At 43.2% G+C, this 144,179-nt stretch overlaps 1 protein-coding gene and 2 long non-coding RNA genes across 3 annotated transcripts in view; 2 read left to right on the forward strand and 1 right to left on the reverse strand.

Moving 5' to 3' along the window:
- Window positions 1-1,699, reverse strand: part of RHBG (Rh family B glycoprotein) — a 7,290-nt gene extending 5,591 nt beyond the window's left edge. Inside the window, 4 exon segments of the mRNA XM_066366535.1 lie at window positions 638-785; window positions 865-1,035; window positions 1,507-1,605; window positions 1,607-1,699. Coding sequence (XP_066222632.1) covers window positions 638-785; window positions 865-1,035; window positions 1,507-1,605; window positions 1,607-1,687 — 499 coding nt within the window. The 5' untranslated portion in view covers window positions 1,688-1,699.
- Window positions 1,700-21,555: 19,856 nt separating this feature from the next.
- LOC136390970 (uncharacterized) lies at window positions 21,556-41,142 on the forward strand. Its single transcript, XR_010748794.1, has 12 exons — window positions 21,556-21,603; window positions 23,326-23,429; window positions 27,007-27,084; window positions 29,770-29,866; window positions 32,142-32,289; window positions 32,732-32,824; window positions 33,615-33,695; window positions 33,777-33,864; window positions 34,719-34,828; window positions 36,269-36,477; window positions 38,424-38,572; window positions 40,884-41,142. It is a non-coding gene; the product is annotated as an uncharacterized lncRNA (long non-coding RNA).
- A 2,544-nt stretch (window positions 41,143-43,686) lies between these two features.
- Window positions 43,687-110,493, forward strand: LOC136390972 (uncharacterized). Its single transcript, XR_010748796.1, has 4 exons — window positions 43,687-43,872; window positions 44,697-44,811; window positions 45,019-45,109; window positions 110,337-110,493. It is a non-coding gene; the product is annotated as an uncharacterized lncRNA (long non-coding RNA).
- The last annotated feature ends 33,686 nt before the right edge of the window (window positions 110,494-144,179 follow it).

Genomic DNA, 144,179 nt, shown 5'->3' on the forward strand with positions numbered 1-144,179 from the left:
TTGTGGATGGTGAGCCTGCAGGGTTTTAAGCAGGGATTGGTGCCAACGTTTTTGAAAGGCTCCTGGGAATGGGTCTCAAGGCCTGTGCATATCCCAGGGCTGAGTTCTAAAACCCTGTCATAAAACTGTTGAGAAGGAGGAGCACAGGTTCTTGGACTCTGCTGGAAGAATCCAAAGAGGAAGAGAGTTCTCAGCCAGAGCCCCCAAGACTACAGCAAGGGTTGGGAAACTTTTTGGCTGAGAGAGCCATGAACGCCACATATTTTTAAATGTAATTCTATGAGAGCCATACTACGACCCGTGTACCTTATGCATTATCCAATAAAAATTTGGTGTTGTCCCGGAGGACAGCTGTGATTGGCTCCAGCCACCCGCAACCATGAACATGAGCGGTAGGAAATGAATGGATTGTAATAAATGAGAATGTTTTATATTTTTAACGTTATTATTTCTTTTATTAAAAGATTTGTCTGTGAGCCAGATGCAGCTATCAAAAGAGCCACATCTGGCTTGCAAGCCATAGGTTCCCGACCCCTGGACTACAGGCTGCACCCTGAGACCTTGCTTGGTGACAGTCCTCTCTGGCCCAGATCAGGGTGCCTGAAACTGGCTCCCACTCCACCTTGGCAGACCTCACCAATCATGGCAACGAGGTCCGAACTGTAGATGGATTCCTGGCAATGCTTGCTCTTCTTCAGCTAAGGCCTATGGAGGGACTGTGAGAGGACCAACCGAAAGTAGGCACCAAAGGTGTGAATGGTCATGGAGCCTCCTGCATCCTTGACCTGAAAAGGCAGAGATGAGGTGCAGGGGCCGCCCTGCCCCATCCCCCTTCTCCTGCTCAGGGCCTGGCCCTGCCCTCACTCCATCCTCATCCAGACTCAGTCCCAGGAGACTAAGGAGCACAAACTCTTTGATGCCAAACAATGCCACCTCCAGCAGGACCATGAGCATCAGCTGGACTGGCCTGGTCTTGTCCAGCACAGCACCAAATGAGATGAGTACTGCCCCAGTGCAGAAGTCAGCATTGATCATCTGGAGGGTTGGGATGGGGAGGGTGAGAAGGGGCCAAAACAAGGGGAGCCCTGGGGGAAGGGGTCAGGGGAGGAGGCAATGAGCCCACTATGTGTCTAAGTTCTTCCTTCAAGGAGGAAAGGGATTACCTTATCTTTTTGTAGATGAGGAAACCCAGTCTCAGGGAGGTAGGTTCTGGGACTTGGCGAACAAAGCTGACAGGTAAAAGAACCAGATCTTGAACTAGGAGCTCCTCTGAACTTTGACCTTCTCCATGAAGCTCTCTACCCTCCCAACAGCTCTTCAGTACTAAGGGGCCTAAAGTAATGTGTGTGGATCAATGTTGGGAGAAGAAATCAGGCAACAAGAACAGGCAGGGTACCTAAGAGAAATCAGCTGATGGGTCAGAAACCTGCATCATAGAGTGGACTTGAAGGTGGGTATTGTGGGCAGGGGCCTCCGAGGCAGACCTGGGGGAGCAGGGGAGGCAACTGCTGCCCACCTCTCCACACCAACATGGATGTGGCTGCCATAGAAAGAGTGCAGGAAGCCCTGGGTGAGTGTGGACCACTGCAGGGCAAAGGTAGCCAGCCAGGAGGAAGGTGAAGCCCATGCTGTTCAAGCCCTAACGCTGCAGGAAGGCCATGAGGAAGCCGAAGCCCATGAACACCATGGCGTGCACACCCTGGAAGCCTGAGGAGGCATTTGGGGCTGCTCTGGCCACCACCCACAAATTCTCCAACCAGCCAGCTAGGGCCCCCAGCTCTTGAGGCTGGAAACAAGCTATCAAACCCTCCCGGCGTAGTGGGGCCTCCCAGCCTAGGCCACTTGTACCAAGCTGGCCAGTTTGGAGCATATAAACCCAGACCATCCTGGATGCCTCATGTCAGAACAAGGGAGTATAGCCTTTTTCTGCTCTCTCTACTTTGCCCTGTCTCTGGACTCTTAAACACCTGCCAAAAAAATCCAACCTGTGTCACTCCTGCTGCAATCCCTGTCCCATCACCCCCCAAAATTCTCTTCAATTTTCCCTTTCTGCTGAAAAGTTCTTCTTTTTAAAGAAATTTAGGCCCTGGCTGGTTTGCTCAGTGGATAGAGCATTGGCCTGGTATACAGAAATCCTGGGTTCGATCCCTGTTTAGGGAACACATGACAAGCAACCATCTACTTCTCTTCCTCTTCTCTCTCTCTCTTCCCCTCTTGCAGCCAGTGTCTCAATTGCTTCAAGCGCTGGCCCCAGGTGCTGAAGATAGCTTGGTTGATTTAAGCATCAGCCCCAGATGGGGTTTGCCAGGTGGATCCCATTGGGGGAGCACGCGGGACTCTATCTCCCATCCTCTCACTTAAAAATTATTTTATTTTTTTGGTCCATGTTCTTTTATTATTATTATTATTTTTAACTTTATTTATTCATTTTAGAGAGGAGAGGAGAGGAGAGGAGAGGAGAGAGAGAGAGAGAGAGAGAAAGGGAGGAGCAGAAAGCATCAACTCCCATATGTGCCTTGACCAGGCAAGCCCAGGGTTTTGAACCAGCGACCTCAGCATTCCAGGTCGAAGCTTTATCCACTGCACCATCACAGGTCAGGCTATTTTATTTTTTTTACAGGGACAGAGAGAGAGTCAGAGAGAGGGATAGATAGGGACAAACAGGAATGCAGAAAGATGAGAAGCATCAATCATAAGTTTTTCGTTGCGACACCTTAGTTGTTCATTGACTGCTTTCTCATATGTGCTTTGACCATGGGTCTTCAGCAGACCAAGTAACCCCTTGTTCGAGCCAGTGACCTTGGGTCCAAGCTGGTAAGCTTTTTGCTCAGGCCAGATGAGCCCGCGCTCAAGCTGGCAACCTCGGGGTCTTGAACCTGGTTCCTTCCGCATCCCAGTCTGACGCTCTATCCACTGTGCCACTGCCTGGTCAGGCACTTAAAATTTTTTTTTTTAATTTTATTTATTGTTTGATTTTAGTGAGAGAGGAAGGGAAAGAGGAAAGAGAGCAAGAAACATTAATTTGTTATTCCACCCATCCATGCACCCACTGGTGACTCCCACATGTGCCCTGACCAGGGACTGAACCCACAACCCTGATATACAATGCTTCAATCAACTGAGCTACCCAGCCAGGGCCTGGAAAGACCTTCTTCATACTTTAGAATCTTTGCCTCTATACCTCTCCATTTTGAGAATTAAAATTTTTAAAAATATAATTTGCAAAATTGCTTTAAATTGTAGCAAAGATTACCTTAGGGAGAAGGAAACGAAGGGGGGTGGGGCTGCTGGCACCCAGCTCCAGTATAAGTGATGCCTCCTGTTACGCAACAGGGCAACTCTGGGAAGGAGTATTTCACTTTTTGTTTCTTTCTATAGTTTGAATTTTTTGTTTTTATAGATGAATTACTTGACTTTTTTTTTTACTTGCCAATAGGGTTTCCGGGCAGGGAAATTTGGGGCCTTTTCTGTTTTTCTCTTCTGTACCACTGGGCATAAAAACTAAGCTAATAAACGTAACATACAGAAACAGTGACAATAAGATAAATACAAATAATTTGCTTTAGTGTTAGCTGTACCTCTCCCCTATCTACTTGTAAAAATAGGATTTGAAACACAACCCAGTGTGATATCTGGCATGCATCTGGGCCTGTTTCCTTTGCCGTGGGTTTATGTATACAGTGACGCCACGCTCTGTATCTTTGACTTTAATTGAAAACATCATGGAAAGAGTAGTTATTATAAGTGCTGCTATTGCATTTGTTGTAAGTCAGTTATTGAAAACAGGATCAACCATGACCCTAAACTCCCCTTTTATAGCTCCACATGAGAAACTTTTCTTAGAAGATAGTGCTAGGAAATGTCACTTCTCCTGAGGAACCAGTCCATTTCTCCCTGTTGACATGTGACAGATGTTGACTAAGCACTGGTGCATCAGGATCTAGGAATGTAGCTGTCATCAAGCAGCCACAGTGCCTGCGCTCACAGGCATGGAAGACAGACATCAAAAAATAAAAGCATCACACCCTGGCCAGATAGTTTGGCTGGTTAGAGCATCGGCCTGAAGCTCAGAGGTTGCTAGTTTGATCCCTGGTCAGGGCACATACAGGAACAAATCAATGTTCTTGTCTCTCTCTCTCCCTTCCTTTTTGGCTAAAATCAATAAGTAAAATTTTAAAATTTAAAAAATTATTCATTAAACATTTAAAAAATATATAAAAGCATCACATATGTGAGGCTTCCTTGGTTCTGATAAGAACACATAGCTGCTCATATTTTCCTTTTCCTTTGGTTGCCAGGAAACTCAGAGCTACACTGGAATCTCAACTGCTATAGGCCCTTAAAGTGTTCATTATTTGTGTTCTGCTTTTCAGCTTTTCTTTTCTTATACACATATTTTTGTTGTAAATGAACCTTAAGTCTCTTGTAGAAATAGCAGATCATAAAGAAAACAAAATCATGGTCATTTTTTTTGTTTAATCTGGAGAAGTCAAAATTTATTATTAAACTTCAGAATGTAATCAATCATTTTGAGAGTGAAAGGCAGAAACCACATGCTGGACTGAAAACATGAGGCTAATGTGTTCCAAAAGGAAAGTTTATTTATTTATTTTTGTACTTATTTATTTGACAGAGACAGAGTCAGAGAGAGGGACAGATAAGGACAGAGAGACAGGAAGGGAGAGAGATGAGAAGCATCAATTCATTATTGTGGCACCTTAGTTGTTCATTGACTGCCCTCTTACATGTGCCCTGATCCAGACGCTACAGCAAAGTGGAGTGACCTCTTGCTCAAGCCAGCAACCCTGGGCTTCAAGCCAGTGACCTTTTGGCTCGAGCCAGCAACCATGGGGTCATGTCTATGATCCCACGCTCAAGCCGGCAACCTCAGGGCTTTGAACCTGGGTCTTCTGCATCCTAGTCCACTGCACCACTGTCTGGTCAGGCTAAAGGAAAGTTTATTTTAAAAGCACCTGGATGCAAGTGGGCTGAGAAAAGCAAAGGATGTCAGCCCCGAGCTGCGGGAGAGAGCATTAGATATAAGGGTTACTATAGGCATTTGCTGGCATGGGGCTGCCTGCACCTGGACATACCCAGAGTAGCATATCCTGGTTTATGGCCTTGGTTACAAATTGTTTCCCTTTCCAACCCTCAGGTCCCTCATGATGGCCTTATCTCAAGAACCTTCCCAAGGTGGGAGAGTTGCTTAAGGGGAGAGGGATGTTGGGCGAAGGGATGCTTACTGAACAAGTTGCCCTAGTGAGAAGTTGGGTGAGAGGAGTTTGAGTTTCAAAGGGGCTGTGGATTTAAAGGAGCCCTGTACCTAAACCTAGCAGAGAGAAGCAAATTTTTACACTTTTTTTGTGCTGTATATAAACTGATATGAGTTTGCAAGCCCCTGGTAGAGGGTTGGGTGTGTGCTGGAATTGGAGGTCTGCATCTCAGCTGTCAGCCCCAGTGGCCAAGGGGAGTGAGAATCTAGAAGTCCACTGGCCTCCCTAACTGTCCCCAACACTCTGCTATTTCTCTAGCCCTGCCTATTACCTATTACCCAAACCACTAGATTTCTTCTCAGATCTTTTATTTTCTTCCTTTTAAAATCAGATTTTAAAACCCAATAGTAATGGAGAGACATCACTTAGAACTCAGCTGCAGTCTAAGTTCTTTAATGCCTCACTGCCTGACTTCTTTTCTCCTTATGAAAATGATAAAGTGGATGCCATGTCGGTTCTTTTGCCCAAAGACAGCAAAATAATGAAGGGGACTGGGTCACAGGGCTCTGTGCCCATTACATGATGAAACTGCTCCAGAACATGTCTTAAATGGCAATAATATTTATATCTCCTACCCCAGGTTTGTTTGGAATCAAAATTCAATTCCTTGATCTTTCAACTGAAGTCTAAACATCAAGAAATCTATGGCCTTGGCTGGTAGATTCAGTGGTATAGTGTCGGCCCAGCGTGTGGAAGTCCCAGTTCAGGGCACACAGGAGAAGGGTTCGATTCCCGGTCAGGGCATACAGGAGAAACAACTATTTGCTTCTCCACCCACTCCCATCTCTCTCTCTCCTCCTCTCCTGAAGCCAAGGCTTGAATGGTTTGAGAAAAATTGGCCCCAGGTGCTGAGAATAGCTCCATGGCCTCGCCTCAGGTGCTAAAATAGCTCGGTTGGTCGCAGAGCAATGGCGCAGCAGCCTAGACAGGGAGAGCATCGCCTGGTAGGGGGCTTGCCAGGTGGATCCCAGTCGGGGCACATGCATGCGGGAGGCTGTCTCTGCCTCCTCGTCTCTCATTTAATAATAAAAAAAAGAAAGAAAGACAGAGAGAGAGAGAGAGAGAGAGAAATAAATAAATCTCCTTCATTGGGGAACATTCTGCATAGACACTCTCCATGGGCTATGCCAGCTGGAGACTGGGGAGTGGATAAGATGACCCCACACCAGTCCCTGCAGAGGATCCTTGTGGGGGCAGGATAAAGCCTGGCTGCAGAGAAGATAAAAGCCCTCTAGAGCCGCCTATTTTTTTTTTTAGAAGAAAGGCCTTCTAATCAGCAGTTACTTTTTCTTTATTTCTTTTTTTTATTTAGCAACACCTTTTTTTTAAATTTTTATTTAGTTATTTATTTTATGACAGAGAGAGTCAGAGAGAGGGACAGACAGGAAGGGAGAGAGAGAAAGCATCAATTCTTCGTTGCGGCACCTTAGTTGTTCGTTGATTGCTTTCTCATATGTGCCTTGACCGGGGGGCTACAGCAGACTGAATGACCCTTTCTTTGCTCGAGCCAGCGACCTTGGGCTCAAACTGGTGAGCTTTGCTTAAACCAGATGATCCCGCACTCAAGCTAGCAACCTCGGGTCTCGAACCTGGGTCCTCCGCATCCCAGTCCAACACTCTATCCACTGTGCCACTGCCTGGTCAGGCATCATCCTTTTTTCCTTAAATGCCCCTATCCAACCCCACTGGATCATTCATTCTTGAACAAGATTAAGACTATGGGATAATGCCTGACCTGTGGTGGTACAGATGATAGAGCATTGACCTGGAATGCTGAGGTCGCCAGTTCAAAGCTCTGGGCTTGCCCGGTCAAGGCACATATGGGAGTTGATGCTTCCTGCTACTCTCTGCTTCTCTCTCTCTCTTCTCTGAAAAAATGAATAAATAAAGTTTGTTTTTTTTTAAAAAAAGACTATGGGATAAAAGAACAATTAAAGCTGGGGCTTTAGCATCTGAAAGAGCTGAATTTAAATTCTACGTTACCCCCCCACACACACACACGTCTGACTGTGTGACTTTGGATAAGCCATTTAACCATTCTGAATATCAGTTTTCTCATCTGTAAAATGGGGATATAAAATATGAAGAGCATGAAAAATGAGTGGCACGCTGGGGAGGCCACCCACCCTACTCTCTCTTCCTCCTGCCTTTAGGGGAGCAGATGGGGTTGTAGTCTTCTTAAAAGAGATCACACAGACCACTGTAGTCCCCGTCACATACCCCTTCCCCACCATTTCCAAGAATATCCTGACTCTATCTATCTTAAATCCCTTTCCTGGTGTGTAAGGTCCTGTATAAAAAAGGATTTTTCTATTTTTCTTAGAACCCTTTCTAATGTTTGCTTCTGTGGCCCCTGTAACCAGTGGTGGAGTTCAAATAATTTAACAACTGGTTCTCTGCCCTAATGACCATTTCAAATATAAAAAAAGATACACCAAAAGGTAGTTTATCATTTCATACATTTAATACTTAAATAAGACCAATAAAAGAGGTACACAAAACTAGATTATGTTATAAGAAAGTTTTAAAAATTAATGAAAAATTATTAACTAATCTGACTAAAAACAATAAAACTGTTATTTAAGATATTTCCATATTAGTTTTGTTTTGTTTTGTTTTTTGGTTTTTTTTTTTGTTTGTTTGTTTTTTTGTCTGGGAAGCTTTTTATTTCTCCTTCAATTTTAAACGATAGCCTTGCTGGATAAAGAAGTCTTGGTTGTAGGCTCTTGTTCTGCATTACTTTGAACATTTCTTGCCATTCCCTTCTGGCCTCAAGTGTTTCAGTTGAGAAGTCGAATGTCATCCTTATGGGGGCTCCTTTGTGGGTGATAGCCTTTTTCTCTTGAGCAGCTTTTAATATTTCCTCTTTATCTCTTAGCTTTGGTATTTTAATTATGATGTATCTTGGTGTAGATTTCTTTGGGTTTCTCTTTAATGGAGTTCTCTGTGTTTCTTGAACTTGTGTGACCTTTTTCTGCATCAATTTAGGGAAGTTTTCGCTATGATTTCATTGAACAAGGTCTCTATCCCCTGTTCTTTGTCTTCTTCTTCAGGAACCCCTATGATGCGGATGTTGTTTCTCTTTAGGTTGTCACAGAGCTCTCTTAGAATTTCCTCAGATTTTTTCAGCCTTTTTTCTTTTTGCTGCTCCGCTTCCGTGTTTTCGTTTATCTTGTCTTCTAAATCGCTGATTTGATCCTCTGCTTCATCCAGCCTGCTTTTAATTGCTTCTAGTGTAGTCTTCATTTCTGATTTTGTATTTGTCATTTCTGACTGGTTCTTCTTTATTATTTCAATGTCCTTTTTGATGCTTGTTATCGCTTTATGTGCTCATTGTGTCCATCCATTGTTGTTCTAAAATCTTTCAGCATTCTAATAATCATTATTTTAAACTCTGCATCCAGTAGTTCGCTTATTTCCATCTCACTCAGTTCATTTTCTGGGGGTTTCTCTTGATTCATTTGGATTGCACTTCTCTGTCTTCCCATTTTGTCTGTGTATACCCTCCTTGTTTAGATGTGTTGTTTGTAGAGCTGGCTAAGTCTAGGGTTGGTGTTGTCTGTCCATATTGCTTCTTTTTTTTTTTTTAGATTTTATTTATTCATTTTAGAGAGAGGAGACAGAGAGAGAAGGGAGGGAGGAGCAGAAAGCATCAACTCCCATATGTGCCTTGACCAGGGAAGCCCGGGGTTTCGAACCGTCGACCTCAGTGTTCCAGGTCGATGCTTTTACCCACTGCACCACCGCAGGTGAGGCTCATATTGCTTCTTGATTGGTGTCCTCACTTGCAATTTTTTTCCAGTGGACGTAATAAACATTACTATGGGCACTTAGAATATGCTGTTGCACAGACGAACATTAAAAAAAGAGTAAGAAATGTAAATTTGTTATTTCCACATTGGGTGGCTGCCCAGGCACCCACCTTAGAAAGAACCCTGATTACAAGTGCCATTTTAACAACCAGTTCATGAGCTCAACAAAAAATTAGATATGAGTTCTGCCAAACCCATGCAAACCGGCTGAATCTCACCACTGCCTGTAACCCTGCCTTTTTCCTATTACTCACCTAATGGGATAAGAAGCTTGTAATATGGGGAAAGGCCACAACTGGGGAACAAACAGGCCTTGTTAAAGCCAAGATAACTTGCTGTGTGATCTTGGGCACATTTTCTTTCTTGTCTTCTCTCCACATCTCAGTAGAGTAGACCAGATGGACTCTGAGGGCCTTTCCTATAGACATAACAGATCCTCAAAGCAGCCATTCCATTGGCACTGGCTAGTACCCCAGCACAACAACAGCTCCAGAGCTCCCTGTCATATTCCAAATCAAAGGGTGGTGCCTACATCCCCTCTGGCCCTGATCCCTTCCCCTGACACAAGGGCAAGTGAAGACCTAGCTTATCAAAGTCACAGGCTCCAGAGACCTCAACATCTCCCTCTTCCCCAACCTTCCCCAACACCAGGGTCTCAAGTCCACAGGGATGAAAACCTAGGGCAGAAAAAGAGGGAGGACTTCCACTGCCATTCTTTTTACTACAATATAGGGCAGAGAATCTGTGTCCAAGGAGAGCCCACCACTGCAACAGAGGAGCGAGAAGCTGGCAGTTTTCAGGGAGGACTTTGAAACAAGCAGGGCTTGGTGGCCTTCAGTGAGAGGCCCAGGGGAGAAGCAATGGGGCTTCATGGCAGGCATCCAAGCCAGACCCTTAGACAAGCGCCTACTTCTCTCAGCCTGTGGGCTGTTCCCTCCCAACTCTCTTATCTCTCTGGACAAATGTGTGACCCGAAGAGTCTGCCATTCCAGCCCTATGGCTCTGGCCTTGATCCTAGCTTCCATGGCTCACCTTGTCCAGCCAGGGTTGGGGTGAGGGAAGAGCTGTCACACCCTCTGCCTAGGATATCTGGGGTCTGGCACTTTATGTCCAGGTCCAAATCTCCACCCCACACTCTAGATCCTCAGAATTATTTGCTTTATTTTGTCTGGCTAGAGCTGAGGGAGGGCCAGGTGGGGACAGACTGCTTCCAGCTCTTAATATAGAAAATAGGGTAATAACAGCCTGCGATTTGTGTGTGTGTGTGAGACAGAGACAAAGAGAGAGACAGAGAGAGGGACATATAGAGACAGACAGGAAGGGAGAGAGATGGGAAGCATCAATTCTTTGTTGTGGCTCCTTAGTTATTCATTGATTGCTTTCTCATATGTGCCTTGAAGGGGGGGAGGGCTACAGCAGAGTGAGTGAGCTCTTGCTCAAGCCAGTGACCTTGGGGTCATGTCTATCATCCCATGCTCAAGCCTGCAACTCTGCGCTCCAGCTGGTAAGCCCCTGCTCAAGCCAGCGACCTCGGGGTTTTGAACCTGGGTCCTCCACATCCCAGTCCAACTCTATCCATTGCACCACTGCCTGGTCAGGCAGCCTGTGATTTTTTAATAGGAGGTTCTCACTCTGAGGCTTGTTTGAATGCATATCCTTCAAACTGAGGCATCCTTCTTCCCATTGCCCAGATGGGGAAACTGAGGCTTGGAGAAGACCTGAGAATTTGTGATGAAGTCTGAGAGACCTGGTATCCTTGGTCTCAGCTGCATCAGGCCTGAGTCAAAAGGCTGGGCCCCCAACCTTGAGAGACTACCCAGCAGGGGTCAGGGGATTAACCCTCCCCTTTCTGGGCCTTGCCAGCAGGCAAGTGAATTGTGGTTCAAAGAGTTTAACACATGGCCCTGGCCGGTTGGCTCAGCGGTAGAGCGTCGGCCTAGCGTGCGGAGGACCTGGGTTCGATTCCCGGCCAGGGCACACAGGAGAAGCGCCCATTTGCTTCTCCACCCCTCCGCCGCACTTTCCTCTCTGTCTCTCTCTTCCCCTCCCGCAGCCGAGGCTCCATTGGAGCAAAGATGGCCCGGGCGCTGGGGATGGCTCTGTGGCCTCTGCCCCAGGCGCTAGAGTGGCTCTGGTCGCAACATGGCGACGCCCAGGATGGGCAGAGCATCGCCCCCTGGTGGGCAGAGCGTCGCCCCATGGTGGGCGTGCCGGGTGGATCCTGGTCGGGCGCATGCGGGAGTCTGTCTGACTGTCTCTCCCTGTTTCCAGCTTCAGAAAAATGAAAAAAAAAAAAAAAAAAAAAAAAGTTTGACACATGAGTCCCAGTTCCTACTCTAGCACTCACATGATGGCTGATCATGAGCAAGTCACAACTTCTTTGAGCCTCAGCTTCCTCCTGTTAAGTGGGCTGATGACCCTATCATGCCTCCTTCTGGGGACAACTACTCTGTGGTTGGCTGGTAGGTAGTTGCATAATTTTCTCTGATTCTGGGCCAGTTCTGGGGAACTGGGAAAGAAATGCCTGACCCCACTACTTCTGGCTGCCTTTGTAGCTAATTACCTGTCATTACCACCTGTTGCACACCACTCCCATTCTCACCTGCTCAGGATTCTCTTTTCTGTGGTCAGGGTAGAGGTTCCAGCAAAGCCCAATTAGGCCAACTGGGAGGTGGGACAAGAGAGTAGTTAAAGCTGGGGCTTCAAATCTGGGTTTGAATCCCAGCTCCCCCAATTCTGACCATGTGACCTTGAACCAGCCACTTAACCTTTCTGAACCTCAGCTTCCCCACCTCTAATTTATAGATGAAATGAGATAATGCATGTGTGGCCCTCAGCATAATACCTGGAACATGGCAGACACTAGTGAAAGGGTGTTTGTAAATCTGGGTGTAATGCCGATGGTTGAGGCCAGGCAGGTTCACACTGGACTCAGGCAGACGGTAGAGGAACTACAGAGTGGGAAAGCACTGGGCTATTCCCATTTATTAGATTCTCATAACGGGAGACAAGCAAACAGGGAAAAAGCTCTCACCACAGCAGGCAAAGGAACAGCAAAATGGCTTGCTTGCAGTGGCAGGCAAGCAATCTGCAAAAACTGCCCTAAATGAAAGTACCCATAGCCTTACACAGGCCATGAACACACATGTGGCTCTGCCATGTGCTCATGTAGTAATCATGCAAAGTGCAAGCGAGCAAGCCTAACACAGCTGTTTTCCCAACACTGAGGCACTTTCATCTCAGAGCAAGAGGGTAGCCCACCTAGGGGTAGATCTGAGCACACAAGTGCCTCTTCCTTAGGGTCCTTGCTCCCCACCCACCCTCACCAGCACTCACTTGGGTAGTGAAAGTAAAATTCATTGTTCTTGGCCTGTGGTGGTGCAGTGGATAGAGCTGCAGTGGATGGACATGGAATGCTGAGGTCCCAATTCGAAACCTCATGCTTGTTGGCTCAAGACACATACATATAAGAAGCAACTACGTACTAGGAGTTGATGTTTCCCACTCCTCCCTCCTATCTCTCTCTCTCTCTCTCTCTCTCTCCTCTTTCTAAAATCAATAAAATATTTTAAAAGAAAATTCATTGTCCGCGTTACTGTGGTGTTTCAGTGTTGTAGCTGTAGCCAACACAAACCTGAAAGAGGATGGCAGTGGCTCCCTGGAAAAGAAGGCACCCAGGGGTAGTATAGTAACTGCAGTCGCCAGCTCGAGGTGCGGCAGGGGGCCCTGGCCATGAAACAGACACTAGAAGTCCCAGGCGCGCTCTGGCTCTGCGGCGGACGGACACTCTGAGGCAGGGGGAGCAGGTTTCACTTGAGCCCGCCCACGTGGAGGTCTCACAGATGCGGAGATTTAGCCCTCTGAGGCTCCCGGTTCCAGTCCTGGGGAGCCTGGGCCCAAGGCCTGGGGTGGGGCAAGGACTGGGCGGGTTGGGGGCGTTCGGACCCCGGGATTCTGTCTCCCTTTGCCCAGCTGCCCTTGGCGCGGGTCTGGTCAGTACCGCTCCTTGGAAATGACCCTGGAAAAGCACCAGGATTCTGCCTGCTGGGCCGCAGCTGAGATCCGGTGGGGGAGAGGAAGAGAACGGACCCGCCTTCTAAAAAAATAAAATAAAATAAGGAACTGGTGTTCATTTGAAGAGTGTTTCCCAAAGAATAAACAAACAGCCCTTAAAGGCCCTGGCGGCCAGCCAGGCCCCTCCAGGGTTAACACAAGAGAGAGTTGAGGGGTTATTTAATCTTTTTCAAACTGAAAAATCAACATGGAGAGTGGAGATAAAGAAATGTTTCTCCAGGCACTGATAATTAACCCAGCTGGGGAGGTCTGAGCCTCAGCAATGCAGTTGATTAATCCATTCCAATCCCCCTCAGCCTCACCATCCCTAGTCTGCATCCCACCCACCACAGTGCAGCAGGCTGGGCAGGGGCCACACTGACACTGGGCTTTCCTGGGCATCCAGTCCAGTGTGGCTATGAGAGAGTTTGGGCTGTCTCAGTAGCTGGAAAGAAGGGAAGCCAGACAGAAGGAGGGTCTTTTTATTTAGGAGTCCGGAGTCCCTTGTTACAAAAGCAAGATTTTCATCCACTGGGGTCCTGGTAGACAGAAACTGAGGAGACACTTACTGTGAGCTAGGCTTCAGAGATGAACCAGATGACCCCTCCCTCTAGAAGCCCCTGTCCAATTGGGAGACAGACACTTAGGAGGGAATTTAATTGTGATGGGGTAAATGTGTGACCCTGGGAAGCACAAAGACTGTGGGGACTCAGGAGGAGAGGCTGCAGAACCCACAGGAGTGGAGATGAGAAAGGTGATGGAGACAGAGCATTGCTTCCTGTGAAGTAATGTCCACAGGCAGTCTAAAAGGACAACCCTGAAACTGGGCAAATGAAGAAGGAAGAAGGACATTTCAAGAAGGGGCCCATCATAAACAGAAGCCTGGTTGTGTGAGTATTCACTGTGTTCAAGAACTGAGGCTATGGGTGGTGAGCCTAGAAAGGCCCTGAAGGCCCCAAGGCACATGACCTCTGCCCAGTGGCTGCTGGGCCACTGGAGGACTCTAAACCAGTGGAAGGCCTTGCCCTGAAAGAAGAGATCACCAAAGTCTCTCTTTGGATCAAAGCTATTTTAGAAGCCCTTATCTTCTTTAAAATAGTGAAACTTAGTCTACAAGTTGCTGTCAGGGCAAGGACTCCAATTATTTCAGTAATAACCTCCTATGATCTTCTGAGAAAAACATCTGACTTTTACTTTAAAAAATCTTATAGCCTGACCAGGCGGTGGCGCAGTGGATAGAGCATTGGACTGGGATGCAGAGGACCCGGGTTCGAGACCCCGAGGTCTCCAGCTGGAGTGCGGGCTCATCTGGTTTGAGGAAAAGCCCACCAGCTTGAACCCAGGGTCGCTGGCTCCAGCAAGGGGTTACTCAGTCTTCTGAAGGCCCGTGGTCAAGACACATATGAGAAAGCAATCAATGAACAACTAAGGTGTTGCAACGCGCAATGAAAAACTAAAGATCGCTGCTTCTCATCTCTCTCCGTTCCTGTCTGACTGTCCCTGTCTATCCCTCTCTCTGACTCACTCTCTGTCTCTGTAAAAAATAAAAAAAACCTTATAAATAAGTAGATGAAAACTGTTTTCATGAAGGAAAAGACCTAAGAACTAAGGATAAGCCATATTTTATTTTTCCTTGACACAAATGTGAGGGATTTGTATATGTGTGTCCATAAACAACAGGGCACAGAACTGAAGTAATATCAGATTTACATTCCCCAGTTTTAGTAGTAAATGGTAATCAAAGGTGGGAAATCCAATAATTAACTTAGGGAACATTTAATAGCTCAGTCTTAGTATAGTGGAAGTTTCCTATAAAGAAAGAATAAAAATGAGGCTGATAATACAATTTAGGATGGTGTCATCCTCAGACATGACCTGAAATTCCCATCATTAGTATCATTCTAGACTAGAAAATAAAGAGAAAATATTTCTACAAAAGTTGTTTCCAAAAGGTTACATTCAAATGTATACAAAAAAAGGTAGGTGCTGCCTGACCAGGCGGTGGGGCAGTGGATAGAGCATCGGACTAGGATGCAGAGGACCCAGTTTGAGACCCCGAGTTCGCCAGCTTGAGCATAGGTTCATCTGGTTTGAGCAAGGCTTACCAGCTTGAGCCCAAGGTCACTGGCTTGAGTAAAGGGTCACTCAGTCTGCTGTAGCCCCACGGTCAAGGCACATATAAGAAAGCAATCAATGAACAACTAAGGTGCCGCAATGAAGAATTGATGCTTTCTCTCTCCCTTCCTGTCTGTCCCTCTCTCTGTCATAAAATAAATAAATAAAATTTACAGTAAAAGCGGAAGGAATGAAAAGGCAGCATGAAGAAAGACTGGCAGGAACGTCCGAAAGTGTGGGAGACTTATGTGTAAGAAACAGTCTATGTGCAGTAAGGGAAGTCTGGAAGAGGGTATTTCTCATGACCTTTATCTTTAGTGATCCTATCTTTCTCTCAAACTTTTTTTCCCTTAAAATTTAAAAAAAATAATGGGAAGTAAGGCTGGCAATCTAATGAAAGGCCTCACAGGATGCTACTATTTGGTTGAGCAGTGCAGGGTCTACCCTCTTAACTTAAAAGTTAAGGAATCGGATTGGTGACCATAAAGGGGCGTGACTACCTGAGTCCTCGGACAGTGCCTTCTTTATAAGTAGGTAACATGGGGCATCAGATTGTAACAGGAAGTAGCTTGGGAATGTGGATAGAATCAGAACAAGGTAAGTTCCTTATGGAATTTGAATGTTCCAAGATCTTGTGATAAGATATCCAGAAAGAAAATGGTCACAATAGAGTTTTATTTGCTACTAGACCTCAAAATCAAGTCCTTGGGCCATAATGCACTTTCTCTTAAATAATGTTTAGATGGATAAAGGCAGTTTGTCTATGTAACTCTCTTTTTTGCTGTTGTTTCTTTGTCTTGATGACCAGTCCTCCTTGCTTCTTAGCACAGTTTTTCTTCAATTATAATAAATCAGTTGGTGCTTATGCTTTTTAAACAAACTGTTCAAATCCCTGTTCCATTTTGTATTGATTTTTTTTTTTTTGTATTGATTTTTAAGGCTTAACTCTATGAGGCAAATAGAATGTGTCTGATTTGTCAAATTTTTCTTAACCTCCTCCCCTATCTCTCCAATGAATCAACATTTTAAAAAATCAATGACAGGCACTGTACTATGTAACAAAATACAGTGTGTCCGTAAAGTCATGGTGCACTTTTGACCGGTCACAGGAAAGCAACAAAAGACGATAGAAATGTGAAATCTGTACCAAATAAAAGGAAAACTCTCCCAGTTTCTGTAGGATGATGTGGCAGCATGTGCGCATGTGCAGATGATGACATAACACCATGTATACAGCGGAGCAGCCCACGGCCATGCCAGTCGAAATGTGGACAGTACAGAGGAAAGTTCAGTGTGTTCTGTGGCTTGCTAAATTCGAATCTGTGACCAAAGTGCAACGTGAATATTGGCGCATTTATAAAAAAGCACCACCACATAGGAATAACATTACTCGGTGGGATAAGCAGTTGAAGGAAACCGGCAGTTTGGTAGAGAAACCCTGTTCTGGTAGGCCATCAGTCAGTGACGAGTCTGTAGAGGCTATACGGGATAGCTACCTAAGGAGCCCTAAAAAATCTGTGTGTGAGCCCACATCGAACTGCACTGAATAGGTATGAAACTGGGAGAGTTTTCCTTTTATTTGGTACAGATTTCACATTTCTATCGTCTTTTGTTGCTTTCCTGTGACCGGTCAAAAGTGCACCGTGACTTTACGGACACACTGTATATGACCACTGTTGCTACAAGTCTGAGATAAGACAAAGTAGAATAGGAATAAACTTATCAAAAGCTACTTCTGTAAAGAACTGAACAACCAGGAATTTATAAAGATCAGAACGGAGTATAAAACACTTTGAAAATACAAATAATGTGGTAACAATTCTAATTTTGGAGTTTTTACATTATAAAATATTCTTACATTGTCAAAAGATAATGTGTTCTGACTTAAGCAAACCTGGACTAGGTCTATCTTACTGCTCCACATTTTTTCTCAAAAATCCTCTTGGCATTTACATCTTCATTCCATCTCTCCATCCCCTAACCCTGAATTTATTGTTACATAGCATACTTCACCTTTAAATAAACAGGCAATTTGTTCTGTCAATAAATACACACTTAGAAATACATACCTTCCCTATTAAAAGTCCAGAGACAAAAGACTTTCCTTGGAGACTGAGGTTTAAAAGATACTGGCCAACAGTCTCTTCTACAGTGTAGGTTCTTCCCATTATGAGAACCAATTCAATCTCCTAAATTACAAGAAAAATGTATATAGTATTTTTAGGGAAAAATATATCTATAACTTGCAATGGTTTTCTCATGGGGAAAGTATAGAGAAAGAAGTGGTACTCAATGCTACCCCATGCCTTGCAGTGACTGCTTATTAAATAGGGTTTTCTTATCTGCAAAGTTCAAATGCAGCTTCAGAATTCTCAACACAGTGCTACAGTAAATGCTGCAGTAAATTTACTGCAGTAAATGCTGTAAATCAACCAGAGTTGATGTGAGAGATGAAACTTATTTCCAGACCTGGGATAAGGGAAAGGACACTAAATTAGTAGTCAACACAGCCGATTTCTTATTCCAGATGTCCTACTCCTTAGTTGTGTTATCTTTGATAATCTATTGCTGAGCCTCAGTGTGCTCACTTCTCAAACACAAATGATAACTTCGCTTTGCTCATTGGGAGGTGGAAATAATCAAATTCATTTACTCAGTAAGCATACTATGAAGAACTACGACGTGCTAGAAATGGTGCCATGTGGGATGGTACCAACGTAAATTTTCATCTCTGCTCTTGCGTAACTCACAGTACAAGACCTACTAAAGCTGATTAATAGCAACGCAATAATAACAAACATGTCTATAGCTTCTACTGAAACAAAGAAAGGTAATGTAATTTGCCCAAGTGATAGAGCCGTTAAGTGGCAAAGGTGGCATTTAAACTCAGTCTAGATCTAGAATCCATGCCCTTAAATATTATGCTCATACTGAGTACCCTGTCTCTATACTAAACCATTACTAAGGGTAACTCTTGACTGTGGGTGAGAACCAGTAGTATATCATTCTTATTGGCTTGTGCTCCTTTGTTTTGATTTTCAGTAGCTAAAAACCAAAGATGCTGACTAAAAGAGCTAGGCAGTAATGATGATGAGCTCAAGGATTTTACATTCAGTGTGGGAGACAAAAATGTAAAAAGATGATATTAAAAAATGATATAAAATAGATAAAAAAGATTGTAGGAACACAGTTGCAGCATTTTGAATAGAGATAATGGTTATTTGAGTTCTATAAAAAATTTCGATCTTAGTACAACAAAGTCAAGGTGACTACAGATGTAGTGAGCTGGCTTATCTGACACCAGTAAACTGCCAGTCACAATGATTTTGTATTAGCTAAAACTAAAGCCCAGAGAATTGGTTCCAGTTTGAAACAGCCTACTGGATCCTGTTTTGTTTTGTTCTTTTCCCAAAGAGCCTGTTCAGTCTTGTCTCAAAATGCCTTATATTTCTTCCTACCTCTTTTCTGACAACCACAGAAATAAGTTGGGTTTGCACACCATTTTTGTTTAGATTAAGTCTATAACTCTCTGTATAAACCATTAATGCCTCTATAAAGTTAAGGGCTTTCAACTTTTAATATTGCCTTAAGGTATGCATTTCTATGTATTAAACTTTCCTCTACTTTTTCATGCTATTCTAGTCCTTTCCTTCTAACTCCTAATTCTTGCAAGAAACAGCAGTGACAGTGACTCCAAAGTTATGGTATGTAACTTTCTAATCTTATTTTTTCCGAGGTGTCTACTAGCCAAGTTAACACATAAAAAATTGAATGCAATAGGAAGATGTAAATGTATTGGGTTATAAAATCTGATTGAATGTCAGACATTATTTTCTTCACTGCTCTTTAAAAGTTTTAAATGTAGCCATGCCTGACCTGTGGTGGCGCAGTGGATAAAGTGTCGACCTGGAAATGCTGAGGTCGCCGGTTCAAAACCCTGGGCTTGCCTGGTCAAGGCACATATGGGAGTTGATGCTTCCAGCTCCTTCCCCATCTCTCTCCTCTCTCTCTCTCTTTCTCTGTCTCTCTCCTCTCTAAAATGAATAAATAAAATAAAAAATAAAAAAACTTGAAAAATAAATAAATAAATGTAGCCAACCATACTTTACAAAGGACACTACTAAAAAGGTAGATCTTGTTTTATACAGTTCAATTTTTCCTGAAATGTGTCAGCAGAAGCTTTGCAAGTTGTCCAAACACTGTGACTTGAAACACCTTAACCTCCCTGCACTTTCATTACCTAATATATAAAGGATTTGGATCACAGCAGGTCTGAAAACCTATCTAATTTCAGGATTCTGTGTGTTCAAGTGCAAAATATCTTCATTCTCCAAAGGGGAGATCAATAATATGATAACATTGTGGACCGAGGACATAGTCCACTACTACACATATCCACTACCTCAGAGCGCTTATATAAAATATTTCAGGGGTAATAAAATCAACCTCAAGCTTCTTACTGATATTCACAAAAGGCCTGCTACTGTGGGAATTGAAGGGTGAACGACATTAGCGATGCTTTATTTTCAATAAAAAATTTAATGAACTATTTCAGACGAACAATCAAATATGTAATAATCTTCAGACCCATTTTAGAAGTCACAGACTAATGATCTGGAAACAAGCAGATCCTTTATGGGGGCAGAGAAATGGTTTTTAAGAATGCGCTTAAAAACTTTTCTTACAACACCTTTTCGAAATACAAATGTAAGGCAACATTTTCTGCAATATTACCTTAAAACAGAAACAAAAGTTGCACGCCAACTCCTCCTACCTTCTTTTTAAAATCTTCCTAGAAAATGAACCGAGCTCCCTAAATTCCTGTTGGATCACTGTCACCCACCCCAACACACACACGCGCGCGCACACACACACACACACACACACACACCCACCACCTAAATGGCCGTTTAAACATGGTTTGTCCTAACTGGATTCGAGTCTGTTGTACCTGAGTGTCCATGTTTCCTAGTCTGTTCCTTTGTTCCTTAAAAAAGAAAGCTGTGTCCAAGCGCGCGCGCGCACACATACACACACACACACACACACACACACACACACACACACACACACACAACGTTCACACACGAATTACACCCCTAGGCGGGCTCACCAGCACGCGTGGCCGCCCAGCCTGTCAGTCCGCCTGCGAAGGAAGTTCAGGGTTCAAGTGCCAGGCTCCATGGGCCAGACTCCCCTCCAGCCCCTACGGCCAATTAATTCATCAGAAAGCGACGGACTTCCCACACCTCACTTCTCACTCCAAACCTGGGGTCTCGGGAGGGAGGTGACACCGACTGATGCCGCCCTCCCACCCCCATGCCTTCACTGCAGCGCCTCCGCCAAAGCGACTCTGGGTAGCCACACCACCCCGTTCCGGGCCCTGTTGAGAGCGTGGCGTTAGCCCGGCGCCTGCCGTCCGGCCCTGCCGGGACCGATGCCCTCTAGTGGCTCAGTGTCTAGGAACCGGCAAACAGGACCATCCATGGCATCCCGAAGCTTTGACGGTAAGGTTGCCCTGCTTTTCAGGAAGGGAGTGGGACGACAGGTACTACTGTGGCGCCCATTCGCGGACAGTGCTCAAGTGGCCGGACTAGGAGAGCTGGGGGGCGGGGAGGAAAAAGTAAGCGAAACCAGCGTTGCGTACTTGCGCTCACTCGAAGCACTGAAGGAAAAACACGTTTCCCAGAGTTCTGCGACGCTTGAAGCGGTTGGACACGGGAACCGGAAGTCCGCGTGCAGGTCCGGGTGAGAGGCCTCTTCTGAACTCGTATACCCAGAGTGCATAGCGGCCAGCGGCTGCGCGCGCACTTGACACGGGAGCCGGAAGTCCGCGTGCAGGTCCGGGTGAGAGGCCTCTTCTGAACTCGTCTACCCAGAGTGCACAGCGGCCAGCGGCTGCGCGCGCACTTGAGCGCGGACGCGGTGGCCCTTCTGCCGTGGCTAACAGAGGACTCGATTTCCCAGGGGCTGGCCGCGGCAGTCTCCCGCAGGCAGGCGCGCGCGAGCCAGGGAGCGAGGCTGCGGCGGAGGTGGCCCCCGAAGCTTCTGCGTCCTTCTGGTTTTCGCTTTTCTCCGTTTCTGCTTCGTCGGTCGCTGCCGCTGCGCTCTCCGGCCCGATCCACATGGCAGTGGTGCTGCAGCTAGTCCTGGAGCGGGCGGCAAGAGAACTTTAAGGTGGAGAGCGCTGAGTACGACGCTCTTCCCGTCCATACAGGCTCTCACTGGGTCTGACTTCCCTGGGAGCATCGCCTCCTCTGTCCCCAGGGTCCCCGAGGCCCTGTCTTACCTGCTTCTCTCAGTTTGATGGAAGGAGCCTTTTGTTTGTTTTTGTAAATCTGCATCCACATGTAGGTCTGTTTTCTTTGTAAGTAGGGTACATCATATAACAAGTTGTGACGATTTGGGTCTATTTCCACTGGAATAAAGAGTCTGCAACCCCTGTCTAAGCCTAGAATCCCGTCTGTAAGTTTCACGTAAAATAGTAGTGGTTTCCGCTCTGTTTGCCGGGCACTTGGATGCAGAGGCCTTTGTCCAATTGCTTCATGAACTGACTTTTGAGTGTGTCCTGGTTTGGTAACGAGCTGGATGTTCCCAGAAATGAGTAGGTGCCTAGGACAGCGTTGGCAGAGAAGTGAACGTCCAGTAAATACGTTTAATATATCGGACTTATCTCTGAAAGTTGGAGTTTGATATAAAATATGTTAAGACCTGTTAATACCTGTGGTAGACCCTCAAAGACAGGGGTCCCCAAACTACTGCCCGCGGGCCGCATACGGCCTCCTGAGGCTATTTATCTGGCCCCAGCCGCACTTCCGGAAGGGGCACCTCTTTCATTGGTGGTCAGTGAGAGGAGCACAGGATGCGCATGCTCCTGGAGTACTGTATGTGGCTATGCGGCAAAGTGTGGCGTCCCTCACGTACAGTACTACTTTCGTTTCGGTTTTTTTTTTACTTTAAAATAAGATATGTGCAATGTGCATAGGGATTTGTTCATAGTTTTTTTTATAGTCCAGCCCTCCAACGGTCTGAGAGACAGTGAACTGGCCCTCTGTGTAAAAAGTTTGGGGACCCCTGCTCAAAGAGAAAGTTACCGAGATAGCGTTGAAACTTTCAGGGGTCGTCAAACTTTTTATAAAGACCGCCCACTTTTGCAGTGCTGGTCAACCTGGTCCCTACCGTGGAACCAAACAGCGCCGCGATTGGCCCATCATGAAAGCTGGAACGCCCACTAGTGGGCGGTAGGGACCAGGTCTACCAGCACTGCAAAAAGTGGGCGGTTTTTATAAAAAGTTTGACGACCCCTGGAAGTACCATTAGTAAAATACAAACTCCCTGTTGTGTGTTTTGGCTTTACCAGTTGTCTGGGTGATTGGTACTGAGTTTTGCTCAGTTGATTGAAAATTCCGAATAAATTTTTACTTCAGAAAATGGAATCATCAAGCGGAATTGATGTTGAATATTAATGTCCTGAGTCCCAAAAGAGAAGCTAGTACACTGCATTCTGTTCATTAATGGGCACAATAAATATTGGGTGTCTTGGATGCACCCGATACTGTGTGAGCAGCACATACTCAGGTCCTTTCCTGTGGTAAGGTAACACTTTTTTTTTACATAAGTTTAATAATTTTATACTTTTAGGTATTATTTTGGCTATTTTAATATGAGCCTTTTAAAGTAAAGCAGTTTTTAATCTAAGTAATTTTTTTCTCCATTTAATAAAGCTTTTTGGATGCTTTATTCAGATAAATCTACTGATGTGTGGGGGAAAATGCTAAGATAAGACATGTTGACTGCCTCGAAGAAGTTGGTGATCTGGTGGGATAAACAAGCAATTTGTAAAAATCCCCTTGAGGCCTTGTTTTCTTTTGTCCTGTATTTGTAAGTTAGTTGGAAATATTAAAGTCATATTCAGTGCTTGATGTATTTACCTTTATTCAAATTCTTACCTAGAGTGCAGTTCCAATACTATGTCTTAAATTTAAAAATCAAGCTTATTGAAAATAAGTAGCATTATGGAAACTGTGTGTACATGTGTGTTTGATGTTATTTTCTTCTCTGCTCTTCTGTAGAACAACAGTACTTTGAGATAGAAAAGAGCTGTCCCACACTCAGGAGAGACTTGTGAACAAAACCTGAGAGTGCCAAAGCTTGCAGCTTGAGCTAGAGAAGCTCAGTGAGTATTTTAATTGCATCTGTATAATTTTCATGGAGTATTGAGATCTTCAGACATCTTTGCTTGCTTTGGAAACATTTATTACTCTATATGAAATTGTTGACTAAGTGTCGTTTTCATTTATTGTAATATTTTGGTTTTCTCATTCTGTAGTAAAGACTGTAAAAGAACATAGGGTTTAATGGTCAGAAAGCCTGGGTTTTAATTCTGAGTGCTATTTAAAAGCTCTTTTGCATGTAACTCATAACAGTGCCTGACTTGTTTATAAAATGGCTAGAACAACATGTCCATCTACATACACAGCTATATACATAAAATATACATTGGAACACATTTTGAAAAGATGAAAGCAATTATGCAACTGAAAAGGTAAAGAGAGTGTCTTAATTATTTTTATATTGTTGAAAAAACCTATTAGTTCCACTATATTTATGTTTTAACTCTCTTTGTTATAATTTTTATAAATATAAAATATTTATTAATCTCAGGATATTTTCTACATAATCCTAGTTCAGGTTAAAGATGATTAGGTAATTTCCTTTTTTTTTTTTTTTTTTTTACAGAGACAGAGAGTGAGCCGGAGAGAGGGATAGACAGGGACAGACAGACAGGGACAGAGAGATGAGAAGCATCAATCATTAGTTTTTCGTTGCACATTGCAACACCTTAGTTGTTCATTGATTGCTTTCTCATATGTGCCTTGATCGTGAGCCTTCAGCAGACCGAGTAACCCCTTGCTGGAGCCAGCAACCTTGCGTCCAAGTTTGTGAGCTTTTGCTTAAACCAGATGAGCCCATGCTCAAGCTGGCAACCTCGGGGTCTTGAACCTGGGTCCTCTGCATCCCAGTCCGACGCTCTATCCCAGGGGTCGGAAACCAGATGTGGCTCTTTTGATGGCTGCATCTGGCTCGCAGACAAATCTTTAATAAAAAAAATAATGTTGGCCCTGGCCGGTTGGCTCAGCGGTAGAGCGTCGGCCTGGCGTGCAGGGGACCTGGGTTCGATTCCCGGCCAGGGTACATAGGAGAAGCGCCCATTTGCTTCTCCACCCCCCCCCCTTCCTCTCTGTCTCTCCCTTCCCCTCCCGCAGCCGGGGCTCCATTGGAGCGGGGATGGCCCGGGCGCTGGGGATGGCTCCTTGCTGCCCCAGACGCTAGAGTGGCTCTGGTCTCGGCAGAGCAGAGCGTCGCCCCTGTTGGGCGTGCCGGGTGGATCCCGGTCGGGCGCATGCAGGAGTCTGTCTGACTGTCTCTCCCCGTTTCCAGCTTCAGAAAAAAAAAAAAAAAAAAAAAAAGTTAAAAATATAAAACATTCTCATGTATTACAATCTATTCATTTCCTACCGCTCATGTTCATGGTTGTGGGTGGCTGGAGCCAATCACAGCTGTTCTCTAGGACAACACCAAATTTTTATTGGATAATGCGTAAGGTACACAGGTTGTTGTATGGCTCTCATGGAATTACATTTTAAAATATGTGGCATTCATGGCTCTCTCAGCCAAAAAAGGTTCCAACCCCTGCTTTATCCACTACGCCACCGCCTGGTCAGGCGGTAATTTCCTTCTTAATTAGTTTTCTTACATCATTAAGTTCTAGAAGGTACACAAGCTCTTAGATAAAGATCTTGAAGTTTGTAGGGAGGATGATGTATATTACTTGCTTTGTCTGCAATAGAAGAAAGCAAATGCCAGAAAAGACCTGTGCAGAGTAGGGGCATAATACTGATTGCTAGATACAGCTGAATTTTAATTTGGGAACTCAGGAAGCTAATAATGAGAATGGTTAAAACTTCAACTTTCTTTCTTAACCAGGTTATGTCCATTGGTTATTTGGGTCATAATGTTTTTCCAACTGATTTTGGCAAACTCATTTTTAAAACATGGCATACATATGATGATACAGTATGGATACATGTTTAATGAGGGCATAAAATTTATTGAGTAGCTAAATCTAATTTATAATCTATACATCGTTCTGTCTTGGCATAATAAAAAGGTCTGTACATTAATGATGCTAAAGAATTTCAGGAAAGTGGCTGATTACAGCTGCTTGTGTGAGATCTGGAAAAAGGGAGAGGGAGGGGAAGATGAGGATAAACCTACACGAACGTCTGAGCTGTACAATTACATTTGTATTTTTTTAGTTTATCGTTCTGCATCTGTAAGTTTGGACAGCAGCGAATAACCTTAAAGCAAAATAGAAGATTTAGACAAGTTTAGCAGCATTTTTTTTCTTAATTAACCAATTGTTTAAATAGAACTTAAAATTAGAAGTAGTAATAATGTATTTGCTCATTAAATCACTCGCACATGATATAGATGAGTGATTGGGAAGAAGCTTCAGAAAGTACACTTTCCTAATTACTGTTATGTGTTTAGAAGAGAAACTATAAGAAGAGATAGCCCACTATAAGTGGACATTGTGGGATTGATAATTCAGTATCAAGCATACATAGTCTTCTTCTATGTTAAAGACTGTTTAGAGCAGTGGTAGTCAACCTGGTCCCTACCGCCCACTAGTGGGTGTTGCAGCTTTCATGGCGGGCGGTAGCAGAGCAACCAAAGTATAAATAAAAAGATAGATTTAACTATAGTAAGTTGTTTCATAAAGTTTTATTCTGCCAAACTTAGCGAAAATCCGACATAAAGTGCTTGGTAAATAATTATTATTATATGCTTTAACTTGCTATAATTCTGCTTTATAAATTTTATAAAGTAAAGTTACTTCCCTACTTTATAAATCACCATTACTGTGGAACCGGTGGGCAGTTAGAAAATTTTACTACTAACAGAGATACCAAAGTGGGTGGTAGGTATAAAAAGGATGACTACCCCTGGTTTAGAGTGATAACTAAGCTGAATTATAATTACAGTATCTATTAGTGTGATTTATTCTGTATATGTAGTTTAAATGTTATTTTCTTAATATTTTTTATCCAGTTTTCTTATAATTCACTGGTTTTATGATTGACTTAGAAGATGTCATTAAAAATAGAGAAATTGGTCATTGTGTATGCTTTTCCTATAAATGTTGGCTAGAATGATCACCAAGGCAGTTTTTTTTTTTTGTTTTTTTTACAGAGAAAGAGATAGACAGGAACGGAGAGAGATGAGAAGCATCAATTATCAGTTTCTTGTTGCGCGTTGCGACTTCTTAGTTGTTCATTGATTGCTTTCTCACATGTGCCTTGACTGTGGGCCTTCAGCAGACCAAGTAACCCCTGCTGGAGCCAGTGACCTTGGGTCCAAGCTGGTGAGCTCTTTGCTCAAGCCAGATGAGCCCGCGCTCAAGCTGGTGACCTCGGGGTCTCGAACCTGGGTCCTTCCGCATCCCAGTCCGACGCTCTATCCACTGCGCCACCACCTGGTCAGGCACCAAGGCAGTTTTGGAGTTAGGATAGCATATTTTAAAATTTGGTCTAAAAATATAGTAAATTTTAGATGTATCTTTAAATTTAGAATATAGTGTATAACTCAGTCTTTCTAAGGCTTAGTCTTAATTTTAAAGTGTATATTTAAACCTGTTATTGCAAGTTGTAAGCCTTTGTGTGTATAACCATAGTATTTCTTTTATTCAGATAGTCAACTGAAGGCACTAAGTGAGAAAAACAAAGAGCTTGAATTTGCTCAGGATTGCAATACGTATTGCCATTCAGGTAAATGTCACTCATTTCAAAAAAAACTAATTGTAGGCCCTGGCCGGTTGGCTCAGCGGTAGAGCGTGGCCCTGGTGTGCGGGGGACTCGGGTTTGATTCCCCGCCAGGGCACATAGGAGAAGCGCCCGTTTGCTTCTCCACCCCCCCCCCTTCCTCTCTGTCTCTCTCTTCCCCTCCCGCAGCCAAGGCTCCATTGGAGCAAAGATGGCCCGGGCACTGGGGATGGCTCCTTGGCCTCTGCCCCAGGCGCTAGAGTGGCTCTGGTCGCGGCAGAGCAACGCCCTGGAGGGGCAGAGCATCGCCCCCTGGTGGGCAGAGCGTGGCCCCTGGTGGGCGTGCCGGGTGGATCCCGGTCGGGCGCATGCGGGCGTCTGTCTAACTGTCTCTCCCCGTTTCCAGCTTCAGAAAAATACAAAAAAACAAAAACAAAACAAAAACAACTAATTGTAAACATGTACTGGAGCAAGTTTTTTTATTTAGGCAATGAGAAGATGAAACAGATGTTCTATACAAGAAGCCACTAATAAAATCATATATACATAAATTTTTAAATTGGATCTTTATGTGATTTTTTTTTTTTTTTTTTTTTTTTTTTTTAACAGAGAGAGAGAGTCAGAGAGAGGGATAGACAGGGACAGACAGACAAGAATGGAGAGATGAGAAGCATCAATCCTTAGTTTTTCGTTGCGCATTGCAACACCTTAGTTGTTCATTGATTGCCTTCTCATACAAGCCTTGACCGCGGGCCTTCAGCAGACCGAGTAACCCCTTGCTCAAGCCAGCGACCTTGGGCTCAAGCTGGTGAGCTTTTGCTCAAACCAGATGAGCCCTCGCTCAAGTTGGTGACCTCGGGGCCTCAAACCTGGGTCTTCCGCATCCCAGTCTGATGCTCTATCCACTGCGCCACCGCCCGGTCAGGCTATGTGATATTTTTATTGATAGATCGGACATTACTTTTACTCATTAGAATATATTGGTACTTGAAATTTTAAAAAAACCTTTTAGCTCTGAAGCTCTTGAGTTGTGATTTTTAAAAATTATCATTGTTAAGTACAGTGCCATAGAATTAGATATAAGATAAAGTTCTTAGATTCATCTATCCGCTCATCCATTTATCTGCCTGCCTTCCATCCTTGCTTTCTCTTGGAAATTATCTATTTAATGCTTACTATCACCTAGGCATTATTTTAGGTATCGTGATGTAGTTGGGGATATGGATGAATCACATCAGAAATTATTTCCTTAGAGTAGTGATATGAATAACAGATTGAATGTGATTATAAGGATTATTGACTAGTTTGTCTAATAAAGTGATCATACCCAGTGATTCTTCACCCAGATAGAACTTTAGACTCTTCCCATCACTTTTTTAAATTTTGCATTAGATTTGAGGTTGAAAGGTACGTGCTATGTAGAAGAAACTTTTCATGGGAAAGACTAATAGACTTGATCTGTTAGAATTTTTTTACCTCTCCATGTTAACAGTAATTTCTCTTTTTTTTTTTTAATTTCTCTTTTTTATTTTCTGTGACAGAGACAGAGTCAGAGAGGGGGACCGATAGGGACAGACAGACAGGAAGGGAGAGAGATGAGAAACATCAATTCTTTGTTGCGGCTCCTTAGTTGTTCATTGATTGCTTTCTCATATGTGCCTTGACTGTGGGGCTACAGCAGACCGAGTGATCCCTTGCTTGAGCCAGCGACTTTGGGCTCAAGCTGGTGAGCTTTGCTCAAACCAGATGAGCCCACGCTCAAGCTGGTGACCTCGGAGTCTCAAACCTGGGTCCTCCACATCCCAGTCCAATGCTCTATCCACTGCGCCACTGCCTGGTCAGGCATAAATTTCTCTCTTTTTAAGAACAGTCTTTACTTTTCACATGGGTGGCTTGAGGTTGCTACTTATGACTCACGCATATTAATTGCCTTTGTCTTGCTGCAAAGGTATTTGACTAAATACATTAAGGGTTTTAGGTAATTCCTTTTCTAAGGATCTTTCTTGCGAAATAATTTGAACCACGGTATAAATGTATTGAGAGCAAAAAACTAAAAGTAAAATAAATGTCTGACAAAGGCATGTTTAAGGACACTTTCAAGTGAGAGTGATGTGATTTTTTCATGAGCTAAGAAAAATAATTTTTAAAAATCCAAAACGAACAGAAATGTTAAAAGTATAGGTAATTTTCAACTTTTTGCTGTATGAGTTATATGAGAAAAACCCAACTATTATATTTAATTTATATTTATTCATTTATTTTTGTGACAGAGACAGAGGGACAGATAGGGACAGACAAGAAAGGGGGAGAGAGATGAGAAGCATCAGTTCTTCCTTGCGGCACCTTAGTTGTTCATTGCTTGCCTTCCCATATGTGCCTTGATGGGGGGCTACAGCAGACCCAGTTACCCCTTGCTTGAGCCAGCGACCTTGGGCTCAAGTTGGTGAGCCTTGCTCAAACCAGATGAGCCCATGCTCAAGCTGATGACCTCGGGGTTTGGAACCTGGGTCCTCTGCATCCCAGTCTGACGCTCTAGCCACTGCACCACCGCCTAGTCAGGCAAAAAAACCAACTATTTTAAACTGCATCTAACATTATCTAAATTGACAATTCCATATTCAGGTTCCTGTATTGATTGATTGATGAGCTTGATTTTTTAAATTTATTTTTGTATTATGCTTTGTATGACAGAGACAATTTACAAGAACAAAAGAAGAATTAGAAGCTGAGAAAAGAGACTTAAATAGAACCAATGAGAGACTATCTTAAGAACTTGAATATTTAACAGGTATGAAGAAGTGGTTTAGCCTCTAACACTACTCTTTTCTGTTGGTGCTAGGAATTAATCGTCCATGTCGTTGTTTATTCATCATAGCTCAGAATAGAGTTCAGGATGATAGCCTATTGTTTCTCCCACTTACTTATTTTTAGATCATTAACAAGTATTTAAATAAGTGTTTAGACAAGTACACAAATGAAAAACATCTCCAGGAAGTAATTTGGACCAAGATTTACATCCAAAGATACTTAATACAATGTTAATTGTAATATCAAATTGTAAGCAGTTTAATGTTCATTTATAGAGACTGAACTCCTTTATTTCATACATTTACTTTTGCTGGTATGAGTGCCTACAAGCATTCAATATAAGAACTTAAGAGGAGGTTCTTACAGGCTTTAAAGCCCATAGGTCTTAAAAATATGCTGAAGTAGTTAGGAAGCAGGAATATGAAATATATAAACAGACTATAGTATATAATACAGTTGATACATTCAGTGAACATGACTTTTATGCAGTTTAATGGTATCAAGTTCCCTTTGGTTACTTTTCATAACAGTTTTGAAAAGTTTTTTTTCTGTTGAAGAATTTTCAAATATTTATGTTGCTATATAATATTTAATTAGACTTTTCTAGTCTTAGAAAAAAGTTACTTCAAAGTATTTGTTGATGTTGATCAGCTGTAGTTGAGTAAAATTAAAGGAATTTGTCCATAAAAACTTTGATGCAGGGAATGTAAAGAGAAGTAAACATGTATTCTGATAGTTTTTGACTAGAAAGTCTTAATATGTATCGTTATTTTTTTTTTTTTTTTTTTTTTACAGAGACAGAGAGAGAGTCAGAGAGAGGGATAGACAGGCAGGAACGGAGAGAGTTGAGAAGCATCAATCATTCATCCGTTTTTCGTTGCGACACCTTAGTTGTTCATTGATTGCTTTCTCATATGTGCCTTGACCGTGGGCCTTCAGCAGACCAAGGCCCTTGCTCGAGCCAGCGACCTTGGGTCCAAGCTGGTGAGCTTTTGCTCAAACCAGATGAGCCCGTGCTCAAGCTGGCGACCTTGGGGTCTTGAACCTGAGTCCTCCGCATCCCAGTCCGATGCTCTATCCACTGCGCCACCGCCTGGTCAGGCTGTATCGTTATTTTTTTAACTTAACAAATAGCTATTTGTGAAATTTTAATTAATCTTTGGTTATATATGAGAAAAAATTAATGTTAATTTTTTTGTATTTAGCTTAAGATACTGCATTTAAAATAAAATAACCATAATAACTTAAATGTTTGGTTGGGTGCTGGAATCATCTGTTTATTAAAATTAAATTTATTATGGCAGAAAGAAATTAAAATAGAGGAGTTGAGAACTACTTACTTAATATTAAATGTTTATATTCCTAGATAGGTATTTTTGATGTTTGTTTTCCTCTATATAATAATTAGTTATCATTTTCAAATTCTTTTATGACCTTGCTAGAGAATGTTAAACATCTAAATGAAAAACTTAAAAGAAAGCAATGCAAAAATCTTCAGTTAAAATTGGATGAACTTGAAGCTTCTAATGTTTCTGTTAAGGCAAGTAACAAATAATTCCAAATGCACAAAATACAATTTTTGCTTAAAATTAACCTACATTAAATTTAGGCAAGGCCCTAGCCGGTTGGCTCAGTGGTAGAGGGTTGGCCTGGCATGCGGGAGTCCCGGGTTTGATTCCCAGCCTGGGCACACAGGAGAAGCGTCCATCTGCTTCTCCACCCCTCCCCCTCTCCTTCCTCTCTGTCTCTCTCTTCCCCTCCTGCAGCCGAGGCTCCACTGAAGCAGAGATGGCCCGGGCACTGAGGATGGCTCTGTGGCCTCTGCCTCAGGCGCTAGAATGTCTCTGGTTGCGGCAGAGCTACACCCTGGATGGGCGGAGCATTGCCCCCTGGTGGGCATACTGGGTGGATCCTGGTTGGGCGCATGCGGGAGTCTGTCTGACTGCCTCCCCGTTTACAGCTTCAGAAAAACACAAAAAGGAAAAAAAAATTTAGGCAAGTTATAGAAGAAGTAATTAAAGCTATGTCTTGTTTTTTAATGTCAGGGAATAAGCATTAAACAATTTCAGTTGAACACTTTTGTTTCTGTGATATTTAAGTTTCTTGTTCTTACCTGATTGTTTTCTGTTAAGAATTCTTACAGGTACTTATTCCTCTTGTAAGGTAAAAATCTCCTTGTGTTCCTTGGCTACAGACAAAATCTTTTAAATAACCATGTCTTTTACTATCATAGTTATTTTTTTGTATTTCTTTAGCATCGAGAATAAGAAAAGGAATTGTTACATAATCAGCACACATGGCTGAATACAGAGTTAAAAACCAAAACTGATGAACTTCTGGCTCTTGGCAGAGAAAAAGGAAATGAAATTCTAGAGCTTAAATCTTGAAAACAAAAAAGAGGAGGTATGTTATTAAAATTGTATCTTTGTTTTGGTTTGAATTTATATGCTAGTTTATTAAACATTTATTCAGTGGTGTACAAAAGTAAATGTATTGTAGGATTAAGGGTCAAAGGTGGAAGACAGAACTCATAAACATTTGACCTGGGAAATTAACCAATTACTTTTAAATATAATTTATGATATTCTTTGAATGTTGATACTATTACTCTCTTATGATATGTCTTTCCTAAGACATATTTAAGTAGTGGTACGGTTTTGTAACCTAAATCCAAACATGTTTCATGAGCTAGTATTTTTCATTTTCTCAAGTATCTGTATTTAATATAAAATGTCTTTTTAGGATGTAGGGAATTATTTTGTGCTTATTTGGCAGCTAAATGTCATATCAAACTAATTTTAGTTAATATCACATTCTTCCCCCCCATTCTCATTTTTGTTTCTAGATTACTAGAATAGAAAAACAAATGAACAGCTTGAAAACATCAAATGAGAATCTTCAAAACTATGTAGAGGATCTGTTGACCAAACTGAAAGGTGTAGTGACCACTTTAAAATGTCTCTTTTACAAAAATATTAAAGAATTTATGAAACTTATTATAATAGAATCTATGTAAACACAATTAATTAAATAAAAAAAGAAACATTATAAAATTATTTTGTTTTAAACTGTTCCTAGCACCATAAAATAGGACACTTAACCTAATCAAATATAACAATTATATGCTATATCCAAAGTAATGTATAAAAATGAGTGTCATTAATTTTGTTATTTTTAAGTCTTTTTTTATTTTTTATTTATTTTTACAGAGACAGAGAGTGAGTCAGAGCGAGGGATAGACAGGGACAGACAGACAGGAACAGAGAGATGAGAAGCATCAATCATTCATCCGTTTTTCGTTGCAACACCTTAGTTGTTCATTGATTGCTTTCTCATATGTGCCTTGACCGTGGGCCTTCAGCAGACCAAGTAACCCCTTGTTGGACCCAGCGACCTTGGGTTCAAGCTGGTAGGCTTTTTCTCAAACCAGATGAGCCCACGCTCAAGCCGGCAACCTCGGGGTCTCGAACCTGGGTCCTCTGCATCCCAGTCCGACGCTCTATCCACTGCGCCACCGCCTGGTCAGGCTAATTTTGTTATTTTTAAGTATTCCATTTTTAGATAAAAATATTATTTTATCCTTAAAGTAATTCATCTGTATCATGAAAACTGATTTTAACCTAGTGTTTTAGTACAAACCTATATATATTTTTTTATTTTGTTTTTTGATAAGGATTCTAAATTCATTTCAGATGTGTCTGCTTTAATTAGTTTTTTTTTTTTTTCAGGCAAAGGAACAGCAGCCCAGTATGGAAGAGAAATTTCATAGTGAGTTAAATGCTCATATAAAACTCTCTAACTTATACAAGGTAGGTACCCTACCACACATTTTAACGTCCTAATGTTACGTTATTGATTGTTTTGGTTAACATTTTAACATTAAATCTTAGAGTGCTGCTGAGGACTCTGAGGCAAAGAGCAATGAACTAACCTGAGCAGTGGATGAACTACACAAACTTTTGAAAGAAGCTAGAGAAGGTAACTTTTCATTTATGCAAATATTACTTTATTTTTAGATAAAAGGTGTTTTTTTCTTTACCTTTGTGTAGATGTTGGATTTAGAAGTTAGATTATCTTTATTAGTGATACAAACTGGCATATAAGAAAAATTCAGGATTAAGATATTTTAAATTATATTTTCAGCAAATACTATATTTTAAAATATAGTTATTATTTTCTGTTTCATTTAGCTGATAACCTTATGTGTGTATCATCTGATTTCTATTGGAAAGTTTTTCTTCCATTTTTAAAATACGTAGTTTGATGGGTACATATGGGTTTACATATAGTTTGGGTACTCTCTTACTCCATGAGTAAACCTCACTTTTAAATTATAAATAGTATATTTTAACATCTATGATTCCCTTAAATTCTTTTTATTCTGAAATGCAAGTTATTTATGTATGACCTTTTTCATTTATTTTCAATGTTCTATACTAAAGATCAGATTAAAACCAGAGATACTTAGAGGCACTTTTTTACAATTTGAGTTCCCTCATTTTTCTCGTGGATAGGAGACATCAAAAGGAAAAATAGATGCACCAGGCCAGGACATTTCAGGAACTATACTGCTCACAAAAATTAAGGGATATTTCAAAATGAATATGAAGCTATAAAATATTTCCTAATTTTTGTGAGTGGTATAGAATTAGAGCAAGAGCTTCAGGGAGTAATAACTGTCAACCACAGCCTTTCTAGAATTTAATATTGTTTGATGGAGAGAAAAATGACTATTCGGTTACATTTTATAAGCTCTAGCATTTTAACTATATGTTTAAATATTGCCTTTTAAAATGTTTTAGCAAATAAAGCAATACAAGATTCTCTTCTAGAGGTGGAGGAATCTAAAGATCAAATGGAAGAAGAAATGCTTGAAAAAATAGGAAAGTTAGAGAAGAAATTAGAGATGCAAGTGACTTGCTTTCTGCCACAAAATATAAAAGTATGTATTTAGATGCTTATTAATGGCTAGAAATACTAGAACGTCTCTACAAGGGTCTCACTTAATATTACTAATAGAATTTTTCTGTCGTGTTGTAAGAAACTCCATTGAACTGTATAGTATCATATTTTTAGTTTAAAATTAGTACTTTAGCCTGACCAGGCAGTGGTGCAGTTGATAGAGCGTCGGACTGGAATGCAGAGAACCCAGGTTTGAGATCCTGAGGTCGCCAGCTTGAGCGCAGGCTCATCTGGTTTGAGCAAAAGCTCACCAGCTTGGACCCAAGGTCTATTGAAGGCCCGCGGTCAAGGCACATATGAGAAATCAATCAGTGAACAACTAAGGTGTTGCAACATGCAATGAAAAACTGATGATTGATGCTTCTCATCTCTCTCCGTTCCTGTCTGTCTGTCCCTATCTATCCCCCTCTCTGACTCTCTCTCTGTCCCTGTTAAAAAAAAAAAAATTAGTACTTTATATGTATCTTTACTGTATCCTCAGATGGAAGTACTTTTTGGTGATATTTAATTGTGTCAATTTTCCAAATATACTGCTCACAAAAATTAGAGGATATTTCAAAATGAATATAAAGCAATAAAATATCCCCTAATATTTGTGAGCAATATACGTATAAGAGGGCCCTGGCCAGTTGGCTCAGTGGTAGAGCGTCGGCCTGGCGTGCAGAAGTCCTGGGTTCGATTCCCAGCCAGGGCACACAGGAGAAGCGCCCATCTGCTTCTCCACCCCTCCCCCTCTCCTTCCTCTCTGTCTCTCTCTTCCCCTCCTGCAGCCGAGGCTCCACTGGAGCAAAAGATGGCCCAGGCGCTGGGGATGGCTCTTCGGCCTCTGCCCCAGGTGCTAGAATGGCTCTGGTCGCAACAGAGCGACGCCCCGGAGGGGCAGAGCATCGCCCCCTGGTGGGAGAGCGTCGCCCCCTGGTGGGCGTGCCGGGTGGATCCTGGTCAGGTGCATGCGGGAGTCTATCTGACTGTCTCTCCCCGTTTCCAGCTTCAGAAAAATACAAAAAAAATAAATAAAATAAAATAAAATATACATATAAGAGGCTGGGCTGAGACTTAGGAAAGTGAACAACAGCTGAGAACATTTCACATGGTCAGGATGCACCCCTGCAGAGTATTTCCTGCACAGGTCTTAATGCTTAAATTCCAAACCTCTTTAATAAGAGTTTTGACAGATTTAGTGAACAAAAAAATATAGAACTAGACTCAGTGTCTCTCTCTTGCTTTTTTTTTTAATCTGCCAAAAGTCTACCCAAAGCAGTGTTAGGAAAAATAGAGTTAGTAAGGTCTGAATGCATAGTAGGTCATACTTGTTGAACACTCCCGGAAATACTTGTGCTTTACTTTTAATACAGTGTGTGTACTTCATAAAGGATATTTATAGTAACTCAGTTATTCTTGTGTTTTCCTCTCTGTTAAGTGCCAGCACATCAGACCCACCAACAGCTAATGTCAAGCCAACCCTTGTTGTGTCTACTCCCAGTAAAGTGACAGCTGCAGCCATGGCTGGTAATAAGTCCACACCCAGAGCCAGTATCTGCCCAGTGCTTACACCTGCAATTGTTACAAATCCTACTACCACCCCAACAGCTACAGTGATGCCTGCGACACAGGTGGAGTCACAGGAAGGTAAGTAAATAATAGATAAGAGCGGACTGGCTGCTTGCTTAGATTTTATTCTGAGAGGATGACAGTAACTTTAAGGATAAATGGCCTGACCAAGCGGTGGCGCAGTGGATAGAGTGTCGGACTGGGATGCAAAGGACCCAGGTTCAAGACCCTGAGTTTGCCAGCTTGAGCGCAGGCTCATCTGGTTTGAGCACAGCTCACCAGCTTGGACCCAAGGTCGCTGGCTTGAGCAAGGGGTTACTCGGTTTGCTGAAGGCCCACAATCAAAGCACATATGAGAAAACAATCAATGAACAACTAAGGTGTCACAATGAAAAACTAATGATTGATGCTTCTCATCTCTCTCTGCTCCTATCTGTCTGTCCCTATCTATCCCTCTCTCTGACTCCTTCTCTGTCTCTGTAAAAGAAAAAGAAAAAAATAGTAAGGATAAATGAAGCTTCCACTGAAGCTAAAGTCAGACATGATAGTAAAAGTGGGCAGTTATATTTTCAAATGGGTATCTCCTAGGAGACATGTTAATGTAGTAAATTTCCTCCCTCCTTTTCTGCTTTATTGTGTTTTTAACCAAAGAAGGGGGGAATTCACCCCTATAAGTATATGGCATGTTTTTCAAGGACCAAAATTTCTACTTGTAATGCCTAAGAAAGATGATACGAAATACTAAGTCACTGGTTGAGCCAAAACATCACATTTTCATTGAAATTCATTTCTTAATTGCTTTCTCTACTTTACTCCCATGGCGCTTGCTTGCTCACTACAGCAACTGCAATTCCGTTAAATACATGCCTTTCTGTTCCATTAGAGTGAGTTCCTGAAGGGTAAGAAATTTTCATTATTTTGATTCTTTTATCCAACCCCTAGATAGGTAGGTGTTTAGTAAAACTGCTAAATACAATTTCCTTGGCTTCTTATCTAAACAAATGTTAGAATTTAATAAATTATTCAAGCATTTAGGAGTATGTAATACACACATACACACACACACACACACACACACATGCTATAAAAGAACAGAATATTTTATTTCAGCTACATTCAGTCCAATGATTTTCAGATATGTTACCACTTAAACTTAATAGTCATTTTATGTCAATTAAAAATAAAATGATGCTTAGTAAAATCTCATATGACTCTGAGCTCTAAATTTTATTTTATGTAGTTTTATATAATTTAAATGATCAAAAACATTTTCAGATATTTATTTTATTTAACTACCTTATCAGTCATATAGGCAATACAAAAATGTATAAATACATTGCCTTTACCCACTTTGTTTTTGTATAGTAGGGCAAGATATATATGTGTGTGTGTGTGTGTGTGTGTGTGTGTGTGTGTGTGTGTGTATGTATGTATTCACAGTAAATGTCACCTATAACACAGACTAGGGAAGATAACCCCAGCTTTGGTAGGAGTAGAGGACTTAATATATTAAATATTATAATTACTTTTTAGCTATGCAGTCAGAAGGGCCTGTGGAACATGTTCCAGAAGCACAAGTGGATCTGTTCGTTCTACTGGTCCTAACGTCCAGCCTTCTGTTCCTAAACTTATACTAACTGTTTAGCAGCAAACACAGGCTGTGGCTTTTGTGCAACCCACTCCACAGGGTCATCCTCAGAGTCATCCTCAGATTGAACCTGCAAATCAAGAGCTGTCTCCAAACAGAGTAGAGGAGGTTCAGAGTTCACCAGTTGAGCGGCCTTCTACTTCCACTGCAGTATTTGGCACGGGTAGGATTAATTTTAGAACGAAGTGAGAGTAGGCCTGTGCATTGTAGTTTCCTGGATATAATGCATATGGAGGATTCTTTGTATTCTCTGCCAGGTGTGACGATGGATGTGTTCCTGACATCTTATTTCATGTTTAGTTTTTAAAATTAAGTTTGTCTAAATTGAGTTAATTATTATATTTTAATTCAATATTTAAATTATGTAATTTCAAAGTTTCAGCTACCCCAAGTTCTTCTTTGCTGAAGCGTACATGGAAAGAGGAAGAGGATAGCACCATGGAAGCGTCAGACCAGGTCTCTGATGATACTGTGGACATGCCTCTTCCAAAGAAATTGAAAAGTGTCACACCTGTAGGAACTGAGGTGTGTAAAGGCCCTTCTGTTTGTTTATACTTCTATCAGTACAGCTAAGGTATTCATTCAGTTACACCATTACTAGGTGAATGGGCCTTTAGGGCCCAAATCCAGTAAACTCTTAACTTACTACAAAGTTTCCTCTGACAATTCAGGGATTGTTGTGCCAACTGTGCTTTATATCTTCTGCATATCTTTAATTAAATTAGTTCCCATTTCAATTTTAAAAATGAATTCCCTTTTTTTTTATTCAAAGAATAAAGAAGTTTATAGTCCCATGGACATTTTAAACTGTTGCTTTTTTCAGATTTACCAAATTTATAGTCCCTTATTTTCTTTTTTTGAGGGTAAATTGTAGTGAATTGTTTCACTATCAAACATTGAAACTACTAAATTAATTTCATTACTTTGTATTTAATTAATGCTAATAAGCCTAATTTTGTATTACTGAAGAGGAAGGAAATTGTATTTTATGAGTAAATATAAATGAACATTTCTGGTGTACATTGTGTGTGTGACAGAGACAGACAGAGAGGGACAGATAGGACAGACAGATAGGAAGGGAGAGAGATGAGAAGCATCAATTCTTCATTGCGGCTTCTTAGTTGTTGCTTGACTGCTTTCTCATATGAGCGTTGACTGGGAGGGTGGCTACAGCAGAGTGAGTAACCCCTTGCTCAAGCCAGCGACCATTAAGTCATGTCTATGATCCCACACTCAAGCCAGCTACCCCGCACTCAAGCTGATGAGCCCGCACTCAAGCCAACAACTTCAGGGTTTCGAACCTGGGTTCTCTGTGTCCCAGTCCAACGCTTTATCCACTGTGCCACCTCCTGGTCAGGCTCTGGTATACGTTTTTTAAAATTACAGATGAGTTTTATTTTATTAGGAGAACTTTTATTTATTCGTGAACTGATGTGACTAACACACTTGTATATTGTGATTCAGGGAAGGAGTCATGGCGAAGAAAGTACTAAGTAGAGACTCAAGTGTACAATCAAGATTCTCAGATTCCATTGGGGAAGTAAGAAAAACATCTTTAAAAAAAAAATTGTTGTTTTTAATAAACAATATTAGCTTTGACAATTGAATCATTACTTGGACTTTTTTTCAATTGTCTGCTTTTATATTTAATGAAATATTAGAATTACCAATGCAGTTTCTGCTTTCTTTTATTCCTAATTAATATAATGCCTTCTAAACTTTTGAAAGAAAAGTTTATTTATACTTATCACAGGTTTTCCATGCTAAGAGTTGTTATGAGTTAAAATTATCTACTCAGTTATTTGGAGGGATGCGTGCTGGTTGAGTCTTGAGTTAACCGAGAGTGCCCAGTTTGGTGGTCTTGTACTGCTTCCCTTACTGAATTAAATTAATTTATAAAAGAAAATGCATTTTTAACTTCATTTTTAAAGTCTCATTGAGGCCTCTGTAGAGACAACCTCACTAGTGGAAATGCATAGACTCTGAAGTAACAAAGCACTAGATTCCATTCCTGACTCCACCACTTAGAAGCTGACTGAATGTAAGCAAATCGTTAGGTATCTCTAAGCCTCAAGGTCCTCACTTATTGGAATAATTTAACATAACTTTTAGTATTGTAAAATACCTAAAGTAATATTTGTCACATTTTAGATACTCAAATTACTTTCTTTCCATCCCTCTACCCCACAATTAAGAATTCATAATATAGTAATGTTAGTAGTTAACACAGATCTCATTACTGTAAGCCAACTGTTATTTTTAAGTAATATGCATTTATTAATTAAATTAACTCTCAAAGCAACCCTGTTCTATAGATGGAAAATACAATGCCCAGGTAGTTCACACTCCTGTCTTCTCATAGCATTGAAGCTGGATTTTGAACTCAGGCTATCTAGTTTTCTATTGTCTTCTTAAGCTTGAAACAATACTTTCTGTCTGGATAAATTTTCAGGATCATTTTTTCTAAAATTATTTTATCTGTAAAAAAATCAAGGAATTATCTTAAGCTAATCATAAGTAACCATAGATCACAAGTAAATTTTAGTATCTGAGATGCATTAATTTTTTAAGTTTATTTTTCCAATTTTCCTTGGCTTAAAACAGTAAACAAGCTGTAGGGTGAATACACAACACTGTAAATGACATCTTTTTCATGTATCTTTCAACGAGTATCATCTAAAGAGCATAAGAACAATTTTGAAATAATAAGATGTGAACTTCTATTTTATTGCCATGTTTGTTTAAATTATCCTAAACTCTGCAGTTTTTTCTTGTGTTGTGCAAATTGCTTATGACTCAAAAGTGCCATTTGGCTTTTCATTCTGCCTTCTGATAGATATGTGAATTCCAAACTGCCCTCTTGATGTTCCGCTTATCTGTCAGACCTCACCCTTACTGGACTATCGCCCCTAAGACAGAGGAATTCCAAAAAGCTGACAAGCCGCCCCAAGGAGGGGCTCCGGACATACCAGGACTTTTGATTCAACCCCCACATGCTCGAAGCCCCCCAAGGAGGAGCATTCCAGATATACCAGGACTTTTGCCTCAGTATCCCCTCAGGCTCTCCCAAACACTATATAACTTGCCCCTAGTCTGTAACCCAGTACACTTCTCCTGGAGGAGTGCCCCAGCAGGTCTTTCTCCTCTAATAAAGCCTGCAGTGATCGAGTGCCGTCTCATTCTTACACCTTCTAGTACTGTCTGCTGAATGTATAACAACAGCTCATTTTTCTGATTTCTGACAGTGAAGCTGATGTTCTTGCTAAGTGTTGCTTTTCTTGAAATAAGTATGTCACTTTGAGGCACATTTTTTTTTTTTTTTACACAGACAGAGAGAGGTATAGATAGGGACGGACAGACAGGAACGGAAAGAGGTAAGAAGCATCAATCATCAGTTTTTCATTGCAACACCTTAGTTGTTCATTGATTGATTTCTCATATGTGCCTTGACCACGGGCCTTTAGTCAACCGAGTAACCCCTCTCTCAAGCCAGTGACCTTGGGTCCAAGCTGGTGAGCTTTGCTCAAACCAGATGAGCCCACGCTCAAGCTGGCAACCTCGGGGTCTTGAACCTGGGTCTTTCCGCTTCCCAGTCCGACGCTCTGTCCATTGTGCTACCTCCTGGTCAGGCGAGGCACATTTTTAACTATATCGTGACTTTACTCTTTTTTCCCATTTGGTAACCATAATCTCTGTGAATGATTTCATTCACAAGACATTGTTCCTGGCTTGTATAAAAATTAGATTTTTCTGAGTGCATAACTAAAAAGGAGACATTAAAAATTTTATAATAAATATAAAAAAATAAAGTTAAGGCCCTGGCCAGGTGACACAATTGATAAACCATCATCCTGGTGCTCCAAGGTCACGGTTTCAATCCCCAGCCAGGGCACATACAGGAAGCAACCAGTGAATGCACAACTGATGGAACAACTAAGTGAAACAGTGAGTTGATTCTCTTCTCTCTCTCTCTCTCCCTCCCTCTCTCTCCCTGTCTCCTTCCCTATTTCATTTTCCTCCTCTTAGTGGAAAAATCTTTTAAACATTTTTTAATTAAAAAATATATTAAAGTTAAAATTATAGTTTATTTGAGCAGCTAACAAAATGGAATTGTGAGGACATAGATTAAACAAAGGGGAGGAGAGGGAGGGAGGGGGTTGGGGGAGAGCAGGGGCACAAAGAAAACCAGTTAGAAGGTGACGAAAGACAATTGGACTTTGGGCGATGGGAATGCAGCATAATCAAATGTCAAAATAACCTGGAGATGTTTTCTTTGAACATATGTACCCTGATTTACCAATGTCACCCCATTAAAATTAATAAAGATTAAACAAAGAATTATTTTCATATTTCATATCTTTAATGTGGTTTGAAGGTTTAGGATAGAGTTTTGGGCAGTGGTAGAAGTATCTTTGTAAAAAGACAGTAATAATAGCTTATTTAGGGTATTTTCCAGACTATTTTTAAGTTTTTGTTTTGTTTTGTTTTTTTCTTCTTTTATTTATTCATTTTAGAGGAGAGAGAGAGAGAGAGAGAGAGAGAGAGAGAGAAAGAAGGGGGGAGGAGCAGGAAGCTTCAACTCCCATATGTGCCTTGACCGGGCAAGCCCAGGGTTTTGAACCGGCAACCTCAGCATTCCAGGTCAACGCTTTACCCACTGCGCCACCACAGGTCAGGCGAAGGCATGGATTTCTGACTTTGCTCTGCTACTGCACTGTCACCTAACCAGTTGGTTGTTCTTGAAGTTGAGATACGGGATAAGTGTAAGATACATTGGATTTTGAAAACTTACTACAAATTTTAAAATGTAGAATATCTGCTTAAGTTTTACATTGATTATATATTGCAGTAATGTTTTGGCTCTATTAAGTATTTTTTGTTTTTTTTGTTATTTATTCATTTTTTACAGAGACAGAGGGATAGACAGGGACAGACAGACAGGAACGGAGAGATGAGAAGCATCAATCATTAGTTTTTCATTGCGTGTTGCAACACCTTAGTTGTTTATTAATTGCTTTCTCATATGTGCCTTTGACCGTGCGCCTTCAGCAGACCGAGTAACCCCTTGCTTGAGCCAGTGACCTTGGGTCCAAGCTGGTGAGCTTTTGCTCAAACCAGATGAGCCTGCGCTCAAGCTGGCAACCTCAGGGTCTCGAACCTGAGTCCTCTACATCCCAGTCCAACGCTCTATCCACTGCGCCACCACCTGGTCAGGCCCTATTAAGTATGTTTTTAAAATTGATTTCACCTGTGTCTTACCTTTTTAAGTGACTATTAGAAAATTTTAAATTGCATATGTGAATTACATTTGACTCATGTTATATTTCTCTTGGATAACACTGATCTACAATATCACACTGGTAGTTTTGACACATGTATATCTGTATATTTTTTTCTCTCATTTTTATTGGACTCTTCCTCAATGAGATGTGTAATTCTTCAATAGGAAGACAAGAAACCCCAAGATTTATCTTCTTTCACTTTTTTCAATTAATTCTGGTTTTGAAAACTACATGTTGAAAAATAAAATGTTAGTAGTCCATAAGTATTCTTTAATCTCTACTTGAGTCTCTAGTATATGACTGAGAGTTTTAGGCATATTTGACTTTTTATGATTTTTTTAATTTTTAAAGGAGCCACCCAGGGAGATTACACTCCAATGGAAGACGGTGAAGAGACCTTTCACTCTACAAGCAGACAGTGGAGCTCCATGGTCAGATCAGCAAACCTCATACCAAGATGGGCAGGGCAAAGGAGATGATGTCATTGTGATTGACAGTGATGATGAAGTGGAGGATGATGATGAGAATGATGGAGATCATGAGGTAAATTTGGTTTGAAATTATCCATTGTTTTTAAATTGGATGAAATGCTGAAATCCTCGGTACTACTAATGCATAACCAATCAATTCTGATTCTCTCTCAGTGTAAATCAGTTATTTTGCTTTTATTTTATCCTGATTAGCTTCTAAAGTAATATTTTATAGTGAAATTGAGTTGTATAATAGAACAAATGATGGAAAACTAGTTTTTTAAATAATTTTTAAGCACTTTAGGGTTTGTTAGGGTAGTTGAACTTAATCTTAAATCTTATTTGATGAGTGACTGTGGACTTAATTGTAAGATCTGCAGTTTCTGAAAATAATAGTAGAAACTAAGATTATTTTTTTCCTCATGGAGTACTGTAGTTCTCTTCAAAAGAAATTGAGGTGTCATGGTAATTTAAGCATATTTTAAGTGAAACTTTGTTTTATTTTGGAAGTTAATCCTAAAGTGACAGCTTCACATTTGAAATTCTATCATTAATCACTGTGTTTTAAAAGCTCATAATATAGTATAATTTCATCATCAATACTATATTTTAAATTTAGAATTAAAGTGGACTGCTTGACACTAGAAATCCAGGAGCTTTAATCTTTGAACTGATCTCATGTGAACAATTAGATTTCAGAATGGATTATTACTGTACTACTTTTGATAAATGCCACAGTTTTGATATTTGCTACCACTGAACTAATCCCATAACAACTTTCAGTACAACTCTTGTATCCTGATCAACAAAGTATCACATAAATATCTAAGCATGGTATTAAGATGTGCAGAACGTCTGTGCCTTTATTTATATCAATACTTGGGGATTTCTTCCTAGGATTATGAAGAAGATAAGGAAGAAGATGCAGGGATGGGAGACAAGGGAGACAACAGTAATGAAGGCACCGGTAGCACAGATGGCATTGATGGATATGAAGCTTGATGATGCTCAGGTAACTGGTGAGGATTTTGACCAACCATTTTAAGGACTTCCTCGGAAAACTTACTGTTCTCCAAAGCTATAAAAAGTCCTATATTCTCAGAACACTACAACTTTTTATACCTTTGGGTTTGTTTTTTACTGTGGTTTAGTTTGGTTAATATTTTTTAAGATAATTATATTTGATTTGTTTGCACTTATTATTTTATTTTGTTTTTAGGGTGGTGATGGGATGGATCCAGGTACAGAAACAGAAGACAGTAGGGGTGGAGGTGAAAGTAATCAGAGAGCTGCTGATTCTCAAAACAGTGGTGAGATTTTTAATCTCTTTTTTTTCTTTTTGGACAGAGATAGAGAGAGAGTCAGAGAGGACAGATAGAGACAGACCGACAGGAAGGGTTAGAAATGAGAAGCATCAATTCTTCGTTGCAGCACCTTAGTTTTTCATTGTTTGCTTTCTCATATTTGCCTTGACTGGGGCACTGCAGCAAAGCGAGTGACCCCTTGCTTAAGCCAACGACCTTGGGCTTCAAGCCGGCGACCTTTGGGCTCGAGCCAGCGACCATGGGGTCATGTCTATGATCCTACATTCAAGCTGGCAACACTGCGCTTGAGCTGGTGAGCCTGTGCTCAAGCAGGCGACCTTGGGGTTTCAAACTTGGGTCCTCTCACCTGAAAAACTTTAAGACATTCTAATGCAAGGCCTAACTCAGCACCAATTAAGACAGAATCTCTAAGCATAAGAGTCAAGCATTTGTACTTTTTAGACCTAGCAGCCTCTGCAATTCAGTTTAATACTTATTAAACCCCCATTGATTCTAAAAAAAAAAAAAAAAACTTGGGTCCTCTGCATCCCCAATCTGATGCTCTATCCACTGTACCACTACCTGGTCAGGCTAGTATACTTTTCATTAGGGATTTCTGGTAATATTTTCTAAATTAGGATTGTGTTTAATTACCACATAGATAATAAAACTTGGTTAGTAAATTGGCAAGCAAAAGGTTGGCTCTTGTTCTAGCTTTGTCATTTTATTCTGTCATAAAATCTGCTATATTTATACCTGTAAAGTACAGTTATACCATCGTTTCTACCTCATTGGGTTACTGTAAGGTTAAAATAATTTGAAATCTTACACAGTATGAAAAATGCCATCTGTTGTTGCTGTTTTTCCTAAGAGGAAAAATTAAATCAGGAACTTCTGTCAGCAGTTCACAACCAGAAGAGGTCAGTCTAATCAAGCCACATGTTTCAAGAGTTGTGGGAATTGGATCTTTGCAATGTTGTCTGCTTTTCCAATAAAAGACTTTTTTTTTTAAAGACTTTTTGACCAATATAGAATGGGGTTTTTTTTGTTTTTTTTTACAGAGACAGAGAGAGAGCCAGAGAGAGGGATAGATAGGGACAGACAGACAAGAACAGAGAGAGATGAGAAGCATCAATCATTAGTTTTTTGTTGCGACACCTTAGTTGTTCATTGATTGCTTTCTCATATGTGCCTTGACCGTGGGGCTACAGCAGATCAAGTAACCCCCTTGCTCAAGCCAACGACCTTGGGTCCAAGATAGTGAGTTTTTGCTCAAACCAGATGAGCCTGCGCTCAGGCTGGCGAGCTCGGGGTCTCGAACCTGGGTCCTCGGCATCCCAGTCCAACGCTCTATCCACTGCGCCACCGCCCGGTCAGGCTACAGTCATTTTATTTTTATTTATTTTTTATTTATTGATTGATTTTAGAGAAGAGAGACACATATATATATATATATATATATATATATATATATATAGAGAGAGAGAGAGAGAGAGAGAGAGAGAGAGAGAGAGAGGGAGGGAGAGGGAGAAGGGGAGAGGAGCAAGAAGCACTCCCCTATGTGCCTTGACCAGGCAAGCCCAGGGTTGTGGGGTTTTTTTGTTTTTTTTTTTTAAGCCCAGGGTTTTGAACCAGCGACCTCAGCATTCCAGGTCGATGCTTTATCCACTGTGCCACCGCAGGTCTGGCCAGGCTACAGTCATTTTATAACAATCTGATTATTATAAAGGTCAAAGAGCTTTTATGATTGCCTCATGGCTGACTGATGGTGGTGAAGTGAATTAAGTGTCTGCCAAGGATGCTTGAGGGCCCTGGATTGAAACCCCAAGTTCGTCAGCTGGAGTGCAGGCTTGTTGACTTGAGCACAAGATCATCATCGTGATCCCAAAGTCACTGGTTTGAAGCCCAAGGTCACTGACTTGTGCAAGAGGTCACTGGCTAGGCTTGAGCCCTCAGTCAATGTACATATGAGAAAGCAATCAATGACGATTAAAAGTGAAGCAACTACCAGTTGATGCTTCTTATACTTCACTCCCTCACACACACTTCCTGTTTCTCTGTCTAAAAACAAAAGGAGTCGCCTCAAAATAAGATGCTCTTGGCAAAGTGGTAAATTTGTTTGAGTGCCATTTCCCTGAAAGCTATCCTAGTATTAGACATTAGTTTACAGAACATTTTTTAAAAAATACACACCAATTTTTATATACTTATCACTCCGGGCTAAGTTAGAAAAGTTTAAGATGTGCTGGAAGTCATGCCTGGACTTGGGGAGGGAGAGGGCCAGGGACCTTGGGCCAGGACAGATAGAGGACTGTCTGGTCAGGAGGAGGGTAGCCTGTAAGACACATTACTGAAGGGGTCCCTGTTAGGCATCCTGACCGAGCAACAGAGCGTTTGGCAATGCAGGTGGCAGTCAGGATGTCAAGGACGGGCTTCAAGGGCCATTGGCACCCTCCCTCCCCCAGGTGCCAAGTCACCCCAAATAAACATGCCTTCTAAATAGGGTGTGCTGAGTAAGTGCAGCTTCAAGCCCACCATATCCCCAACCAGACAGCCACTGTCAGGCCCTTCTAATAGAAGTTCTGGTCCTGCCACTGTCATTTCTGATAACCCAGGCAGTGTGCAGTGTGTTTGTTTGGGAAAGGAAAGCTGCATTGACCAAGCTTATGGTTAAACAAAGCAACTTAGTACTTTGTAGGCAACTGGCCTAGCGTCATCCCCTCATCTTTGTTATAGGAACTCTACTTCACAACTGGAAAACTTACTTGGGAGTCAAGTACAATAATTGGGTTCCTCATTTTAACTTTTTTCCAGGCCCCATTATTAAAAAAAAAAAAAATCATTCCTAATTAGGAAAGTTTCCATTTACCCTGTTATCAGTCACAAAAATTCAATTCTCCTAACGCTTTTCTTTAAGAGATGGATTAGGCCCTGGCCTGTTGGCTCAGTGTTAGAGCGTCGGCCTGGCGTGCAGAAGTCCCGGGTTCGATTCCTGGCCAGGGCACACAGGAGAAGTGCCCATCTGCTTCTTCACCCCTCCCCCTCTCCTTCCTCTCTGTCTCTCTCTTCCCCTCCCGCAGCGAGGCTCCATTGGAGCAAAGATGGCCCGGGCGCTGGGGATGGCTCCTTGGCCTCTGCCCCAGGCTCTAGAGTGGCTCTGGTCGCAGCAGAGCGACACCCCGGAGGGGCAGAGCATCGCCCCCTGGTGGGCAGAGCGTCGCCCCCTGGTGGGCATGCTGGGTGGATCCCGGTCGGGCGCATGCAGGAGTCTGTCTGACTGTCCCCGTTTCCAGCTTCAGAAAAAAAAAAAAAGAGATGGATTAGTGGAATTAATATAGTATCTCTTTACAAGTTGATTTTGGATGGTATAGAGCAGGGTCGGGAACCTTTTTGGCTGAGAGCCATGAACGCTACATATTTTAAAATGTAGTTCCGTGAGAGCCATACAATATGTTTAACACTAAAAACAAGTATATATGTGTATTTTATGTAAGACCAACACTTTTAAAGTACAATAAGTCTCTGAATTCTTTTTAAAATGTTATGTTGTTGCTAACCAATGATGAATAAAGTACTTCTTACCATTAATGGGACTTCTGGTGCTGCATGGTTTTGCTGATGGTTTTGTAGTCTGGTTGATACGTGGTGAGGTTAAGCTTCATGCAGGCGTTGAGACTTCCATCCATTAAACGTGATCGTAGGTTGGTCTTAACGTTCTTTAGATGTGAGAAAGACTGCTCACATGCATATACAAAGCCAAACATTGTCAGTACAGCAAAATTCACACGCTGCAGTGTGTGGTATGTGACGGGAAGCGCTTCCAAGTCTTGACAATCAGCTGGTCCGTGGGTTGAAGTTTTTTTATTTCTCGCCACTTGTGTTTGCTCGCCAACTCTGCTTGCTGTCGTGCAAGTCTTTCCAAATCTTCATTCAGTGACTTGAACTTATTCATCCACATGTCTGAGGCCTTCAGGTCAGCAGCTTGTAGCTCAAAATCTCTGACAGACACACCAGGGATGTAACTAGGTCGGCGCTGTCCACTGCACACTCGTGTGGATGAGTGATGAACTTAAAAAGACGAGTGCTCTCACAAAATTCTCCAAAGCATGCTTTGAATGACTGCAGGAGATTAGATGTGAAGCCTGCTAGCTGCTGGAGATCAAGATGTTGAGCAGGGTCACTTGCTGTGCATGCATCTTTAAATTCTCCCAGTTTTTCAAAGTGTAGTAAACGACCTGTTTCAATGTCAGGGATGAAGAGTTCCAGCTTGTTTTCAAATGCAAACACTGCTTGTTGAAGGGATAAGACTGTATTTCCAACGTCTTGCATTTTCACATTGAGCTGGTTCAGACGTTCAGTCATGTCCACGAGATAGTAGAACTTCAGGAGCCACTCAGTGTTAGCTAACTCAGGATGCTTGACGTTTTCCATTTCAAGAAAAGTCCGGATTTTGCTCAGACAAGCCACGAAATGGCTGAGCACCTTCCCTCTTGACAACCAACACACATTGCTATGCAGAAGCAGACCAGGGTAATTATTCCCAACTTCATCCAGCAGTGTTTTAAACTAGCGATCACTTAAAGCTCGGGCAACAATAAAGTTGACCACCCAAATGACCAGCAACATCACCTCACCAAGCTGCTCGCCACACATCTGAGCACCAAGCGTCTCCTGATGTAGGATGCAGTCAAAACTTAGGATGGGTCTCTTTTCATGTCCACGGAGAAGCGCTACGAATCCTCTGTTTTTCTCCACCATGCACGGAGCACCGTTAGTACACACCGAAATAAGTTTATCCATCGGTAGACTTTTTCTTTAGCGAACTCAGTGAAAGACTTGAATAAATCCTCCCCTCTTGTTGTCTCTTTCATAGGCAAAACAGCAAGACTTTACTCACGTAGTGTGTCACCGACAGCATACCTTTCAATCACTCTGAACTGAGATAAATGGCTTACGTTTGTTGACTCATGCAAAGCAAGAGAAAAGAATGGTGCTGCATTTATGTCCTTCACTTGTGTTGCCTCAATTTGATTTGCCATCATGATGGTACGATCGTGAATAGTTCTTGCCGACAGAGGCATGTCTTTTATTCATTTGATTATCTTGTCTTTATCCGAAAGGTCGTCAAAAAGTTCATTGGCAACATCAAGCATGAATGTTTTGGCATACTCCCCATCTGTGAATGGCTCTTCGTTTCTCATAATTGCTAAAGCACCAGCAAAGCTAGCCGAATTCAAGTCACTTTGTTGGGTCCAAACACGGAGTTGCTGCTGACTAGCTTGCACTCTGCACAGTAGCTCTTGACATGCTTTTTTCCTGCTGTCCCCCGCTGGGTATTTCAATGCAAATGTAGTATGGCATGTGTCGAAGTGCCGCTTTCTATTTGACCGTTTCATTGATGCAATTTTATCATGGCATATTAGACACACTGCAGAACCTGCTCTCTCCACAAAGGCAAATTCCTCTGTCTGTTCCTGCTGTAAAGTACTATACTCCTCATCTTATTTTCTTTTAGCCATCTTCTTTGTCAAAAGGGTTTCTGCAATTATCTAGCTGACGAATTGATTAAAAGGAGGGAAGTTTACTTCCTGACCTCACAATGACCCCAGTATGTTATGCATTATCCAATAAAAATTTGGTGTTGTCCCTGAGGACAGCTGTGATGGGCTGTAGCCACCCGCAACCATGAACATGAGTGGTAGGAAATGAATGGATTGTAGTACATGAGAATGTTTTATATTTTTAATGTTATTAGTTTTTTTCTTAAGATTTGTCTGCAAGCCAGATGCAGCCATCAAAAAAGCCACATCTGGCTCGCGAGCCATAGGTTCCCGACCCCTGCTCTAGACAAAGGGATCACAAGCCCTTCCTTACCCACTCCAACCAGTAATTGTGTATGGCCAGGGTCGCCATCGTGGCCATTCACATGCAGTTTCTCATTGAATTCGGGCAGATGGTAAAGAAATGGCAGAGTTGGAGAATGGTGGGTGTTGGTCAAATCAGTTTTTAAATAATGATATATCTGTTTGCTCACTTATAGTTTGCGTTGGATATGGGGGACAGGCTGTAAGCAGGCAGTATTCTTATAACCTAAGGTTTAGTTTTAAGACTAAGCCTTTTCCACTCTTTTTGATGTAGGGTGGTGCACTCTCATGAGGAATCCCATTATGCCTCAGATAAGTGACTTTGTATCAGAGACTTCCTTGTTTGTATATTGGATTAAAGGTTTTGATTTCTATACTATAAAGTGGGGCAGCCCGGGAGCTTGCTCTCTCTCGGTTCCTGAGATTAGCATTAGAAAGGAGAGCAGAGAAAGGTCACGTGGAGGAGGCCAGGAGAAGCAGCCAAGATGGTGGAGTGCTGAGGAAGAAGCCAGTTTGTGCAGAGTTTGTGCAGGAAGAAGGAAGGAGATGGGGAACAGAGGTGAATAAGTCTGGTAAACTAAAAACCTTTGATTCTAGAAAACTTGGATAAGTCAGTGGCTTTGGGAGCCATGAATGGAAAGGGAATTGTTTTCCCTGTGTGTATTACTCGCCTGCGGGTACAAACTAGGATTAAAGATGATGACCTACCAGTTCTTGGTTCCATTGTTTCATTACCATCTTTCCGAATCTAATGTGAACCTGCATGCGAATGGCCATGATGATGGCTACTGGCTTTACAGTGGGCCATTCTGTATACTGGTGTCTCACCAAGACAGCTAAGTTACAGGAAAAGCCAAGGGGAAAGCAGAAAATCTGCTTTTCTCATACAGGTCAAGGGGTCAGGAGGCCTCTGCAATGCTGATAGCAGGAACCTAGAGAGCAAGCGCCCCTGGTCTGCCTCATTTTATAGTGTAGAAAATTAAAGCCTTCAAGCCAGTATACAAATAAGGAAGTCTCTGATACAAAGCCACTTATCTGAGCATAAATGGGATTCCTCCTAAGAGTGCACCACCTCCTATCATGCAACAGTCAAGGGTGTGGGGAAAAGCTTAGTTTTGAGAAGACCTTAGTATTAGAAGGGAGGGAAAAGGCTGTTATAAAACTAACCCTTAGGCTATAATGACTTGGAAAGCTTACAGCCTGTCTCCCACACCCAAAGCGAGCAAACATATACATCATATTTACAAACACATAAAGAACTAAAGATGCCTGACCAGGAGTTGGCACAGTGGAGTCAGACTGCAATGTGGAAGGACCCAGGTTCGAGACCCCAAGGTCACCAGCTTGAGCATCGGCTCATCTGGTTTGAGCAAAGCTCACCAGCTTGGACCCAAGGTTGCTGGCTTGAGCAAGGGGTTAGTTACTTGGTCTGCTGTAGCCCCACAGTCAAGGCACATATGAGAAAGCAACCAATGAACAACTAAAGTGCCACAACAAAAACTGATGATTGATGCTTCTCATCTCTCTGCATTCCCGTCTGTCTGTCCCCATCTATCCCTCTCTTTGACTCTGGCTCTGTCTATGAAAAAAATAAATAATTGTTAGGAAATAAAAGATGGGTTCAGAAGGGCTTTGCAATTACTGCTGGCTGAAACACTGCCCTAGCAGAGAAACAAATGACTGTAGGCCGCAGCCCAAAAACCACATCTTTTTTTATTTACTGGGCAAAGTAGCAAGGCAACGACTCTTCTGATTACAGTTTCCAAGGCAACCCAAGAATTCCACCAAGTGCATAAAACCCCCACCAATACATAAACATACACACAAAAAAGGCAGTTTTTCCTTCCGGGGAACATGGTGGGAAGGACAGGCATCACAGATAACAGGGAGGTGTGGGGAAGAGTTTAGCTTTTTGCAAGCGAGTTAGGGGGTTGGGCAGCAGCCAGTACCCCACACTTCTGTCCCCCAGAAATAACTCTAAAAGTCTTGTTGATTTTTTGGTCCCCGAGAGTTGGGGAACTAGTATTTGAATTCTACAGTTTGAATATATATGAAATATTATAAAGTACTGCACCCCAGATTCTGAAAGGCACTGTACCTCATTTCATCGAGTTCACGTAGAGACACCCAGTCCAGATAAGTTTTGAAGAGTTTTATTAAAGGAGGAAATTTTAAATATGCCGGCCGCATATGGCTGACAAGGGGCATCTGCAGGCCCAAATTGTGCAGTCCCCAAAACTAGTTCAGGGGCTGTTTATATATCCTTGATCACACATGGCGGGGAGAGCATGACATTATGGCACAATCATTAACAAGATTATAACATTTGTCTAGAGGATACACAGAAACATTAACACTTTCAAGGTAACAGAATCAGATATTTAAAAATCTTTCTGGGTTCCTCTTCCCTCACTAGCCTAGAGGTATTTTATTCTCAAGATTTCAGGAAAAGCCTGACCTGTGGTGGTGCAGTGGATAAAGCATCAACCTGGAATGCTGCGGTTGCTGGTTCAAAACCCTGGGCTTGCCTGGTCAATGCACAGATGGAGTTGAACCTTCCTGCTCCTTCCTTCTCTCTGTCTCTCTCCTCTCTAAAATGAATAAAGTCTTTAAAAACAAAAAAAAGATTCCAGGAAAGGGGAGGAACTACAATCAGTGTAAGGTGGTATGTAAATTCTGCCTCCTATTGAAAGAGAAGAAGTTTCTTGGTTAACCTTTATTTTAGATTTAAAACTAAATGACCCATTGTTCTTGTAAGCCAGAAACTTCTACATTCTTCTCCCTCCCTTCCCTAAAGGAGGGACAGGTCAGGAAAGCCTGACCTTTCCTCCCAGAATATCAATATTAATTTGCAGCTTTTTGGTACCTTACAACAGAAAATATGTAAATTGTTCAGTATATGCTCTAGCACAGTGGTTGGCAAACAATGGCTCTCAAGCCACAGGTGGCTCTTTGGCCCTGTAAAGCCAGAAGCCACGGCCACCATCACAGACACCTGGCCCGTGCAGGTTCACATTGGATTCGGACTGACAGTAATGAAACAATGGAGCCAAGAACTGGTGGGCCATTAGCTTTAATCCTAGCTTGTACCCAGCGGGCTAGAAATACACACAGTGAGAAAACACTTCCCTTTCCATTCAGGGCTTCAAAAGCCACTAACTTATCCGACTTTCCTAGAATCAAAGTGTAAGGTGGTGGGCAATGGGGGAAAGGTCACGTGAGAAACCAGACCGGGGAACTTTGGCTAGAACTACCCACACCCATGCATGCCGAAAGAAACTTCCCAGGAGTCCTCTGGAAAAGAGCGACTGTCTGCCAGCCAGTGAGATTTCACCACGTCATACTAGCTCGACCACCTTACAGACCCTTTAAATATCCCCCATACAAATCACTCCATGCGACTTCCCTGGCCTCTGTCCCTGGGACCAGGAACATCGTCCAGGAAGCACTGTACTAAATAAAACTTTTATTATTCCACACTTTGTGGATACGCCCTTCCTTCTTCCTCGGCAGGGAAAAATACCTTACACCAGTGATTTTCAACCTTTTTTGAGCCGCGGCACATTTTTTACATTTACAAAATCCTGGGGCACACCACCTACCAAAGTGACACAAAATGACATTCTAACACAGTACATATTTTACATATAGTTAATAATATAGTTTCTAAATGTATTTATACTCACTTAGTGTGAAACCCGGGCCTGTTTCTATGAACACAAAAGGGATATCCTGGCAGGAATGGTAGGAAGACACACACGAAGCTCTTCCTCAACAGTTCTCATTCTCTCTCTGTTTTTAGTTTTTATCGCAGTCAAGCTTGAGAAGCTCAGCTCACATAGATATGTGGTTGAAAACTGGAGCACTAATAGATACTGGAGGTTTCATCAAGGTTGTGGGTTCAAATCAATTTTGCAAATACTCTCTCTATATAGAGACTGGACAAAATCAATTTTAGAAAATGTTGGGTACTTGTGTAACATCATAAGTCCTCAGAGCATCTCTACTGTCAGATTGAGAAGTTTGCTTTCTAGGTAAGAATTCTGATAAATACTAGAGTTCTCCCTGAGGTTGTGGGTTCAAATCCCATACTCAGCTGGCTGCAGGGGCCTTGGTTCTGTCTGTTTTGATGGTATATATAGACTGAGCTCTTTAAGAAGATGACCCTTCAGGAGGCCATATACAATATAGATAACATTGTGATGCATTGTATATCATCCTCAGCAGGGGCCTCTTTTAAAAAGAATAAGGTCAAATATCTATATACCCCATCAGGATAGACATAACTAGCTGAGGCTGAGGCTTCATCTAGTGGTGGCAACATTTACCTCCAGTCCTGACCAGGATTAGAAATCGGGACCATGGGGAGGAGTAGCAGCTTCAACTACTCGCCGTGGCCACACAAAGACAAGTGCATGGCAGCCAGAGCGGGGACCTTCCTGAGTGTGGATGAGAGGCAGCCTACTATTGCTTCATTGCTAGTGGTTGGGATGAATCCTAGAAGGTGATTGGTCAGTGAGCGTGCCTTGTGCCTCCACTCTTTTTGTCGCTGATAGCTGGAGGGATTGTGAGGGGAATGTTTATGTTCGGATGGAGGCGGATGGCAGTGGGCCGGATAAATAGCCTTCATGGGCGGTATCTGGCACACGGGCCGTAGTTTGGGGACCCATGTTTAATTTCCCCACAGCACACATGACCATGTCTCATGGCACACTAGTGTGCCGCGGCACACTGGTTGAAAAACACTGCCTTACACAAAGGTTTCTAACCTCACCAGTCTCATTGACCTCTGTTCTATATCTCCTTCTCTCTGCACAAACTGGCTTCTTCTTCAGCCTCCGCCATCGTGGCTACCTCTGGCCTCCTCCGTGTGGCCTTTCTCTGCTCTCTCCTCTAATGCTAATCTCAGGAACCGAGCAAGCTCTCTGTCTACCCCACTTTATAGTGTAGAAATCAAATCCTTAATCCAATATACAAACAAGGAAGTCTCTAATACAAAGTCACTTATCTGAGGCATAATGGGATTCCTCATGCAATCAGTCAAGGCTGTGGGGAAAAGCTTAGTCTTAAAACTAAGTTTTAGGCTATAACCAACCTGCCTGCTTACAGCCTGTCCCCACACACAATGCAAACTATAAGAGAGCAAACATATACATCATATTTAAAAACTTATTTGATCAGGTATACAGCACAATCAAATGCCAAAATAATCTAGAGATGTTTTCTCTCAACATATGTACCCTGATTTATCAATGTCACTGCATTAAATTTAATAAATAAATTTTAAAAAATAAAGATAAAAACAAACAAACAAACAAAAAACTTATTTGATCAACATGCCCCTTGAGTGCAGTTCTTTGGCCAGCTTAGGAGTACCCTAATTAAGTTAATAACAATGTACCTACCTATATAGCTTAAGGTTAAAATATTTGGCTCTCTAGAGAAATTTCAATTGTTATAACCTGTTGATATTTGGCTCTGTTGACTGATGAGTTTGCTGACCACTGCTCTAGCATAATAGAAACTTGAAGCATTGTATCAATATATCCCATTTACTTACTGAGAAAATTTTACCTTACCAATACCAATGATGAAAGCATGTAGTAGTTTAGTGTCTTCTTTTTGGTTTTACCCTGACTTTTTTTGGGTTGTTTTTTTTTAGAGAGAGTCAGAGAGAGGGATAGATAGAGACAGACAGACAGGAATGGAGAGATGAGAAGCATCAATCATCAGTTTTTTGTTGCAACACCTTAGTTGTTCATTGATTGCTTTTTCATATGTGCCTTGACCACGGGCCTTCAGCAGACCGAGTAACCCCTTGCTTGAGCCAGTGACCTTGGGTCCAAGCTGGTGAGCTTTTGCTCAAACCAGATGAGCCTGCGCTCAAGCTGGCGACCTCGGGGTTTCAAACCGGGGTCCTCCGCATTTCAGTTCAAAGCTCTATCCACTGTGCCACCGCCTGGTCAGGCTACCCTGACTTTTAAGTGAACAATTATGTTATCTTTTTAAATAATAAGGTACCATTCTATCAATGTGTTCACTCAGATTTAGCTCACTTCTATAAGGACACAGTGGGGAAGCAGCTTGTTAGGCTTGCTCGCTGGTTTACCAGCTGCAAGCAGTTCGCCTGATGGGAACATGAGAGAGTAGCAGCACCACGTGTGCAGGGTCTGTGTAAGGCTATGGGTGCTTGCGCTCAGGGGGACTGTGGTGATGGATTGCCTGCCACCACTGTGAGGGGCCATTTTATGTTTCTTTGCCTGAGAAGTGGTTCTCCCCTCCTGTGTGTTGGTCTGCAGTTGTGAGATTCTATTAAAGGGAATGGCCCGCTTTCCGGCTCTGCAGGTTCTCTATGTCAGCACAAGTCCAATGTGGACCCGCCTGGCCTCGGCCACAGGTGTTGCACACAGCTCACTCTCAATTTTGTATTTTTAATGCTATTTTAAACTTGAAAAAGACCTGAGAAGTCATATAATGACCCCAGGCAGGTAACCCCAAATGTTATTTAGAGACAGTAGCTTTTTGTCAGATCATTTTGAAGTACTAAATGAAATAAAATATTGCTAAATATATTTTAACTGGAAGTGTCCTCCCCCCACAAAAAAATTTACTAGTAATGAAGTTAAGTGCTGGCTAAATAAAGTAATCCATTATTAACATTCTTGAGGGGAGGATTATTTTCTAATTTGAAATACAAAAAGATTTTTAAGTCAGTTTTTATGTTACATAATGGATACACATACACAGTAGTCCGGAATTTTTTTTTTTAAATGAATGTAAGATTCTTCTATTTATTTATTTATTTTTATTTATTTATTTTTTTGGTATTTTTCTGAAGCTGGAAACCGGGAGATACAGTCAGACAGACTCCCGCATGCGCCCGACCGGGATCCACCCGGCACGCCCACCAGGGGCAACGCTCTGCCCACCAGGGGGCAATACTCTGCCCCTCCGGGGGGTCGCTGTGCCGCGACCAGAGCCACTCTAGTGCCTGGGGCAGAGGCCAAGGAGCCATCCCCAGCGTCTGGGCCATCTTTGCTCCAATGGAGCCTTGGCTGCGGGAGGAGAAGAGAGAGACAGAGAGGAAGGAGTGGGGGGTGGAGAAGCAAATGGGCGCTTCTCCTATGTGCCCTGGCCGGGAATCAAACCCGGGTCCCCCGCACGCCAGGCCGACACTCTACCGCTGAGCCAACCGGCCAGGGCCTTATTTATTTATTTATTTATTTTTTTACAGAGACAGAGAGTGAGTCAGAGAGAGGGATAGACAGGGACAGACAGACAGGAACGGAGAGATGAGAAGCATCAATCATTAGTTTTTCTTTGCATGTTGCAACACCTTAGTTGTTCATTGATTGCTTTCTCATATGTGCCTTGACCGCAGGCCTTCAGCAGACCGAATAACCCCTTGCTCGAGCCAGTGACCTTGGGTCCAAGCTGGTGAACTTTGCTCAAACCAGATGAGCCCGTGCTCAAACTGGCAACCTCGGTGTCTCGAACCTGGGTTCTTTGCCTCCCATTCCAACGCTCTATCCACTGCACCTCCGCCTGGTCAGGCAGTACTCCAGAATTTAAATGAGAGACTTAGACGGGAGGGGTGGGGAGCCCAGCTCTGGTGGAGGCCCTCCTGTACAGGGCAGCTGCTCCCATTCAGTTGCAGATACACACCACGTACACTTTGCTCAAGCCGGGCTTTTGACAGCACGGCAACGTGCTTTAGCCTACCCTAACGGCCCTCCTTAAAGGCCAACGACTTCAATGGACATGGCTCTGGACTTTACAGGCCCCCCACCATTTATGGGTGTCTTTGTTGGCACCGTGGGGTAGGAGGCTGAAGATAGACCTCCAGTTAACTCCCTGGGAAACCAGCACCTGGCTGCGTAAAGTAGAAGTCTATTATCTCTTGAGTGTCAGGGAGACAGTATGATGAAGGGCACCTTTGTAATTTCTTTATAGCTCATAACAAAGTTCTTTCATTTTGCTGCACATCGAACCAGCAAATCCTGGTGTACAGGCCATTAAGGTTTGGTATGCCGGCACTTGAAACCTATGTGACTTTCAACAAAGTACTTAAATTCTTTATACCTCAGTTTAATTTTCCAGAAAGAGGCCAATGATAGTTCGTACCTTGGGGTTTGTTGTGACAATTAGATGATACAGAGCACTTGAGTGCAATACTTGATGTGTGGTCAGCACTTGCAAAATGCTGCTGCTGTTATTACAGGCAGGTTATGGCCTTAAATGCCAGCCTATGGTTTTCATCTCATCTGTGTAGCCACTGGAAGCCAGTGGGAATTTTTATGTAGAAAAGGAGTGTGGACAAGGCCTGCCGAGGGTGAGAACAACGGAGATGCAAAGACCAGACTTCAGAAACCAGGTTCAGTGACGCAGATCCGATTTATTCAGGAAGTAAGCTAGTTTATATATACAGGTTCAGCCTATAGGGTGTTACAGCATGTTCTTCAAAGACAATGGCTGAAAAGGTCAGGGAGCTGCCTGGTTGGCGCTGAGTTACCTCCCCACAGCGGGCGAGCTCCCTCCTGGGTGTGCCTAGGAGGGTTTCAGGGGCTGGAGTGTTCTCACAGCATTGCATCAGCCACAGCTGCTAGGAATGCACTCTGTGCTCTAGCTATTCAATACAGAGAAGGAAGAAAATGACATTCAGGAAGATTCAGCGGTAGCAGTAATGACCTTGCTTACCAGTAAAATGAGAAGGGATTTGACAATGAACAGGAATAAGGAAATTGAGGGAAGGAAGCATGTTTGGGAAGAAAAGATGAGTTGTCCTTTGTGGATATAGGTAATTGTCCACTTGTACTAAATTTTTTTTTTTTTAATTTTTTTTTTTTTTTTTTTTTTTTCATTTCTCTGAAGCTGGAAATGGGGAGAGACAGTCAGACAGACTCCCGCATGCGCCCGACCGGGATCCACCCGGCACGCCCACCATGGGGCGACGCTCTGCCCACCAGGGGGCGATGCTCTGCCCATCCTGGGCGTCGTCATATTGCGACCAGAGCCACTCTAGCGCCTGAGGCAGAGGCCACAGAGCCATCCCCAGCGCCCGGGCCATCTTTGCTCCAATGGAGCCTTGGCTGCGGGAGGGGAAGAGAGAGACAGAGAGGAAAGCGCGGCGGAGGGGTGGAGAAGCAAATGGGCGCTTCTCCTATGTGCCCTGGCCGGGAATCGAACCCGGGTCCTCCGCACGCTAGGCCGACGCTCTACCGCTGAGCCAACCGGCCAGGGCCTGTACTAAATTTTTTATTGGGCAACATTCCTGTTACTACCTTCAAGTTTAGATCTGTAAATAAAAAGAAACAAGTAACAGTGAATATTCAGTCTAGATTAAATTCACAATATATAATTTAAAACCTACTTTTGAAGAAGGACCAATAGTTCTTATCACACCCAATCCAGGGATAGATTTTGCTGTAACTTTTGTGAAAAGAAAGAGACCAGGGCTTATGAATACAGAGTTTCATTGACTTCCTTTCCCTAATGTTCACCTATTTTAATTCAAGTCACAAAGAACCATTTTATTCTTTATATGAATTCTCTCAATAGATTTCTTTAAAATTTTTTTTAAATTTATTTTAGTGAGAAGAAGCGAGGCAGACAGACAGATTCCTGCATGCACCCTACCGGGAAGCACCCGGCAAGCACACTAGGGGGCGATGTTCTTCCCACCTAGGACTGTTGTTCTGTTGCAACCGGAGACAATTTTTAGCGCCTGAGGCGGAAGGTGTGGAGCCATCCTCAGTGCCTGTGAAGCGGGAGGAGTGGAGAAGCTGCTGGGCGCTTCTCCTGTGTGCCCTGGCCCCAAGATGCTGGGCCAACGCTCTACTGCTGACCCAACCAGCCAGGGCCCTCAGTAGGCTTTTTGTGTGGTCTCCAGGTTGGGTTGAGCTGCTTTCCGTTGTGAATGTGTATGGCATGCTCTGTCTTCTTTTTTCTGTATCGTTTCTGGTGCTTGACTCTGCTGGCCGTAAAATTGTGGGATGCACAATTTAAGGAGTCTGTCATCATAGATGTTGTGGCCAATAGTCTGTGGAGTAGGTCTCTAATTTCAGTGATGGACTGTTTATTACCATCTGAGGTCTGCTTTTTCACCTGAAAGGGGGAAGCCAATGATACATTTTCTCTTACTGTAGTTCAAATGAAGTTTTCTGAATATCTATACTTAAACTCCAAATACCATATATTACTTAGTTATAGAAAAGAAAGCTTACTACAAAAATTAGGTAAAGGCCCTGGCGGGTTGGCTCAGTGGTAGAGCGTCAGCCTGGCGTGCAGGAGTCCCAGGTTCGATTCCTGGCCAGGGCACAAAGGAGAGGCGCCCATCTGCTTCTCCACCCCACCCCCTCTCCTTCCTCTTTGTCTCTCTCTTCCCCTCCCGCAGCCAAGGCTCCATTGGAGCAAAAGATGGCCCAGGCGCTGGGGATGGCTCCTTGGCCTCTGCCCCAGGTGCTAGAGTGGCTCTGGTTGCGACAGAGCGACGCCCCGGATGGGCAGAGCATCGCCCCCTGGTGGGCATGCCGGGTGGATCCTGGTCGGGCACATGCGGGAGTCTGTCTGACTGCCTCCCCATTTCCAGCTTCAGAAAAATACAAAAAAAAAAAAAATAATAATAATAGGTACAAGAGCCTGGCCTGTGGTGGTGCAGAGGCGAGAGTATTGACTTGGAAGGCTGAGGTCCCCGTTTCAGGACTCTGGTCTTGGCCATTTAAGGCACATACCAGAAGCAACTATGAGTTCATGCTTCCTGCTTCTTTCCCTTCCCCAACACACCCCACCCCATCTTTCTTTATCCCTCTCTGTCTCTCCCTCAAATCAACAAATCTTTTTTTTAAAGAAAAAACAGGTACAAGGGCAAAAGAAATGCTCTATTGTGTATGTACCTGTGAAGGTTATAGTAATCATTTTCACTATCAACCAACACTTAATATGTGCTTTTATGGTTAGAGCATTCTGCTGGAAGAAATTATTTGAATATTAGCAAAATGCTTCCCTTTTCTAAACAGCCTCAAGGAAAATGTAATAAAATTCAGTCATTTTATAACAACCTGATTATCACAAAGGTCAATAGCTTTGATGATTGCCTCACAGCTGACAGATGGTGGTGCAGTGGATGGAGTGTCTGCCAAGGATGCTGAGGACCCTGGTTTGAAACCCCAAGTTCGCCAGCTAGAGTGCAGGCTTGTTGGCTTGAGCTCAGGGTTGCCAGTTTAAACACAGGGTCATCAACGTGATCCCAAAGTCGCTGGCCTGAAGCCAAAGTCATTGGCTTGAGCAAGGGATCACTGGCTTGGCTTGAACCTCCAGTCAAGGCACATGAGAAAGCAATCAATGAACAATTAAAAGTGAAATAACTACGAGTTGATGCTTCTCACCTCCCACACACACACACACACTTCCTGTTTCTCTGTCTAGAAACAAAAAGAGTCGCCTCAAAACAAGATGCTGTTGGCAAAGTGGTATATTTGTTTAAGAGTGCCATTTCCCTGAGAGTTATCCTAGTATTAGACATAGTTTACAGTTCACTTAGAAAAATACTCGCCAACTTTTACATCCTTATCCCTCCTACATAGATGCACAAGGAATCTATCAGCAATTTTGGTCCAGATGTTTCATTTTATGGGTTAGGCAGCTGAGAAAGATCAGATGACTTACCTCCCGGCCCAGACCCACAACGTCATTTCCTGTACAGTCTATTCATTATAGCTCACTATTTTCTTCTTTTTTTTTTTTTTTTTTTTGTATTTTTTCTGAAGCTGGAATCAGGGAGGAGGTCAGACAGACTCCCGCATGCGCCCGACCGGGATCCACCCGGCACGCCCACAAGGGGCGACGCTCTGCCCATCTGGGGTGTTGCTCTGTCGTGACCAGAGCCACTCTAGCGCCTGGGGCAGAGGCCAAGGAGCCATCCCCAGCGCCCGGGCCATCTTTTGCTCCAATGGAGCCTTGGCTGCGGGAGGGGAAGAGAGAGACAGAGAGGAAGGAGAGGGGGAGGGGTGGAGACGCAGATGGGTGCTTCTCCTGTGTGCCCTGGCCGGGAATCGAACCTGGGACCTCCGCACGCCAGGCCGACGCTCTACCACTGAGCCAACCGGCCAGGGCCACTCACTACTTTCTTGATGTGTTTTGTAACTTGAAATAGGGGGTTGCACTAGATTATTTTAGGGCCTTCTAAACTAATACTCATTTGTTGAGCACCTATTGTGTGCAAGACACTGTGCTGGATGCTAGGGGTGAATGGCTGGGATGGGGGAGGTTACAAAGAGGAGTAAGATGGGGTACTTTCCCTCAAAGTAGCTCCTAATCTTATGTTTTAAAGCAATTTTCCTATAACTATTACTATTTGCATCACTAGCTTACCTTTTTCTTGTGTTTCTTCCATTTTATCCACAGGTAATACACAGATAGACCAAGCAGAATAAAAAAGACAGCTTCTCCCATAATATATATGAGATATAAAGAAGCCTGAAATATATTCATGTTCGCAAAACTGAAGCATAGATTGTTCATAGGGTAAGGTAGACAGTGAGATGGAGGACGATTAACTTTTAGATAAAGCGCTTCTTCCGGAAAAATCTCCCATCCAATCCTGGCCCAGGTTGGACGAGTTCTCTCACAGGTGCCCAAACTTCCCATCAACAGGCAGACAAACAAAAAATACACTGGGGATAGTCCATGAAAGGACATCTTTCCTTCTCAATCAGAACAACAACAAACACTCTTTAGCCAAAAATACGATCAGAGACAGAGCAGAAATGCCCTGACTGTGGTCAATGTACTCCATAAAAGTACTGAGAACAGTCTTCCCAGGCAGCAGTATATACACTGCTGATCATTGTTACATCATCGGTGACAGGATAGAGTCAGTGACACCAGAAAGAACACATTGAAGCCAGAGGGTGTCAACTAGTCAGGCACCTTGAGTTTCTTTTCTTTTTTTACTGTTTTAAATTTGTTTGTATTCATTTTTTGAGAGAGAGAGGGTGACTTTACTAATATCTTGCTAGCTAATAATTTCAAAATGTAATGATACTAATGGAATTTCATGGAATCAGTTTATCCCTTTCAACCCTTCTGAAGTATAGTTGCTGTACATCTATATATTTTTTTTTGTTAGGTGAGAAGAGGGGAGATAGTGAGGCAGACTCTTGCATGTGTCCTGACCAGGATCTGCCTGGCAAACCTGTCTGGAGCCATTGTTTGAGTACGCCTGAGGCTGATGAACTCCAAGGGAGAGCCATCCTCAGTGCCCAGGGCCAACCTAAACTGATCGAACCACTAACAGTGATAGAGGTAGATAGAGAGAGGGTGGGAGGAAGCAGATGGTCACTTCTCCTATGTGCCCTGACCAGGAATCATACCTGGGTCTTCCATATGCTGGGCCAATGCTGTAGCCTCTGAGACACCCACCAGGGCCATGTTTTACATCTACTTTAAAAATATCTGTAGCTAGCCTGACCAGGCGGTGGCACAGTGGATAGAGCGTCGGACTGGGATGCCGAGGACCCAGGTTCGAGACCCCGAGGTCGCCAGCTTGAGTGCGTGCTCATATGGTTTGAGCAATACTCACCAGCTTGGACCCAAGGTCGCTGGCTCGTGCAAGGGGTTACTCGGTCTGCTGAAGGCCCACGGTCAAAGCACATATGAGAAAGCAATCAATGAACAGCCAGGGTGTTGCAAGGAAAAACTGAATATTGATGCTTCTCATCTCTCTGTTCCTGACTGTCTGTCCCTATCTATCCCTCTCTCTGACTGTCTCTGTAAAAAAATAAAAATAAAATAAAATAAATAAAAATATATATATACCTGTAGCTGTACCATTTTATACAACCTACAATTGCTTTTTATTTTGTACTCTGAAATATTCTTCCTTTCAAATAGTTAAGCAAAAAAAAAATACCTTCCCCTTTTAAATTATGTCCCTTTGGTGGCAATGTGGTACTATTAGGTAGGGGGTGGGGGCAGGGAGTTTGGCATGGCATGTGCAAAATGATGAGTTGGTGAGGGGACACAGTATATGATAAAAGGTTGAGATGGAGAACCTGTCTCTAAGGATTTTACCACTAGGGGTAGAATTGAAAAAGAAGATAAATAAAAAATCTCTGATACTGTATACAGTGATACCTCGGTTCTCGAACGCCTTGACTTTCGACCAAATCGGTATTCGACCAGGAAATTCGAGAAAATTTTGTCTTGGAATCCGAACAAATATTTGGAACTCGAACGTCCGAGATTAGCCGAGTTGAGCCGAATGGCGTTCATTTGGCCGAGCGCGCCTTGCCTGCGTCATCAGTGTGAGTCACGCTTTGTCACGCTTTGTGGAGAGAGAGAATCACGTTTTTGTGGAGAGAGTCACGCTTTGTGGTGAGAGTCACGCTTTGTGGTGAGAGTCACGCTTTGTGGTGAGACTCACGCTTTGTGGAGAGACTCACGCTTTGTGCACACTTTGTACACTGAATTTAACCCTTAGACATGGGTCCAAAGAAAGCCAGAAGTGGTAATGCAGACAAAGGTAAGCGGAAAGCTGTGAGAACAACGATTGAGCTGAAAAAAGAAATCATTTTTATGTTCCACCAATGTATGGAATCATGTAGTTCTTGTTTTTTTCTGATTTACTTATTTCACTCCTTATAATGTTATCAAGATCCCACCATTTTGCTGTAAATGATCTGATGTCATCGTTTCTTATGGCTGAGTAGTATTCCATAGTGTATATGTGCCATCCCATTACCATTAATAAAAATTTATTTAAAAAAAAAAAAAAAAGAAATCATTGCCAAATATGAACAGGGCACACGTGTTTCAGATCTGTCTGCTGAGTATGGCATGCCAAGATCTACTATCTCAACTTTCCTTAAGAATAAAGCTGTTATAAAGGCTGCCAATGTTGCCAAAGGTGTTACATTGTTAACAAAGCAAAGGCCTCAGATAATGGAGGAAATGGAGAAGCTGCTTCTTATTTTCATTAAAGAAAAAGAGTTAGCAGGTGACAGCATCAATGAAGTCGTTATTTGTGAGAAAGCACCAGTAAATAGGCATATTTTTGGGGCTTGGAACAAATTAATCCAGTTTCCATTATTTCCTATGGGTTTCATTGTTTCGGTTCTCGAACAATTTGGTTCTGGACCGTTCTCCCGGAACGAATTATGTTCGAGAACCGAGGTATCACTGTACTAAATTGGAAGGTAAATCAGATTATAATCACATAACAGTTGCTAGAGCAGAAAGTTTTCTTGGGGGAATTAGGACTGTTGCAGTATGTTTAAGTAAACTTGGAAGAATGAGTAGAATTTTGGTAGGTGGACAAGGCATATTATATTGTGGAAACGTCATAAGAAAGCAATTCTGTGTAAACATCAATTCCACAAATGTTTATTGAGCACCTCAATATGCTAAATACTGTTCTAGGAACTCAGAATGAGTGTTCACCTAGGCACAATACAAAATCTTTGTGTTCAGGGAGTTTCCTTTCTAGTGAAGAGACATACAATCTATCTAAATCTATATATCTGTGGAGTGCTGTGGAGAAAAATAAAGTGGTAAAGGGGTCATAAAGTGGCAGCAAGTGAATGAATGAGAGTGTGTTGTTTGATGGAGGGCAAACAGGAAAGGCCTCTCTGAACAGGTGATGCTGGAGAGAGACCCAAGAGACTGAAGGTTGAGCCACGTTGACCCCGGGGGCAGATGGAACAGTTAGTAAACAATGGATAGACTCTCTGGATGAACGTTGGAAGGCATAAAGCTGGAAAGATAGCTTGTGTCTAAATAGACCTTGGAGGCCTTGTATTTTCTTCAGTAACCATTAGGGAGTCATTTATAGCAGGGGAGTCAACCTTTTTATACCTATCGCCCACTTTTCTATCTCTGTTAGTAGTAAAATTTTCTAACTCCCCACTGGTTCCACAGTAATGGTGAAGTAGGGAAGTAACTTTACTTTATAAAATTTATAAAGCAGAGTTACAGCAAGTTAAAGCATATAACAATAATTACTTACCAAGTACTTTATGTCGGATTTTCACTAAATTTGGCAGAATAAATCTTTATTAAACAACCTACTATTGTTAAATTTTTTTATTTATACTTTAGTTGCTTCACTACCACCCACCATGAAAGCTGGAACGCCCACTAGTGGGCTGTAGGGACCAGATTGACTACCACTGATTTATAGTGTTGAGGAGAGGCATGAGGTGCTAAACTTACTGAGTGCTTTCCTGTGTACCAAGCACTGTACCAAACAAGGTATTTGCATGTGTTATACTAACATTCTCTTTAATCCTTACACAACCCCATGAGGACTGCAATATATTGCATCCATGCTATGGATGGGGAAACTGAGGTTAGAGGGTTAAGGAATTTTTGTGGTCTCATTGTTTGTGTCTGCAGAATTTCACATGTTGAAATCCTAATGCCCAATATGATGTTATCAGGAGGTGGAGTATTTGGGAGGTCATTAGGACATGTGATGGAGCCTTTACGAATGGGATTAGTGTTCTTTTAAAGAGAGCCTCCACAGAGCTCCCTAACCCCTTCCACCTTGTGAGGACACACAGTAAGAAGGCCCTGACTCTGGAGGAAGAGGGCTTTCACCAGACTGCATCTAGGCTTAGCTTCTCAGTCACCCTCCCCCCAACTGTGAGCAATAAATTTTGTGTTTTATAAGGTTCCTAGTCTGTGGCCTTTTTCCGTGGCGGTACATGGACTAAAACAGGCATGGTGGTGTTAGGAGGTTGCTTGCCATAATCTCCTTTCTCTACAAAGCCACCCAAAATAAAATAGTGCTCTCTATAACATCAGTGTACTTATTACCCAGATGCTATTTAATACTTCGTGATTATAAGGCCCTGAGTTCCCACTGCAAACTCATCCCTTGCCTAAACTCCAACCTATATTGAAATGGTGGGGAGAACAGCTAGCCTGTGCTCCCGCCCTCCAGTCTGGGGCCGTGCTCCCACACATCATCTGCCTGGTCCCACACCCTCCAAGAGGTGCTCATATTGCAGCAATCAAAGGAGGACAAAAATGCCCAGACAGCTTGATGAAAGAAGTAGGATTTATTAAAACCAGTGGAGCACGTGGGACTTGTAGCTCCAAAACATGGGCTCCCTGAAGTTGACTTTCTTACAGGTTATATACCTTTATAGTATCTAAGCAATGTGCACATGATTTCTTTGTTTAAGGTTTCCCAGGACTCAAGGAGAAGGGAGGGAAAGCTTTGGTGGGGTAAACAAGGGAGAAGGGGTTTCTAGATCACTGGCTATAGTTACATACAGATCCTTGCTTTGTATTTTAACTATGGGATGTAGTTAATTTATTACTGGCTGACTTGGTTACTCCTGCTAGCCCCTTTCCCTTGTATTCTTTTAATTTCTTCCTTCTCAGGGATGAGGGGGCCTGCCCAGCCTTCCTCACTCAGGTCCTCTCTGCTGCCTCTTGCCAGAGGCCTGAAATGGCTGAGGAACAAAGAGAATCTGAGCTCAGACAAGGGTTCCACAGACCAGGAGGGAGGAGGGGTGGTGCCCGTTCCTCCAAGGGTGGGCAACAGTAGGCAAAGGGCCAGAGGGTTACCCTGGCAACAGCATTGGACCCGGGAGAAGCTGCGTCTCCTGTGGGACAGGACTGCGGACTGGCACTAGGTGGTGCCCCGCAGTGGTTTCTACACCCGCAATGCAGTCTCTGGTCTCCGCCTCCTCCGGGGAGCTCACACTGTTGTGCCCCCTGCACTGGCCTACTGGCCGGAGGGTAGGACCCGCAGGAGGAGCGGCAGGGGCGCTGCTGTGCACCCTGAGGCCTGACCACAATCCCGCCCTGTGAGTGTGGTTGATAGGGGCTGTGCAGGGCTCTCTTAGGGAGTTGATCCCCGCCCTTCCTAACTTCTGTACCCTGGTGTTGGGCAAACCAATGTGTTGCAAATATAAAACAAGTGAGTTAGGTTTGCTCACTTGTATTTTGCATTGGCACGGGGCACGGCCAGGTGTGTGTGGTCTGTGGAAGGCTGCGGGAGCTTGCCCTCAGGGCGCAGGTTGCAAATTGTGGACTGTCTGCTGAGCTAAGTAAGGGCGGGTGTTTGCTATTGTTTGCTGGAGGAGTATATTCTCCCAGCCTGTTTTGGCTGCAGAGTCCAGAGGGAGGGGGCGGGGAGGAGGGGGAGGAGGGGGAGGAGGGGGAGGAGGGAGAGGGGGAGGGGGAGGGGGAGGGGGAGGGGGAGGGGGAGGGGGAGGAGGAGGGGGAGGAGGAGGGGGAGGAGGAGGGGGAGGAGGAGGGTAAGGGAGAGAGAGAGGGGGGGGGGAAGAGAGAGAGAGAGAGAGAGAGAAAGCTTGCTGAGGGGCTTGGGAGGAGAAAGGGAAGCAGTGGTCCCTGCCTGTTTTCTCCCCCCTCCCCTCTTCCCTTAGGAGGCTTAAATAAACAGGACGGCCCACCATTTTCTGTCTCCACAATTCCTTTACCGTCCGCCGGAATCCAATGAAGAACCTGCATAGCCAGGGCATTGGCCGCTGGCCTTATAGCCAGGATGACCTCCAAGTGACAGCCCTACCCTGGGAGCCTATTTCACACTGAACATGCTGCAAATCCCGCACTGATACAGTTCCAACGTTGCTAGTAAAAGCAGACGAGGCTTCAGTAGGGCCAGGAAGGAGGCTGCCTGCTGACATTGCAGGATAGGCTTTTGGGGTATACTGTAGCTAGCCTACTAATGCCACGCAGGTGACAGTAAATGATTTATACAGTTACGTTTTACATCTCCAGGTGTGTTGTAATATAAAACTGTAGTTTCAAGCCCTCTTCTCCATAAGTAGCCATCATGAGAAATTAAAATGTCTTTTATTTTCCGAACAGCAAATAGTAATTTAAAAAGGAGAGGTAGAGTTTTTGTACTCAATCATAATAATAGTAAGGAATAGATAAATATTAGGTTTCTTCCCCCACATTACTCGTATATGTTTTCTCTATATGACTATTTTAAATTTGCATAGATAATCATTGTTTCCCAAGGTGATGATGCCTGTGATAATATTCTTCCTCACAAAATCAACGTGTGCAAAAATGTTAGCAGTTTTGACTACTTTACTTGCGCATGCTATGTATATTATGTTATAAAACTATGTAGTGCCTTTTGCCTTCCAGGTATAGTCTATATAAAAATATAGTACCAATTATAAGAAAGTATTTTTTATTTATGCTAAGATAATTTGTTCATAAAGTTGTTAATAATTTTTATTTGCAAGAGCAGTTATTTTTAAGTACAACTAATTAATGTAAATTTTGAGTATTAAAAGATCATTTTATCATTGGAAAAATTCAACATAGCAAGAAAAACTTTCAAATAACTAAAATACTCATGATTAAAACATTTTCTAATGTTAATTTGATAACAAGTTGATAGAGTAGTGTATGGAAAAAGAGCTCCCGCCCACCATTAGAAATACATTATTTTTAAAAAAGAATCCATGTAAACCATCCTGAAGTGTAGGTTTGTATAGCTGCAGAAAATTTATATCTGTCCAGGTAACAAATGGGACTTATTTCTGCATTTGAAAACTTTCATCTTGCAATAGAGTCTTGATCTGTAAAAATCAGGGGATGGCCTGACCAGGCGGTGGCACAGTGGATAGAGTGTTGGACTGGGATGCGGAAGACCCAGGTTTGAGACCCCGAGCTCGTCAGCTTGAGCGCGGGGTCCTCTGGCTTGACCAAAAAGCTCACCAGCTTGGATGCAAAGTCACTGGCTTGAGCAAGGGGTTACTCGGTTTGCTGAAGGCCCGCGGTCAAGGCACATATGAGAAAGCCATCAATAAACAACTAAGGTGTTGCCACGAAAAACTGATGATTGATGCTTCTCATCTCTCTGCATTCCTGTCTGTCTGTCCCTATCTATCCCTCTCTCTGACTCTCTCTCTGTCCCTGTAAAAAAAAAAAAAAAAAAAAAAAATCAGGGGCTGTGTCATATCTGCATTCTACTTTGCTAAAGAAATATAATAGGAATACTTTCCAAATGTAAAAGATTAGCAAATAATGGCAAATGTATGGAACCACTGACTAAGCAAATTAATAAAGATTCACCTGATTAATAGTTTGGAAATAACTGAGGTGAAAACAAGTGAAGTACTACATAAACGTATCTAAGAGAGAATTAACTGGCCAAAAACTTTTGAAAGAAAAAGTATGATCAGATGTGAAACTGAGATTACTCAAATCAAATATCCAGTTTTTTATAAAACTTACAGTGAATTGAAATGTTAGTATAAAATAGTTCTTGCATTAAATAAAGAGCTGCTTAGACATGTAAAAAAAATAAAAAGAAATGGTGGGAACACTACTGACTTCAGGTCTCCCAACTAATGGAGCCAATGTCTAAGCCTTGGATTCCAGTTGAGGTCATTCATTCTGCTTGCAACATAAGTGAAGGGTCTGAGCTGTGAAGGGCTGGAAGCCAGAAGACCAGTCAGTTGGTCCATATTCATTAGTACTACTCCACATGTGGGTCTGAATTTCATTCTGGAAGGTACTATTGATGTGTTTACTTTACAGACCGGCAAACAAGGCTTAGAGAGATAGTTAGGTGCTGTAAATGGCCCAGGTGAGCTTCAGAGGGATTTCATTAAGACTCTCAAGTATTATTCAGGATTGTGTGTATACTGATTATGGTAGGCTGGCTAATGGCCCCCAAAGACATCCTGGTCCTAATGTGGTAGGGCAGAAGGAACTTGGCAGATATGAGTAAGGTAAGGCTGTTAACATTGGGAGCTTATCCAGTTGGGCCATAATTATAATCACAAGGGTCCTTATAAGAGGAAAGAAGAGGGATGTCTGATACAGAAGAGGAGCCAAGATTGGGATGGTGCACTTCAGGTCTGGGTGGGGCCACAAACTGAGGAATGTAGACAGTCGCTAGAGGGTAGAAAAGATAAGAAATGGGCTTTTACCCTTAGAGCAGTGGTTCTCAAACTTTTTGAAGTCGGGGTACATTTAAAATCCTACAAATAATTGTAGGTGCACTATATACAAATTTTTGAGAAATATGTTATAATAATTCAAATATTAAAGAAAAAATATAATGTAAAAGCGTGATTTTATGGTAAACAATAAATATGACAAAGTTAAATTTGTTCTGACATTAAAAAATTTTTGTTACATTTTTTGAGTTATGCTTTTTAGAATTTGTAAAAAAAAGGCGTTAAAAATTTTTAAAAATGTGCCTGACCAGGCGGTGGCACAGTGGATAGAGCCTCAGACTGGGATGCGGAAAGACCCAGGTTCCAGACCCCGAGGTTGCCAGCTTGAGCACGGGCTCATCTGGCTTGAGCAAAAAGCTCACCAGCTTGAACCCAAGGTCGCTGGCTCCAGCAAGTGGTTACTCGGTCTGCTGAAGGCCCGCGGTCAAGGCACATATGAGAAAGCAATCAATGAACAACTAAAGTGTCGCCACGAAAAACTGATGATTGTTGCTTCTCATCTCTCTCCGTTCCTGTCTGTCCCTATCTGTCCCTCTCTGTCTCTGTTAAAATAAATAAATAAATAAATAAATAAATAAAACAAAACTGTCTTTAAAAAAAAATTTTTTTTAATGACAAAAAAGTTATCTTTTTATATATATATATAGATACATTCTTAGTAAGATTTAGTAAATTCAGCAGATCCCGGCACAAATGTGTTAAGTTTTTTCATTCTTGTGTTTATGAGAAACATGAGCCTGATGTGTCCTAGTGATTTCTTCAATGTTTGGGCATATATTTGAAAGGCAAACTCTCATTTCTTCATCAATACATTGAAAAATTTATCTCTTTGTACTCTTAATTGTGTTAAGTGCAGAAAACCCCCACCATACATATCATCTTAACTTTACACCTAACAAAGACTAGAAGAAATTTGCCTCCAGTCTTTCCAGGGAACATGGGGGGTAGTGTAAACAATCCAGCATCACAGCTTAACAGCCTTTTGCAACCTAATCAGGCAAGTGAGGTGGGGGGTTGGGCAGACTGTCAGCTTATAGCCAATTCCCCATACCTCTGTCCCCCAAAAATCTAAACTCCTAAAACTCTGTTAGTTTTTGGTCCCCAACAGGCACATATTTTTCTGGAATACCATAGGGCACACCTAAAAATCTTTTAGGGCACACCAGTGTGCCCTGGAGCACACTTTGAGAACCACTGCCTTAGAACCTCCTGAAGGACTCAGCCTGGCCAGAACTTTGTCTTTAGTCCAGAGAAACTGATTTTGGTCTTCCACCACCAGAGGTGTAAAAGAACGCATTAGTATTCTATTAAGTCATCAAGTTTGTGTTTACATCTGTTACAGTAGCCATAGGAGACAAACAGAGTTTAGTACCTGGAAGTAGGTGACCCAATAATGAAAGCCTGAAATGTGGTGGTGGCTTTGGAATTGCATAATGGTAGGTAGGAGACTTTTGAAGTACACGATGAGAAAGGCCTTGAGTGGACTGTTGGTTGGACTCTGGACATTAAGGAGGTCTCTGACGGAGATGAGGGACATGATATTGGAAACAGGAGGAAAGGTGATCTTCTGACTCAGTGGTAGAAACTATGGCTTAATTTTAAATGATGAACCTGGACTTAGTTGGAGAAACGATCAAGGAAAGTGGTGAAAATCTGACTTGATTTTTTCTGTTGCTTCTAGTAACATGGGAGAGGAGAATGAGAAATTGAGGGAAGAATCTTTCCTGAAAAAGGAAAAACAGACTCAATGTAGGGAACTTCTCAGCCTATCTAGATTGCCAAAATACTGAACTTCGGAGAATAACTGTCAGGAAAGTGATCCTGACAGGAAGCCAAGCATGTGGCTGGCTGTACGGTGTCCGGCTGGTGCTGAGGAGATTAGGCATGCTACTGCAGGGTCCCCTCAGCCATCTCAGTAGAAGTCAGGAACAGAAATGAGATTGTCCCAGAGGGACCTGTGGAGGAGCCTGTTGTCTGACGAAAGGAATCTCTGTGATATACAGGGAGCCCCAAGAATTTTGAGGATGTTATCCTTGTAGAAACATGGCTAGTTTGGACAGGGGGACGGGGAGAGGACAAAATGAATAAAGGCCGCTGGACCCCCAAAACTGTACAGGCAAGAAATCACTGATAAAACTATTCAGCCTCAAACACGTGCTACCTTTCACGAGAAGGGAAGATGACTCAGGCTGGGGCTGTAGTCCGAGACAGGAGCCCTGCTCCTCAGAGGATCATTGTCAGGCCTTAACCGCTGACATAATTTGCTGTGTGGTATTTTGCTTGTGACAGATGACGCCTTCTTTTCTTGCATTTTTTTCCTTTATGAATGGCAGTGTCTACAGTTGTTACTCTGTGCCTGCCCCACCACTGTATTTTCAGAAAAGAGAACTGGTTTTCTAGTTTCACAGGTCTACCAATGGAGAGGAATTCTATCCCAGGGTTCAAGGATCCCACCAACGTCATACCAAAGAGTTAGGACTTTTGAGCTGATGATATGGTAGATCAACACTGGGGCATGAATTGATGTTGTAATAAATAGGTCAAGATTTACGGATGCTGGGATAGGGTAAATGTATTTTGCACATGGGATAGCTGTGAATTTTGGAAGGCCAGAGGACAGACTGTGGTAGGCTGAAAAATGGCTGCATCAATGATATCTAGGTCCTAATCCCAGCAATCATTGACTGTCACTCCATATGCAAAAGGGACTTTGCAGATCCTTAAACTACGGCTCTTGAGATGGAGAGATTATCCTGGATTACCCAGGTGGGAACTACATGCAATCACAAGTGTCCTTATTGCAAGTGACAGGCAGAAGGGGGTTAGATGATGCGAGAAGACATTGGAATGATATACGGTGAGGATATATGTATTTCACCCACCAAGGAGTGCAGTGGCCATTGAAGGTTGGAGAAGGCAAGCAAGGGGATCCTCCCCCAGAGCCCACAGAAAGAATCAGCCCTGACAACAGCCTGACATGCAATTGGCAAAACTGATTTCGAACTTCTGGCCTCTAGAAGTGTATGTGGATAAATTTGTGTTTTAAGCCACTGAATTTGTGACAATTTGTTATAGCCATCACAGGAAATAAATGCAGCAACCTTAAGATAATTTGGGGCTACTCTACAATTTTTTTTTTTTTTTTTTTTAAATAAATTTTTATTAATGGTAATGGGATGACATTAATAAATCAGGGTACATATATTCAAAGAAAACATGTCCAGGTTATCTTGTCATTAAACTATGTTGCATACCCCTCGCCCAAAGTCAGATTGTCCTTCGCCACCCTCCATCTAGTTCTCTGTGCCCCTCCCCCTCCCCCCAACCCTCCCCCTGTCCCCCCTCCCCCCACCCCTGGTAACCACCACACTCTTGTCCATGTCTCTTAGTCTCATTTTTATGTTCCACCAATGTATGGAATCATGTAGTTCTTGTTTTTTTCTGATTTACTTATTTCACTCCTTATAATGTTATCAAGATCCCACCATTTTGCTGTAAATGATCTGATGTCATCGTTTCTTATGGCTGAGTAGTATTCCATAGTGTATATGTGCCACATCTTCTTTATCCAGTCTTCTATTGAAGGGCTTTTTGGTTGTTTCCATGTCTTGGCCACTGTGAACAGTGCTGCAATGAACATGGGGCTACATGTGTCTTCACGTATCAATGTTTCTGAGGTTTTGGGGTATATACCCAGTAGAGGGATTGCTGGGTCATAAGGTAATTCTATTTGCAGTTTTTTGAGGAACCACCATACTTTCCTCCATAATGGTTGTACTACTTTACAGTCCCACCAACAGTGAATGAGGGTTCCTTTTTCTCCACAGCCTCTCCAACATTTGCTATTACCCGTCTTGTTGATCATAGCTAATCTAACAGGGGTGAGGTGGTATCTCATTGTAGTTTTGATTTGCATTTCCCTAATAACTAATGAAGCTGAGCATTTTTTCATATATCTGTTGGCCATTTGTATCTCTTCCTGGGAGAAGTGTCTATTCATGTCTTCTTCCCATTTTTTTATTGGATTGTTTGTTTGTTTGTTGTTGAGTTTTATGAGTTCTTTGTAAATTTTGGAAATTAGGCCCTTATCTGAGCTGTTGTTTGAAAATATCATTTCCCATTTAGTTGGCTGTCTGTTTATTTTGATATCAGTTTCTCTTGCTGAGCAAAAACTTTTTATTCTGATGTAGTCCCATTCATTTATCTTTGCCTTCACTTCTCTTGCCATTGGAGTCAAGTTCATAAAATGTTCTTTAAAACCCAGGTCCATGAGTTTAGTACCTATGTCTTCTTCTATGTACTTTATTGTTTCAGGTCTTATATTTAGGTCTTTGATCCATTTTGAATTAATTTTAGTACACGGGGACAGGCTGTAGTCGAGTTTCATTCTTTTGCATGTGGCTTTCCAGTTTTCCCAACACCATTTGTTGAAGAGGCTTTCTTTTCTCCATTGTGTGTTGTTGGCCCCTTTATCAAAGATTATTTGACCATATATATGTGGTTTTATTTCTGGGCTTTCTATTCTGTTCCATTGGTCTGAGTGTCTATTTTTCTGCCAATACCATGCTGTTTTGATTATTGTGGCCCTATAATATAGTTTAAAGTCAGGTATTGTAATGCCCCCAGCTTCATTCTTTTTCCTTAGGATTGTTTTGGCTATTCGGGGTTTTTTATAGTTCCATATAAATCTGATGATTTTTTGTTCCATTTCTTTAAAAAATCTCATAGGGATTTTGATGGGAATTGCATTAAATTTGTATATTGCTTTGGGTAATATGGCCATTTTGATTATATTTATTCTTCCTATCCAAGAACAAGGAATATTTTTCCATCTCATTGTATCTTTTTCGATTTCCCTTAACAATGCTTTGTAATTTTCATTATATAGGTCCTTTACATTTTTTGTTATGTTTATTCCTAGGTATTTTATTTTTTTTGTTGCAATCGTGAAGGGGATTATTTTTTTGAGATCGTTTTCTAATATTTCATTGTTGGCATAGAGAAAGGCTATGGACTTCTGTATGTTAATTTTGTATCCTGCGACCTTACTGTATTGGTTTATTGTTTCTAATAATCTTTTTGTGGAGTCCTTCGGGTTTTCGATGTATAGGATCATATCATCAGCAAAAAGTGATACCTTTACTTCTTCTTTTCCAATATGGATGCCTTTTATTTCTTTGTCTTGTCTGATTGCTCTGGCCAGAACTTCTAGCACCACGTTAAATAAGAGTGGAGAGAGTGGACAACCCTGTCTTGTTCCTGATTTAAGGTAGAAAGTCCTCAGTTTTTTGCCGTTTAAAATGATGTTGGCTGATGGTTTATCATATATGGCCTTTATCATGTTGAGATATTTTCCTTCTATACCCATTTTGTTGAGAGTCTTAAACATAAAATTGTGTTGTATTTTATCAAAAGCCTTTTCTGCATCTATTGATAAGATCATGTGGTTTTTGTTCTTTGTTTTGTTGATATGGTGTATTACGTTAACCGTTTTGCGTATGTTGAACCATCCTTGAGATTCTGGGATGAATCCCACTTGATCATGATGTATTATTTTTTTAATATGTTGTTGTATTCGGTTTGCCAGTATTTTGTTTAGAATTTTAGCATCTGTATTCATTAGAGATATTGGTCTGTAGTTTTCTTTCTTTGTGCCATCCTTGCCAGGTTTTGGTATGAGGGTTATGTTGGCCTCATAAAATGTGTTTGGAAGTATTGCTTCTTCTTCAATTTTTTGGAAGACTTTGAGTAGAATAGGAACCAAGTCTTCTTTGAATGTTTGATAGAATTCACTAGTATAACCGTCTGGGCCTGGACTTTTATTTTTGGGGAGGTTTTTAATAGTTTTTTCTATTTCCTCCCTGCTGATTGGTCTGTTTAGGCTTTCTGCTTCTTCATGACTCAGTCTAGGAAGGTTGTATTGTTCTAGGAATTTATCCATTTCTTCTAGATTGTTGTATTTGGTGGCATATAATTTTTCATAGTATTCTACAATAATTCTTTGTATATCTATGATGTCTGTGGTGATCTCTCCTCTTTCATTTTGGATTTTATTTATTTGAGTCCTGTGCCTTTTTTCCTTGGTGAGTCTTGCTAAGGGTTTGTCAATTTTGTTGATCTTTTCAAAGAACCAGCTCCTTGTTTTATTGATTTTTTCTATAGTTTTTCTGTTCTCTATTTCATTTATTTCTGCTCTGATTTTTATTATCTCCTTTCTTCGGCTGGTTTTGGGTTGTCTTTGTTCTTCTTTTTCTAGTTCCTTAAGGTGTGAAGTTAAGTGGTTTATTTCGGCTCTCTCTTGTTTGTTCATATAGGCCTGAAGTGATATGAACTTTCCTCTTATTACTGCTTTTGCTGCATCCCAGAGATTCTGATATGTCGTATTTTCATTTTCATTTGTCTGTATGTATCTTTTGATCTCTGCGCTTATTTCTTCTTTGACCCATTCATTTTTTAGAAGTATGTTGTTTAGTTTCCACATTTTTGTGGGTTTTTCCCCCTCTTTTTTACAGTTGAATTCTAGTTTCAAGGCTTTATGATCAGAAAATATGCTTGGTACAATTTCAATTTTTCTAAATTTGCTGATATTGTCTTTGTGGCCCAACATATGGTCAATTCTTGAGAATGTTCCATGTACACTAGAGAAAAATGTATACTCTGTCGCTTTGGGATGAAGTGTCCTGTAGATGTCTATCATATCCAGGTGTTCTAGTATTTCGTTCAAGGCCACTATATCTTTATTGATTCTCTGTTTGGATGACCGATCTAGAGCCGTCAGCGGAGTATTGAGGTCTCCAAGTATGATTGTATTTTTGTTAGTTTTTGTTTTAAGGTCAATAAGTAGCTGTCTTATATATTTTGGTGCTCCTTGGTTTGGTGCATATATATTAAGGATTGTTATGTCTTCTTGATTCAGTGTCCCCTTAATCATTATGAAGTGACCATTTTTGTCTTTGAGTACTTTTTCTGTCTTGTAGTCAGCATTATCAGATATGAGTATTGCTACACCTGCTTTTTTTTGGGTGTTGTTTGCTTGGAGTATTGTTTTCCAGCCTTTCACTTTGAATTTGTTTTTATCCTTGTTGCTTAGATGTGTTTCTTGTAGGCAGCATATAGTTGGATTTTCTTTTTTAATCCATTCTGCTACTCTGTGTCTTTTTATTGGTAAGTTTAATCCATTTACATTTAGTGTAATTATTGACACTTGTGGGTTCCCTACTGCCATTTTATAAATTGCTTTCTGTTAGTTTTGTATCTAGTTTGATTCTTCTCTTTTGTTTTTCTATCATTTGTTTCTGTTTGTTTGTGTTCCATACTTCTTTCCTCTGTTGCTACCTTTTTTAAGTCATGTGTTTTTGTGGTGGTTTTTTCTAGGGTGGTTACCATTAAGTAATGAAAAGGGTACCTACCATATTCATTGTAGTACCCTATCTTATAAGTATTTCTGCACTTCATCGTCCTTTGCTACTGTTAATCTCCATTCTCTCCCCCCTTTTTTTTCCTTTGTTGTCACAGTTTAAGTTTGGTTTTATTGTGTTCTTGGTGGAGCTGTTACTTGTGGTGTTGTTTTCTTTTGTTCTTTGAATCTGGTTGGAAAACCCCCTTTAGTATTTCCTGGAGTGGGGGCTTTCTGTTGATAAATTCTCTCATCTTTTCTGTATTTGTGAATGTTTTTATATCTCCTTCATACTTGAAGGATAGCTTTGATGGGTATAGTATTCTTGGCTGAAAGTTCCTCTCTTTCAGGGCTTTAAATATTGGGGTCCATTCTCTTCTAGCTTGTAGAGTTTCTGCTGAGAAATCTGATGATAATCTAATAGGCCTTCCTTTATATGTTGTACTCTTCTTTTCCCTGGCTGCCTTGAGAATTTTTTCTTTGTCATTGGTTTGTGTCATCTTTATTATGATGTGCCTTGGAGTGGGTTTGTTGGGGTTAAGAAAACTCGGTGTTCTGTTTGCTTCTTGAATTTGAGGCTTTAGTTCTTTCCACAGGCTTGGGAAGTTCTCGTCTATTATTTGTTTGAGTATATTCTCCATTCCATTTTCTTTCTCTTCTCCCTCTGATATACCTATTATTCTTATGTTATTCTTTCTGATGGAGTCAGATAATTCCTGTAGGGCTTTCTCGTTTTTTATTATTTTTGAGTCTCTTTCTTCTTCTCTCTGTTGTGCCTCAAGTTGTTTGTCTTCTATTTCACTAATCCTATCTTCAATCTGGGTTGTTCTGCTAGCTAAGCTTGTTACCTCGTTTTTCAGCTCGTGAATTGAGTTTTTCATTTCTGTTTGATTTGTTTTTATAGTTTCAATTTCCTTGGTAATATATTCTTTGTGTTCATTGAGTTGTTTTCTGATCTCCCTATATTGCCTTTCCGTGTTTTCTTGTATATCTCTGAGTATTTTTAAGATTTCTATTTTAAATTCTCTGTCATTTAGCTCCAAGGCTTCCAATATGTTAAGTCTTTTCTCCATAGATTTTTCCACATCTATTTGTGTTACCTCTCTTTCTTTTGTATCCATAATATTCGATTTCCTCTTTCTTATTGGCATCTGAGGGTGGTCTTGTTGATAGCACACAGGCGCACTTTCTCGCGGCTTGAGTGAACGTCCCTGGGGTAGCTTCCTCCACACCCTCGTCTCTCAGATTCGAGTGATAACAGTCCTATTGCTTTCAGTTTGCTCCGAAGATAAATTTTCCTGTTTCTAGTTGATAAATTTGTTGTGATTTTGGGGAGATCTGTCGGACGCGCTGCTCACGGCGCCATTTCCGTGACGTCACCCTACAATTTTTTTTTTTTTTTTTGTATTTTTCTGAAGTTGGAAACGGGGAGAGACAGTCAGACAGACTCCCGCATGCGCCCGACCGGGATCCACCTGGCACACCCACGAGGGGCGAGGCTATGCCCACCAGGGGGCGATGCTCTGCCCCTCCGGGGCATCGCTCTGCAGCGACCAGAGCCACTCTAGCGCCCAGGGCAGAGGCCAAGGAGCCATCCCCAGCGCCTGGGCCATCTTTGCTCCAATGGAGCCTTGGCTGCGGGAGGGGAAGAGAGAGACAGAGAGGAAGGAGGGGGGGTGGAGAAGCAAATGGGCGCTTCTCCTATGTGCCCTGGCCGGGAATCGAACCCCGGTCCCCCGCACGCCAGGCCGACGCTCTACCGCTGAGCCAACCGGCCAGGGCCCTCTACAATTTTTTAATATTCATTTGTACCATCTAAGAATATAGTAAGCCTTTCAATTTATTGAGTCATATATCAATAACTCAGAGGCATATACTTTTATTCAAACAGATCTTGCAGATTTTGTGATAACATTGCTATGGGTGCTATAGTGAATGGGATTATCTTTTTTTTTTTTTTGAATGGGATTATCTTAATCACTTTTTTAAAAGGGGAAAAATTTACATTTGTTTTGAGGGCTCAAGAAGGGTAAAGCAAGTGGCAGTTTTTGTATTGAAAATGTATTTTGTTACTTTCTACAGACTAGATATTTTAATAGAATATGGTCTCTTTGGGATTAGGTGTCACGATTTATGTTGTTTTGAAAAACCTTTGCACCATTCTGGGAACACAGTGAGTGCCCAAGCGCTGTGCTGGTTCAGTGCTATCTTTCTTGAAATTCAGTGAAAGCAACCAAAAATTATCTCCTGCACACAGTCTCTTTAAAGCTCTGCATCTATATAGTACCTTACAGGGTGGAGCATGTTTTTTGGTCTTTGTCTTATTATTGTACATTTTACTGTCTTCTTGTTTCAGATGCAAGGCTGATGCTGAAAAAAATATTTATATATTACAAAGGTCTCTGCCACTGTTACACACGCAGAGAAGGGACCAGGGAGATTCTTTAAAGAGGACAAGATACTGCAGTGTGTTCATTGCTTGTTCTAAACTCCTTTGAGATTTTTGCTTTGTAGCTTCCATTTTTATGCTAATGATCTAGAGCAGGGGTCGGGAACCTTTTTGGGTGAGACCCATACAATGACCCGTGTATGTTACGCATTATCCAATAAAAATTTGGTGTTGTCCCGAAGGACAGCTGTGATTGGCTTCAGCCACCCGCAACCATGAACATGAGCGGTAGGAAATGAATGGATTATAATACATGAGAATGTTTTATATTTTTAACGTTATTAATTTTTTTATTAAAGATTTGTCTGCGAGCCATATGCAGTCATCAAAAGAGCCACATCTGGCTCGCGAGCCATAGGTTCCCGACCCCTGCTCTAGAAGTAGGTGGTGGTCCTTACTGCAGCCTACTTCCGTTTTTCTTCCCTCCTCCTTAATATGCTACTGATAAGAGATGGACTAAAAAATTCCATGAAGTAATATTTAAAAGTGACATAACTTTGTACTAAGTGTTAATCCCAATCCAGAGGGACCCGAAACATTGAAGACATGGACAAGGTCCCTCGATTACACACCAAAGCTTTATTGTCTAGCTTGGCCAAGCGGCAGCAACTCCGACAGAAATCTTAGGGAGAGCGCGCCGGCCCTTTGTTTTACCTAGTTTTTATAGTTTTGTAAGTGGGAAGTACAGAAGCAAAAATTGTAATTAGGAGCCCTTTACCACTATTGGTTATAGTCATATGTCCTTTAACATGATAGGACCATGTTCAATTTGCAAGCCATACATCCTTTTGGAGAAAACAAAATTTACAAATCAACACAATGGTAGAAAGATGTCTCTTTACATATTAAAAGGCATTCCTATATTTTCTAGTGTTCATCCACCATCTCTCTGTCCAGAGTCAGAAGTATTAACCACATGCATTTACATAAGAGAGGTAGTTTCCCGTGGGGACAAATGCCCGCAAATGGCTCATAGTTATAAGAAAAGGTTTATTTTGGCTTTTCTCTTCTTGCACCTGGCTAGCCATTCACCCCTTTCCCCACAGGTGTGGTGGAATGTCTGAGGATCCATGTTTTCCTCCCCTTTGCATTTACAATACAATGCCAAGAGCCATCCTGGTTATGCCAATCACACAGTACAGAGACTATTCTCACAATTTCTCTGCACACCTTAACCCAAATTAATAAAATGTTCTCCAAGCCTCTTAAAATATTAATATTAATTCTGTAGCTTTTGGTACCTTACAACACCTGCGGGTGAAGTGGCTCACTGGCTCCTCATTCCCCCCTCTGAATTGGAGGATAAGACACGGTATCTACCAAGGGGAGAGGCTGGTAGGTGGGCTGAAGCGTGGGTCGAAGGACCAGGAGGTTGGCGGCCCCTAGCTGGCATTTGACCAGGGTGGCCACCGTGCGTAGAACACAGGGGCCGATCAGGAGCACAGCAAGGAGCACCAGAATGGGACCTGCAAGGGAGGAGAGCAATGTAGTGGCCCATGAGGGCCAGGTAAACCCGGGGACCCAAAGTCCACGTGCTTCTCTGTCCAAACGGCGTTTCTCTAGGCAGTCTCTGAGGAGGTCCAGAGATTGGCGGATGACTCCAGAATGTTTGGCAAAGAAACAGCATTGCTCTTGGAGAGCTGCACACAGTCCTCCTTGGTGCAGGAACAGCAGGTCGAGTCCCCTTCGGTTCTGCAGTGCAACTTCTGCCAGGAAGCCCAAAGATTTCTCAAGAACTCAGATTGAGCTCTCAAGGGCGGCAATGTCCTGGTCTATGAGTTCCTGAAGAGCCCTGAAACCGGAGTCCTGGACAACTAGGGCCGAGATACCTGTTCCTAGTAAGGCGGCCCCTAACAGGCTGGCCAAAGCTACCGCCGCGGGGCCTATAGCCCTTTTTCTTCGGTGAGGGGAGACAGAGTGTGACTGGTCATAGAGAGCCTCTAGGTCCTCCTCTGATAGGTAGGTTACTGGGGAAAGATATGGACTAGAACACAAGCCTCCTTTAAGGTTTTGAGGATGAGAGGGTTCAAGCAGGAGGTTAAACCCGATGGGCAGGCCCACCAGGCCCTGTAGGGGCTCGATAGTAGGTTGAGTTATCTTCCTGGAGGGGGTGCCAGCTGGCACAAAGAGTCTACGAGAATTTGGCAGTTTCAGAGCCGATGCAGGTATCCTGTCCCTGGACTAAAGGCAGGGTGAGATGGGCAGGGTTCCCTTGGCAGCTGTCTGCAACGGAGCTGGTACTGATGGAGGCATTGAGGCCTACCCCTTCATAGTATGGGGGCCTGCTAGACAGGCATAGCCAACAATCGCTGGTGAGATTCGGCAGGGAGTTATTAAGAGCCTCATATGCCAGGTGGATAATGGACAGGGGAGCTAGAGATCCTGGAGAAGGAACGATTGCTGTTTCCGGCCCCACTGTTGGCCCTGTAGTAGGTTGAGTTTCTATTTTCGGGTGGGACTTTTGGCTGCACTGGGTACAGCCAGAGTTTGGTCCAATTGCTATAGGGGGCACATAAGGTGTTTCTGTCATGCAGATGCTAAAGGTGAATCCGTAATGATGCCCTTTCCCACCCATGGTTCTCCATGTGTTCTCAGGCTGTACTCGGAGACCCCATGTTTTTGGTGTGGCCCACAAGAGTTGTTGCCCCTCTGTAGAAATGCTAAGAGTAAGGGAATTGCATCTGTTCTTACAGCCAGAGTTGGTGGCTCCCCGACGGATCATTATGCCATTGGGTTGATAAATTATGGCAGAGGAGGGAATAGTCTCAATTGTGGCGCATTTGGGAGTATAACAGTAATACTGCTCGGGTCCTCCGCAGGCTAGCTTGCGGAAGGGGGACCCATACCCAGGGAAAATGTAAAAGGAGTGGCGTTGTAGCCTCTCCTGCCCACAAGTGTTAGGCGTACAGCTCCAGCCAACAGCACAGTCAACAAATTGAAACTTTCCACTGATTCTGTCCCCTTCTAGAGAACAAAAGTCAAAAACAAAAGTGGGCCAGTTGGCCATTGCAGGAGCCACTTTGGTGATGGAGCTCACAACCTGGTTAGTATCTGGATTTACTACAATACTTGTCTGACGGGGAGATGAGGGCTCCCTGTTGTTGTTGCTACCAGCAGGGCTAGGACTCAGATGTGGTAGGTGCGACACGAGTAAATCTGACCTTGAGTGGATCTTTGGGGTCCGGTTGAGCCCTCCATTTAGCTGTGTCAGCTTGATCAGGAACTGGCTTGATGTGAGCTCGATGAATCCACACTGCGTGGCCAGCAACCTTTACAGCCGTGAGGGTACTGAGGACCACCGGGAATGGGCCCTCCCACCGAGGCTCAAGGATCGAAGCTGTATACCTGAGGATGAGGACAAGATCCCCGGGATTACAAGGGCTCGGGGAGGCGGCCCCTAGGGGGCGGGCTCACCTCACCTTGTCATGGATTTCCTGTAGAGCTTCTTCAAAGGCCTTCTAGTGAGAAATAAGTTGTGATTTAGTGAGTGCTGGAGTTAGCTCTAGGCCTATATGAGGGACAATTGGGGGGTCCCTGCCAAAGAGGATTTGGTAGGGAGAAAACCCATGTGTCCCCGGGGTGCACCGAGCCCTCAAGAGGGCATAGGGAAGCGCTTCCACCCAACCTAAGCCAGTCTCCAGATGAATTTTTGTGAACATTTCCTTTATGGTCCTAGTACACCTCTCTACCTGTCTTGAACTCTGAGGCCTATATGCACAGTGTAATTTCCAATCTATTCCTAACACCTTGGCAAGGACTTTTGATATTTCAGCCGTGAAGGCCGGGCCATTGTCGGACCCCAGGAAAAAGGGAAGGCCAAATCTGGGGATTATTTCCTGTAGCAGTGCCTTTGCTACTGTGGGTGCATTCTCTCTCTGAGTTGGGTAGGCTTCTGGCCATCCTGTAAAAGTGTCTATAAGCACTAGTAGGTAGCGGTACCCGTATTTGCCGGGCTTCATTTCAGTAAAGTCCACTTCCTAGTGTTCCCCTGGGGTTGTTCCCCGATACCTGATTCCAGACGTCCCAGGGCCTCTGCCAGCATTGACCTGTAGGCAGGCCTGACATCAGTGAGCAACTTGTTCGGCCAATCTGCGTACATGTGGAATCTGGAACCGGGGTGACACCAGGGTTTGCAGCTTCTTTCCACTTAGGTGCGTTGCTCCGTGGATTTCCTCGAGAAGCTTTTCACCTAGAGGCTGTGGTAGAGCTACCTTACCTTGAGAGTTCTTCCACCATCCGCTTGAGAAAGTCCAACCCTCACGTTGGTATGTCTCTTGTTCTTCTTTGAAGTAAACTGATTTTTCCTGGATGGTGGGTTCTACGGGGAGGGGGAGAATTCAAGCGGCGACCTCCCTGGCGTCTGCGTCTGCATGCCTGTTACCACGAGCTTGAGGGGAGTCCCCTTTTTGATGCCCAGGGCAATGGATGATTGCCACTCGCTTTGGGAACCAGAGGGCTTCTAACAGGCTGAGGATTTCCTCTTTACTCTTGATTTCTTTTCCTGCTGAGGTGAGAAGCCCTCTGTTCTGGTAAATTTGTCCATGGACGTGGGCTGTGGCGAAGGCATATCGGCTGTCCGTGTAGATATTGGCTACCACGCCTCGTGATAGTTCTAAGGCCTTGGTCAGAGCAATTAATTCTGCCTTCTGGGCTGAGGTACCCTGGGCTAGGACTGAGCTCCAGAGGATTGTCCCATCTCCCAAGACCACAGCCGCTCCTGCCAGTCGATGGCCCTCCCGGACAAAACTGCTGCCATCCGTATAAATGTCCTTTCTCCAGGGATAGCCTCATCCTTAAGGTCCTCTCTGGTTCCCTGTGCCCCATTCAGTACCTCTATGCAGTCATGTTCTGGTCGGTTCACTGTTCCTTCTGGCAGCAATGTGGCCGGATTCAGTCCTCCTACAGTCTCGAAGGTGATCCGGGGCATTTCTAGGAGCAAGCCCTGATAATGAATGAGACGGGAATTCAAGAGCCATTTCCCTGACGCCTGGGTGAGAATTGGTGCCAGCGAATGGGAAGTGATGATTGTGAGGCTCTGCCCTAAGGTTAACTTGTCCACCTCTCGTGTCAGGGCTGCCTCCACCGCTAAATGCCGCAAGCAGGTTGGCCAGCCTCTTGCGACGGGTCGAGCATTTTTGAGAGGTAGGTTACGGGACGCCTCCAGGGTCCTAGCTTTAGGGTAAGCATGCCAACAGCGGACCCTCCTTTTTCAGTCACATAGAGATTGAAAGGCTTTTCTAAGTTAGGCAGCGACAAAGTGGGGCGCGGGGGGGGGGAGCTAACCAGAGCCGTTTTCAGGTCCTTAAAAGCCTGGGCACACTCTAGGGTCCATCAGAGAGGCCCATCCTCTTTTGTGGCTTCGTACAGAGGTTTTGCTATGTGGACAAAACCAAGAATCCAGATTCTGTAGTACCCCACTGTGCCCAGGAATTCCCAAAGCTGTCGCTTGCTCACAGGGACCTGGAGGGCCTGGATGACTTGAGTCCTTGACTCAGCTAACGCCCACGTCCCTTGGCTGATTACGTATCCTAAATATCAGACAGTTTTCTGGCAAATCTGGGCTTTTTTCCAAGAGACCCTATCCCTATATCCCTGATCCTGTAGGGCCTGAAGTAGCCCCTCTGTAGCCACCGTGCATTCCTCTAGGCTTGGTGCTGCTACCAGCAGGTCATCTACATACTGGAGGACAATTGCTTTAGGGTGTGCCACCCGGACAGGGACCAAGTCTCTCGCTAGTGCCTCTCCAAACAAGGTCGGAGAATTCTTGAACCCTTGAGGCAATCGGGTCCATGTTAATTGACTGGAGTCACCCGTGTCAGGATCTGCCCACTCAAAGGCGAACAGGGCCTGGCTCTGCGGAGCCAGGGCTATGGTGAAGAAAGCATCCTTTAAATCTAGGACTGAGAACCACGCTAAATCGGGTGACAACTGTCCCAGGAGGGTGTATGGGTTTGGCACTACTGGGTGAATGGTTTCTGTCCGGGCATTTACTTCCCTAAGATCCTGGATCAGCCTGTAGTCATTTGTGTTCCCTTTATATACCTGCAGCAGCGGAGTGTTCCAGGGGGATTGACATTCAGTTAAAATCTCCGCCTCTTTCAGTCGGCGGATATGGACGGCTATCCCCCGCCTGGCTTCAGGCCTAATCGTGTATTGGCGTACTGGCACCCTGGCACCGGTACCGCCTGGGCTTTTAGAGCCACAATGACGGGCAGGTGGTGGCTCGCTAGCCCAGGCGGGTTATCCTCCGCCCACACTTTGGGGAATTGAGTCCTCCACTGTCTGTCCGCCCCCGGGGCCCCGTTACCGGTTCATTCAGGCGGTGCTCCTCCACCAGCGGCAGGGTGAATGCAATTGTCTCCGGTTTGTTGAAAGCGATGGCACCTGTACCCCCTTGGAATGTGATGGAGGCACTCAGTTTCCGCAGTAGGTCTCGCCCCATCGGGGGTAGGGGCAGTTGGGTATTAATATGAACGAATGAGTGACTAACCCTCGTCCCAGGTCCACCCTCCGGGCCGTGGTCCAGGGATATCTTTCGGCTTTCCCTGTAGCCTCTTGCACGGAGATTGTGTTCTTGGAGAGGGGCCCCAGGGGCTCTTTCAGGACAGAGTGTTCCGCCCCCATGTCCACAAGGAAGGATACGGATTTTCCCCCTACTTGGACTGTGACCATGGGCTCAAGGGGGTTTAGCGGAATTGAGCCCCGGCCCCGTCAGTCCTCTTCCGCAAACAGAAGGGCTTTGGGTTTTTGTCCCTGGCTGCCCGTTCCTTTTCCTTTCAACTCGGGGCAATCCCGCTTGAAGTGGCCGTGGTCGCGGCAGTAGGCACATTGATCCTTTTATAGGGGCTCTCGTTGGCTATGTGTTTTCCCACGGCTACGCTGCTTTCTGCTGCCCTGCTTTGTTACAATCCCTTGTTTTTGTAGGGCCATCACTAGGGACCGACTTGTCTCTTTCACCGTTTTTATTGCTTCAGTGTCCCTATTGTTATACACCCGAGTGGCTATGCTTACTAATTTTTCCCTAGTTTCCCCATCAAATCCCTCTAATTTCTGTAACTTTTTTTTTTTATGAATGGGGCCGACTGGGTAACAAATGCTAGGTTAACCGCACGCCTATTGGGTTCCGCATCGGGATCAATGGGACTCCACGTGCGGCATATGCCTCTAGTGGCCGCTCTAAGAATGCAGCAGGGGATTCCTGCGGTCCCTGCGTTACTTCACTTACTTTGGTCAAGTTTGTGGGTTTGTGAGCTGCCGCCCGCATCCCGACCAGGAGATACCGGCAGTAAGTTGTGAGCGCATCCCTACTGCCTCCGTCGTTAGGGTCCCAGTTAGGTCTCTCAGTGGGGAGTGCCGCTTCTAGGGCTGCCCGCCCCGCCGGGGTATCTGGGGCTTCCTGGCCCGCCAGGAAAGCGCGTCTTGCTTCGGCAAGGATACCCTCCCGCTGTTTAGTTGTGAACAGGACCTGCAACAACTGCTGGCAATCGTCCCATGTTGGTCTATGTGTGTGAAAAATAGACTCAAGAAGGGCAGTTAATGCTTGGGGTTTCTCGTCAAAAGAAGGGTTTTGGTGCTTCCAGTTGTACAGGTCAGAAGTGGTGAAAGGCACATACACGAAAGCACCCCGGGGACCTCTCTGAGGGGCAGGAGGGTGGACTCTGGCCTCCCGGCAGGGCTTGCCTCACTGTCCCTGTCCTCCCCTTGGTAAGGGGTGCCCTGCCTGGTGTGCGCGGGGGTGGGGGGTGGGGGGGGTGGGGCTTGGGACGAGGCTCCCTGTTCTCCTCAGCTGGAGATTCCCTCTCCGGCTCATCTGGGGGATTCGGGATTTCTTCCTGTGGTGGAGGCTCCCGATATGGAGGGGGCTGCAAAAGGAGCTCATCTTCTGGTGCGCTCGGCAGGACTGCCGGCCTGGGTTCTTCTCTGGGCCTGGCCACTCTAGTTACTAACAGCCTACTCCTTCTTTTCTTTTTTTTTAAATTTTTAAAAAATATTTTATTTATTGATTTTTAGAGAGAGGGGAGAGAGAGAGAGAAAGGGGAGGAGCAGGAAGCATCAACTCCCATATGTGCCTTGACCAGGCAAGCCCAAGGTTTCGAACCCGCGACCTCAGTGTTTCAGTTCGATGCTTTATCCCACTGCGCCACCACAGGTCAGGCTACTACTTCTTTTCAGGGAACATTTCTGCATCCACAGAGGAGGTTGCTCACAGAGAGCGACCCAAACGTCAATGTAGGGGAATTGGTCCGGATGCCCTGCCTACCTGTTATTACTGACCATACCCTCAAGGCCAGGACTGAGTTGAACGACCCTTCGGTGGGCCAGCTTACCCCAAATGTGGGCCATTCGTGTTCACATAATGTGCGAAGGTGACCCTTGGAGAATTTCTCCCCGTACAAATCCTCCTGTGGAACATAAGCCAGTTTAAAATGAGAAATCATACATTCAAGGGGGGACTGCGGACCTTTGCTGCTTCTGCCACCCATGTCTGGCTGTGGAGAGAATAGGACCAAGACGAATGCAGTGACAAAAACAGATAGACAAACAGCAAAAACAGATAGACAAACAGCAAAAACAGATAGACAAACAGGCGCCACACTTCCCTTGAGCTCGGAATATCTAAACTCAAATGGGGTTCCCTAAAAGTGGGCTGCCCTCCCAAATCTCCTAACCTCGCGTCCGAGGGGAGACGGCCACTGGCCCTTTCCTGGCTTGTCAGCCAGGGCTCACGTGGCAAAGAGTCACGACCTTGTTCTACTTACCCAGGTTTGTGCAGACCAACGGTAGTCCCTTGATCCCGGGACAAGCCCTCAAGATGTTAAGCCCAATCCGAAGGGACCCGAAACATTGAAGACACGAACAAGGTCCGTCGATTACACACCAAAGCTTTATTGTCTAGCTTGGCCAAGCGGCGGCAACTCCAAACAGAAATCTGAAGAAGAGCACGCCAGCCCTTTGTTTTACCTAGTTTTTATAGTTTTGTAAGTGGGAAGTACAGAAGCAAAAATTGTAATTAGGAGCCCTTTACCACTATTGGATATAGTCATATGTCCTTTAACATGATAGGACCATGTTCAATTTGCAAGCCATACATCCTTTTGGAGAAAACAAAATTTACAAATTAACACAATGGTAGAAAGATATCTCTTTACATATTAAAAGGCATTCCTATATTTTCTAGTGTTCATCCACCATCTCTCTGTCCAGAGTCAGATGTATTAACCACATGCATTTACATAAGAGAGGTAGTTTTCTGTGGGGACAAATGCCCGCAAATGGCTCATAGTTATAAGAAAAGGTTTATTTTGGTTATTCTCTTCTTGCACCTGGCTAGCCATTCACCCCTTTCCCCACAGGTGTGGTGGAATGTCTGAGGATCCATGTTTTCCTCCCCTTTGCATTTACAATACAATGCCAAGAGCCATCCTGGTTATGCCAATCACACAGTACAGAGACTATTCTCACAATTTCTCTGCACACCTTAACCCAAATTAATAAAATGTTCTCCAAGCCTCTTAAAATATTAATATTAATTCTGTAGCTTTTGGTACCTTACAACACCTGCGGGTGAAGTGGCTCAGTGGCTCCTCACTAAATATCTCACCCAACAACATGAATGAATCTTAGAAATATAGCATTCAGTGAAGAAAATTTACCAGTGCGTGCCTGATGGGTGGTGTCTCAGTGGACTGAGTGTCAACCTGAAATACTGAGGTCCCAGGTTTGTAACTTGGAAGTCACCAGCTTGAGCATGGTCTCACCAGCTTGAGCATAGGCTCAGCAGCTTCAGTGCAGGGTCTCTGGCTTGAGCAAGGGATCATAGACATGATCTCATGGTTGCTGTCTTGAGGCCAAAGGTCGCTGGCTAGAAGCCCAAGGTCACTGGCTTGAGCCCAACCTCGATGGTTTGAGCAAAGTGTCACTAGGTTAACTGGAGCCCCCCCCCCCCCCCGAATCAAGGCACATATGAGAAATCAATCAATGAACAACTAAAGTGCCGCAACTATGGCTTGATGTTTCTCATCTTTCTCCTTTTCTGGCTCTCTCTCTCTCTTCTCCTCCAAAAAAGAAAAAAGAAATTTGTGAAAGACTAGATAGATTTTTATAAAGCTCAAAAGCAAGCAAAATCAACCTGTACTGTTTCAATATGCCTACATATGAGGTAAAACTGTTTTTAAAAGGAAAGTAAAGGTATAAGCCCAGATTGTGATTATGTCTTGGAGGTGGGCTGGGGATGGAACAGGAAGGGGCATGGAAGGAGGGTTAATAGTACTGGAGGTGTTCAACTGGGTCTTCTGTTGATTAGAGGGGTTCTCTGACACTCATTATTTTGCTTCAAATTTAGAAATAGGTCAAATATACTAGCATATACGTAACACTATATTACATATTTTTGATGTATCAACTATTACATAATGGTGGAAAAGGTACACAGATATAAAGATAGCTAATTTAAAGCCAGCTTGCCATGTTTATACTAACTAGTGCATGTGGACGAGTTTATTGCTTTGGATGTACACACACACAAAAGATATTCTCTTAAAGTATCAGAAATGTGTTTTGGTTTTAAATTATTTCCCACATTTCTTTGCAAGAATTTCTCTGTGAATATCATTGTGACTTTCTGATGAAAAAGAATTAGGTATCACTAAAGCGTGGATGTCACCAAGTCTGGGAACGTTAAAAGTTACACATTTCACTTGTAGTGTCTAAAATACTTTACAAAATCTCTTATGAAGTAAACAATAAAAGGCAAAATTAAACTCACAACCTACAGTCGTGAAGCAGTAGCCACTCTTTTAGCACTCGGTGGCATATCTGTCTAATGGTGGCTGTACGGGACATTGCAGGTACGGAACAGCATCACGGGAAGTTCCGGTGCACAATGCAGGCTTAGAAATGCTATAAAGCTTTGTTTTTCAGTAGAGAAGTGCAAAGTAAAATTTCTGTTTCTGTCTCTAGAACACCATCCTCAGCATATGCGGTATAAAAAGTGAGAGGTTAGAGACCCATCTGGAAGTTTCTATTAATGAGCTTTTGGTGCAGAAACAACAATAAAAGAGAGCGTGACTCCTATCTTCACAAAAGTGGCTACACTGCGTAAGTTTTAGATAAATAGGTTTGAATGTCACAAAGCATAAATATTAGGTTCAGTGTTGTTATTTCTGAGACACTCTGATTTTGAACAATCTTCAGTAAGTAGTTACAAGCAATGACCTGTGATACAACTTGCTAATTTTATTCACTTTTAATAACTAAAAATAGGCCTGACCTGTGGTGGCACAGTCAATAGGGCATCAACCTGGAATGCTCAGGTCACTGGTCGGAGACCTGGGACTTGCCTGGTCAAGGCACAGACTAGAAACAATGGCTCCTCCCTCCCTTCTTTTCTCCCTCCCTCCTGCCTTTCTCTCTTCTCTGTAAAAATGAATAAATAAAATCTTAAGAAAATAACTTAAAATAGTAACCGAAATATTTCTGTAGAGAATGTGTAATACTAATCTTAATGTTGTTACCTTCATTAATAATTTAATTTAATTTACTATGCCTTTGATTTTTTTTTTTTTTTTTTTTTTTTTTTTTTAGTGAGAGAGAAGGGGACAGATAGGGACAGATAGACAGGAAGGAAGTGAGATGAGAAGCAGCTACTAATAGTTGCAGCACCTTAGTTGCTCATTGATTGTATTCTCATCTGTGCCTTAATTGGGGGTTCCAGCAAAGTGAGTGACCCCTTGCTCAAACCAGCGATCTTGGGCTCAAACCAGTGACCCTGGACTCAAGCCAGTGTCTTTGGGTTTCAAGCCAGTGACTTTTGGCCTCTAGCTAGTGATCATTGGGTCATGTCTATGATCCCACACTCAAGCCAGCGACCCTAGGGTTTTGAACCTCTCTTCTCAATGTCCCAGTGCTCTATCCCCTGAGCCATGGCATAGTCAGGCTGCCTTTGATTTTGACCAATGATTGTAAAATAGGAAGTAATGTTCTCCTAGGAGACAAAGTGGCAGAATTTGGAAATGCATTTTCAGTGTTTTAACTTTATATGTTGAAAAACCTATTGTGGTCTTGTGAATGGGGTCGGTGCACTATCATCAGATCTTGGTGGCCGGTGTACCTAAGACTATAGAAAATATCAGCTTTATTGAGATAAAATTCTCATACTATAAATTCACCATTTAAAAATGAACAAGATAGCCTGATCCAGGGATGGCGCAGTGGATAGAGCATCAGACTGGGACACAGAGGACCCACATTTGAAACCCCAAGATCTTCGGCTTGAGTGCAACCTTATCTGGCTTGAAAGTGGGTTCACCAGCTTGAGCGCGGGGTAGCTGGTTTGAGCGTGGGATCATAGATATGACTCCATGGTTGTTGGTTTGAGCCCAAAGGTTGCTGGCTTGAGCAAGTGGTCACTCGCTCTGCTGCAGCCTCCCCACCCCCGGTCAAGGCACATATAAGAAAGCAATTAATGAACAACTAAGTGTCACAACGAAGAATCGATGCTTCTCATCTCTCTCCCTTCCTGTCTGTCTGTTTCTATCTGTCCTTCTCTCTGTCTCTGTCACAAACAAACAAAAAACACAAATGGACAATATAGTGGTTTTCAGTATATTTACAGAGGTGTATAATCATCACTGCTATCTAATTGTAGAACATTTAACTACCCCCAAATGAAATTAACCCCATACCCATTAGCACTTACTTCCCATTCCTCCCTCCAGCCCCTGGCAACCACTAATCTACTTTCTATCTCCACGAATTTGTATGTACTGGACATTTCACAAATAGAATCATGTGGCATTTTGTACCTGGTTCCTTTAACTTACCATAGTGTTTACTAGGTGTGTCCATGCTGTAACATGTCTCAGTATTTCTTTTTATGGATGAATAATATTTCTTTATATTGATTCAAATTTGTTCATTCATGTGTTGATGGATGTTTGAGTTTTCATTCTTTTAACCATTATAAAAATGCTGCTATGAGCTTTTGTGAAGAAATTTTTGCGTGACCGCAAGTTTTCATTTCTCTGGGTATATACTTAGGAGTGGAATTGCTGGGTCATGGTACTTAGACATTTCACCTTTAGAGGAGCTGCCAAAGTATTTCAGTTGCCTGTTCCCACAAGCAGTAAAAATGAAGGTTCCAGTTTTTCCACATCTTTATCAACATTTGTTATTGTCTTAAAAAATCTTTCAGCCATCCTAGTGGGTGTGAAGTGGTATCTTAATGTCGTTATGATTTACATTTCCTTATTCACTAATGATGTTAAGCATTTATCTCTTCATGTACTTATTGGCCACGTGTATGTTTATTTATAGAAATGTGTATTTAAATCCTTTACCTATTTTAATTTTAAAAAATATTTTATTGATTGATTTTTACAGAGAGAGGATGGGAAGGCGCAGCAAGATATATCAGCCCATAGATCCTTCACTTTAGTTGTTTATTGCTTGCTTGTTTATATGCCTTGACTAGGCAAGCCCAGGGTTTCAAACAGGTGACCTGAGCATTCCCGGTTGATGCTGTAGCTGCTGTGCCACCACAGCCAGGCCCTTTGCCCATCTTTATATTGGACTGTCTTTTTCTTGTTGAGCTATTTGAGTTCTTTATGTATTTTGCAAAGAAGTTTCTTATCAGGTATATGATTTGCAAATATTTTCTCTCATTCTGTGAGTTCTCTTTTCATTTTCTTAGTTGTGTCCTTCAAAGCACAAAGGCTCTAAGTTTGGTGAAGTCCAATTTATTTTTCATTTTGTTGCTTGTTTTTTCAGTGTCATATCAAAGAAGTTTCCTAGTCCATGGTCACCAAGATTCACTTTTATGGTGTTTTGTGTAAGAGTTATGTATTTTAGCTGCTACATTAACTTCTATGATCCACTTGTTCAACATTATTTCTATGAATGTGGATATCCAGTACCTAAGACTTTTAAGTTTATAAAACATGGGGCTGTGGTTTTTAAGGTGAAGACATTTCATCTGCTCTGGTTCGCATGGTAGATCATCCCTTGCCGTCTGCACCTAACTTCAATAGAGCAACCACAGAGCACTCTCTAGGTCTCCTGAGGGAGATTGACACTTTATCCAGTACCGGGTCATAAGAATCTCACCATCCAGTTTGTGAATAAACACACATACTTGAAAGGATAGACTAGGGGCTGTGTGTGTTCAGAGGGTTCAGTGTAGAAATAGGAAAGTGATCAGTATCCATCTGGCTGATTGTAGTTGAGTCTGTGTTAAGGAATGGCAGAAAATAAGGTTAGAAAGTTAACATGATCATTTCATTAGAAGTACTGAGCTGTAAGTTTAGACAGTTTGGGCATAATTTTCAGGACACTAGGCTGCCATTATAGGCTCTGGGGTAGGCAAGCAGAGGGAATAAATAGGGAGAAGAATCTGGCTCTTTGCAAAGTGGATTGGAGTCAGGAGAGACCAGGAGAAGTGAGATGACTAAGACCTGAATTAGTTGGTTCCACAGCCTGATTGCCACCTCCTCCTCCTGCCCCACCACTACTGTCAGCCTGGCCCAGCCTCCCTCCTCCCCTCCCTTTGCACAGGGGAGCCAGGCTGGCCTCTGTCGGAGTCCCCTAACTCCCCTCCAGTGTCACAGTATCTTACACTTTCATATTGTGGAAGCGTTGGGTCTTGATGGAACCTCTGAAATGTCCCCTTCATTTTACAATGAAGAAAGTGAAGACGAGAGAGGTTAAGCAGGTTATTAAAATGCTGCTGTATGAGTGGCAGAATTAGAAATAATAATAGTGAATGTATGGTAAATGTGACCTCACAGCTTTAAATATTTTTAAAAAGTGTGTGTGTGTGTGTGTGTAGAACCTTTGAATTGGCATACCAACACCAAGGTTGAATTAATGACTGGTTCAGGCTGGGAATTTTTATTTTATTTTCATTAATTTAAATGCAGTGCATTGATAAATCAGGGTATATATGTTCAGAAAAAACATCTCCAGATTATTTTCACATTTGATTATGTTGCATACCCCTCACCCAAAGTCAAATTGTCTTCTGTCACCTCCTAGCTGGTTTACTTTGTGCCCCTCCCCTCCCCCACTTCCTCTCTCTCCTTCCTCACCCCCTTCCCACCCCCCCACCCCACCCTCATTACCATCACATTCTTGTCCATGATTCTGAGTCTCATTTTTATGTCCCACCTATGTATGGATTCTTATAGTTCTTAGTTTTTTCTGATTTACTTATTTCACTCCGTATAATGTTATCAAGGTCCATCCATGTTATTGTAAATGATCTGATGTCATCATTTCTTATGGCTGAGTAGTATTCTGTAGTATAATATATATGTACCAAAGCTTTTTAATCCACTCGTCCTCTGACGGACACTTGGGCTGTTTCTCAGATCTTCACTATTGTGAACAATGCTGCCATAAACATGGGGGTGCATTTCTCCTTTTGGAACAGTGCTATGGTGTTCTTAGAGTATATTCCTAAAAGTAGGATAGCTGGGTCAAAAGGCAGTTCAATTTTTAATTTTTTGAGGAATCTCCATACTGTTTTCCACAGTGGCTACACCAGTCTGCATTCCCACCAGCAGTGCTGGAGGGATCCCTTTTCATCACATTCTCGCCAGCATTTATTCTGTGTTGTTTTGTTGATGAGCGCCATTCTGTCTGGTGTGAGATGATATTTCATTGTGGTTTTAATTTGCATTTCTCTAATGATTAGTGATGTTGAGCATTTTTTTATATGCCTATTGGCCATCTGTATGTCCTCTTTGGAGAAATGTCTATTCATTTCTTTTGCCCATTTTTGATTGGATTGTTTGTCTTCCTGGTGTTGAGATTTACAAGTTCTTTATAAATTTTGGTTATTAACCCCTTATCAGACGTATTGTCAAATATGTTCTCCCATTGTGTAGTTTGTCTTTTTATTCTGTTCTTGTTGTCTTTGGCTGTGCAAAAGCTTTTTAGTTTGATATAGTCCCATTGGTTTATCCTGTCTTTTATTTCACTTGCCCGTGGAGATAAATCAGCAAATATATCTCTGCGAGAGATGTCGGAGAGCTTACTGCCTATGTTTTCTTCTAAGATGCTTATGGTTTCATGGCTTACATTTAAGTCTTTTATCCATTTTGAATTTATTTCTGTGAATGGTGTAAGTTGGTGGTCTAGTTTCATTTTTTACAGGTAGCTGTCCAATTTTCCCAACACCATTTATTAAAGAGGCTGTCTTTACTCCATTGTATGCGCTTACCACCTTTGTCAAAAGGCAGTTGTCCATAGAGGTATGGGTTTATTTCTGGGTTTGCTGTGCTATTCCATTGATCTATATGTCTGTTCTTTTGCCAGTACCAGGCTGTTTTAAGTACAATGGCCTTGTAGTATAACTTGATATCAGGAAGTGTGATACTTCCCACTTTATCCTTCTTTTTTAAGATTGCTTATTTTATTTTATTTTTTAGCAAGAGAGAGCTGAAGAGAGGGACAGACAGAACATAGACAGAAAAGGCGAGATGAGAAGCATCAGTTCTTCGTTGCAGAAATAACATGTTATTGTATTGTAGTACCAGTTCTCCCTGTTAGAAGGGCACACACTAGGCACTACATCCCATACCTAATTCACCAGAAAGCCAACTGTTAACCCTTAATCTGAAAATAGGTCATGAATGCTTCAGCCTTATAACATCATCTTCAGTGCTTCTTGAATAAAATGAGGGTCAGCACTGGGTGCCTTGATGCAGCAATCAAGACCGAAAGCAGGAGGTAGGGCAAAAAACCATGCAAGCCAGCTGGTCTCCCTTTATGTCAGGAAAGCAGAAGCCTTCCTAGAATGCCCCTCAGCAATTTCACTAGCATCTCATTGGGCAGCAGCTGTGTTACACAGCCACCCCAAAGTGCAAAAATGAAGGTACCAAGCATAATATTTAATTTTCTGTGTCTGCAGTAGAGGGAGGAAAGCTTGGAGGGGTGTTAAGGAACAGCCAGATCAAGCAGTATCTCTTATACTACTGTTTTTAAGCATACATATTAGACTAACTAGAATAAATAAGAAATTCTAAAGATATGAGATCTGTATGGTATTTTTTTTCTTTTGAGGTTGAACTCAAGGAGAAGCTCATCTGATCTTCACGGTGAGTGAAAATTATTGATAACTAGATACAATTATATAAAACAAGAACCTAAAGCTTCTTAGCCATTAGAATCTTTACAGGCTTTTTGTCTTAGACTGCACCTTAAATACCCCTGGTACTCCCTAGGGTTCTGTCTTTGGCATCCTCCTTTTCTGTTCTATCCTCATTCATGTCTACAACTTCAAGAACCTTCTGTGCATTGATGTCTCATCGTTTCTTTTTTTTTTTTAATCTCCAACCCAAACTGCTCTTCTGCCATAGACTCATATTATAATAACATGCTGGCTATATTGCCTGACCAAGCGGTGGTGCAGTGGATAGAGCGTCGGACTGGGATGCGGAGGACCCAGGTTCGAGGCACCAAGGTCTCCAGCTTGAGCGCGGGCTCATCTGGTTTGAGCAAAAACTCACCAGCTTGGACCCAAGGTCACTGGCTCGAGCAAGGGGTTGCTCAGTCTGCAGAAGGCATGCGGTCAAGGCACATATTGAGAAAGCAATCAATGAACAACTAAGGTGTCACAACAAAAAACTGATAATTGATGCTTGTCATCTCTCTCCGTTCCCGTCTGTCTGTCCCTTTCTATCCTTCTCTCTGACTCTGTAAAACAACAACAACAACAACAAAAACAGCTAGCTATCTCTAACTGGCTGTTTCCTAGACGTTTGGCTTCCTAAAAATTGTTCCTTTTCCCATATGTTTCACCTCATCATGGCAGCGCCTTGTTTCCCTACCCGAATTTTTTTTTTTTCTGAAGCTGGAAACGGGGAGAGACAGTCAGACAGACTCCCGCATGCGCCCAACTGGGATCCACCCGGCACGCCCACCAGGGGACACGCTCTGCCCACCAGGGGGCGATGCTCTGCCCCTCCGGGGCGTCGCTCTGCCATGACCAGAGCCACTCTAGCGCCTGGGGCAGAGGCCAAGGAGCCATCCCCAGCGCCCGGGCCATCTTTGCTCCAATGGAGCCTTGGCTGCGGGAGGGGAAGAGAGAGACAGAGAGGAAGGAGGGGGTGGGGGTGGAGAAGCAAATGGGCGCTTCTCCTATGTGCCCTGGCCAGGAATCGAACCCGGGTCCCCCGCACGCCAGGCCGACGCTCTACTGCTGAGCCAACCGGCCAGGGCCTAAATTCTTATTCTTTAAAGTACATTTTACTTTAAAGAAAATTCTTATCTTTTCTAGAAGATTCAGCTGAAAAATCACCATCTCTGTGAAACTCACATGGCCAGAGCAGAGGTTCTCTCCCTGTGTTTACATCTCTAGTGACTCCTGTTCATTTTGTATTACGGGGTCTGTTTGCATGGCTTTCCATCACTTCATCTGCAGATATGTAGTAGACAGGCAGAGACCAGGTACCATATAAATGCCTGGTGAGTGAATAAACTCATTCCTAATAAAGTCAGGCTCGATTTTCTATTTATACGTGTAAAGAAAGACGGAAAAATGACAGAACAAAGTGTTTTAGTGTCTCGAAATGAAATAAGTGATTAAAGATAGTATCCTGGGAAACAGGCACCTTGTTGGTGAGACTGTAGATTGGTATAATCTCTAAGGAGGAAAATTAGTTAATATCTAGCAAAATTTTATTTATTTATTTATTCGTTCATTTATTTATTGTGACACAGACAGAGAGACAGATAGATGGGGACAGACAGGAAGGGAGAGAGATGAGAAGCATCATTTCTTTGTTGTGGCACTTTAGTTGTTCATTGATTGCTTTCTCATATGTGACTTGACTGAGCAGCTACAGCCAAGCCAGTAACCCCTTGCTCAAGCCAGCAACCTTGGGTTCAAGCTAGTGAGCTATGCTCAAACCAGATGAACTCGCGCTCAAGTTGGCGACCTCGGAGTTTCGAACCTGGGTCCTCTGCATTCCAGTCCAACACTATCCACTGTGTCACCGCCTGGTCAGGCCCAAAATTTTATTTTTTAATATATTTTTATTTATTGATTTTAGAGAGAGAAAGAAACATCGATGTGTTTGTTGTCCCACTTCTTTATGTATTCACTGGTTGATTCTTTTATGCACCCTGACTGTGGATCAAACCCATAACTTTGACATTGGGCTGACGTTCTAATCAACTGAGCTATTGGGCAGGTCAAACAAAATTTTAAAATGCACATACTATTTGGGCAGTTTTACATCTAAGAATTTATTCTATACTTACACATTTGGATATTTGTCACAAAATTGGTTGTAACTTCAAAACATCTATAATAGCTTGAATGTCTCTCAAAAAGACTGGTTAATTATGGTGCCTTACAGATAATAGAATACTGTGTAACTATTAAAAGGAATAAGATAGGTCTGTATGTATTTGTCACTAAGTACGAGATAATTTGTGAAGTGAAAAAATAAAGAAAGATACAGAAGAATATGTATGATATTCTGACACTAGTGTTTATAAAAAGGAGAAATAGTCTATATATGCTTGTTTATGCATTACAATGTCTGTGAAAGAATGCATAAGAAACTATTTATAGCAGTTGCCCCTGGAGAAGAAAACTGAGAGCTATGGTCAGCATTGGGAGACTTACTTTTCATTGAATATCCTATTTTATCTTATAAAATCATGTATCATGTACACATAATAGCTAGTTAAATAAATGAATGCAGTAAAACTTTACTAATAAAATATCAATTTCACAAAACTAGATAATCATACATTGCCTTTAACAATTATCTTCAATCTTTTCTTGTTCACAGTCCCCACCCCCAGAAGAAATGTTTGCAGATACAGTTCAGTCATCCAAAAAGTTATTCAGTGATCATTAGGTTACAGGGATACAGGATACAGAAGACATGTGAGACCCAAAATGTTTACACTCTTGTAGGGAGAATGAATATGTACCCAAATAATCTCAATAGAGTTACTTCTCATTCAAAGCTTCTCCAATAGCAACTAAGTATAAACTTAACTTTACTTTCCAGAGACTGCTTTCTGGGGTGCAGCGGCAAGAATGGCAGCCCAATGAGCAAATACCCTTTGCAAGTGTGATCATGACTTAATGTAGGCATTACGTAAAAATAAAACCAGAGTGCAATGCCTAAGCCAGGCTCTGACCAAGTGATGGTGACGAGTAAACAGCAGTAACTTAATGGCGCCAGAATTCTCCAAAGTGATTTTGAATAACTGGCAGTATTTTATAAGTTGGCAGAAAAAGGATGTAAGGGCCCTCGCTGGCTGGCTCAGTGGTAGAGCATCAGCCCGGAGTGTGGAAGTCCCAGGTGCAATTCCCGGTCCAGGCACACAGGAGAAGTGCCTAACTACTTCTCCACCACTCCCCTTCTTGCTTCTTTCTCTCTCCCTTTCTCTACTCCTCCCCTCCTGCAGCCAATGCTGAATTAGAACAAGTGAGTCCTGGGCTCTGAGGAAGGCTCCATGGCCTCTGCCTCAGGAGCTAAAAAAAAATGGCTCCGGTTGCAATGGAGCAAGGGCCCCAGATGGGCAGAACATCGCCACATTTATCTCAGGGTTCACCTTCGGCAGATCTACTTCCAAGTGCACTCGAAGGTTGTTGGTGACTAAGTTCCTCATGGGCTGTTGGACTAAGGGCCTCGGTTCCTTACTGGCTTTTGGCCAGAGACTGCCCTCTGTTTTTGAAAGGTGGCCATCTCCATCATAGAACATGAGAAAAGCCAGGGAGAATGTACCATCAAGACAAAAGTCACAGTCTGTTGTTAGAGAATTATAGAAGTGACATGTCATCACATTGGGAAAAAGTCACTATGTCTAGCCTTTGTTCACGAAGAGAGACTTGCACAAAGGTGTGACTACCAGGGTGCAGGGTGAGGGGTTTTCTGAGCCACGTTCAAGCTGTCTACCACATGGTATATCACTGTAATTTATTCATTTTAACTACTATGTACTATCTTGTGTAAGAATTTTACAGCTTATGTTCCTGTTGGACATTGTTGTTTTCTTTCTCAACCCAGGATTTTGGTGTACGAACAGTGATGCTACAGGCATTCTTGCGCATGTGAGACCATGCTTCTCTTTCCTGAGCCATTCCCAATTTAGTAAGTGTAATACCAGAATGATCACTACTAGGTCTTCCTTGATTAATTCTACCTGGAATTAATCTTGCCCCTTCTGTATATCCAAAGCACTTCATCTCTTATACTATTTGTCACCTGTTATTACACTTATTTTGCACACATCACCTTTTCTCCCTTGAAAAAGAAAGTTGTTGATGGCAGGAAATAAATTTGATTTTTCTTTGCAATGTACACATAACCTACACAGTACTTAGTGTATTATTAAACTTTCAGTAAGCATTATTGAGTGACTAAATTCTGTCAGCGCTCATTTTTAAAAATTATTTATTTATTTATTTATTTATTTATTTTTACAAGGACAGAGAGAGAGTCAGATAGAGGGATAGATAGGGACAGATAGACAGGAAGGGAGAGAGATGAGAAGCATCAATCATCAGTTTTTCATTGCGACACCTTAGTTGTTCATTGATTGCTTTCTCATATGTGCCATGACCGCGGGTCTTCAGCAGACTGAGTAACCCCTTGCTCGACCCAGTGATCTTGGGTCCAAGCTGGTGAGCTTTTTGCTCAAGCCAGATGAGCCCGCACTCAAGCTGGCAACCTTGGGGTCTTGAACCTGGGACCTTCCGCATCCCAGTCCGACACTCACTCCACTGCGCCACCGTCTGGTCAGGCAGCGCTCATTTTTTTAAGGTCTTCAAAATCTGGCTCCAATAATCCAAATGTAACCTCCACTTCTCCCCAGTATGGGCCTATGTTCAGGTAAGTGAGTTTGTCTAATGTTCTTTTTCAGTCTTTTCCCACAGCAAATGCAGTGTTAATAAATGCAGCCCAAAGCCAGAGGAAGAGCACCAGCACTGTGCTGACTATTGAACCGGAGAAGATATCCCAAGAAAAATGTGGCAACAGTCTGTCAACGTTTATGAGCCTCCAGATGAAGCTTCTCAACTGCAGTAAGAAGTCAAGGTTCCCAGACCAGAGTGGAATATGGGCCAATTGAAAATGAGAGGAGTAAAGTGAGGGTAAGAAAGAACTTCTATCCTATGCCTATAACAAGAAACTCATTGTAGATATACCTATTTCTGTGGTAGCAATAATGTTCACTTTACTTTTTCTTCTCATTATTGCCAACTACCAGGAGCAGTATGGGCAAGGGGAGGAAGGATGTCTCTGAGATTTCAGCTCACAGGAGGAGTTCAGATGACCAGAACTGGACCAGCACTATGAATTCCTGAGATGGAGGCCCTGTGGCTTCCTTGGAAAGTTCTGCACCTTTCCCCAACCCCTCCCCTCTATTAATAGCCCCACCAAGCCCCCCACCCCACCCCTCTCCCACCAGCCCTGTTTTGCTAGAGTTTGGGCCACCCAGGTGTGCAGGCCACATGCAGCCTCACTGGGAGGGGTCAGGGGAACTGCAGTGGGAGTTAGCTGTGCCCTCTGCAGGGGAAAGCACTTCTTGGTTCTTGTTGATTCTGGGAGAAAGGCTTGCTATTCTACAGTCACTCTCAGCCCAAACATAACAAAGGTTATATAAAATGGTTGAGACCAGAGGAGAGCTGGTGCTTGGTTGCTAAGGGGCGTGTGAGTGGCACTGCTGCCAGATGTGACTTGGTGACCAATTGTGACACCAGTGCCAATTATTCATCTTTATCTCAGTGCATGGGACTAGCACCTCATTTGCTTGGGTCACTTACTATGTCCTACCTGTCTAGTCACTTTCCGTGCCCCAGTTGTGCAAATTATTCTGTCCTGAACTTCATATCCTCGATGCACTTCTGGGCCCCCAGACCATTATTTGTGTAGCAGCTGTTGTGGCTCCTGGTCCAGGCTTGCTCACTTCTAGAGCTGGCCCTGGACCCTAACCTGCTGACCTCCGTCTCCCTGGGGCCCACTCAACCCTGTCTTCAGGATCAACAAAACCTCCCCAAAGGGCCCTCATATACTCCCAGGGAAGCTGAATTTCCCTCCCAACAGGAATCCTCAGCTCTGCAGACAGGCCCCTGAGGAAGTGGAAACTTCTCCGACCCCCCAGGAGAACCTAGCTCAGCAATCGGAAGTCCTTGTGGAGGGAGAAGCATTTTTCACCCAGGAGGAGGTTTCAGATCTGCTTCCATAGAAGAGCTCAGCTCCACCCCAAGGGCACTTTGCCAGTGCAGAGCTTTTCTAGTTAATGAAGAGGGTCCTGCTGAGCCTGCAGAGCGCCCTGAGGTGACACTTTCCCATCCAGAGCCTGCTTAGGCCCAGCAGCCAACCACTACTCACACCACAGTTCAGTCTGTGGACCTGGGGCTCACCATCAGCGCACAGCCTACGGAGCAGCTGGACAGCCACAGCCCAGCAGCAGACTGCAGCTCCTCCAGAGCACCGTGAGGGGGTATTTCACATCCGGAGTCCGTTCAGGGTCGGCCACCAACCTTGGCTGAGGACATGGAAGGTGTGAGATCTCTGCACCCAGAACCCCTGAGCTGGTTCCTCCTACAACTGAACAGAATGCCACCATGAGCGTGTGTGAGCTCTGCACCTGCAGGAATGAGATGCTGTCACGTGTGGCTCTTGGTCGAAAGCAGAGGCTCCACAGCGTGCCTGTGCTGCAGCCCAGCATCGACAATGACACCTTCACCTCCTTTTCTTTTACACTTTTAAAATTAGTTGCTAAGTAGCCTGACCAGGCGGTGGCGCAGTGGATAGAGCGTCAGACTGGGATGCCGAGAACCCAGGTTCGAGACCCTGAGGTTGCCAGCGTGAGCACGAGCTCATCGGGTTTGAGCAAGCCTCACCAGCTTAAGCCCTAGGTGGCTGGCTCGAGTAAGGGGTCCCTCGGTCTGCTGTGGCCCTCCCTCCCTCCCCCACCCATCAAGGCACATATAAGAAATCAATCAATGAACAACTAAGGAACTGCAACGAAGAATTGAAGTTTCTCATCTCTCTCCCTTCCTGTCTGTCTGTCCCTATCTGTCCCTCTCTCCGACTCTCTCTGTCTCTGCCACAAAAACAAAACAAATAAACAAAAATTAGTTGCTGAGTAAAAATATTCAGAAACTTTATATAAAAATTGTATATGAAAGACATATTCTAGAGCAGGATGATAAATTTTCATGGATTTTTAAGTTAAAACAAGAGACTTGAAAATATTTTATTATGGAGACAATTAGGTTTGGACCCAACATCTTTTGATTTTGAGCTTTTCCTTTTTTTTTTTTTTTTATCTTTTTTTTTTTTTTTTTTTTACAGAGGCAGAGATAGACAGGGATAGACAGACAGGAACGGAGAGAGATGAGAAGCATCAATCATTAGTTTTTCATTGCGCGTTGCGACTTCTTAGTTGTTCATTGATTGCTTTCTCATATGTTCCTGACCGTGGGCCTTCAGCAGACCGAGTAACCGCTTGCTGGAGCCAGGGACCTTAGGTCCAAGCTGGTGAGCTTTTTGCTCAAGCCAGATAAGCCCGCGCTCAAGCCAGATAAGCCCGCGCTCAAGCTGGCGACCTCGGGGTGTCGAACCAGGGTCCTTCCGCATCCCAGTCCGACGCTTTATCCACTGTGCCACCACCTGGTCAGGCGATTTTGAGCTTTTCTTAAAAACTTCAGGGCCTGGCCAGTTTTCTCAGCGATAGAGTATTGGCTGCATGTGTGGAAGTCCTGGGTTTGACTTCAGATCAGGGCACATAGGAGCATGACCATCTGCTTCTCCACTCCGTTTTCTTCTCTCTGTCTCTCTCTCTTCCCTTTCCATAGCTATGGCCAGAAAGGTTTGAGCAAGTTGGCCCTGGGTGCTGAGGATGGCTCCATGGCCTTGCCCCAGGAGCTAAAATAGCACAATTGAGCAACAGAGCAGTGGCCCCATATGGGCAGAGAATCCCTGGTAGGGAGCTTGCCTGGTAGGTCCCAGCTGGGGTGCATGCAGATGCCTGTCCCTCTGCCTCCCTCACATTGTTTAATAAAAGAAAAGAGAAAGTCTGCCAACACTTGGTCCCCATTACTGTGTGTGGCAACAATCAGATAGAGCTGAGCACCGGCTGGCTCCTATGGAGAAGCAGATGTTCTCAGTTTGCCTCAGTCCATACCACTCCCTCTTGTCTTACACTCAGCCCACTTTCATCATGTGTGTGGCCTGCCTGCTGCCATTTGAGTGTCTCAGTCCTGTACTGAACTTTTGGGAGCCTATTAACATACTTCCCTGTGAGAAGAAAGTTAAGAGTCCGTTTGAAAACAGAGGGAGAAAGCAAATTGCTATTGCAAAATATTCTTCTGCTACTTTTATTCTTAAACCCCTAATTTAGTTTTTCTCTTTGATGCATGTTTTTAAATAGGTGCAGTCAACACTGGTCCTCAAATGGCCAACAAAGACTATAACTGAAAGAGAAAGAAGGAGGTAATAAATGCCAACACTTTGATTAGATTTTTCTTATTGTGAATACTCAACTACACAGCTGCAATACACTATGAAGTCAAAGAGCAAAATGTAGGTGGTGAATAAAAGAGACTCTTAGCAGTATCTCATTCATTTAGAAAAATCAGAATCAAGCTCACCTGAATTACTTAAAAATTAAAATTACAATATTTTTGAAAGATGTAATTTTGCCCCATATCCTTAGCCTTCCACTTTCGCCCCTCCTGACCCCTGTCGCCTGACATTGAGTTCAAGAGTGGGGATCTCTGGGATTAAGGGCGGGGAAGGTCCCTGACACCTAAGTCCCGATGCTTCTCCCTTTAGAGTTGGCATTCCCCATGGATGTGGTGCTGTCCTAGGGCACATGGGCCACAGCTGATCATGGGCACCTTCCTAGAGGACACAAACATTTTGCCTTGGTGATCTTTTGGAGGAAAAAGTTGACTCATTTCACTGTTAGGTTATTTAAAACATTGTATATGAAAACAAACACATTCTGGAGCTGGGTGACAAATTTGCATGGATTTTTAAGATAAAACAAGAGACCCCAAAATATTTTACTATGGAGTCACCTAGGTTTGGCCCCAACATGTTTTTCTACTTTCCTCAGCAATCCAGGCTAAGTTAGAAAAGTTTAAGATGTGCTGGAAGTCATGCCTGGATTTGGGGAGGGAGAGGGCCAGTGACCTTGGGCCAGGACAGATACAGGACCGTCTGGTGGGGAGGACACATTACTGACGGGGTCCCTGTTAGGCATCCTGACAGAGCAACAGAGCGTTTGGCAATGCAGGTGGCAGTCAGGATGTCAAGGACGGGCTTCGAGGGCCATTGGCACCCTCCCTTCCCCAGGTGCCAAGTCACCCCAAATAAACATGCCTTCTAAATAGGGTGTGCCGAGTAAGTGCAGCTTCAAGCCCACCATATCCCCAACCAGACAGCCACTGTCAGGCCCTTCTAATAGAAGTTCTGGTCCTGCCACTATCATTTCTGATAACCCAGGCGGTGTGCAGTGTGTTTGTTTGGGAGAAGAAAGCTGCATTGACCAAGCTTATGGTTAAACAAAGCAGCTTAGTACTTTGTAGGCAACTGGCCTAGCGTCATCCCTTCATCTTTGTTATAGGAACTCTACATCACAACTGGAAAACCTACTTGGGAGTCAAGTACAGTAATTGGGTTCCTCATTTTAACTTTTTTCCAGGCCTGTTATTTAAAAAAAAAATCATTCCTAATTAGGAAAGTTTCCATTTACCCTGTAATCAGTCACAAAAATTCAATTCTCCTAACACTTTTCTTTAAGAGATGGGTTAGTGGAATTAATATAGTATCTCTTTACAAGTTGATTTTGGATGGTGTAGAGCAGGAATCTGGAACCTTTTTGGCTGAGAGCCATGAACGCTACATATTTTTAAATTAATTCCGTGAGAGTCATATAATATGTTTACACTAAATACAAGTAAATGTGTGCATTTTATGTAAGACCAACACTTTTAAAGTACAATAAGTCTCTGAATTATTTTTAATAACATTGTTATGCTATTGCTAACCAATGATGAATAAAGTACTTCTTACCATTAATGGGACTTCTGGTGCTGCATGGTTTTGCTGATGGTTTTGTAGTCTGGTTGATATGTGGTGAGGTTAAGCTTCATTCAGGGGTTGAGACTTCCCACCATTAAACGTGAACGTAGGTTGGTCTTAACGTTCTTTAGATGTGAGAAAGACTGCTCACATGCATACGTAGAGCCAAACATTGTCAGTACAGCAATACTCACACACTGCAGTGTGTGGTATGTGATGGGAAGCATGTTCCAAGTTTTGACAATCAGCTGGTCCGTGGGTTAAAGTGTTTTCATTTCTCCCCACTTGTGTTTGCTCGCCAACTCTGCTTGCTGTCGTGCAAGTCTTTCCAAATCTTCATTCAGTGACTTGAACTTATTCATCCACATGTCTGAGGCCTTCAGGTCAGCAGCTTGTAACTCAAAATCTCTGACGGACAACCAGGGATGTTACTCAGGTCGGTGCGGTCCACTGTACACTCGTGTGGATGAGTGATGAACTTAAAAAGACAAGTGCGCTCACGAAATTCTCCAAAGCACGCTTTGAATGACTGCAGGAGATTAGATGCAAAGCCCGCTAGGTGCTAGAGGTCAAGATGTTGAGCAGGGTCACTTGCTGTGCATGCATCTTTAAATTCTCCCAGTTTTTCAAAGTGTAGTAAACGACCTCTTTCAATGTTGGCAAAGAGGAGTTCCAGCTTGTTTTCAAATGCAAACACTGCTTGTTGAAGGGATAAAACTGTATTTCCAACGTCTTACATTTTCACATTGAGCTGGTTCAGATGTTCAGTCATGTCCACGAGATAGTAGAACAGTGGTTCTCAACCTTTCTAATGCCGTGACCCCGCATACAGTTCCTCATGTTGTGGTGACCCCAAACCAAAAATAATTTTGGTGGCTACTTCATAACTGTAATTTTGCTACAATTATGATTCGGAATGTAAATACCTGATATGCATTATGTATTTTCCGATGGCATTAGGCAACCCCACCCGGGTCACGACCCACAGGTTGAGAACCGCTGTAGTAGAACTTCAGGAGCCACTCAGTGTTAGCTAACTCAGGATGCTCGACGTTTTCATTTCAAGAAAAGTCCGGATTTCGTTCAGACAAGCCACGAAACAGCTGAGCACCTTCCCTCTTGACAACCAACGCACATTGCTTTACAGAAGCAGACCAGGGTAATTATTCTCAACTTCATCCAGGAGTGTTTTAAACTAGCGATCACTTAAAGCTCGGGCAACAATAAAGTTGACCACCCAAATGACCAGCAACATCACCTCACCAAGCTGCTCGCCACACATCTGAGCACCAAGCGCCTCCTGATGTAGGATGCAGTCAAAACTTAGGATGGGTCTCTTTTCATGTCCACGAAGAAGCGCTACGAATCCTCTGTTTTTCTCCACCATGCAAGGAGCACCATCAGTACACACCGAAATAAGTTTATCCATCGGTAGACTTTTTCTTTAGCGAACTCTGTGAAAGACTTGAATAAATCCTCCCCTCTTGTTGTCTCTTTCATAGGCAAAACAGAAGACTTTCCTCATGTAGTGTGTCACCGACAGCATACCTTGCAATCACACTGAACTGGGATAAATGGCTTACGTCTGTTGACTCATCCAAAGCGAGAGAAAAGAATGGTGCTGCATTTATGTCCTTCACTTGTGTTGCCTCAATTTGATTTGCCATCATGATGGTACCATCGTGAACAGTTCTTGCCGACAGAGGCATGTCTTTTATTCATTTGATTATCTTGTCTTTATCCGAAAGGTCGTCAAAAAGTTTATTGGCAACATCAAGCATGAATGTTTTGGCGTACTCCCCATCTGTGAATGGCTTTCTGTTTCTCCTAATTGCTAAAGCACCAGCAAAGCTAGCCGAATTCCAGTCACCTTGTTGGGTCCAAACACGAAGATGCTGCTGACTAGTTTGCACTCTGCACAGTAGCTCTTGAAATGCTTTTTTCCTGCTGTCCCCCGCTGGATATTTCGATGCAAATGTAGTGTTAGATTCAAGGAGTACTGACATGCTGGGGCTGCCAAGAGTGTACAAGGTCCCTGTGACGCTGAGAACAAAGAGTTCATCAACATCCTGCATTGAGTCAGAGACCCTTATCAGAAGTTTATGTTTAAAATTCTCCACTGAGTAATACCCCCCCCCCCCGTAACTGCGCACGACCTCCCTAGCCAATGACTAACAGCCACATCAGCTTCTGTATGATGCTTGCTCATCCTAGACAGCCACCCTATAAAAAGGAGCCATTTTAGAAGCTCGGAGCTGCAGTCCCTGTGCAGGTTTGGGGGGCTGCAGTCCCTGTGCAGGTTTGGGGGGCTGCAGTGCTCCAGTCTTTGCGGAGGCGTGGGTTGCCTGCAGTCCCTGTGCAGGTTTGGGGGGCTGCAGTGCTCCAGTCTCTTCGGAGGCATGGGTTGCCTGCAGTCCCTGCGCAGGTTTGGGGGGCTGCAGTGTTCCCCTGTGTGGGTTACCTGCATCCCTGTGCAGGTTTGGGGGGCTGCAGTGCTCCCTTGCATGCGTTGCCTGCAGTCCCTGTGCAGGTCTGCAATAAAACTTATAAAATTCACTTTGTGTCTGCTGTAGCCTGTCTCCTAGGATGTAACAGTAGTATAGCATGTGTCAAAGTGCCGCTTTATATTTGACCGTTTCATAATGCAATTTTATCGTGGCGTATTACACACACTGCAGAACCTGCTCTCTCCACAAAGGCAAATTCCTCTATCCGTTCCTGCTGAAAAGTACTATACTCCTCATCTTATTTTCTTTTAGCCATCTTCTTTGTCAAAAGGGTTTCTGCAATTATCTAGCTACTTGATTAAAAGGAGGGAAGTTTACTTCCTGATCTCACAACAACCATGTACATTACGCATTATCCAATAAAAATTTAGTGTTGTCCCAGAGGACAGCTGTGATTGGCTCCAGCCCCCCCACCCCCCGCCGCAACCATGAACATGAGTGATAGGAAATGAATGGATTGTAGTACATGAGAATGTTTTATATTTTTAATGTTATTAGCTTTTTTCTTAAGATTTGTCTAAGAGCCAGAGGCAGCCATCAAATGATCCACATCTGGCTCACGAGCCATAGGTTCCCGACCACTGCTCTAGATAAAGCGATCAAAAGCCCTTCCTTACCCACTAGAACCAGTAATTGTGTATGGCCAGGGTCGCCATCGTGGCCATTCACATGCAGGTTCTCATTGAATTCGGGTAAAGAAATGGCAGAGTTGGAGAATGGTGGGTGTTGGTCAAATAAGTTTTTAAATAATGATATATCTGTTTGCTCTCTTATAGTTTGCATTGGTGTGGGGGGACAGGCTGTAAGCAGGCAGGATTCTTATAACCTAAGGCTTAGTTTTAAGACTAAGCCTTTTCCACTCTTTTTGATGTAGGGTGGTGCACTCTCATGAGGAATCCCATTATGCCTCAGATAAGTGACTTTGTATCAGAGATTTCCTTGTTTGTATATTAGATTAAAGGTTTTGATTTCTATACTATAAAGTGAGGCAGACCGGAAGCTTCCTCTCTCTCGGTTCCTGAGATTAGCATTAGAGAGGAGAGCAGAGAAAGGCCACGTGGAGGAGGCTAGGAGAAGCAGCCAAGATAGGGGAGTGCTGAGGAAGAAGCCAGTTTGTGCAGAGTTTGTGCAGGAAGAAGGAAGGATATGGGGAACAGAAGTGAATAAGTCTGGTAAACTAAAAACCTTTTATTCTGGAAAACTTGGATAAGTCAGTGGCTTTGGGAGTCCTGAATGGAAAGGGAATTGTTTTCCCACTGTGTGTACTACTTGCCTGTTGGGTACAAGCTAGGATTAAAGATGATGACCCACCAGTTCTTGGTTCCATTGTTTCATTACCGTCTTCTGAATCTAATGTGAACCTGCATGCTAATGGCCACAATGATGGCTACTGGCTTTACAGTGGGCCATTCTGTTTACTGGTGTCTCACCAAGACAGCTAAGCTACAAGAAAAGCCAAGGGAAAAGCAGAAAATCTGCTTTTCTCATACAGGTCAAGGGGTCAGGAGGCCTCTGCAATGCTGACAGCAGGAACCTAGAGAGCAAGCGCCCCTGGTCTGCTTCATTTTATGGTGTAGAAAATTAAAGCCTTTAAGCCAGTATACAAATACAAAGTCTCTGATACAAAGCCACTTATCTGAGGCATCAATGGGATTCCTCATAAGAGTGCACCACCCCCTATCATGCAACAGTCAAGGGTGTGGGGAAAAGCTTAGTTTTGAGAAGACCTTAGTATTAGAAGGGAGGGAAAAGGCTGTCTTAAAACTAACCCTTAGGCTATAATGACTTGGAAAGCTTACAGCATGACTCTTACACCCAAAGCAAGCAAACATATACATCATATTTACAAACACAAAAAGAACTAAAGATGCCTGACCAGGCTGTGGCACAGTGGATAGAGTGTCAGACTGGAATGGGGAAGGAACCAAGTTTGAGACCCCGAGGTCACCAGCTTGAGCATCGGCTCATGTGGTTTGAGCAAAGCTCACCAGCTTGGACCCAAGGTTGCTGGCTTGACCAAGGGGTTACTTGGTCTGCTGAAGGCCCACGGTCAAGGCAAATATGAGAAAGCAATCAATGAACAACTAAAGTGCCACAACAAAAAACTGATGATTGATGCTTCTCATCTCTCTGCATTCCCGTCTGTCTGTCCCCATCTATCCCTCACTTTGACTCTGGCTCTGTCTATGAAAAAAATAAATAATAATTTGGAAATAAAAGATGGGTTCGGAAGGGTTTTGCAATTACTGCTGGCAGAAACACTGCCCTAGCAGAGAAAAAAATGGCTATCGGCCACAGCCCCAAAACCACATTTTCCTTTATTTACTGGGCAAAGTAGCAAGCCAATGACTTTTCTAATTACAGTTTCCAAGGCAACCCAAGAATTCCACCAAGTGCATAAAACCCCCACCAATACATAAACATACACAAAAAGCCAGTTTTTCCTTCCGGGGAACATGGGGGGGAAGGACAGGCATCACAGATAACAGGGAGGTGTGGGGAAGGGCTTAGCTTTTTGCAAGTGAGTTAGGGGGTTGGGCAGCAGCCAGTACCCCACACTTCTGTCCCCCAGAAATAACTCTAAAAGCCCTGTTGATTATTTGGTCCCCGACAGTTGGGGAACTAGTATTTGAATTCTACAGTTTGAATATATATGAAATATTATAAAGCACTGCACCCCAGATTCTGAAAGGCACTGTACCTCATTTCATCGAGTTCACATAGAGACACCCAGTCCAGATAAGTTTTGGAGAGTTTTATTAAAGGAGGAAATTTTAAATATGCCGGCCGCATATGGCTGAAAAGGGGCATCTGCAGGCCCAAATTGTGCAGTCCCCAAAACTAGTTCAGGGGCTGTTTATATATCTTTGATCACACATGGCGGGGAGAGCATGACATTATGGCACAATCATTAACAAGATTATAACATTTGTCTAGGGGATACACAGAAACATTAACACTTTCAAAGTAACACAATCAGATATTTACAAATCTTTCTGGGTTCCTCTTCCCTCACTAGCATAAAGGTATTTTATTCTCAAGATTCCAGGAAAGACCTGACCTGTGGTGGTGCAGTAGATAAAGCGTTGACCTGGAATGCTACGGTTGCTGGTTCAAAACCCTGGGCTTGCCTGGTCAGTGCACATATGGAGTTGAACCTTCCTGCTTCTCCCTTCTCTCTCTCTCTCTCCTCTCTAAAATGAATAAAGTCTCTAAAAACAAACAAAAAAAAAGATTCTAGGAAAGGGGAGGAACTACAATCAATGCAAGGTGGTATGTAAATTCTGCCTCCTATTGAAAGAGAAGAAGTTTCTCGGTTAACCTTTATTTAGATTTAATACTAAATGACCCATTGTTCTTGTAAGCCAGAAACTTCTACATTCTTCTCCCTCCCTTCTCTAAAGGAGGGACAGGACAGGAAAGCCTGACAGGAAACCTGACCTTTCCTCCCAGAATATCAATATTAATTTGCAGCTTTTTGGTACCTTACAACAGAAAATATGTAAATTGTTCAGTATATGCTCTAGCACAGTGGTCAGCAAACAATGGCTCGCAAGCCACATGCGGCTCTTTGGCCCTGTAAAGCCAGAAGCCACGGCCACCATCACAGACACCTGGCCCGTGCAGGTTCACATTGGATTCGGACTGACAGTAATGAAACAATGGAGCCAAGAACTGGTGGGCCATTAGCTTTAATCCTAGCTTGTACCCAGCAGACAAGAAATACACACAGTGAGAAAACACTTCCCTTTCCATTCAGGGCTCCAAAAGCCACTAATTTATCCGAGTTTCCTAGAATCAAAGTGTAAGGTGGTGGACAATGGGGGATAGGTCACGTGAGAAATCAGACCGGAGAACTTTGGCTAGAACCACCCACACCCATGTGTGCCGAAAGAAACTTCCCAGGAGTCCTCTGGAAAAGAGCGACTGTCTGCCAGTCAGTGAGATTTCACCACGTCGTATTAGCTCGACCACCCTACAGACCCTTTAAATATCCCCCATACAAATCACTCCATGCGACTTCCCTGGCCTTTGTCCCTGGGACCAGGAACATCGTCCAGGAAGCACTGTACTAAATAAAAATTTTATTATTCCACACTTTGTGGATACGCCCTTCCTTCTTCCTCGGCAGGGAAAAATACCTTACACCAGTGATTTTCAACCTTTTTTGAGACGCGGCACATTTTTTACATTTACAAAATCCTGGGGCACACCACCTACCAAAATGACACAAAATGACACTCTAACACAGTACATATTATACATATAGTTAATAATATAGTTTCTAAATGTATTTATACTCAGTGTGAAACCTGGGCCTGTTTCGATGAACACAAAAGGGATATTCTGGCAGGAATAGTAGAAAGACACTCACGAAGCTCTTCCTTAACAGTTCTGAGTCTCTCTCTCTGTTTTTAGTTTTTATCGCAGTCAAGCTTAAGAAGCTCAGCTCACATAGATATGTGGTTGAAAATGGGAGCACTAATAGATACTGGAGCTTTCATCAAGGTTATGGGTTCAAATCAATTTGGCAAATACTCTCTCTATATAGAGACTGGACAAAATCAATTTTAGAAAATGTTGGGTACTTGTGTAACATCATAAGTCCTCAGAGCATCTCTACTGTCAGATTGAGAAGTTTGCTTTCTAGGTAAAGATTCTGATAAATACTAGAGTTCTCCCTGAGTTGTGGGTTCAAATCCCATGGTCAGCTGGGTGCAGGGGCCTTGGTTCTGTCTGTTTTGATGGTGTATATAGACTGAGCTCTTTAAGAAGATGACCCTTCAGAAGGCCATATACAATATAGATAACATTGTGATGCATTGTATATCACCCTCTGCGGGGACCTCTTTTAAAAAGAAAAAGGTCAAATATCTATATACACCATCAGGATAGACATAACCAGCTGAGGCTGAGGCTTCATCTAGTGGTGGCAACATTTACCTCCTCCAGTCCTGACCAGGATTAGAAATCGGGACCATGGGGAGGAGTAGCAGCTTCAACTACTCGCCGCGGCCACACAATGACAAGTGCGCGGCAGCCGAGCAGGGACCTTCCTGGATGTGGATGAGAGGCAGCCTACTATTGGTTCATTGCTAGAGGTCGGGATGAATCCTAGAAGGTGATTGGTCAGTGAGCGTTCCCTGTGCCTCCACTCTTCCTGTCACTGATAGCTGGAGGGATTGTGAGGGGAATGTTTATGTTGGATGTAGGCAGCTGGCGGCAGGTTGGATAAGTAACCTCTGCCGGTTGTGTCTGGCACGCGGGCCGGGCCGTAGTTTGGGGACCCATGTTTAATTTCCCCACAGCACACATGACCATGTCTCACGGCACACTAGTGTGCCGTGGCACACTGGTTGAAAAACACTGCCTTACACAAAGGTTTCTAATCTCACCAGTCATATTCACCTCTGTTCCCCATCTCCTTTTCTCTGCACAAACTGCACAAACTGGCTTCTTCTTCAGCACTCCACCGTCTTGGCTACTTCTGGCCTTCTCCTTGTGGCCTTTCTCTGCTCTCCTTTCTCTGCTCTCTCCTCTAATGCTAATCTCAGGAACCGAGCAAGCTCCCTGTCTACCCCACTTTATAGTGTAGGAATAAAAACCTTTAATCCAATATACAAACAAGGAAGTTTCTGATACAAAGTCAGTTATCTGAGGCATAATGGGATTTCTCATGAGACTGTACCAACAGTCAAGAGTGTAGGAAAAAGCTTAGTCTTAAAACAAATCCTTAGGCTATAACCACCCTGCCTGCTTACAGCCTGTCCCCCACACCCAATGCAAACTATAAGCAAGCAAACATATATGATATTTAAAATTTTATTTGACCAAAATTCCACCCCTTTTGCTCACTTACAATCTAAAGCACAGGTATTCCTGAACAAGGAAATTAGGCACATTACACAAATTACAACAGCACAAATCATACAGTTTTAACAATTACAAAGGTACATTTCACCAGTCTCTGAGCACTTAGCCAAAGCACATAACATCCTCGGCCTTCTTCCTAGCCATGGGAAAAGCTCACCGGTGCAGGGGAGTGCTTCCAGCAAAGCCATCCCCACCCCCATCAGGGTATTTCACATTGTCCAAAATCCATAAGTACATCCAACAAAGGAGCCTGTGCCCAGTCTGGTCGTAGTCCAGGAATCAGTACAAGCACATGGGGCCTCAGCCACCCTCCTCATCCCTGCTGTCCTGGCAGGTCTTACATTGTCCCCAAGAGGAGTACGTGGCAATGGCAGTCAGCATTTCCATCTCTGCTCCAGAGAGCATAATGGCCGACCACCCCCATTTCCCAAAATCACATACATGCCAGGGGCATAGCAGGTACTCCTTGATGCTGGGCTCTCACCTTCTGGAGACTGTGGATTGCATCCAGACTGATTCTTCTCATCCTCCAAAGAGGAACTGCAAACATCAGCTCCTGCTGCCAGCCTTACAGCCCCGGGCCTGGCCTCAGCCCCAGCCTCCTGCCACTGCTCACTCTCCACTAAGTCCAGGGCAATCGACAACTCAGGAACCTGTGATTCCTTCTCCAGTGGCTGCTCCATTTCCAAGCGAATATCGCAAACCTGGTCAGCCTCCTCCGGTGCTTGCTTCAGCTCCAGGGTCAGCATATCTCTCGCATGTTTGCTCCAGCTCCTTCCACTGCTTGGTTTGCAGGTCCCTGGCAGCCTCTTTCACAGAACTCTCGGTTTCCTCATGCATGGCTGTAAAAGTCAGCCAGCCTGTGATCCCCAAAGGGACAGCCATGGGGAACCATAACAGCAGCCAGTCCTCTACTCCACTGCTCAAAGGTAGTGGTGGCTCCATACTCATCTGTATTGATCCTACCACAGACTATGCCAAATGTAAAGCCAGTAGCCACAGCCACCTGGCCCATGCAGGTTCGCATTGGATTCGGGCAGACGGTAATGAAATGGCAGAGTTGGAGGATGGTGGGCCATTCTGTTTATTGGTGTCTCACCAAGACAGACAAGCCACAAGAGAAGACAAGGGAAGAGCAGAAAACTTGCTTTTCCCATGAAGGACAAGGAATCAGGGAGGCCCCTGCAATGGTGATAGAAGGAACCGAGAGAGCAAGCTCCCAGTCTGCCTCACTTTATAGTGTAGAAATCAAAACCTTTTTTTTTTTTTGAAATCAAAAAACAAACAAACATACATGTTCAATCCAACATACAAACAAGAAAGTTTCTGATACAAAGTCACTTATCTGAGGCATAATGAGATTCCTCATGAGAGTGCACCACCCCACATCATGCAATCAGTCAAGGGTGTGGGGAAAAGCTTAGTCTTAGGCTATAACCACCCTGCCTGCTTACAGCCTGTCCCCCACACCCAATGCAAACTATAAGCGAGCAAACATACATCATATTTAAAAACTTATTTGATCAACAGGCCCCTTGAGTGCACCTCTTTGGCCAGCTTAGTAGTACCCTAATTAAGTTAATAACAATGTACCTACCTATATAGCTTAAGGTTAAAAGATTTGGCTTTCTAGAGAAATTTCAATCGTTGTACTGTTGATATTTGGCTCTGTTGACTAATGAGTTTGCTGACCACTGCTCTAGCATAATGGAAACTTGAAGCATTGTATCAATATATCCCATTTACTTACTGAGAAAGTTTTACCTAACCAATAGCAATGATGAAAGCATGTAGTAGTTTAGTGTCTTCTTTTTGGTTTTACCCTGACTTTTTTTGTTTTGTTTTTTTAGAGACAGAGAGTCACAGAGAGGGATAGATAGAGACAGACAGACAGGAATGGAGAGATGAGAAGCATCAATCATCAGTTTTTTGTTGCAACACCTTTTGTTCATTGATTGCTTTCTCATATGTGCCTTGACCACAGGCCTTCAGCAGACCGAGTAACCCCTTGCTTGAGCCAGCCACCTTGGGTCCAAGCTGGTGAGCTTTTGCTCAAACCAGATGAACCTGTGCTCAAGCTGGCGACCTCGGGGTCTCGAACCTGGGTCCTCCGCATTCCAGTTCAAAGCTCTATCCATTGCGCCACCGCCTAGTCAGGCTACCCTGACTTTTAAGTGAACAATTATGTTATCTTTTTTAAATAATAAGGTACCATTCTATCAATGTGTTCACTCAGATTTAGCTCACTTCTATAAGGACACAGTTGGGAAGAAGTTTGTTCGCTTGCTCGCTGGTTTACCAGCTGCAAGCAGTTCGCCTGATAAGTGCGAGTGAGTGCAGCACCACGTGTGCAGGGTCTGTGTAAGGCTATGGGTGCTTGCGCTCAGGGGGACTGTGGTGATGGATTGCCTGCCCGCCCCTGCGAGGGGCCATTTTGTGTTTCTTTGCCTGAGAAGTGGTTCTCCCCTCCTGTGTGTTGGTCTGCAGTTGTGAGATTCTATTAAAGGGAATGGCCCGCTTTCCGGCTCTGCAGGTTCTCTATGTCAGCACAAGTCAGATGTGGACCCGCCTGGCCTCGGCCACAGGCATTGCACACAGCTCACTCTCAATTTTGTATTTTTAATACTATTTTAAACTTGAAAAAGACCTGAGAAGTCATATAATGGCCCCAGGCAGGTAACCGAAAATGTTATTTAGAGACAGTAGCTTTTTATCAGATCATTTTGGAAGTACTAAATGAAATAAAATATTGCTAAATATATTTTAATTTTTTTTTTTTTACAGAGACAGAGAGAGAGTTCGAGAGAGGGACAGACAGGGACAGACAGACAGGAAGGGAGAGAGATGAGAAGCATCAATCATCAGTTTTTCATTGCGACACCTTAGTTGTTCATCGATTGCTTTCTCATACGTGCCTTGACCGCGGGCCTTCAGCAGACGGAGTAACCCCTTGCTCAAGCCAGTGACCTTGGGTGCAAGCTGGTGAGCCTCACTAAAACCAGATGAGCCCACACTCAAGCTGGTGACCTCGGGGTCTCGAACCTGGGTCCTCTGCATCCCAGTCCGACGCTCTAGCCACTGCGCCACCGCCTGGTCAGGCTGCTAAATATATTTTAACTGGAAGTCTCCTCCCCCCCCCAAAAAAAGAATTACTAGTAATAAAGTTAAGTGCTGGCTAATTAAAGTAATCCATTATTAACATTCTTGAGTGGAGGATTATTTTCTATATTGAAATACAAAAAAATTTTTAAATCGGTTTTTAGGTTACACAATGCATACACATACACTGTACTCCGGATTTTTTTTTAAATGAATGTAAGATTCTTTTATTAATTAATTAATTTATTTATTTACAGAGACAGAGAGTGAGTCAAAGAGAGGGGTAGACAGGGACAGACATACAGAAACGGAGAGAGATGAGAAGCATCAATCATTAGTTTTTCATTGCGCATTGCAACACCTTAGTTGTTCATTGATTGCTTTCTCATATGTGCCTTGACTGTGGGCCTTCAGCAGACTGAGTAACCCCTTACTTGAGCCAGTGACTTTGGGTTCAAGCTGGTGGGCTCTTGCTCAAACCAGATGAGCTCGCGCTCAAGCTCATCGAGACCTCAGGATCTCGAACCTTGGTCCTCTGCCTCCCAGTCTGACACTCTATCCACTACGCCACTGCCTGGTCAGGCAGTACTCCAGAATTTAAAAGAGAGACTTAGACAGGAAGGGCGGGGAGCCCAGCTCTGGTGGAGGCCCTCCTGTACAGGGCAGCTGCTCCAATTCAGTTGCAGATACACACCACGTACACTTTGCTTAAGCCGGGCTTTGGATGGCACAGCAACGTGCTTTAGCCTGTCCTAATGGCCCTCCTTAAAGGCCAACGACTTCAATGGACATGGCTCTGGACTTTACAGGCCCCCCACCATTGATAGGTGTCCTTGTTGACACCATGGGGTAGGAGGCTGAAGATAGACCTCCAGTTAACTCCCTGGAAAACCAGCACCTGGCTGCGTAAAGTAGAAGTCTATTATCCCTTGAGTGTCAGGGAGACAGTATGATGAAGGGCACCTTTGTAATTTCTTCATGGCTCATAACAGAGTTCTCCCATATTGCTGCACATCGAACCAGCAGATCCTGGTGTACAGGCCATTAAGGTTTGATATGCCCACACTTGAAACCTATGTGACTTTCAACAAAGTACTTAAATTCTTTTTATTTTTTTAATTTATTTTTTATTTTTTTGTATTTATCTGAAGTTGGAAACAGGCAGGCAGTCAGACAGACTCCTGCATGCGCCCGACCGGATCCACCTGGCACGCCCACCAGGGGTCGATGCTCTGCCCATCTGGGGCATCGCTCTGTTGCAACCAGAGCCATTCTAGCACCTGAGGCAGAGGCCATGGAGCCATCCTCAGCGCCCGGGCCAACTTTTGCTCCAATGGAGCCTTGGCTGCGGGAGAGGAAGAGAGAGACAGAGAGGAAGGAGAGGGGGAGGGGTGGAGAAGCAGATGAGTGCTTCTCCTGTGTGCCCTGGTCGGGAATCAAACCTGGGACTCCTGCACGCCAGGCCGATGCTCTAACACTGAGCCAACCGGCCAGGGCAGTACTTAAATTCTTTATACCTCAGTTTCATTTTACAGAAAGAGGCCAATGATAGTTCGTATCTTGGGGTTTGTTGAAACAATTAGATGATACACAGCACTTGAATGCAATACTTGATGTGTGGTCAGCACTTGCAAAATGCTGCTGCTGTTATTACAGGCAGGTTATGGCCTTAAATGCCAGGCTATAGTTTTCATCTCATCTCTGTAGCCACTGGAAGCCAGTGGGAATTTTTTTCTACTCTTTTTTTTTTTTTTTTTTTGTATCTTCTAAAGCTGGAAAACAGGGAGGCAGTCAGACAGACTCCCGCATGTGCCGGACCAGGATCCATCCAGGACGCCCACCAGGGGGCGATGCTCTGCCCATCTGGGGCATCACTCTGTTGCGACCAGAGCCACTCTAGCGCCTGAGGCAGAGGCCATGGAGCTAACCTCAGCGCCCGGGCTATCTTTGCTCCAATGGAGCCTTGGCTGAGGGAGGGAGGGGAAGAGAGAGACAGAAAGGAAGGAGAGGGGGTGGGGTGGAGTAGCAGATAGGCACCTCTCCTGTGTGCCCTGGCCGGGAATCAAACCCGGGACTTCCGCAAGCCAGGCCGACACTCCACCACTCCACCCGGCCAGGGCCGCCAGTGGGAATTTTTATGTAGAAAAGGAGTGTGGACAAGGCCTGCCAGGGGTGAGGACAATGGAGATGCAAAGACCAGACTTCGGAGACCAGGTTCAGTGACGCAGATACGATTTATTCAGGAAGTAAGCTAGCTTATATACACTGGTTCAGCCTATAGGGTGTTACAGCATGTTCTTCAAAGCCAATGGCTGAAAAGGTCAGGGAGCTGCCTGGTTGGCGCTGAGTTACCTCCCCACAGCGGGCGAGCTCCCTCCTGGGTGTGCCTAGGAGGGTTTCAGGGGCTGGAGTGTTCTCACAGCATTGCATCAGCCACAGCTGCTAGGAATGCACTCTGCGCTCTAGCTACAAAGGAGGAGGAAGAAAATGACATTTAGGAAGATTCAGCTGGTAGCAGAAATGACCTTGCTTACCAGTAAAATGAGAAGGGATTGGACAATGAACAAGAATAAGGAAATTGAGGGAAGGAAGCACGTTTGGGAAGAAAAGATGAGTTGTCCTTTGTGGATATAGGTGATTGTCCACCTGTACTAAATTTTTTATTGGGCAATATTCCTGTTACTATCTTCAATTTTAGATCTGTAAATAAAAAGAAACAAGTAACAGTGAATATTCAGTCTAGATTAAATTCACAATATATAATTTAAACCTACTTTTGAAAGAGGACCCATAGTTCTTATCAAACCCAAGCCAGGAACAGATTTTGCTGTAACTTTTGTGAAAAGAAACAGATCGGGGCTTATGAATACAGAGCTTCATCGACTTCCTTTCCCTAATGTTCCCTGTTTTAGTTCAAGTCATAAAGAACCATTTTATTCTTTATATGAATTCTCTCAATAGATTTCTTTAAATTTTTTAAATTTTATTTTAGTGAGAGGAAGCGAGGCAGACAGACAGATTCCTGCATGCACCCTACCGGGAAGCACCTGACAAGCACACTAGGGGGCGATGTTCTGCCCTCCTAGGGCCGTTGCTCTGTTGCAACCAGAGACAATTTTTAACGCCTGAGGCGGAGGCTGTGGAGCCATCCTCAGTGCCTGTGAAGCTGGAGGAGTGAAGAAGCTGATGGGTGCTTCTCCTGTGTGCCCTGGCCCCAAGATGCTGGGCCAACGCTCTACTCCTGACCCAACCAGCCAGGGCCCTCAATGGGCTTTTTGTGTGGTCTCCAGGTTGGGTTGAGCTGCTTTCGGTTGTGAATGTGTATGGCATGCTCTGTCTTCTTCTTTCTGCATCGTTTCTGGTGCTTGACTCTGCTGGCCGAAAAACTGTGGGATGCACAATTCAAGGAGTCTGTCATCATAGATGTTGTGGCCAATAGTCTGTGGAGTAGGTCTCTAATTTCAGTGATGGACTGTTTATTACCATCTGACGTCTCCTTTTGCACCTGAAAGAGGAGAAGCTAATGATAATATACATTTTCTCTTACCATAGTTCAAATGAAGTTTTCTGAATATCTACACTTAAACTCCAAATACCATACATTACTTAGTTATAGAAAAGAAAGCTTACTACAAAACATAGGTACAAGAGCCTGGCCTGTGGTGGTACAGAGGCGAGAGTATTGACTTGGAAGGCTGAGGTCCCCGTTTCAGAACTCTGGTCTTGGCCATTTAAGGCACATACCAGAAGCAACTATGAGTTCATGCTTCCTGCTCCTTCCCCTTCCCCAACACACCCCACCCCATCTTTCTTTATCCCTCTCTGTCTGTCTCTCCCTCAAATCAACAAACCCCTTTTTTAAAAGAAAAAACAAGTACAAGGGCAGAAGAAATGCTCTATTGTGTATGTACCTGTGAAAGGTTATAGTAATCATTTTCACTATCAACCAACACTTAAAATGTGCTTTTATGGTTAGAGCATTCTGCTGGAAGAAATTATTGGAATATTAGCAAATATTTCTCTTTTCTAAGCAGCCTCAAGGAAAATGTAATAAAATTCAGTCATTTTATAACAACCTGATTATCACAAAGGTCAAAGAGCTTTGATGATTGCCTCACAGCTGACAGATGGTGGTGCAGTGGATGGAGTGTCTGCCAAGGATGCTGAGGACTCTCGTCTGAAACCCCAAGTTCGCCAGCTAGAGTGTGGGCTTGTTGGCCTGAGCTCAAGGTTGCCAGTTTAAGCACAGGGTCATCAACGTGATCCCAAAGTTGCTGGCTTGAACAAGGGATCACTAGCTTGGTTTGAACCTCCAGTCAAGGCACATGAAAAAACAATCAATGAACAATTAAAAGTGAAGCAACTATGAGTTGATGCTTCTCACCTCCCACACACACATTCCTGTTTCTCTGTCTAAAAACAAAAATAGTCACCTCAATACAAGATGCTGTTGGCAAAGTGGTATATTTGTTTAAGAGTGCCATTTCCCTGAAAGTTATCCTAGTATTAGACATTAGTTTACAGCAGGGGTCCCCAAACTACGGCCCGGGGGCCACATGCGGCCCCCTGAGGCCATTTATCTGGCCACCACCACACTTCCAGAAGGGGCACCTCTTTCATTGGTGGTCAGTGAGAGGAGTATAGTTCCTATTGAAATACTGGTCAGTTTGTTGATTTAAATTTACTTGTTCTTTATTTTAAATGTTATATTTGTTCCCGTTTTGTTTTTTTACTTTAAAATAAGATATGTGCAGTGTACATAGGGATTTGTTCATAGTTTTTTTTATAGTCCGGCCCTCCAATGGTCTGAGGGACAGTGAACTGGCCCCCTGTGTAAAAAGTTTGGGGACCCCTGGTTTACAGTTTACTTAGAAAAATACTCGCCAACTTTTACATCTTTATCCCTCCTACATATATGCACAAGGAATCTATCAGCAGTTTTGGTCCAGATGTTTCATTTTATGAGTTAGGCAGCTGAGAAAGGTCAGATGACTTACCTCCCGGCCCAGACACCCAACGTCATTTCCTGTACAGTCTATTCATTATAGCTCACTACTCTCGTGATGTGTTTTGTAACTTGAAATAGGGGGTTGCACTAGATTACTTTAGGGCCTTCTAAACTAATACTCATTTTCTGAGCACCTAGTGTGTGCAAGACACTGTGCTGGGTGCTGGGGGCGAATGGCTGGGATGGGGGAGGTAACAAAGAGGAGTAAGATGGGGTACTTTCTCTCAAAGTAGCTCATAATCTTATGCTTTAAAGCAATCTTCCTATAACTATTACAATTTGCACCACTAGCTTACCTTTTTCTTGTGTTTCTTCCATTTTATCCACAGGTAATACACAGATAGTATAAGCAGAATAAAAAAGACATCTTCTCCCATAATATATATGAGATATAAAGAAGCCTGAAATATATTCATGTTCGCAAAACTGAAGCATAGATTGTTCATAGGGTAAGGTAGACAGTGAGATGGAGGACGATTAACTTTTAGATAAAGCGCTTCTTCCGGTAAAATCTCCCATCCAATCCTGGCCCAGGTTGGACGAGTTCTCTCACAAGTGCCCAAACTTCCCATCAACAGGCAGACAAACAAAAAATACACTGGGAATAGTCCATGAAAGGACATCTTTCCTTCTCAATCAGAACAACAACAAACACTCTTTAGCTAAAAATACGATCAGAGACAGAGCAGAAATGCCCTGACTGTGGTCAATGTACTCCATAAAAGTACTGAGAACAGTCTTCCCAGGCAGCAGTATATACACTGCTGATCATTGTTACATCATCGGTGACAGGATAGAGTCAGTGACACCAGAAAGAACACGTTGAAGCTAGAGGGTGTCAGCTAACCAGGCACCTCGGGTTTCTTTTCTTTTTTTACTGTTTTAAATTTGTGTGTATTGATTTTTTGAGAGAGAGAGGAAGACTTTACTAATATCTTGCTAGCTAATAATTTCAAAATGTAATCATACTAGTGGAATTTCATGGAAACAGTTAATCCCTTTCAACCCTTCTGAAGTATAGTTGCTGTACATCTATATATTTTTCGTTAGGTGAGAGGAGGGGAGATAGTGAGGCAGATGCCTGCATGTGTCCTGACCAGGATCCTTCTGACAAGCCTGTCTGGAGCCGTTGTTTGAGTACGCCTGAGGCTGATGAACTCCAAGGGAGAGCCATCCTCAGTGCCCAGGGCCAACTTCGAACTAATTGAACCACTAGCTGTGGTAGGGGTAGATAGAGAGAGGGTGGGGGGAAGCAGATGGTCACTTCGCCTGTGTGCCCTGACCAGGAATCATACTTGGGTCTTCCATATGCTGGGCCGATGCTATGACCACTGAGACACCCTCCAGGGCCATGTTTTACATCTACTTTAAAAATATCTGTAGCTAGCCTGACCAGGTTGACTACCACTGATTTATAGTATTGAGGAGACGCATGAGGTGCTAAACTTACTGAGTGCTTTCCTGTGTACCAGGCACTGTATCAAACAAGGTATTTGCGTGTGTTATACTAACATTTTCTTTAATCCTTACACAACCCCATGAGGACTGCAATATATTGCATCCATGCTATGGATGGGGAAACTGAGCTAAGAGTGTTAAGAAATTTTTGTGGTCTCATTGTTTGTGTCTGCAGAATTTCACATGTTGAAATCCTAATGCCCAATATGATGTTATTAGGAGGTGGAGTATCTGGGAGGTCATTAGGACATGTGAGTGGAGCCCTTACGAAGGGAATTAGTGTTCTTTTAAGGAGAGCCCGCACAGAGCTCCCTAACCCCTTCCACCTTGTGAGGACACACAGTAAGAAGGCCCTGACTCTGGAGGAAGAGGGCTTTCACCAGACTGCATCTTGGCTTAGCTTCTCAGTCACCCTCCCCCCAACTGTGAGCAATAAATTTTGTGTGTTATAAGGTTCCTAGTCTGTGGCCTTTTTCCGTGGCGGCTGCATGGACAAAAACAGGCATGGTGGCGTTAGGAGGTTGCTTGCCATAATCTCCTTTCTCTACCAAGCCACCCAAAATAAAATAGTGCTCTCTATAAAATCAGTGTGCTTATTACACAGATGCTACTTCGTGATTATAAGGCCCTGAGTTCCCACTGCCAACTCATCCCTTGCCTAAACTCCAACCTATATTGAAATGGTGGGGAGAAGAGCTAGCCTGTGCTCCCCCCCTCCATTGAGGGGCCACGCTCCCACACATCACCTGCCTGGTCCCACACCCTCCAAGAGGTGCTCATATTGCAGGAATCAAAGGAGGACAAAAATGCCCAGACAGCTTGATGAAAGAAGTAGGATTTATTAAAGCCAGCGGAGCACGTGGGACTTGAAGCTCCAAAACACGGGCTCCCTGAAGTTGAGGTATACAGGTTATATACCTTTACAGTATCTAAGCAATGTGCACATGATTTCTTTGATTAAGGTTTCCCAGGACTCAAGGAGAAGGGAGGGAAAGCTTTGGTGGGGTAAACAAGGGAGAAGGGGTTTCTAGATCACTGGCTATAGTTACATACAGATCCTTGCTTTGTATTTTAACTATGGGATATAGTTCATTTATTACTGGCTGACTTGGTTACTCCTGCTAGCACCTTTCCCTTGTATTCTTTTTATTTCTTCCTTCTCAGGGATGAGGGGGCCTGCCCAGCCTTCCTCACTCAGGTCCTCTCTGCTGCCTCTTGCCAGGGGCCTGAAATGGCTGAGGAACAAAGAGAATCTGAGCTCAGACAAGGGTTCCACAGACCAGGAGGGAGGAGGGGTGGAGCCCGTTCCTCCAAGGGTGGGCAACAGTTGGCAAAGGGCCAGAGGGTTGCCCTGGAAATGGCAACGGATCCAGAAAAAGCTGTGGCTCCTGCGGGACAGGACTGGGGACTGGCTTCGGTGGTGCCTCAAAGCGGTTTCTATAACCGCAATGCAGCCTCTGGTCTCTGCCTCCTCCGGGGAGCTCACACTGTTGTGCCCCCTGCACTGGCCCACTGGCCAGAGGGTAGGACCCGCAGGAGGAGCAGCAGGGGCGCTGCTGTGCACCCTGAGGCCTGACCACAATCCCGCCCTGTGAGTGTGGTTGATGAGGGGCTGTGTAGGGCTCTCTTAGCGAGCTGACCCCCACCCTTCCTAACTTCTGTACCCCAGTGTTGGGCAAACCATTGTGTTGCAAATATAAAACAAAACAAGTGAGTTAGGTTTGCTCACTTGTATTTTGCATTGGCACGAGGCGCGGCCAGGTGTGTGTGGTCTGTGGAAGGCTGCAGGGGCTTGCCCTCAGGGCACAGGTTGCAAATTGTGGACTGTCTGCTGCGCTGGGTAAGGGCTGGTGTTTGCTATTGTTTGCTGGAGAAGGGGTATATTCTCCCAGCCTGTTTTGGCTGGAGAGTCCAGAGGGAGGGAGGGAAGGGGAGGTTGAGAGAGAGAGAGAGAGAGAGAGAGAGAGAGAGAGAGCGCTGAGGGGCTTGGGAGCCTGCTGAGAGTTGGGGGGAGGGGCTGTGAGGAGAAAGGGAAGCAGTGGTCCCTGCCTGTTTTCTCCCCCCTCCCCTCCTCCCTTAGGAGGCTTAAATAAACGGGACGGCCCACCATTTTCTGTGATTGGCTCCAGCACCGCAACCATGAACATGAGCAGTAGGTTATGAATGGATTGTAATACATGAGAATGTTTTATATTTTTAACGTTATTAATTTTTTTATTAAAGATTTGTCTGTGAGCTATATGCAGTCATCAAAAGAGCCACATCTGGCTCGCGAGCCATAGGTTCCCGGCCCCTGCTCTAGAGGTAGGTGGTGGTCCTTACTGCAGCCTACTTCCGTTTTTTCTTCCCTCCTCCTTAATATGCTACTGATAAGAGATGGACTAAAAAATTCCATGAAGTAATATTTAAAAATGACATAACTTTGTACTAAATATCTCACCCAACAACATGAATGAATCTTAGAAATGAAGCGTTCAGTGAAAAAAATTTTCCATTGAGTGCCTGACAGTGGTGTCTCAGTGGATTGAGTGTCAACCTGAAATACTGAGGTCCCAGGTTTGTAACTTGGAAGTCACCAGCTTGAGCATGGGCTTATCAGCTTCAGTGCAGGGTCTCTGGCTGAAGAGAACAATCTGTCTTGAGGCCAAAGGTCGCTGGCTAGAAGCCCAAGGTCACTGGCTTGAGCCCAACCTCGATGGTTTGAGCAAGGTGTCACTAGATTAACTGGAGCCCCCTGAGTCAAGGCACATATGAGAAATCAATCAATGAACAACTAAAGTGCCGCAACTATGGCTTGATGTTTCTCATCTTTCTCCTTTTCTGGTTCTCTCTCTCTCTTCTCCTCCAAAAAAGAAAAAAGAAATTTGTGAAAGACTAGATAGATTTTTATAAAGCTCAAAAGCAAGCAAAATCAACCTGTACTGTTTCAATATGCCTACATATGAGGTAAAACTGTTTTTAAAAGGAAAGTAAAGGTATAAGCCCAGATTGTGATTATGTCTTGGAAGTGGGCTGGGGATGGAACAGGAAGGGGCATGGAAGGAGGGTTAATAGTACTGGAGGTGTTCAACTGGGTCTTCTGTTGATTAGAGGGGTTCTCTGACACTCATTATTTTGCTTCAAATTTAGAAATAGGTCAAATATACTAGCATATACGTAACACTATATTACATATTTTTGATGTATCAACTATTACATAATGGTGGAAAAGGTACACAGATATAAAGATAGCTAATTTAAAGCCAGCTTGCCATGTTTATACTAACTAGTGCATGTGGACGAGTTTATTGCTTTGGATGTACACACACACAAAAGATATTCTCTCAATATATCAGAAATGTGTTTTAGCCTTGGCCGGTTGGCTTAGAGGTAGAGCGTCGGCCTGGCGTGCGGGGGACCCGGGTTCGATTCCCGGCCAGGGCACATAGGAGAAGCGCCCATTTGCTTCTCCACCCCCACCCCCTCCTTCCTTTCTGTCTCTCTCTTCCCCTCCCGCACCCAAGGCTCCATTGGAGCAAAGATGGCCCGGGCGCTGGGGATGGCTCCTTGGCCTCTGCCCCAGGCGCTAGAGTGGCTCTGGTCGTGGCAGAGCGACGCCCCAGAGGGGCAGAGCATCGCCCCCTGTTGGGCAGAGCTTTGCACCTGGTGGGCGTACCGGGTGGATCCCGGTCGGGCGCATGCGGGAGTCTGTCTGACTGTCTCTCCCCATTTCCAGCTTCAGAAAAATACAAAAAAAAAAAAAAAAAAGAAATGTGTTTTGGTTTTAAATTATTTCCCACATTTCTTTGCAAGAATTTCTCTGTGAATTTCATTGTGACTTTCTGATGAAAAAGAATTAGGTATCACTAACGTGTGGATGTCACCAAGTCTGGGAACGTTAAAAGTTACACATTTCACTTGTAGTGTCTAAAATACTTTACAAAATCTCTTATGAAGCAAACAATAAAAGGCAAAATTAAACTCACAACCTACAGTCATGAAGCAGTAGCCACTCTTTTAGCACTCGGTGACATATCTGTCTAATGGTGGCTGTACGGGACATTGCAGGTATGGAACAGCATCACGGGAAGTTCCGGTGCACAATGCAGCTTAGAAATGCTATAAAGCTTTGTTTTTCAGTAGAGAAGTGCAAAGTAAAATTTCTGTTTCTGTCTCTAGAACACCATCCTCAGCATATGCGGTATAAAAAGTGAGAGGTTAGAGACCCATCTGGAAGCTTCCATTAATGAGCTTTTGGAGCAGAAACAACAATGGAAGAGAGCGTGACTCCTATCTTCACAAAAGTGGCTACACTGCGTAAGTTTTAGATAAAATAGGTTTGAATGTCACAAAGCATAAATATTAGGTTCAGTGTTGTTATTTCTGAGACACTCTGATTTTGAACAGTCTTCAGTAAATAGTTACAAGTAATGACCTGTGATACAACTTGCTAATTTTATTCAGTTTTAATAACTAAAAATAAGCCTGACCTGTGGTGGCACAGTCAATAGGGCGTCAACCTGGAATGCTCAGGTCACTGGTCGGAGACCTGGGACTTGCCTGGTCAAGGCACAGACTAGAAACAATGGCTCCTCCCTCGCTTCTTTTCTTCCTCCCTCCTGCCTTTCTCTCTTCTCTGTAAAAATGAATAAATAAAATCTTAAGAAAATAACTTAAAATAGTAACTGAAATATTTCTGTAGAGAATGTGTAATACTAATCTTAATGTTCTTACCTTCATTTTTAATTTAATTTAATTTACCATGCCTTTGATTTTTTTTTTTTTTTTTTTTTTTTTTAGTGAGAGAGAAGGGGACAGATAGGGACAGATAGACAGGAAGGAAGTGAGATGAGAAGCAGCTACTAATAGTTGCAGCACCTTAGTTGCTCATTGATTGTATTCTCATCTGTGCCTTAATTGGGGGTTCCAGCAGAGTGAGTGACCCCTTGCTCAAACCAGCGAACTTGGGCTCAAATCAGTAACCCTGGACTCAAGCCAGTGTCCTTGGGTTTCAAGCCAGTGACTTTTGGCCTCTAGCTAGCGATCATTGGGTCATGTCTATGATCCCACACTCAAGCCAGCGACCCTAGGGTTTTGAACCTTTCTTCTCAATGTCCCAATGCTCTACCCCTGAGCCATGGCATAGTCAGGCTGCCTTTGATTTTGACCAATGATTGTAAAATAGGAAGTAATGTTCTGCTAGGAGATGAAGTGGCAGAATTTGGAAATGCATTTTCAGTGTTTTAACTTTATATGTTGAAAAACCTATTGTGGTCTTGTGAATGGGGTCGGTGCACTATCATCAGATCTTGGTGGCCGGTGTACCTAAGACTATAGAAAATATCAGCTTTATTGAGATAAAATTCTCATACCATAAATTCACCATTTAATAATGGACAAGATAGCCTGATCCAGCGGTGGTGCAGTGGATAGAGCGTCAGACTGGGACACAGAGGACCCACATTTGAAACCCCAAGGTCTTCGGCTTGAGTGCAACCTTATCTGGCTTGAGAGTGGGTTCACCAGCTTGAGCGCGGGGTAGCTGGCTTGAGCGTGGGATCATAGATATGACTCCATGGTTGTTGGTTTGAGCCCAAAGGCTGCCGGCTTGAACCCAAAGGTTGCGGCTTGAGCAATTGGTCACTTGCTCTGCTGCAGCCTCCCCAACTCTGGTCAAGGCACATATAAGAAAGCAATTAATGAACAACTAAGTGCCACAACGAAGAATCGATGCTTCTCATCTCTCTCCCTTCCCGTCTGTCTGTTCCTATCTGTCCCTCTCTCTGTCTCTGTCACAAAAAAACAAAAAAACAAATGGACAATATAGTAGTTTTTAGTAAATATATTTACAGAGGTGTATAATCATCACTGCTATCTAATTGTAGAACATTTAACTACCCCCAAATGAAATCAACCCCATACCCATTACGCTTACTTCCCATTCCTCCCTCCAGCCCCTGGCAACCACTAATCTACTTTCTATCTCCACGAATTTGTATGTACTGGACATTTCACAAATAGAATCATGTGGCATTTTGTACCTGGTTCCTTTAACTTACCATAGTGTTTACTAGGTGTGTCCATGCTGTAACATGTCTCAGTATTTCTTTTTATGGATGAATAATATTTCTTTATATTGATTCAAATTTGTTCATTCATGTGTTGATGGATGTTTGAGTTTTCATTCTTTTAACCATTATAAAAATGCTGCTATGAGCTTTTGTGAAGAAATTTTTGCATGACCACAAGTTTTCATTTCTCTGGGTATATACTTAGGAGTGGAATTGCTGGGTCATGGTACTTAGACATTTCACCTTTAGAGGAACTTCCAAAGTATTTCAGTTGCCTGTTCCCACAAGTAGTAAAAATGAAGGTTCCAGTTTTTCCACATCATTATCAACACTTGTTATTGTCTTAAAAAATCTTTTAGCCATCCTAGTTGGTGTGAAGTGGTATCTTAATGTCCTTATGATTTACATTTTCTTATTCACTAATGATGTTAAGTATCTATCTGTTCATGTACTTATTGGCCACGTGTATGTTTATTTATAGAAATGTCTATGTAAATCCTTTACCTATTTTAATTTTTAATTTTATTTTATTTATTTACTTATTTATTTTTTACAGAGACAGAGAGTGAGTCAGAGAGAGGGACAGTCAGGGACAGACAGACAGGAACGGAGAGAGATGAGAAGCATCAATCATTAGTTTTTCATTGCGCGTTGCAACACCTTAGTTGTTCATTGATTGCTTTCTCATATGTGCCTTGACCGCAGACCTTCAGCAGACCGAGTAACCCCTTGCTGGAGCCAGCGACCTTGGGTTCAAGCTGGTGAGCTTTTTTTGGTCAAACCAAATGAGCCCGCGCTCATACCGGTGAGCTCGGGGTCTCGAACGTTGGTCCTCTGCATCCCAGTCCAATGCTTTATCCACTGCGCCACCGCCTGGTCAGGCTATTTTTATTTTATTTATTTTTATTTATTTATTTTTTGTTTTGTTTTCTTTTTTGTATTTCTCTGAAGTTGGAAACAGGGGAGGCAGTCAGACAGACTCCCGCATGCGCCCAACCAGGATACACCTGGCACGCCCACCAGGGGGCGATGCTCTGCCCATCTTGGGTCATCGCTCTGCCACAATCAGAGCCATTCTAGCGCCGGAGGCAGAGGCCACAGAGCCATCCTCAGCGCCCGGGCAAATGCTGCTCCAATGGAGCCTTGGCTGTGGGAGGGGAAGAGAGAGACAGAGAGGAATGAGAGGGGGAGTGGTGGAGAAGCAGATGGGAGCTTCTCCTGTGTGCCCTGGCCGGGAATCGAACCCGGGACTCCTGCAGGCCAGGTCGACGCTCTACCACTGAGCCAACCGGCCAGGGCCTATTTTTATTTTTAAAAATATTTTACTGATTGATTTTTACAGACAGAGGATGGGAAGGTGCAGCAAGATATATCAGCTCATAGTTCCTTCACTTTAGTTGTTCATTGCTTGCTTGTTTATATGCCTTGACCAGGCTAGCCCAGGGTTTCAAACAGGTGACCTGAGCATTCCCGGTTGATGCTGTAGCTGCTGTGCCACCACAGCCAGGCCCTTTGCCCATCTTTATATTGGACTGTCTTTTTCTTGTTGAGCTGTTTGAGCTCTTTATGTATTTTGCAAAGAAGTTTCTTTTTTTTTTTTTTTTTTGTATTTTTCTGAAATACAAAAAAACGGGGAGGCAGTCAGACAGACTCCCGCATGCGCCAGACTGGGATCCACCCGGCATGCCCACCAGGCGGGCGATGCTCTGCCCATCCGGGGCATTGCTCTGTCGCGACCAGAGCCACTCTAGCACCTGGGGCAGAGGCCAAGGAGCCATCCCCAGCGCCCGGGCCATCTTTTGCTCCAATGGAGCCTCAGCTGCGGGAGGGGAAAAGAGAGACAGAGAAGAAGGAGGGGCGGGTGGAGAAGCAGATGGGCACCTCTCCAGGCCAGGACTACAAAGAAGTTTCCTATCAGGTATGTGATTTGCAAATATTTTCTCTCATTCTGTGAGTTCTCTTTTCATTTTCTTAGTTGTGTCCTTCAAAGCACAAAAGGCTCTAAGTTTGGTGAAGTCCAATTTATTTTTCATTTTGTTGCTTGTTTCTTCAGTGTCATATCCAAGAAGTTCCCTAGTCCAAGGTCACCGAGATTCACGTTTATGGTGTTTTGTGTAAGAGTTTTGTATTTTAGCTCCTACATTAAGTTCTGTGATCCAATTGTTCAACATTATTCCTATGAATGTGGATATCCAGTACCTAAGACTTTTAAGTTTATAAAACATGGGGCTGTGGTTTTTAAGGTGAAGACATTTCATCTGCTCTGGTTCGCATGGTAGATCATCCCTTGCCGTCTGTACCTAACTTCGATAGAGCAACCACAGAGCACTCTCTGGGTCTCCTGAGGGAGATTGACACTTTATCGAGTCCTGGATCATAAGAATCTCACCACCCAGTTTGTGAGTAAACACACATACTTGAAAGGATAGACTAGGGGCTGTGTGTGTTCAGAGAGTTCAGTGTGGGAATAGGAAAGTGATCAGTATCCATCTGGCTGATTGTGGTTGAGTCTGTGTTAAGGAACGGCAGAAAATAAGGTTAGAAAGTTAACATGATCATTTCATTAGAAGTACTGAGCTGTAAACTTAGACAATTTGGGAGTAATTTTCAGGACACTGGGCTACCATTATAGGCTCAGGGATAGGCAAGCAGAGGGAATAAGTAGGGAGAAGAATCTGGCTCTTTGCAAAGTGGTTTGGAGGCAGGAGAGACCAGGGGAAGTGAGATGACTAAGACCTGAATTAGCTGGTTCCACAGCCTGATTGCCACCTCCTCCTCCTGCCCCACCACTACTGTCAGCCTGGCCCAGCCTCCCTCCTCCCCTCCCTTCGCACATGGGAGCCGGGCTGGCCTCTGTCGGAGTCCCCTAACTCCCCTCCAGTGTCACAGTATCTTACACTTTCATATTGTGGAAGCGTTGGGTCTTGATGGAACCTCTGAAATGTCCCCTTCATTTTATGATGAGGAAAGTGAAGACGAGAGAGGTTAAGCAGGTTATTAAAATGCTGCTGTATGAGTGGCAGAATTAGAAATAATAATAGTGATTGTATGGTAAATGTGACCTCACAGCTTTAAATATTTTTAAAATGTGTGTGTGTGTGTGTGTGTGTGTGTGTGTGTGTGTGTGTTTTTAGAACCTTTGAATTGACATACCAACACCAAGGTTGAATTAATGACTGGTTCAGGCTAGGAATTTTTTTTTTTTTTTAATTTTTCTGAAACTGGAAACGGTGAGGCAGTCAGACAGACTACCGCATGCGCCCAACCGGGATCCACACGGCATGCCCACCAGGGGGCGATGCTCCGCCCATCCGGGGCATCCCCCTGTCACGACCAGAGCCACTCCAGCGCCTGGGGCAGAGGCCAAGGAGCCATACCCAGCGCCCGGGCCATCTTTGCTCCAATGGAGCCTCGGCTGCGGGAGGGGAAGAGAGAGACAGAGAGGAAGGAGAGAAGGAGGGATGGAGAAGCAGATGGGCGCCTCTCCTGTGTGCACTGGCCGGGAATTGAACACGGGACTTTCACACGACAGGCCGACGCTCTACCACTGAGCCAACCGGCCAGGGCCAGGCTAGGAATTTTTATTTTATTTTATTTTTATCTTATTTTTATTAATTTTAATGCAGTGACATTGATAAATTAGGGTACATATGTTGAGAGAAAACATCTCCAGATTATTTTGACATTTGATTATGCTGCATAGCCCTCACCCAAAGTCAAATTGTCTTCTGTCACCTTCTATCTAGTTTACTTTGTGCCCCTTCCCTCTCCCCACCCCCTCTCTCTCCTTCCTCGCCCCCTCCCCACCCCCCCACCCCCACCCCGTTACCATCACATTCTTGTCCATGTCTCTGAGTCTCATTTTTATGTCCCATCTATGTATGGATTCATATAGTTCTTAGTTTTTTTCTGATTTCTTATTTCACTCCGTATAATGTTATCAAGGTCCATCCATGTTGTTGTAAATGATCTGATGTCATCATTTCTTATGGCTGAGTAGTATTCCATAGTATATATGTACCAAACCTTTTTAATCCACTCGTCCACTGACGGACACTTGGACTATTTGCAGATTTTCGCTATTGTGAACAATGCAGCCATAAACATGGGGGTGCATTTCTTTTTTTGGAACAGTTCTATGGTGTTTTTAGGGTATATTCCTAAATGTGAGATAGGGGGCAAAAGGCAGTTCAATTTTTAATATTTTGAGGAATCTCCATACTGTTTTCCACAGTGGCTACACCAGTCTGCATTCCCACCAGCAGTGCAGGAGGGTTCCCTTTTCTCCACATTCTCGCCAGCACTTATTCTGTGTTGTTTTGTTGATGAACGCCATTCTGACTGGTGTGAGGTGATATCTCATTGTGGTTTTAATTTGCATTTCTCTAATGATTAGTTATGTTGAGCATTTTTTCATATGCCTATTGGCCATCTGTATGTCCTCTTTGGAGAAATGTCTATTCATTTCTTTTGCCCATTTTTGATTGGATTGTTTGTCTTCCTGGTGTTGAGATTTACAAGTTCTTTATAAATTTTGGTTATTAACCCCTTATCAGACATATTGTCAAATATGTTCTCCCATTGTGTAGTTTGTCTTTTTATTCTGTTCTTGTTGTCTTTAGCTGTACAAAAGCTTTTTAGTTTGATATAGTCCCGTTTGTTTATCCTGTCTTTTATTTCACTTGCCCGTGGAGATAAATCAGCAAATATATTGCTGCAAGAGATGTCGGAGAGCTTACTGCCTATGTTTTCTTCTAAGATGCTTATGGTTTCATGGCTTACATTTAAGTCTTTTATCCATTTTGAGTTTATTTTTGTGAATGGTGTAAGTTGGTGGTCTAGTTTCATTTGTGTGCAGGTAGCTGTCCAATTTTCCCAACACCATTTATTAAAGAGCTTGTCTTTACTCGATTGTATGCCCTTACCTCCTTTGTCAAATATCAGTTGTCCATAGAGCTGTGGGTTTACTTCTGGGTTTTCTGTGCTGTACCATTGATCTATATGCCTGTTCTTATGCCAGTACCAGGCTGTTTTAAGTACAATGGCCTTGTAGTATAACTTGATATCAGGAAGTGTGATACTTCCCACTTTATTCTTCCTTTTTAAGATTGCTTATTTTATTTTATTCTATTTTTTAGCAAAAGAGAGTCCAAGAGAGGAACAGATAGAACATAGAGAGAAAGGGCACGATGGAAGCATCAGTTCTTTGGTGCAGAAATAACATGTTATTGTATTGTCAGTACCAGTTCTCCCTGTTAGAAGGGCACACACTAGGCACTACATCCCATACCTAATTCACTAGAAAGCCAGCTGTTAACCCTTAATCTGAAAATAGGTCATGAATGCTTCAGCCTTATAACATCATCTTCAGTGCTTCTTGAATAAAATGAAGGTCAGCACTGGGTGCCTTGACACAGCAATCAAGACCGAAAGCAGGAGGTAGGGCAAAAAACCATGCAAGCCAGCTGGTCTCCCTTCATGTCAGGAAAGCAGAAGCCTTCCTAGAATGCCCCTCAGCAATTTCACTAGCATCTCATTGGGCAGCAGCTGTGTTACACAGCCACCCCAAAGTGCAAAAATGAAGGTACCAAGCATAATATTTAACTTCCTGTGTCTACAGTAGAGAGAGGAAGGCTTGGAGGGGTGTTAAGGAACAGCCAGATCAAGCAGTATCTCTTATACTACTGTTTTTAAGCATACATTTTAGACTGACTAGAATAAATAAGAAATTCTAAAGATATGAGATCTGTATGGGTTTTTTTTCTTTTGAAGTTGAACTCAAGGAGAAGCTCATCTGATCTTCATGGTGAGTGAAAATTATTGATAACTCTAGATACAATTATATAAAACAAGAACCTAAAGCTTCTTACCCATTTTAGAATCTTTACAGGCTTTTTGTCTTAGACTGCACCTTAAATACCCCTGGTACTCCCTAGGGTTCTGTCTTTGGCATCCTCCTTTTCTGTTCTATCCTCATTCATGCCTACAACTTCAAGAACCTTCTGTGCATTGATGTCTCATCGTTTCTTTTTTTTTTTTTTAATCTCCAACCCAAACTACTCTTCTGCCATAGACCTATATTCTAATAACATGCTGGCTATATTGCCTGACCAAGCGGTGGCGCAGTGGATAGAGTGTCAGACTGGGATGCTGAGGACCCAGGTTCGAGGCCCCGAGGTCGCCAGCTTGAGCGCAGGCTCCTCTGGTTTGAGCAAAAGCTTACCAGCTTGGACCCAAGGTCGCTGGCTCCAGCAAGGGGTTACTCGGTCTGCTGAAGGCCCACAGACTAGGCACATATGAGAAAGCAATCAATGAACAACTAAGGTGTCACAATGAAAAACTGATAATTGATGCTTCTCATCTCTCTCCATTCCCGTCTGTCTGTCCCTATCTATCCCTCTCTCTGACTCAGTAAAAAAAACACACACAACAAAAAAAAAAACATGCTAGCTATCTCTACCTGGCTGTTTCCTAGACATTTTGGCTTCCTAAAAATTGTTCCTCTTCCCATATCTTTCAACTCATCATGGCAGCGCCTGGTTTCCCTACCTGAATTTATATCAGTACCTTTCCTTCACTTTATACTCACTGAATCCTTCTGATTTTACTATTAAACTACTCTCAATTCCATCCTTTTCTCAGTCGTCACTATTTCAGGTCCTCGGCTTTCATCTAAGCAACTACAATTTATTCTCATTCTTTGCCATTATTTCTTCCTTTTTTCTAGCCCTTGCCCTTGCTTCCTAAGTATCAGCCCAAAGAATGAATCCGATCTGTATAACAATGTCCACTGGCTCTTAGATACCTATAGGGTAAGCCAGGCTCTTTCCCATGGCTGCAGCCTCATTTTCCAGGATTTTTCGCCTCTTCCCCTTCTTCCTCCCCACATGCTCTACACTCCAGGTATACCTACCATTCCACACATGTCACTCACTCCAGGTCTTGGCGTCCCTTTTTTTTTTTTTTTTTGCATAGCTATTCCTTCTCTTTCATGTTGTCTTTTATTCTCTGTCTTCTTTAAATTCTTATTCTTTAAAGTACATTTTACTTTAAAGCAAATTCTTATCCTTTCTAGAAGATTCAGCTTAAAAATCACCATCTCTGTGAAACTCTCATGGCCAGAGCAGAGGTTCCCTGCCCTGTGGTTACATCTCTAGTGACTCCTGTTCATTTCGTATTACGGGGTCTGTTTGCATGGCTTTCCATCACTTCATCTGCAGATATGTAGTAGACAGGCAGAGACCAGGTACCATATAAATGCCTGGTGAGTGAATAAACTCATTCCGAATAAAGTCAGGCTCGATTTTCTATTTACACACGTAAAGAAAGATGGAAAAATTACAGAACAAAGTGTTTTAGTGTCTCAAAATGAAATGATTAAAGATAGTATCCCGGGAAACAGGTACCTTGTTGGTGAGACTGTAGATTGGTATAATCTCTAAGGAGGAAAATTAATTAATATCTACCAAAATTTTATTTATTTATTTATTCATTCGTTTATTTATTGTGACACAGACAGAGAGACAGATAGATGGGGATAGACAGGAAGGGAGAGAGATGAAAGCATCTTAGTTGTTGTGGCATCTTAGTTGTTCATTGATTGCTTTCTCATATGTGCCTTGACTGAGCAGCTACAGACAAGCCAATAACCCCTTGCTCAAGCCAGCAACCTTGGGTTCAAGCTAGTGAGCTATGCTCAAACCAGATGAACCCGCGCTCAAGTTGGCGACCTCGGAGTTTCGAACCTGGGTCCTCTGCATTCCAGTCCAACACTATCCACTGTGTCACCGCCTGGTCAGGCCCAATATTTTATTTTTTAATATATTTTTATTTATTGATTTTAGAGAGAGGAAGGAAGAGAGAGAGAAACATCGATGTGTTTGTTGTCCCACTTCTTTATGTATTCACTGGTTGATTCTTTTATGCACCCTGACTGTGGATCAAACCCATAACTTTGACATTGAGCTGACGTTTTAACCAACTGAGCTATCTGGGCAGGTCTAACAAAATTTTAAAATGCACATACTATTTGGGCAGTTTTACATCTAAGAATTTATTCTATACTTACACATTTGGATATTTGTCGCAAAACTGGTTGTAACTCCAGAACATCTACAATAGCTTGAATGTCTCTCAAAAAGACTGGTTAATTATGGTGCCTTATAGATAATAGAATACTGTGTAACTATTAAAAGGAATAAGATAGGTCTGTATGTATTTGTCACTAGGTACGAGATAATTTGTGAAGGGAAAAAATAAAGATATAGAAGAATATGTATGATATTCTGACACTAGTGTTTATAAAAAGGAGAAATAGTCTATATATGCTTGTTGATGCATTACAATGTCTGTGAAAGAATGCATAAGAAACTATTAATAGCAGTTGCCCCTGGAGAGGAAAACTGAGAGCTGTGGTCAGCATTGGGAGACTTACTTTTCATTGAATATCCTATTTTATCTTTTAAAATCATGTATCATATACACAGAATAGCTAGTTAAATAAATGAATGCAGTAAATCTTTACTAATAAAATATCAATTTTACAAAACTAGATAATTATACATTGCCTTTAACAATTATCTTCAATCTTTTCTTGTTCACAGTCCCCACCCCCAGAAGAAATGTTTGCAGATACAGTTCAGTCATCCAAAAAGTTATTCAGTGATCATCAGGTTACAGGGATACAGGATACAGAAGACATGTGAGACCCAAAATGTTTACACTCTTGTAGGGAGAATGAATATGTACCCAAATAATCTCAATGGAGTTACTTCTCATTCAAAGCTTCTCCAATAGCAACTAAGTATAACCTCAACTTTACTTTCCAGAGACTGCCTTCTAGGGTGCAGCGGCAAGAATGGCAGCCCAATAAGCAAATACCCTTTGCAAGTGTGATCATGATTTAATGTAGGCATTAGGTAAAAGTAAAACCAGAGAGCAATGCCTAAGCCAGGCTCTGACCAAGTGTTGGTGACGAGTAAACAGCAGTAACTTAATGGCGCCAGAATTCTCCAAAGTGATTTTCAATAACTGGCAGTATTATATAAGTTGGCAGAAAAAGGATGTAAGGGCCCTGGCTGGCTGGCTCAGTGGTAGAGCATCGGCCCAGAGTATGGATGGCCCAGGTGCAATTCCCAGTCCGGTCACATAGGAGAAGCGCCCAACTGCTTCTCCACCACTCCCCATCTTGCTTCTTTCTCTCTCCCTCTCTCTTCTCCTCCCCTCCTGCAGCCAATTCTTGATTAGAACAAGTGAGTCATGGGCGCTGAGGAAGGCTCAATGGCCTCCGCCCCAGGAGCTAAAAAAATGGCTCCAATTGCAATGGAGCAAGGGCCTTAATGGGCAGAACATCGCCACATTTACCTCAGTGCCTCACCTTGGGCAGATCTACTTCCAAGTGCACTCGAAGGTTGTTGGTGACCAAGTTCCTCATGGGATGTTGGACTAAGGGCCTCGGTTCCTTACTGGCTTTTGGCCAGAGACTGCCCTCTGTTTTTGAAAGGTGGCCATCTCCATCATAGAACATGAGAAAAGCCAGGGAGAATGTACCATCAAGACAAAAGTCACAGTCTGCTGTTAGAGAATTATAGAAGGGACATGTCATCACATTGGGAAAAAGTCACTATGTCTAGCCTTTGTTCACGAAGAGAGACTTGCACAAAGGTGTGACTACCAGGGTGCAGGGTGAGGGGTTTTCTGAGCCACGTTCAAGCTGTCTACCACATGGTATATCACTGTAATTTATTCATTTTAACTACTATGTACTATCTTGTGTAAGAATTTTACAGCTTATGTTCCTGTTGGACATTGTTGTTGTTTTTCTCAACCCAGGATTTTGGTGTATGAACAGTGATGCTACAGTCATTCTTGCGCATGTGAGACCATGCTTCTCTTTCCTGAGCCATTCCCAATTCAGTAAGTGTAATGCCAGAGTGATCACTACTAGGTCTTCCTCGATTAATTCTACCTGGAATTAATCTTGCCCCTTCTGTATATCCAAAGCACTTCATCTCTTATACTGTTTGTTACCTGTTATTACACTTATTTTGCACACATCACCTTTTCTCCCTTGAAAAAGAAAGTTGTTGATGGCAGGAAATAAATTTGATTTTTCTTTGCAATGTACACATTATCTACACAGCACTTAGTGTATTATTAACCTTTCAGTAAGCATTATTGAGTGACTAAATTCTATCAGTGCTCATTTTTTTAAATTAATTAATTATTTATTTATTTTTACAAGGACAGAGAGAGAGTCAGATAGAGGGGTAGATAGGGACAGACAGACAGGAAGGGAGGCAGATGAGAAGCATCAATCATCAGTTTTTCATTGCGACACCTTAGTTGTTCATTGATTGCTTTCTCATATGTGCCATGACGGCAGGCCTTCAGCAGACTGAGTAATCCCTTGCTCGACCCAGTGACCTTGGGTCTAAGCTGGTGAGCTTTTTGCTCAAGCCAGATGAGCCCGCACTCAAGCTGGCAACCTTGGGGTCTCGAACCTGGGTCCTTCCGCATCCCAGTCCGACATTCAATCCACTGTGCCACCGTCTGGTCAGGCAGTGCTCATTTTTTTTAAAGTCTTTAAAATCTGGCTCCAATAATCCAACTGTAACCTCCACTTCTCCCCAATATGGGCCTATGTTCAGGTAAGTGAGTTTGTCTAATGTTCTTTTTCAGTCTTTTCCCACAGCAAATGCAGTGTTAATAAATGCAGCCCAAAGCCAGAGAAAGAGCACCAGCACTGTGCTGACTATTGAACCAGAGAAGATATCCCAAGAAAAATGTGGCAACAGTCTGTCAACGTTTATGAGCCTCCAGATGAAGCTTCTCAACTGCAGTAAGAAGTCAAGGTTCCCAGAGCAGAGTGGAATACGGCCAATTGAAAATGAGAGGAGTAGCCTGACCTGTGGTGGCACAGTGGATAAAGAGTCGACCTGGAAATACTGAGGTCACCGGTTTGAAACCTTGGGCTTTCCTGGTCAAGGAATATATGGGAGTTGATGCTTCCAGCTCCTCCCCCCTTCTCCCTCTCTGTCTCTCTCTCCTCTCTAAAAATGAATAAATAAATTTAAAAAGTTTAAAAAAATTAAAAAAAAAAAAAGAAAATGAGAGGAGTAAAGTGAGGTTAAGAAAGAACTTCTATCCTATGCCTATAACAAGAAACTCATTGTAGATATACCTATTTCTGTGGTAGCAATAATGTTCACTTTACTTTTTCTTCTCATTATTGCCAACTACCAGGAGCAGTATGGGCAAGGGGAGGAAGGATGTCTCTGAGATTTCAGCTCACAGGAGGAGTTCAGATTACCAGAACTGGACCAGCACTATGAATTCCTGAGATGGAGG

Source organism: Saccopteryx leptura, chromosome 2, assembly GCF_036850995.1.
Source record: "Saccopteryx leptura isolate mSacLep1 chromosome 2, mSacLep1_pri_phased_curated, whole genome shotgun sequence".
NCBI classification, from domain to species: domain Eukaryota; kingdom Metazoa; phylum Chordata; class Mammalia; order Chiroptera; family Emballonuridae; genus Saccopteryx; species Saccopteryx leptura.